Source organism: Parasteatoda tepidariorum, chromosome 6 (genome assembly GCF_982258835.1).
Source record: "Parasteatoda tepidariorum strain Cologne lab strain chromosome 6, Ptep-v5.0, whole genome shotgun sequence".
Classification (NCBI taxonomy): domain Eukaryota; kingdom Metazoa; phylum Arthropoda; class Arachnida; order Araneae; family Theridiidae; genus Parasteatoda; species Parasteatoda tepidariorum.
Window position 1 is genome coordinate 34,118,200 of NC_141760.1, and position 144,179 is coordinate 34,262,378.

The 144,179-nt window shown below is 30.2% G+C and overlaps 2 protein-coding genes across 2 annotated transcripts; one reads left to right on the top strand and one right to left on the bottom strand.

Annotated features, from left to right (window-relative positions):
• Positions 1–1,165: 1,165 nt before the first annotated feature.
• On the bottom strand, positions 1,166–44,827 carry GEFmeso (Guanine nucleotide exchange factor in mesoderm). The gene is made up of 16 exons (XM_087166805.1): positions 44,572–44,827; positions 21,900–22,138; positions 21,180–21,530; positions 14,608–14,708; positions 14,308–14,424; positions 13,839–13,896; positions 13,250–13,342; positions 12,502–12,663; positions 12,208–12,363; positions 11,147–11,242; positions 10,357–10,486; positions 8,220–8,339; positions 7,514–7,524; positions 5,619–5,642; positions 5,436–5,519; positions 1,166–5,301 (listed from the first exon to the last, which is right to left on the bottom strand). Exons 1-16 carry the CDS (start codon positions 44,810–44,812, stop codon positions 3,013–3,015), a joined length of 4,272 nt encoding a protein of 1,423 aa, XP_087022931.1. The 5' UTR covers positions 44,813–44,827; the 3' UTR covers positions 1,166–3,012.
• A 33,098-nt stretch (positions 44,828–77,925) lies between these two features.
• LOC147807767 (33 kDa inner dynein arm light chain, axonemal-like) lies at positions 77,926–78,639 on the top strand. The gene has a single exon (XM_087166806.1). It carries the CDS (start codon positions 77,926–77,928, stop codon positions 78,637–78,639), a length of 714 nt encoding a protein of 237 aa, XP_087022932.1.
• Positions 78,640–144,179: the final 65,540 nt, after the last annotated feature.

Below are 144,179 nucleotides of genomic sequence, written 5' to 3' on the forward strand. Positions count from 1 at the left end.
TAAAGAATATTCTATTCATTAAGGAACCCTTGCATAATAACAATTCCTGGAGGGAAAAAATCTTAGTTAAATTTATATTTTCATAAATACAAAGCAATGAATTAATTCATTTAACAAATATTTGTTTACATAATGGGATGTATACATGTTGATATGCATTTTTAATATATATATGTCCATATGTCTGCCAATTAATATAATTAAAAAGGAAGTTTCTCTCAAACACTGTTAAGGCATGCAAAGAATAGCAAGTATTTCATATACAACAGGTAAATAAATTCCTTTATATCAAAAAGTGCTTTTTATGTACACACATTAATAATTTGCTGAGAGAAGTGATACATTTAAGAAAAATGAGAAAGTATCTATAATAAAGTATTATACAATACAAGGTGTTGGTTACCAAAATCTTTAGAATTTATATTTTGAAGCAAATTTGAACTATATAGACTACAAGAGAAAAAAAAAAACATTGTTTCAAAGACATGTTTTTTTTAAAAATATATATACTATATGGATGTCATTTTAATGCACTCTATTTTGGGTTTTGTATATAGTAAAATGTAGAAGCATGGTGAGAACTGTTTAATTGGGAGTATGATAGCTATACAAATAAAGAATATATATTTAAAAATATCATGGGAAGTTTCGAGCTAACAGCATTTTACTAACACAAGTATTATGTTTACAAACAAAACTGCTTTATGTTAGTTCACCTCATACTTAAAATATAGTAGTAGTTACGAAAACCCACTTTCCTATATCTTATTTTTAATATGAGTCTGATTAACCATTTAGAAAAACTGCTAACTGTCACTTATGGATGCAGACATGTAACTAATTTATTTTCATGTGCCAACAATTTTTGGTGAAAATGTTTCGTCACTTCTGATATGGAATTTTTAATTGTACAGGAATCTAGGATTTTCAAGTTTTTCCCTCGTCTACACCCCTTCTAGATTGGGAAGAAATGTTTATCAATTGCTCTACACTTGATGGTGAAAGGATAATTACATAATTTAAGCAATTTTTTTTTCTGTAACTATTAATGTGAGTCCTTAGTACAAGTTTTGATACTCAGCACCTATTAATTACTATTATATATTTTACCTTATTACAATTGAGTAAAAGTTAAGTTTAAAATAACTGAAACTATTTAGCCTGGTTGTTGCAATAATTTTAAAAATTTTAATGAATTCAAGAAAACTAGTATGACTTAAGCATCAAGGCAGTTGAAAGCTGCAAAATCAAATTTTGCTTCAAGATTACAAAATAATGATGTGTGTACAAATATATTATAGATAAATAATATACAAAAGCTATGACTAGAGAAAAAACAATAAAATTATGTCACTAAATCAAGAGCTGCAACATACATCACATTTGTAGACAATAAATACAAAAACAAATATGATCTATAGCTGTGAACTACTGTAGAAAATGCAAAATTTACAATAAATTATAGAAAAACATCATTTCTTTATACAAAGTAATCATATGTACATTTAAGTTAAAATTTTTACAAGAAAATAAATTTAATTTTAAAATAACTGCCAAAAACTATAAGGCTTTCAATAAGTATAAAAAAAATGCACTTCAGGTGGAAAAAGTACCTGAAATTTGATACAAAAAATAATTTTAATATCAATTATTACTAATAATCATGGATAATTTTACAATAATTTTTTTTAAAAATAAAGGATAACTCACGCCTAAAGCTGCATTAAGTAATTGCACATTTTCACAAAACATTTTGTTTGCATTCCAGTTCCACAAATTTAGAAAATTCTTGGTTTAAAAATATACATATTTCATAAATTATAACTAAGCACAATTTAAAAATAAAAGGTTTAAATTATGTAAATTTTTTTATTGAATAATTCATTCAAAATTGAAGAAAGTAACACATAATTTAATAACCAGATTAAGAGAAGCTTTATATAGATTTTGCATAACTATTATGTTATTACTGACTAGTAGTTGCAATGACGTCTCAGAAACATTTACCTGAACATAAAACAGCCTCACTACCACAAAAATGATTATTCAATATGAATATTTCCATTGCTTAACACCCAACTTTCAATTGTTTTTGGGAAGAAAAAAAAACAATAAAAATAGTTCAGATGTTAAATTAAACAAGGAAAATTATTATGAAATTTATTGTTTGATACATATTTCTTTCTTAGAAACAACAATAGCTTAGATGCTTGTTTTATGATAGAATGTAAATATATTATAATTGTATATTAATAAAAATTCTAAGCAAATTTGTTTTAAATTTACTAAAAATATAAAAGAAATTAAAAAATATTATGTTTTAAACATTAAAAATGGTCAAAAATTGTAACATTTTATCAAATTTGAAATAAGAAATGATTTAATTAGTGAAAAAATGCACATACAACTGTTCTAATCTGAATTCAAATTCTATTTGAATGGGGAATCTGGAGAAAATGGAGAAACATAAGAAAAGGGTCAATATTTTGTTATAAAACGTTCAAAATATAATTCTTAAAGTAGCAATAACTTTTAAAATATGTAAATACAAAATAAATTTTTACAAAATTATGATTAAAAAAAATTCAAACATAGCAAAACGATATTACATTTTAATAAATTAGTATAAATTCAGTTTTAAATTTAATAACATTTTAAAGAATAGAAGCTACAGAATGTTTTTCTGTTTTACATAAAAAGTTTTTTTTTAAAAAAAGGAGAAGAAAGAAAAAAAAGAGATCAATATTTTTTTCTCCTTTTTCTGATTGATTGATCTTAACTTAGAATTCCATCAATTAATATCATAATTTCTTTTGAAGAGGAAAAAAAAAAAAACTACTAGCTGCACTTCAGACAACAGATTATGAACAATGAGCTGTTTAGGAAGATATGGAAGTTTAAAGAAATATCACATCACATTAAAGCACATTTTTAAAACTTTCAGTTTCTAAGAAGCACAAGTTTTGCATTTCAATGGAGTTTGCAAAGGCACAGATTTATTGGCAAATTTGTTTAAGCTTGTCCCTCACCTTGAAGTTTTTCAACAACATGTTTCACCCATCCTTTAACACGTGGAGGACTTTTAGAGTTCTGCATTCCATTTGGTTTTGAAACTTTATGTATAGTCTCCATCACTGTGTTTACTGTAGATGCAGAATGCTCAGAGCTGGTTTCACTTTCTTCGAAGTCTTTACTTAATACTAGTGTTCCCCACCTATCCCCATCTAGTTTTTTATGGGCTGTGCCCTTCAGATTGTTGATGACAGCAGCATTTTCCTCATTTTGGAGCTTAACTTTGTCTTCCAGAAAGCGCAACCTGTCCAATATTGCTTGGTTGACTCGACGCGCACACATAACTTTAGGGGAAGAAGGAGAAAGCGCACCAGAATCACCATTGTGATACCCATTAAGTTCAACATTTTGCTTTTCAACCGATATTTCAGAAGTAAAACATGCCATTAACTTTGGATGCTCAATGGCACTGAAATCCGCATCTTCGGGGTCACTGTAAATAGCCGAATCGCGAAACAAGTCGTGCGCGAGAGCGTTTTCGATAGCATCGAATGTCCTTTCGTAATAGCTATCTGCAGACGTATCACTAGCTTCTGATACAGTGTCTTCTCCGTCCAATTTAGGAAATTCAGAATCAATCTCCGCCACACCATTTCTGTCACAGTCACTGGAAGACATTATTGTGGAAGACTCTGAGAAAAGGCTGTCAGGTCTAAGGTCTTTAAACATTTTTGGTGGTAAGATATACTTTGGCACGCTGTATTCGGATTCTAGAGGCTGAGCCATTCGAGCTCCAATTAAAGAACTCTCAGATTTATAACTAGCCATTGACACCTTTTCTTTTTTGAAGCCAGGCTTCCTCTCTAATTTTAAATCGTGCTTCTTTTTGTGCTTCATCATAGATGAATAGGCTTTTGCCACAGAATGAGCTAATTTGGCAGTAAAAAGTCTAGGGCTAAGTTCATTTTCAGTTTTTATACTTGAATGACTACTGGATCTTTTAAAGCTACTGAGTTCAATTTTAGCACGTTCTGGACTTGCATGCTGTGAGGAAGGGCTCAAACTTGCTTTCAAGCCAGCAATCTTGGAGCCCATGTTTGTGAACAAGTGCTTCAAAGTAGCGTATTTGGAGGCAGCCTGGTGATATATTTTAAGTTCTGGGTGAATACTATGAACATTTTCCAAACTTATAGCGGGAGTGTTTGTGCAACCAGTTGTAGTGTCAGGCTCATATGAATCTTTCTGGGATAAAAAATATTCAGAACCAGCACAGTGAGAGTAGTCTAAAACAACATAGTCTAAATCATCCCCAAAATCAGCTTGGGATGGTTTGTCGGAAGCAATAGTAAAAGGCCTTTGCTCGCTATGCAAAGCTCTAGGACCATCTAAACGTATCCTAAGTCGAGACACACTTGCTTCAGTGGAATTTTTATTTTCATTGGTGCTTTCAATGTTTTCAGATACAAGTTGGAAGCTCCGCGGTAGAGACCCACTTTTCTTACCACCATCTGCCATGTGTTCTTGCTGTTGCTTCAACCAGGCAGCAGGAGTTGTGGGACTCTCGTCCTTCAGTTCAGATGGAAAAACACTTAAACCATTAGGCGGTAAACAAGATCGTTTAGATTTTGATTTTGGCTCACTGTTGGATGAGGAATGATATTTAAATGAAATGTTGTGATGCAATGATGCAACTCTAGCCTTTGCCATGCCAGTGAAGGACTGGACACGGCGAATGGCTGAATTTTGCTTCCAGGAACTAATTGAACTACTACTTTCAGAATCGGGATCCTTCGTTTGATCACATTTAGAGTCTCCATTTATTTCAACACAAGTTTTATCACTTTTCTCTTCGATGTCCGATTGACCAGCATTGTTATTTCTGGTCAGTATGTTTCCATTTTGCATGTCTCTGGTGGCGTAAGAGTGAGCATAAAAAAAAGTTACATATTCACCACTGTTATCAAACATTTCGTCCGACACCTCCGAATATGTTCTATCACGATATGAAAGAGAAGGGGGGTAATATTCTGAACGTTTCTTCAAATCCAGATCCTCATTTTCCGTATCAGTCGTTTCCTCAGGAACACTGTTCCAGGTCCTCCATGATGGTCTAAACCTCCTTTCTTTGTTAGCCGATCTTTGGGACAGAGAAGGTTCCGGAAGACTGTGTCTTGCTCTGGAGCTTCTGTTGAAAGGAACATTAGACTCTGCAGTTGAAGAACAATCGGAAAGATGATCTCTGTGGATCAGATGCCCTATAAACCATCTTTTCTTATGACGTACATCTTCCTGTAAAATTAAAGTAAGCAAATTAAATACTTGATAACTCTTTTAAATTATACATGAACTATTTTCACAAAACAGAAATTTGTATGAGTGCTTTGTAAAATTTTTTATGAGCACAATTAAGAGAACTTCATTACCTGACTTTTTGTCCACGAAGATTTGTCGTTCAAACTTTCATGACTATCAGTATGCTCTTTTTTGTGCCTTCCATTCGACATATTCTACAAAAAAAAAAAATAATAATTATTTAATTAATCTTATAATGAAAGTCATAAAATATATAGACAATAATGGAAAATAAAAATAAAACCACAACTTACATTTTTATTCACAGTACTATCACTCTAAAGGAGGAAGGAAAAAAATAAAATAAATTACTGTAAATAAATTTATCAATAAAATTCATTATTTATAAAACATAATTATTCATGAACACTTGCTTCAGTACACAAATCACTATTTAATTAGAATTTTATTTAAAAAGGTTGCTAACTAAAATGAGTTATGCATTGAAACAATTGAATGCAATTATTGGGAAATGAAGCCTGGGTTATAATACCATGAGTAGGACTGGGCAATGTTAAGATTTTGGTACTGCTGTGCATCAATATCACGATACATCGTGATGTTTCATCAAATTAATGTTTCACACTTGATATTGCACAATTTCTAATTCTTGCTTTTTTGATTCATTGACTAAGGCAATTGTATTCTAGTAATAAACTAAACCATCAGCAACTTTACCAAAAATACTATGAATTTGTCGAGTTATAAACAATTAATTAGGTTTTTAAAAAATAAAAAATGGATTGAGAACCAGACAAAACTGCTGACACCAAAAGGTACATACTTTCCGGGCCCCCACCCTCTTAAATTTCATTCATTGTTATCAATTTCTATTAAGAAAAAAAAAAGAAATGCATAAAAAAGTAAAACAAATAATTTCATAAAAATAAAATATTAAAAATTTATAATCAGTAAATTGCATTTTTTAAAACAAACATTGCATTCCTTATATTTTCTAACAAAAATTATTTTTTCTCCATAATTAAAGACGATGTTTCTACAAAATCGCGGTTTAAAAACTATAAACCGCTAGATTGATTGTAAAAAAAATCAACATCAGAGAAATTTAACAAGTAAAAGAAAGCACGCTTCCTTAACTAAAAATTCAACAATTCAATTCTCGATTACACCGGGACTCATCATGTCAACAAAAAGATGAGTCATGATGAAAGAAACTTGGGGCAAAGATAATGATCATTGCCACAGTTATTACTATTCAATTACGATCCGAAAGACGAAAATGCTTTTTGTGTGAGCTCCCGGTGAACGATATCATGGTTGAGAGAAGTGCTCTTCACACGCACTTGAAACTATCGGGGACAATCGAAGTGGACTATCAGGAACAATGCTCATCCTCATGTATGTAAACATCGATGTCAAGAATATATAAGGAAACACGCATTGTGGTAAATGGTAATCTCCTATGATTGAAAAATTGTCAATATAAACATTCAGATCAGCGATGATTGCATAATATCGATATTTTCCACTGCATGAATGTATCACCCAGTCCTAACCATTGGCAAATTATTATTTTTAAACAAATAAGGTAATAAAGAAAGCAATTTATTTACTCCAAAAGGATAATGACAAAAAAATTTTATGAAATTATTGAAATGCATAAAAATATTTAGAGAATAACACTATAAAGTAAACAAATAAGGAAAGAATTCAAAAGCAAATTTTCACAATAATTCTCAAACTCAATTTTAAGAGCAATGTGCAAACACTGATATATTAACAAAATTCAAATGAAACTATCCTTTATGCATCATTAAAAATTGCAAAACTAAATTTTCTCCCCAGTTCATATATATAAAAAAAGCTAAACCTTATATTTAAAAAATATGCTCAAATGTAAAATATCAATAAAAATGCTGAAGTTTCTTCATTTTTTAATAACTTGAAATGAATATTGCTGTTGAGACATATCAATTACTTTTAAGCTTAAGTAAACTTATCCTTTCGAAGCAATTAATATGCATAAATCTATTTATTATCTTAAATTTATTTTATTAATACTTTTAAGGAAAAGTAAAATAATTTTTGTTAAAATTCCATACAGACTCTATACTCTTAGTAAAAATAAACAACTTTCTAAATTAAACAAAATAAAAAATACAATACCAAAACAGCACTATTAGCATACCTTTTTGACACCTGCATAAAAAGAAGCAAAAATTAGAACAAAAATTAAAACTATCCAATTTATTAACAAAATATCCATAATTAAAAGTATCATTAGAGTAATTAAAAAATAAACAATAGTCAAGAAAAATTATATAGATAAAATTCATACATCTTTAGAACTATTAGACATAATTTTTAAGTATGTTTTAATATTATACAGTACAGAACCCGTTATACGAAAATCAGAAAACCAAAAAACCGGAACAAAATTCGATTAGTTTTCCCGCCATTCAAAAAAAAATAATTTTTTTTTTTCCTCATTAGATTTTATGAATTTTTTGTTCTTTTTTTGAAAGATGTTTACCTTACCATCATTTTGGAAATAATCATTAGTGTACTACTTCATCGTTTTTTCTTCTTTTTAAGATTATTTTTAAAAAATGTTTTTTTTTTTAGTTGGGTTTAACTATAAAAAAACGGCTTTTTGTAGAGATTGAGAAAACAGGAAAAATCAGTTATCCGGAATATCGATGGTCCCAATCGTTCCAGATAATCGGTTCCCTACTGTACTTAATTTATACAAAAACGCTCAGTAGTTTTAGAGACTTTTTTTTTTAAAAATAAAAAGGGAGTAAAAATTAAACCATTTATGATATTGTCAAAAAGCAATTTTAGAAAGATTTTAAAAAATTATTTTTGTAACTATATTTATTGTTATAATTTACCTTTTTTCAGTTTCAGGTTGCGATTGATGTTTAATTCAGACTTCCTTCTCTCTTGCTTTCGTTTCTCTAGATATTCAGGAGCTGACAGCAGTCGCTTGGTGGTGCTTTTTTCAGCAGAGTCTATAATAGATGGAAATTTCTAAGATTAAATATATATGATAAATTATTTGTACAGAAATAAACTATTTGTATTATAATAAAACACAAATTAAAATAAAACACACCAAAGAAAATAAGCTATTTAAGTACCATATATTGCGGTGTATAAATAGCCCTCCTATTCTGCTATAGCAAATTTTTGGTATGTTGGGTGTATAAGTAACTGAAAAATCCAAATATGAAAATTTTTAAAATTAAAAAACATTTAAAAAAATTGAGTTATAATCAAAATGATTATTAAGTAGAATCCATTGCAGAGAGGGATTTGAAATACAACACAGATGATGTTCTGGAATCTTTAAATTTGTAGCTTTATGGTACGTTTTAAAAGTTTCCATTTGTGTTATGTTTCTTGAAATGTTCTTTAATAAATTATCTTAAATTTCCTTAATTTTTTATTATGTAATTTAAAATATTCTATAATATATAAAATATTCTATAATATCTATAATATTATAAAATATTTTTTATGTTTTTAAAATAAAATCTATATATGTAAAGAAAATACATATAAAGAAAAAAAAGTACAATTAATTGTATATAACATAAATATAGTTTTTGAAAGTGTTAAAATGTTGCAGTACTATTTATGTCTATTTTATTGTTTATAATGCATTGATATTTCCCGATCATCAAATGTCGGTCTTTATTGTTAGTGTATAAGTAGATTCCCTGATTTTCTTACTATTTGGGGTTTTAAAAAGTTGCCTAATACACCAGGATATACGATAAGTGTGAAACTTCTCTTAGAGCAATAGACAGGCATATTAGCAGATGCTGCAATATTAAATTATTAACTACCAGTTTAATTTAAAGTTAATGGTTTATTTTGTTATAAAAAACTAAGTTAAGGAGCTGTCTATAAATCTAAGAAGGAGGAGGTTCTTTAAATTGAGACAGTTGGTGACAAAGAAGGAGAGGCATGACATGTGGTTAAGTGTAACCTCACACATTTCAGTTAAAATTAAAACAATTGAAAACAGTACAATAAATATATATTTTTTCCTTCAAATTTAACATTTTAAAAAAAGCACATATCTAACTATTATTGTTATGCTATCATTGTTATTATAACAGATTGCGTAAGTTCAAAAATAAAATTTGAAGTATGACCTATAACTAGTTTTGATCTCCTAGTATACATTTATGTAAAGTAGCATAACATGTGACAAGGGAGGTAAGAGGGTAAGGTAAGTGCGGCATTTTATGACAAAGGGAAAAAAGGGGTGAAAAGTATTAAGAAAAGGGAATTTATAGATGACCCCTTTGTAACATCCATTTCTAATTCTTTCAATCTTCTGTGTTCAGTTAAAAAATTAAATGCTTTAAAAAAATTAAAAAAAAAAAAAAAAAAACATTAGGAGATACATATTGACTAAATAGATAAGTTATTTATCCCTGGTGATAATAAGATAAAGCTAGTGAGTAAAAAAATTATCATGTTTTAGAAATGGACAAAAAGTAGGTTGGTATCCCTGCAACCATTCAGATAATAAAAAATAACAACATGAATGAATAACAGGAGCAATGCCTTTAGACTTTGTTGAATTAAGGAATCTCAAAAGAAGGAATTTCAAAAAAAAAAAAAAAAAAAAGAGAGCAAAATTAAATAATTATAATTAATTTAGGGTATATTAGAAATGTTTTCATTAGAAGTTTTTTATAACTCCTTTACACATAACAAAAAAAATCTTATTAAATAGATCAATTAAAATTAAACTTAGAAATAAAGTTACAATACAAAAATCTTACAGTTCAAAAAATAGACTTTCTGTTAATTTTAAATTGCCTGGTAAAATTTTGCAGTTTCCTGAAATTTAAAATATGCTGCTTTGCTTTTTAAGTATGTTAAATGGTTTTTTAACTAAACATATTTGAAAATACAAGTTATTAAGCATGACTTTATAAAAATCTTAATTTTCGATGAAATATAGAAACATGAAAATGAACACGCTTAAGATGCAAAAAAAAAACATACCATCTTGCTTACTCTGACCCAATTCCATCACCAGTTGACGTGCATGAGATGGTATAACAGCATTGTAATTCTCCAGAATAACTCTTTTCAGTTGGAGACACCACTCTCGTTTTTGTTCTAAATTACGTGCCTGTTCAAAGTTCAAATCAAATATTAATAATATATTATATGGGTTTATTACATGAAGAATGTTATTAAAATTAAAAATTACAATAATTATTGCATCAATATCTCTATGCATATTTAAATATCTGTTCCATGACAGGCACATTGCATTTCTTATTAATTACCTAAAGACAATAAATTATTTTCATGCAGAGTTCATTAAAATTTTGAAAATGTAGAAACACTAATATAAATTCAATTAGTTGTTAACTTTTAAATCTGGCAATTATGAATAAAATAATCATTATAATACAGATTAAAAAATGTTTCAATACAGGTGAGCTAAAGTTGTTTTTATTATAATTAATTTGATGGTTTTAATCAACATTTTAAGACTAATAAAAGTTTCGTTAACCAAGTTTGTAAGAAAGAGTAGGTAAGCAACCAAAATAAGAAGGTAGAGTCGACAAATTTAATACATTGAAAACTATAAATATTGAACAATTTTCAAGTAATGTGAATGTTTACACAAATATAAATATAATAGGATCTCATAAAATCATTAAGTTGTAGTTTTGCAGACAATAATTTGATATGAAAATAGCAATTCCAAGCAACATTAAATTAAATACATATTTTTTTTAACACTTGTTATATCCATAATATTTAAAATTGTTTTAGTTACCTGGAATGTATATTGATATCTTGGATTGTCGAATGGTATGACATGAAAGCACAGAGGTTCCCCTTGAATGCTTTCGATGAGCATCAAATTTGAACACTGAAATATATATAAAATAGCTTGAATAGAATTTCAAAATAAACAAAGAATATTTTTAAAAATTTTGTTATCCAATATATAACAATGTAGAACTAATATAAAAACAACTGTAAAGGAAAAAAACTATTATGATTTTTTTAAAGGTTATTCTAGATACTTATAAGATTTTCTATATATTATCTTTTACATTATCTTACTCTCAGGAATTTTTCATAGTTTAACTAGTAAATAAGTCAAAATGAAAACAAATGCCACAAGCATGAAAGCTTTAAGGCATTACTCTCAAAAGAAATACTCTTTTAAATCACATATGAACAAAAGGAAAATTAAATATGGAAATTAAATATTAAGGAAATTTTTTAACTATTTAAGTTTTATTTGAAAATTTTAATCTAGAAATTATACTATTTTCAATTTTTGAAAAGTCTCTTTAAAAAACCTTGCACAAAATGGAGACATTTTTTTACCTTAAATACTATAAAGTTGAGGAATACACTGACATTATCATCCTTGCCTTGTAATAGCAAATCATGGATTTGAAATAGCAAATAAAAATATGACAATCAAAATGTAAACTAAAATAAATCTATGACAAAAAGATTTACTTAACAAATATTTATGATTTTGATTGAAAATCAAAATACATGAATGGCTGAACTACTTCACTAATGACATACTAACAGAATATTAAGATGTTAATGAGAAAAAACTATCTAAACATCATAAACGTAATACAAATTAATTGATTCTCCAGAAAAGTGAACAGAATGAAAAAGAGTAAAAAATATCTGAGGAAAGAAAAAAAATATAAAAATAAATAAAAACTAAAAGAATATTCAATAACAGTATCATGCATTACAATTACTTTAATATAAAATTACAACTTTAATGCTCCCAAACATAAATGACATGTCTTTAAAAACATATAACATGCGTTTAAAAATTTAGATTAATCTAAGCATTACCATAATATGAGTCTTGTAACTCAATATTCCTTCTTCTTTCTTCTTTGCAATCAATAACATTTTATCAAAGAGGAAGAGATGTCTTAATGCCTTTGCTCTATACATGCGAAAAGCTCCTTCAGCTACTAACTCACCATAGGTTGTTAAATCTTGCCCCTACAAAAAATATGTTCCCATTTTAAGAATAAAATTTGCGATGATAAAAATCAAAATATTATCCTATTTACATTTGATAACCAAAATAGAATGTATCATCCAGATATATATTTCTAAAACCAAAAGAGCTATCCTTACCTCCCATCCATAAAGCAAACTTTGAATCTCTTGAACTCTTACAGCGTGTTCATGCTTACGCTTCATATCGTTGATATGGTAGGCAATTCCAGTCATAACAGATAATGCGTTTTTAACATCACAGTAGCCATCACATTCTTTATTAGCATGTTTAACCATATTCTAAACAATAAAAGAAACATATTCATATTAAAAATATGAAAGCTTTTAATATGTGTTAAATTTTAAAAGTAATTAAATCATATTGAAAACTTAAAAAAAAAAAAAAAAAAAAAATTTAATAGGATCATATTTTTCACAATTAAACATTGAACTTTTATAAAGGATCAAATTTTTAATAACTATTAAGGAATATTGAAAGTTTGACACATATAAAGTAATCAACTAAAACCAGACACTTAAATCAAATTTGTAATAACAGAATAAAGTTTACATGAATTAATTTAATGAATTTAAGTCTTCAAATAAAGTTATTTTTATGATTGAAAATATATAGTTTTAGCCCAAGCAAAAGTAGCCACTCTTGTTTTTACTAATGATTGTAACATATTTTTTCTAATATCAACAGGAAAATCACTCATAGGATTTTAATTAATGATTAATGCATAATATTTCCAGTGATATTATATTTCTAAATTATATATTTCCAGTAAACTATATTTTTAACTTCTTTAATGCACCTTGTTAAACAAAATTGAATCTATGATTATTTTTTTCGTAAATATAAGTAAAATAAAACAAAATTCACCTGCAATAATAAATGATACTTAAGAATCCTTTGAACAGGCTTTAGTAGAAATGAACCTAGAGGAAGACTATGTTGAAGGGCCATTTGACGTTCCTGCAAATAATAAATACATGAAATTAACAAATCAAGAATATTAAGTAAACCAAAATAGATATTTCAATTAACAAAACGGTGACACTGTTTTAATAATATAGTGATAAATGTTTACAACAGTTTCAATTTAGAAAGGAATTAAATTTAAGAAGAAGCATTATAGAACTGTACATAAATTCATATAACATCTTTCTTACAAAATTTAGAGTCCTATTAAAGAAATTCATATGAATTTCCCATTTAAGCTCATAAAAAAAAAACACTACTCCTTTTTGCAAGTTTTCAATTAAGAATTTATAATAAGAAAAATTTTATTGTCTTAAAACATTTTTTTTAACAAGTCTGAAACAGATTCTTAAAATACTAAACCAGACTTTTTTAGAAACTTAAATAAACTGTCAGTTGCTGAGAGAAAAATTTTATTAAACAATTTTTTTCAGCTTTTAACATTACTTTTTTCCACAACATTCAGAGTAACAACCAAATAAAAACTCACTTTAAATATTTCAGCAGTTTCACAATTTCCCATGAGTTCAGTCAAAATAGAAACAGTCCTGAAATTATAGTTTACATTTAAATTTATGCCATTAATACAAAATAATAAAGCATTAAAAGGCTAAAAATTTTTGAGAAAAAATTATTAAATTATTATTTAAGAAATTGTATGTAAACAGTTTAGCTATTAAGCCGATGAAAATCTAAATTCTGTATACACCCACATTAGACAAAATGGAAAAAACCAAATTGCCTTGCAGCAAAGAATGCAAGTTTTCCACTGAATGAAGTTTTTAAGTTCAATTAAATGGTTAAAAACTTTGTATTCAATTAAGTGGCTAAAAACTTTGTATTCAATTAAGTGGTTAAAAACTTGGTATAGGTAAACAATTTCAAAGTAAAAGTACACTTAAGACACAAAACATTAACTATAATTTAATAAAGTTAAGAAAAAATAATTATTATCTTACCTAGGATAATTTGTACAATATTGGGTATAAACTTCAAAACCAGTGCTGTTTTTTACAAAACACCTAGCAACAGCTACGGGATCCAGCCCACAAGATTCCAATTCAGTTAAAAACAAGCTGAAAAAATTTAATATAAACTAAGAGCTAAGAAATATATAAGTATACATTTATATAAATGTCAATGATTATTTAGTTTAAGAGATATTAAAACAATAAGTAAGTAGAAAATAATCAGAATAAAAAAAATATTAAAATTAAGTCAATCCTGAAAATAATGAAATATTGGGAAATAAACATTACCTATTAAATCTATAAATATCTTCAATATTACTAAATAGTTCTTCTAAATATTGTTGACTAATTTTAGCTTCTTCTGCATTTCCAATATGCTTAAGATAACCCTATAAAGGAAAAAAAGATCTCAGTTGGGATTGAATTTAAGAAAAATTGAAGACAAAATAAAACACACAAAATATTTACATTAATTTATTTTTGTAATTTTAATATATACATGATTAAATGTTAAATGTCTTAGGAAATCGAATTTAACTTTTGGCATCTAGTTTAAAGATTTCAAACACACTCCCTACAAAATATTTAAACAAAAACCTATTATAACAGTTTGTTTGGTAAACATTAAAAAAGAAGCTAAAACACAACTACGGCATTGACCTCAGTGTAAGAACACCCTTTCCAGAAGAAGAAATTAAGAGAGAGAGAAAAAAATTATCTATTTGGCACCAGTCCATGTTTTGAGGAAGCTTTGGTACCAAAAGGCACTTAGTCGGTAAAAAACACTCACATTTTCGAAAGAGTAAGAATATAATAATTTGAACAAGGGCACATTTAAACTTAAATGATTTAACGCAAATGTATGTATGCCAATAAAGTTTTCGACTCATGAATTCATTTTAGTTTGTAATATGGTTGATGAAGCACAACAAATACACAGCCCCAAGGCAAAATGTAGATGGAGAAAAAAAGTAGAACCTGGATAAGAAGAAATTTCGTTTCATCTCTTCGTTTTTAATAAAACTAACGAAATTTGATATTAATTAAATTTTTAAATTTATATATATTCTTGATAAAAAAAAAAACTAAACATAGTATTACTCATAATTAACAAAACTATCTATATAGAAAGTTTAGAGCACAGTTTATGAAACAGAATTTTCCAAACAAGGAAATTAATTTCAGATAAACCAGTTTTAGAAATAAAAAGTCTCCAAAATTAAATAAATAGATTTATTTGCTTGTCTTTAAACACTAAAAGGTATTTAAATATTATGCTCTTAGTAATGGAGTTTTTAGCATGTAGCTTAAGCATTAAAATTGCTTACTGCTGAAAATGTCATATTTTGAAATATTTAATTAAAAAACAACAGTTGTTTGTCATTAGATAATTTTACAAAAGCAAAGATCTGTTATTCTTCTTTCCATTTCGTAACATGTTGGCTTCTGACAAATTTGCAATCTTGTGATAATTCTGAATGATTAAAAAAATAACAAAGTTAAAAAAAAATTTAAATTAATAAAAACGGAAGACGAATGTGTGTGTGCTTTTTTAAAATTAAATTAAGGCGAAATATTGGGATAATAGGACCTTGAATGGATATGGAAAATAATAGCTCGGATAGACATGCCCATAACATTTTCCTTCAAAATGAATGTTAAGGTTATTCAGGCAATAAACGAGAAAGAAAAATGCGTGACCATTTGTACTTTGCCGACTGCAAAACGATGGAGGGGAGTTGTTGAGATGATGGAAGCACGCAAAGGGAAAGGTTTGTTATTTTGCACCTGCAGATAAACACGAGGGGAGGAATAAAACATTGTGTGCGCTTGATAAACAGCTGGAAAGATCAAAGATGCGCTGCTAAGATCACACTTACGTCATGTTCTGATATAAGATTCTACGCCGATTGCATAAGAAAACAGAACCTGTCAAGAGAGCTACAACAGAAGAATTTGAACGCCTTATATGTGAATGAAATGCTATGAATGTTAACGAAATGAAATCCAATTAGATGCGGTGGAATTGAACGGTATATAAATTTAGAAGAGAGAAAAATACTTTTAACTTGGGTGGTGGCAAACCTGTCAATGTCCAAAAATGGGACGTTCAAAGCTGCCAAACAGGAAGTTCAACCTTTCAACAATATTTATAGTGGTAATAAAATTTTGTAAGTAAATATTGCAAGCCAGGATTTAAAAAGATTAGAATTGCCAATCAGCTTTTAATACGTACACATCTTTGAATTACTTAAATGTCGTGGAAGGCATCTTTTGGGGTAAGATGATAAGAAATTATTAATCGATCAAATATAAATAGACCCCATTTCACAGAAACGTTAAATTTTTTAGTTAAATGTTAGACGAAACAAGTTTTTTTTTTGTCTTTAATTTACTTCTATATTTTTTTTTTCACGACAGAAAATCTTAAATAAGAAAAGTATAGTTATATTTAGTTTACAGAAAACTGAGTGAGAAAATGGAAGATGAATTGTCAAGATATAAAATCCACCATTCTGCGTCAAACGTAAATAATACCAAATCTAGGTAAGCAGAGCGAAACGGTGTTACAAACTAAATCTGACGGGAGTTGACGAAAATATGAGGAAAGATAACGAGGGGTATTTTAAGTTCCTGGGCTTGTATTTAAAATGAATAGGGCGAATTCTTTGAAAGAAATAGAGGAATAAAAAATAAATTAATAAATATTATTAACAGAAAAATAGGAATAATAATCGTATGAAATTTCGTGAAGAAAAGTTAATTCGATGAATAACATCAAAGAATATCATAATTTTCGGATTATCATCACAAGATCACCCGCTGTATATCTTAGCTTCTAAATGAATCCAATTTCAAACTAGGTTATCATGAAATTATGTAAACTATAATATAGATATAACGTCGCCACTAATTACAGAGTCGATTAACTCTCTCGCCAAGGTATCTTAAAACTTTCAATTTCTCACGTATAAATGATAAATCACGTCGTTACTGGAGTAAAAAAACATGGTGCCTATCAATCTTCGCCGCCAAGTAGATAAATGCCACATTTTTTCCGTTCTTCGAAGCTTAATTAACCGCAGATGTTTTACGATCACGACAACATACCTGTGTGACGTCATGAGTATATTGGGGAACAAAAGAATCCGGCTGCCAAATAAAGTTCCGCCCATTATACTTGTTTGCACATTAGATTGGAATTGGTGATGATTGAAACATAAAATGATGTACCAATCAAAAGAGTTAAAAACAAACAAGATCGTAAAAAGTAATGGAAGGTTAGATCTGGCGTTATAAAACACCACTTGTAGCAGATTGAGAAATCATTAAAAGATAGCAATATCAACCTTAATTCGATTGATACCAGTGGAATTTCCAATAAAACCTATTACACTCCAGCATTTTACGGTGAAACGTGGAATATCACTGATAAGTTAAGAAATAATTCGAACCTTGGGGAGAAAATGCTACGTTAAAAATAGCCAATTTCGTTTTTTATTTTTTTCCCTTACCTCCCATAAAGAATTTACTTTTATTGAAACCTTTTAATCTTGTAAAATAATAAATTAACAAGTTAAGAAAATGTGAGTTTGTTTGGAAACTCAGTAAATTTAAAATTTAAGAATGTGATCGAAAAACGAGCTTAAAAAGTTAATAAAAAAATAAACGACTAGAATTTTTTTTCTTCTTTGATACTTTTCAGTTAGCAGGCGCAAGCGAAATGTAGACTTCCGCCGACTCTTATTTTATTTATGAAAATTATTATTTTTTTAATAAAATAAAAAAACTTTAAATTCAACATTAGAGAAACAATACAATAAAGCAAAAGAATTCGAAAATAGGCGTAGTAGATCAGATAGAATTTTTAAAAAGAAAAAATAAAAAAAACGCGTATTTAAAATTTTGCGCTATTTGACACACATAAATTATTGTAAAGACAACAAATCTGAATTAAATAAACTTGGGTCCTAAATTGATCGTTAATATACAATTTAAAAATAATTAATTGTAAATTCACATTTAAACAAACTTGACCTCCCTCAAAAGACAAGTTAAATTTTTATTTGCACTGAAGAGGATTTTTTTTTTTAAAAATTAAATGAAGTATCGAAATTTATAAATAACACTAATTGAAAATTAATATTTGCACAAAAAAATTTAATGCACCATTTGAAAAAATAATTATTACTCCTCTCAGATTTTGATGCACTTATAACACACGCCTGAATAAGTTTCAATTACATTTTCTAAACGTCATCGCATCGCTTCCTTGATTTAATTCCTATATACATTGCGCATTGGTTTCCTTAAGAACTCATTATCTTAATTCTAACGGAACAAATTTTTAAATTTTCCTAAGCCGCTGAAAGCAGAGTAAAAAATAAAGAATAAGACGTAGGAAAAAAGTGGCAATTGACATTCTTTTAAAATATATTACGCAAATCAAGCCAGAGAGTGAAAACGAAGTCAAGCACAGATGAATGCTAATGAAGAAGGGACACACGATCGACATATTAAAAACCTTAACCCAAATCTATTTCATCACAAGGCAAAAAAAAGTTGTTGTTTTTTATGAAGTTGATGTACGGCATGGCATCAAGTGAAAAGTTGGGAATCGGATCTTTTTTAACAACGGAAAACTGGTGGTTCTACTACCATAAAAAATTATTTTCCAAGGAATTTAAAATAATAAATTAAATTAAATCAGGTTAACACAACATTAAAAAGGTAACACAAATAGAAATGGATCAACAATTTTGACTTCATATTTTATGCAAAACGAAACAGTTTAAATAAGTTAGAAATTTTTAAGACAAACATTGTAAGTTCGCCACTTAATTATTATTATGTATTTATTGTTATTTCATTTTTTCGAGAATGAACACTGTTATAGACTTCAGCAAAACAATATAATTTCATTAAAGTTAAAAATAAAATAAATAAATAAAAATTAACATGCTTTGAACAACACAACACTCATTTTGAGTTCTTGTCTCGCAGACTTGAAACTTAAAATTCGATGAAATAAGTTCCAGGCAACAAAAGTTATTTTTAATAAAGTTTCCAAAGAGTCAGCATTAACTAAAATAAATCAATTAAATTATAAATGCGATGTAAATGTAAAGTATTGTTATAAAATTCATGAATTTACTATGAATACAAAAATTTTGTAGGTGGTCTAGTCCTAGTCCACTTATTGTAGTAGATGGTGTTTAGAAGTACTCAATGCATCCAGCTTGGAGTAGTTCAAGGTACAATTTTGTCACTAGATCAGTCAAGGTGCAAAAAATTGGTATTACAGAATAATGTTTCCAACCAAACTTAATGATGTTTTTAAATTTTAGTAAAGTGCCATAAAGTTTCCAAACATTGGGGGGGGGGGGGTAAAAAGTAGAAAATCAAACTAAATTTCCCTTATCAAAGGCATAAAAGATCTGAAATGACCTACAATTCAACAGATAGTAACTGTTCTTACAGGTAATAACTATACATACTGAATGCAGAGGTTCTCTTCTACTAGGTCACACTCTGTAGTCTGCACAGAGTCTCATTAAGAATCATCGATGCTTGAACGATATTATGATTTAATTGAACTAAAAACAGCGAAAGTTATTTCAGAATTGATGCTACGTTCAAATATATTTAATTTTTCAGAACATCGTAACAAAAGGTTATTGTTCTTCGTTTAATTTGAACCGAATTGTTTCGACGCGTTCCCTGAATTTGCTACATGTTTGCTTTAGGCATTAAATGGTAAATTTAATCGCATTAAACTGTGACTCTTGTCTTAGCATACTTTTAAAAAGATTAAATTTTGATATCGTATAAATCGCATTTAAAGATTAAATAATCGTATTTAAATATTAAATACGATTCTAAGTGACACGACTTCTCCAATTTTAGGAGGAGACTAACATTTCTAATGATTTAACTTGAAGTAAGCCAACGATTTTAGTTTAAGATTTTGCACCCTCACGTCGCATTCCGCATGCTCAGGTATGTTAAAGCTGTTTTTCGAAGCTCTGTCGCAAAGAGAAATAAAGCCATAGTTTAAGTGCCTTCCTTACACTTGAAGCACTGAGATGAATTTATACAACATATATAATCTTGCCATAAAGAATTATCTGGGCTACAACCAACACCTCCTAGAATAAGGAAGGCCTCAGCACGGATCAATTTAGTAGTCCGATGTGACGAAGTTAACTGCGCAGTTGATTAAAAATAAGAAAGATGTCATTACGTTCGGGGTACTAAGCTGCGCAGTGGTTAAAAATACGAAATATGTCATTACGTTTGGACTACTAAAGGATATTTATGGTAACCCGTGCAGAGGCCTACTCTTTTCTAGGAGGTGTTGCTACAACAGACAAATAACCTAAATATTTTAAAATTCATTAAACTGTTTTAAAAATCGCCAATTTGGCGACATTTTCCCACCTAAATGAAAATTATCAAAATTACTGCCGTATTCTCAGTTTTTGCAAATTTTTATGAGCCCAGGTAATGTAGCAAGGAAGTAAGTTTTTAAATAATAAAAAATTAGACTACTAACGCTTTTAATTTTCACATAACTGTGGCTTTTCTCCATACTGACGTTTCACGCCATTTTCAAACTAAGCGTAGACAGCGCTAGCTTTAGATAGGCTAAATTTTACCTAACAGTCACGAGTAACAGTTGCTAACTCACAGCAGTTATAAAAATAGCATATTATTCGTAAAAAAAGCATCAATTCATATTACGACAGAGCCTTCGAAAAACAGTCTTAAGATCTGCGCAGTACCTACGCTACGATATGCTACGTGAGCGTGGAAAATCTCTCTAATAAACCAATTACAGGTATTTAATATAAACATACCTCGATAATTTCGTTTAGGTCACGAACATAGGTTTTTTCAGTGTCCACAATCTCGAGGACCACTCTGTCTGTGTGACTAAGATTCGGGTCGACCCAACGAGGCCTGTTACTGACTGGTCCACCCGTGGTTGATGTTCCGGAGCCAACGCCGCTCGACCCATCACGGGGCGGCCCCACCCGACTGCTGGCATCTTCATTGTAGTGATTGTCATCGTCGTCATCATCATCGTCCAAAGATTCGATGCTGGCGAGATAGGATTTCTTCACATCCAGGCTGTTGCGAGGCAGTGAGGAGGATGAGGAACTTGATGAGGAAGAGACAGAACTGCTACTCAGGGGTCGTTTCTTTTCCTGCGAATAAAAATGCGCAAAACATGAAAAAAATAATAACAATATTTACAGTACAAAGTAATTGAGACAAAATGTAAAAATATTTATTTCCCTAAACCAGGGAAGGCCAAACTACGGCCTGCGGGCCAATTTTGGCCCGTCGGACGGTTTATCCGGCCCGCGAATATAATTTTAACTTGTTAATGATAACTAAATAGCCGAAATATAGTTACTTAATATTTTAATGATACCTATCGTTGTATAAAGTAAAAGAACACGTTTTGTAGAGAAGGACATTAAAAAATAAATAAATAAAAAAACAGGTGTAAGGATTCCCATAAACGAAAAAAGAAATAAATAAATTTGAATGTAGGTAAAAAAAGAAATTACCTGAAAAGCACTGTCGGAGTAGCTGCGTTTGCTGTATGCTCGAATGGGGCGGTGTCCTGTAAAGGGTGCCTTCTTCCCTCCTCCTGGATCACAAGGGGGAGGACCGGAAGCCGGATGTGAGGAAGGTGCAGAATGTTGTTCACTAGATGGAGCGCCGGAAGTGCCATTTTCAAGGGTGTTTTTCGCCACAATCGTGTCGAACATATCCAGTAGACTCGATGATAAGTCTACCGATGTACCTGCAAAAAGAAACCATATTTTGAATTCCCTGGTAGTCAGTCAAAAATTATTTTAATACAAAATTAAAAATATATTTTTAACATTTTCAAGAAGAAAAAAAATATATACGATTTGTGATAGTCTCCAATAAAAAAATAAATAAAAACATGTTTCAAGTTTTAAACAATGCTTTTTTTTTCTTACTTTTATTTAATGAAAATAGATTGATTTTTAATTAGTTTTAGCACAACTGCTTATTTTTCTCAAGTTCATATACTCTAGTTTTTAGGAGATTTAATACAAAATTATTGAGAAAAAAAAATCCCTCATTCCTTATTGGTGAACTATGAGGTTTTAAGAACATGTTGAAAAATTAGGAACAGGTCTAGATTTTAAATAACATCCGAGTAAACTTATATCCATATTTTTATTTTCGATCAATTCTAAAATAATTTTCCAGTTATTAAAAAAAAAATTATGACTTAAAATGCACTCAATATCCACTGGACATAAGAGTTCTATTTTGGATACTGACATTTTCAATTTTGTGTTTACAACTTTTTTTTTAATTAACACACATATGTTCAACACTTCCTTGCACACTTTTCAGACAAATACTTTATTTTTAATCAAATATCCTAAGATATCTTTAACATCTAAGGATTAAGATTTGATAAAAATGAATAAAAGAAACATTTTACTGAGCTCAAATTGAATAGCAAACCGCTATCAATTTAAAAGTAAATTCCTAGAGATCCTTTGCTAAAAAAAGTAACAAAATTATTTATAAACAACTATAGAATTTAAGGTTATACGATGAGCCTCTGCAAATGGTATCGAAAATATAGGAAGTGCAAGAGAAAGATATAAATATAGACAAACATCATACCCTCAAAAAAATGTACTGATAAAAACTGCCGAATCATCTTTTTTTCCCGATATACTATGCAAATCCCCTAGTAACAGCTCGAAATTCGCATTACAGTTCAAGCAACTCCCAGATATTTTTTCCCCTTTGTCAGCGGTAAGATTTTATTTATGCAACAGTACAAGATGAATATGTCACGAACACGGAAGTTATTTTTCAAGTCGTAAATATTGGCTTTTTCTTCGGCGTTCAACTTTTTTTTCCCTACAAAGTTAGCCGCATCAGCTAAAAAGAAATTTTTTTTTTTTTTTGGCTGGATACGGTGCGTAAAATAGCAGTTTCTAGTTTCTTTTAGAAACTGAAGTCGCATCTAACCACTGTTGTTTTCACTTCATAGTAAAAGAAACATTGACTTAAATAAGTTTTTAATTAATTAAGAACTTATATACATATTTGAGGAACACAATCCTTTCAAGAAGACAGCAGAAGAAAAAAATGATTTTCAGGGGTGGTAACGAATCTAGTGCTAAGGGGTCATTCACATATTAAGTAAGCGCCTAACGGGGAAGGAGGCTTGGGATTTGCAAATTTTTGTTGACAAAGAGAAGGGGAGTTTGAGGAATGCTTAATCAAGACATAAAAAAAACCCTTATTTTCAAGAAAAGCAACAACAACAAAAAATTTTTTAACGAAATATTACGCGTGGAAAAGTTTCAATTGTGGACTAAAAGTTGAATTCGGGAAGGAAAATAGTGGCGAAAATTTCTTCGAGAGTTTTAACAACAAAAGATTCATAAAGAATATTCAACTCAAATTTTTAGAAAATGAATTAAACCGCAAACTTTGTCTCATGCAATTTTATACCCCTCCCTCAATTAGCAGTTTTAGGTTAACTGCCCTCTCTCCTTAACTAGTTTACTACAGTGAAAGTTATAGCAAAAACTAAGGGGTGTTACAACTTCTCATGTAAGCATGGGATAAAGTTTGTTACGTGCTATCTTTTCCTGACAAAGGGGTAGGAGAGCAAATTGCAAAATATATTAATGTTTCATTTATATATTTAAACGGCCCCCTATATAAGTGGATTAAAACATTATTTAGTGTAGTAATAATGATAATTCGGTTAGAAACTGAAGGCAAAGAAAAAGTATCGAATTAAAAAAAAAAACAAGTTTTATCCACTTCGTTTTTTTTATGTATAAAATTAAATTATGGCTGGTTTTTAACGTTTTCGGTGCAACTTTATATATTTTTACTTTATTTATTTTTTATTATATGTACATTTTCCACGTTTACATAATTTTTTAACCTTAGTAATATTTGAACTTTAGTAGTTTTGAACACGTTTTGGTGGGAAAAAATTTCTTCCAACAAAATTTCGAAAAATTTAAATCTCTCCAAGCAATAGTAGTTCCCCTACACTTCCGGATTATAAAGTTATAATTCCGATGTTTTCTTAAAGTTCATTGAAATTAGTTTTAGAGTTTTATCTTATACTAATTCTGTAGCCTTTAGCAGCACAGAGACCATTCGTAAGTCTTGCATCCTAACTAGTGTAATCATTAACTAGGTTTCCCAGTTAATGATTACACTAGTTTTAATTACAAAACTAGAAATAAACATAACAACGACACAATCTAAAGTGACATATTCTCCTCCAATCATTCCAGTGCACTACGAAATAAAAAGAAAAACGATACATTTTAAGCAACTGATACAACAAAGATGTTTTTAGAATTCTTCAAAAGATAATACAATTTATCAATAGTACTGTTATCGAAAAGAGGACACTTGATGTAAAGTAAAGAAAGGGAGAAAAAATTCCATAAAGCACATTCTCAAACTAGGTGTGCTCAAAAATCTATCTACACAGAATGACTTATCGAGTTACAAAAATTCAATAATAATTAAATAAATATGGAGAAAATACAGTAAGATTCGGTGAGTTGCGAGGTGGTTAGGTCCGCTGCATACCTAATTTCCAGTTTTTCAATCCATTAAAATGAACTAGATAACACAGACGCAATTAATCTCGGGGGTAACGAATAAGAAAGTCACTGGAGCAAAACACACCGACAACCATAAGATTTAAGTAACTATCATTATTAATGTATAGTTTTACTACACTATTTTACAAATAATTAAATTTTTAAAAAAAGGGGTAATGAATGAAAAAAGTGTGAATGAAAATGAAATGAGTGAAAATTCATTTTAAGTTTTAACAAATTGAGCATGGATGTCAACTGCCTTATTCAGACTAACACCCGACAATCGTAAAAAGAAATCTCAATTACAATAAATCACGTAACTTTTAATACGAAGCGCTTCGAATGTAATTTCGGGATTTTTCAATTTTCTTTTAAGAGCACACACTTTCAATTTCAGAAGGCCAAAGTTATAAAAGAGAGATAACTAACCTTGGCAAAGTTGTGGTAATATAACCATGCATGCAGCTTATTAACTACGCCAATTCTTCGAATGGATTTAAAAGAATCGTCTTTTTCCTAGCAGCTGGTATTAACACTGTTTGAACAAATACGGCTGAGTTAATAAATCCACGACTCCAAATAGTCTAAGATAAAACGGTTATCTAAAATGTACCGTTAAACAGGCAGGGACATCATTTTCATAGTAGGAAATGATCTTGAAATGGTTATTTTTACGAAAACATTTTAATTGCCGGATGAAACACCGAGAAACAATGCATAATAATTTTAACATTAAATACCTAAATATCAACACCAGAGATAAAGGGGGGGGGAAACTCAAGTTATTAACGTTCGAAAATGAATGAAAATAGTTTAAAAAGTTTTCGACCAAAAATAAATCACACAAAAAGAAAAAATCAACAGAAAAATTATATATTTATGTAAAGAATGATCGAAATTGACAAAATTATTCAAAAATCAACAGTGACACATTTGATAGTAAATTAACAATTTTGAAAATAAATGAATACAATTAGAAAAAGATTTAAATCATAATTTAAGCCCAGGAATGATAAAGTTATCATAAACATGGGAGATGGCCAAGGAATATGGACAAATACTTCCCCAGATCTGTGTTCAACTAAAATAGAACAATGACTAACTCAAATTCAACTATAATTGGAAGAAAAAATCATAATACAGTTTCTTAAAACATTTAAGGCAAAAATGAAAATTAAATCAATCAGTTAGAAATTTCTCGCAAACTTACTATCAATTACCACACTTATTGTTTTCATTTAACTACGCCATGAGCACGAAGGATTCATGACAAAATAATTAACCATAACAGAATATTCGAAGAATAACGCAACAAGCCACGTAATCGACAAAACTTATTTTTTCACGCAAGGTCAACATCGTGACAGAATGATGGAGTAGTTATAAGTTATAAGCAAAGGGTGGAACCAAACCGATATGAGAGAACAAATAAAGGATATGTAGTTAAAATATTAAGAACTTTCTTTTCTTATAAATCGAGATGAACAGAGTTTGCTTCCGAGTTCAAAACAAAGCATAAAATATGGATTTCGGTCAAGTTCAAGAGATGTTATTAACGTTTGAGTAAGAAAATCCAGGAAAAACAAATGATCTTTCGGGTGAAACTTTTAACGATATTAGCCAAGTTGTTGTTTTTTTTTTTTTTTTTTTTTTTTTTTTTTTTTTTTTTTTTTTTTTAACACCACCAATAGATAGGTTTTCAATTAGGGTTGAAAAAGGAAATCAACTAAAAAGCCAACAACTAGCCGATTAGAAACATTCTTGAACTTTGCATATTTATTACTGCTAGCATCAAGTTTTTGCTTTTTAAGCATTCAACTAATGTTAAATAGTGTATTCATAAGAATAATTATCATACTAAGATGAACTGGGTGATGATCTATTCCCATGCATTTCCATATTATTTTCAACGTATTCTCTAAAATTACTGCCAGATTTTTTTTTATTCTTGTCATGATGATAATTTTAACGAATCCCAAATACGAGTTCCCCTTTAAAGCAAATTTTTAAAAAAAATTTACTGAAATTTAAAAACGTCCAAAAGAGCATCGTAACAAGAACAAATAAATAAAAAAGTTTTCGTCAATTCGTTTATTATGTTCTGAGAAAAGATAACTTGAAAAGTATATTATTGGTAGGTGGGCTGTGCAAAGCGGTTGAACCGACAATAACATAACATTTAAATTATAAACATAAACATTTAAAAAAAATCGATAAAAATAAAAATAAATAATACAGAAAGAAAAAAAAAAGAAAAGAAAAAATTTAAAATATTACAGCACATACATTTACGACAATACGGCAATGCTGCCTACCATTTACCATAAATATATATATATATATATATTTTTTATAAAAATAGGCTCATTTATACGCAAATAGAAAAATAAATAAAAGAAAAATTATTTCTGAAAAGACCACGCGTCTTACAAATTGATTTCAGCCACGCGCCCATCTGTCAAGTAAAAATATTATAGTTTTAAAAGGAATTTGCCCATATATTAAGCTTTCTTCTACGGAATTTTTTTACATAAGAAGGCTATTCCTGAGTATTAGGACACGCCCTACTTGGCCCAAACTTATTCTTTCTGCATAAGCAAGCATGACTACCGATTCTTTCGACAAACAGAATTTAGTTCCGTACACTTTAGCCATTCACGTTTTTGTTTAGATTATATATAAACAGAAGAATGTGTATGCGTTATTATGAAAAAATCTAAACCTAAACATAAAACGCACGACAAGAAGTTTTAAACGACGTTATAAACTGTCCAATGAAAACGGAAACGGTATCATGATTCATCGGCGTTTTTTGGTCAAAGATATTTAAGAATCATATGACTGTCAATTCATATTAGCTAGATTGAAGATATTGGGTTGCACACTCGTAATGCAATCGTAATCCGTGCAACGGATTCAACAGTAGTCCAAATTAGGATTGGAATTTTTACATTTGGCAAACGATCAATAATTCTATGACAGACACTGTCAGACATAATAATAATTGAAAAATCTGGTATATTTATCATATTTAAAATATTCGTACCGATCGAAATAATCGAATTATATAATTTATTTATGAGCTTTTTTATTTCTTTCGATTAATTTGAAAAGATATAAAAAAAAGCTTCTTAGCATTCAAGCTTCACACTAAAAGTTTCGGTTAATTTTATAATTAAGAATAGCATTTAAAGAAAAAATAGGAAAATAGTCGTAACTTTTTAGTAAATATGTTTCTTAAAGGTGAGTTTTAGAAATCTTTTTCTTACTAATAATCTAATGATCAAATACTAATACTAATAATACTAATAATCAAAATAAATACTAATAATCAAAATTTCATTTGAAAGATAAATGTGTCTAACATAATATCTTCATCCTAGAGAAAATGTCAAAATGAATGTATGTATAGAAGGCAAGTTTTAGATATTTAACAAGATTTAAAAATATCGAATTTACAATAAATTCATTTATACATTTATCCAACTTGTTTTTAATTAGAATATTTCAAATAGTAAAAAGAAATTGTTCAGAAACTAGTAGAGACATTAATTTGCTGTCGATCTCGCTTTATTTATTTATAAATACAACACATACAGTATTCTTGATAGTTTCTGTTACAACAAAGAATCTTGTAAGTTTTTTTTTTTTTTTTTTTTGAACTGGTGGTGTATTGAACGAAAAATATCATAAGTCATGATTAATAATTTATTATGACAAAAACTAGGAATGCAATTGAAAAAACTCTTAAATAAAGAATCTTTAAACTCATAAAAATAAAATTTTCACTGTATTGTCAATTTTTAGTTCAATTGCATGAACAAAATAAAAACAATCTTTTTTACAAGAGAAAAAAATAAATAAATAAAAGTTGTAGGAATGACTTTGTTCAGTTCATTTAATTGTGGCATTCAATGCATTTAAAAAAATATATTTAATGCCTTATTCATAACAAACCAGAATAAGAATGTTTTTCAAATTTATGTGGAGCGTTTTAACTTTGAATGACTGACTTTAAATTAAATTAGTCACACATAAGAACAACCATAATCATTATTCATAAGTCAAGCAAAAAAGCTTAAATTCCATTATCCACACAAATATAATTAATTCCTCTTAGTGCAGTTCCAAATTTGTTCAGCTCAGTGACACTGACCTCGACATATTTTTCGGCGACAGTGTGTTAAATAGCTGAAGAATTAAACCGAATAATAGCATTTTAAACAATTTTTAGCACACGCAGCTAGAAGGTTAGCAAATAAAAACTAATCAATTGTTCGACACGGGTTAATAATCGAAAGGAAACAATGGGTATTGTTAGGCAAAAATAACTGTCAATTAAAATACTCATGACTAAGTGAGAAAATGTTCCAACCGCAATTTCGACCAACTTGCTAGCTTTATATAAAGTTTTTAAGATTTCTGCGAACACAAAAGATTGTTGTACTCATACAAATAGTTTATTTAAAATATAAAGCGATAATTTTTGAATAATATGTTAGAAATAAAATATTCTTTAATAAATTTAAATAATCTATTTTCTAATACATTTTCCTTATTTATTTAAAATACTTTGTTTTAGTCAACGTGACAGTGAAAAAATTATGTCTTTTAAAATTTGTTTACAATTAGTTTTTATAATTCCTTGATGTGAAGCGAGCATATCGAGTTTTCATAGTAATTGGAAAATAGTCAAAAACAATTTCTGAAGTATACGATAACATTCAGTTCAATTTTAAATTACTAAGCTCTTATAAAAAAAATCGTCCGGGTAACGGTTATTTTCAAATTACGGAGCTATGCACGAGCTAGCATCATAATAAAGTTAAAAACGAAAAAAAAAGTTGGAAGAAACATACTAAACATGAAATATAACGCCAAATGATTATATTATTAATAGAATAATGCCAATATTATCCAAATTATTATTTTTTTTTAATTCTTCATGTTATAAAACAACTTTCAAAACTTATTATAATATTTAGTTAAAAATATGAAGCTTTAAACTTACGAATTCAAATAACTGATATTTTTAACGAATCGTCCCGATAACGCTTAAGTTTTAAATTATTAGAAAATAAATAAAAGTTAATAAGCACCAAACATAATAAATGCATAAACTAATAAATAAAATGATTAGATATTAAAAGAATAATACCAGCATTCTATTAGTTATTATCACTCCTTACACGATTTTCAATTATTTATATATTATAGCTATCGCAAAATAAAAAGATATAATGAGGTTAATCAATGTTTAAACAAAGGTTAATTAATATTTTTTCCTCATCTCTTTCTGCTGCCTCTTAAACGATAAAAAAACAATTTGAAGTTGCACTGTTTTCTCATTAGTAGTGACCGTCTGACCGTATAAGTTTAATTTTGCTCAGTTTCAATTTATAAAGCTAGAAATAGTGTATGAAAAATAAAAGAAACATATTATTCATGAAATGTAAAGTCAAACGATTAGATTACTAATAGAATGCCAATTTTTCTTAAGCGATGAATCCGTTACATGATTTCCAATTACTCAAAATTATTACTGCTGTCAAATAAAAAGTATCAATCATACATTTTAATGCAATTCTTACACAACAGGTGAAAAATGATTGATTAATTGATAAATCTACAAACACACTGCATTCTAAAATTCAAACAGGTGTCCTTGAGAAAGATGAAGGCAAATCTAAAAACCAGTTATTTTCATTCTTAAGTTAAAAGAGTAGAAATAAATTAAATTTTGACTTTTATTTTTCTTTATCAATTTATAATCTAAAACCTGTAACGTTTATTATACAGGAAATTATTTGATTAAAAATCTCAATACAAATTTATTTACTTAACATTCAGATTTGAATATAAACGCTTATATAGTTCAGATAACATAATATTAGATTCAGATTATGATGTAATACGAAATCAAAAAATAATATTAAACAAATAAATTAAAATATACCTTCTCGAAATCAACAAAACAAATAGCTACATATGGTTATACACATTTTTCAGCTATTTTCTAAAATCTGAGAGTTTCATTCTTATATGTTTTGATCAACTTTGTTAAAAAATTAATAAAACAATTTTGCAATTTACGTAAGTAAATAGATCTTATAGTGACGGTATTGAGATTGGTGTTCTAACTGAAAAATACGATTTTATAATCTATTACTTTTTTAAAGTTACTATAGGCATTTGTTTGTAATAATAACCCGTGTTAATTAGCCATGCCAAGCCTAAAAAGATTAATATTTGAAAAGTAACATCACTAACGATGCTATGCTTAAGAAAAAATAAAAAAAATCTTGCACTGTGTTTAATTTAGAAGCAAAGTTTGCATTAATAACTCGAAAATAAAATTTTGCATTGTACATCAAAAATCAAAATATGTACCGTTCCAACATAAAATTAACCTGCCAAGATCATTGAAAGAGCCAAAGAATAGTTGTTCTACGAAATGTAGCAGAACAATCAGAATTAAAATAATGAGGTAAGTTATTAAATGCAGTTATGCTTTGCTATTAAGTAACACAGCAACTGAATCAAGTTCTTAAAAATTAACTTCTCTATAAAAAATTTAAATTTGTAGAATACCCAAAAATCAAATTATGAAGCTTTCAAATAATTACCTTCCTTTTTCTATATCAGTGAACGACCCAAATAAGGGTTATCTACGAAAGAAAATCGATAATAAGTATTAAATGCTAAGTTAAGTGATTAAGAACAGTTACTTGTTACTGCTATAATTTAGTAGAATAGAACAGATTCATAAAAATAACTTTTTCTATAATTAATTTAAACTTGAGCCTCAAATGAAAAAATTTCCAAGCTTTCCTTTAAAAACTTATTTATTCGAGCGCTTATTTCTTAAAATAAAACATCAAAAACACAATTTGACATAAATTACCCAAATAAAACATACATACAATAAAACATATCTCATTCTTAAACTAATTAACGACGCACTCGTCAAGACTAAAAGAATATTTTATAATTAAAAAAGAATTTATGTGCGTAATTTTTCCGCAGAATCATACACCATTTGTAACTTCAATTGCTAAGAGAAGTCCCAAGGAATGGAAAGAATAGGGGAATGGAGTGAGTTTTCCGCAATTTTCTGAATGAGAAGCGGAAATAGCATGAGGGTGGTGGAGATGTTACTAATTTTGGAATCCACTAAAGACAGACACGTGAGTAGCACGTGTCACGTTTATCTTTTTTTTCCTTTATAAAGCCTCCGTGAAAACTAAAACTGTAGCTTCCTTTAGGGACCCTATCTTCTGGAGGAAAGTTTTAGTCTAATTGCAAAGTATGAATTCTCTCTTTCTCGTAATAATTTTAATGTTTTTAAAGCTACTAAAATATAAAAACATCATATATATATATATTATATATGAGTGCTCCTCACACTACTGTATTGATATTGGAGGGCATTAGACAACGCCTCTTACAACTGAAAGCCTCAACACGGTTTTTATAGGTAGTCCGATCAGACCACTATAATGGTAAACCAGTTTACGAAAGAGCCCTTTTATAGAAAATCTAGTAAAAATAAAAAATTGGTAGCAAATATACGTCTAAAAATTTGTTTAATTTATGAATATGGTTGGTTTGTCTTATTTACTTGTCTACCACTACAGATGCAATTCTCAAATATACATGATAAATTTTTCTCAGACACTTTTAAACTACAATTTGGGTTCAAGCGCACAACCGGTTCACTTTTTAAGCAGTCTGCGCAGACTACTTATAAGAAACCGTGTGGAGGCTTTCTAATGTAGGAGGTGTTGCATTGGTGGGTTTATAAAATTTAATAAAAATATTCAACTTAGATTTAAAAAAAAAATCAGACTGAAATGAAGATAAATCATTTAATGGAAATTTTGAATTAAAAATACTGGCTCATAATATTGCTTAGCTATACAAGAACAATTAAAAAAAAAAAAGAAGAAGTAGAAGAGGCTAAGAGCGAGATTATCTTAATATAAATCATTAAGAGAAAGGTTTTGAAATAAGCATTGAAGTCTCTTGTTAAAGCCGATTTTTGACACCAAGTACGATACATCAACGAGTTTATTTTCTTCAGTTTAAAGGGAAGAAGAAAGAAAAAAAACGTGTTCAAGACATTTGGCTAAGTTAAAAGATAAGAATGCACACATCAGCCTATAAAAACACTTTAAAAAATGAAGGGAGGAAACACACTTAAACTCGAGACCCGACAACTTAAAAACAATACGCACACCAAATGAAACAAATAAAAATAAAAAAAAGAAGCAACCAATGTCAGACATATCACTGAAAACTCACCTGAGGAAGCAGAACTTCCCCGCAGCTGACAAGACGCAGCCGACACCCACGTACAGGGTGACACATGGCGCCGAACCGACTCCCTCGGAAGCTCCGAAATCAGAAACTTATCCAATCTACAGATTCAACAACGTCTTGGGAATAAATGAAAAAAAGATTCTAAAACTGAGTTGAGGGTAAAATGAGGATGGAAACGAAGTGGAAGAGCCCAGCCGGACTGTAAACATAACCCCCAGAATCAAGATCAAAGATATCCGATGCATCATGGAGGCCTTCCAAGGTTCAGGCGTGGTTTTTGTTACATGTTTCCTTCTTTTTTTATTGTCTCTCGATCTGTAGAATTATGATAGTGGGAGAATGAATTACTAAGATTATATGAACCGCCCCACATCATCATGTAAAAGGATGAGCTTTCGAAAAAGAAATTAATATATTTAGCTGGCCTCTTTTTTTTTTTAAAAAAAAAAAAGATTGTAAGGGATTATAAAAATGAAATTATATTCTTTTATACTGTCACTGCAAATTGATTTTGATATGGCCTCTGCTAGGTGGAGTTTTTTACACACTGACTGGTTTGAAAAAAATATATCGATATCAATTACTCGAATTTAGCTATCTTAAAGGTGTTTCAAATTGTTCTAAGAAACTTTATTGCCAAGGAAGGGTGGAAGGAAGGCAATTTTGAGTATCCTAAAAGCGAAGCAAATTTTTAGAAACTAAATACAAGTTCCACAGCCTCTTTCCTTCATACTAAAAAGAGTGTAACTGTTAGTTGCGCAATTATCTATTCGAAGAAGCTCTCGAAAAATCAATTTTTCTAAACATATTTAAATTTTCTTTTGCGGGAAATTGTGGTCCTCTGCTATCGTCAAAGATACTGGAAAATATCTGTGAAATATTAGCAATTCAATTGGAGTAAACGCTTTATGGTAAGAAATTTTTTTAAAAAAACTTGAAACGGTTATTGTTAAAATCAATTTTTTGAAAATTTATAATAATTCAATTTGAGATTAATCATATCTTTTATGATGGATTAAAGTTGCAAGTTCTGTAAATAAAATAAAAATAAAACGAATGTTATAAGAAGACTAGTGTTGAATTAAATGATTTGACCAATTAATGAAAATTAGCAATTTATTCATATTTTTATAGGCCAAAACAGTGCAGCATTGGAGTAACTTTTAATACATTGAAAAATTGAAAATGCTTTTTTAATTTGTTAATAATTAATGTTCTCCTTACATTCACTATTTGAGCTGTTTTAAATTTCAGCATGATGTGCTAGCTAGAGACGAAGTAAATTTGATCTAACAGTGATCAATAACTAATACGGCACAACAATTAAGAAAATAACATATTTACTAAAAAAAACTTTAGGATGAAAAATTTAGTATAAGTTATGGAATAACATTTGCTGCCGTACGCTAAAGTTATGGTTCAACTTCAAATAGCAATTCACAAGCATCAATGGGGTAAAATAAGTTCATTGCCTTTGAAAATTTCTTGTTAAGTCAAAAACAACGGTGAACTTTCATCGTTTTCAGAAATCGTACCATTTAACTTATTTCTTTTTCTGAATAAGCAGTTAGAACAAGTTCTTAAAAATATATGTCTAGCGATGAAAGAGTAAGTAAAGGCTCAATAAAATGACATTAAAATTTATAACTTTGGTTAAAGTAATTCAATTTTGAAAACAAAGCTTTTATGTTGCTATAATTTCCAGCCTTCCAAAATTTAATTCTAACAGAAATGGCCCAAAGCACTTGGAAAATAATGGTTCTAATTTAAAAAGATTTCTTAATCAAAAAGAGTTCAATAACATACTGATGAAAGGTTAAACCACTCGAAATCAGAGGGAATAAAAGTATACACAACTGAAAAGTTATTAGTGTGTTTTATTTTGAACTATAAAAAGAGGAGATTAAGTTAAATGGTTTAGAATTTGTTTGAAACCAAAAGTAAAACATTTTATCATGTCAAAGGACTAAGAATTTTTTTTATTTTTTTTTAATTCTGGAAAAATAACATTGCAGAGATAGAGATAGCTGTTTTCATTTGTAAAACGAGAAGCCTTTAACAAAGCAAAGGAAAAGAAACCACAGGAAATCTAACCGCAGGTGGTATTTTTATTCTGACAATTGGTGATATATCTGAAGAAAGGATTTATGGCAATTTAACAGAGTATCTTCAACACAATCAAATTCGAAAGACAATGTGATTCAAAAAAATAAAATAAAAAAATTGACTTTACAATAGAGAAGCTAGAAAAAAAAATGGTAGAAAATGAAATCTGAAACGAATCACCAAAAAGTTGATAAACTTGTCAAATAACCTTGACAAAAGTTCTCACGTCAACTTTCACTTTTTTCTGCACGTGATAGAGCGTGTATTTGATTATAATTAAAGTTATCAAACAAAACGTTTTGATTTTTATCAACAAAAAAAAAAACTTTTTAATTTATAAAAATTATATTAAGTAAGAGAAAAAATATTAATTGGGTAGAACTAAAAATTGTACATTGAGAAGAATAAAATTAAAATTCCAAACAAACATTGTAAATAAAAGTTGCAAGATACATAAATATTTCTCAAGCATATTTGCTTGCATCTTTAGAATACTTCATAATTTAATTTTTGTTTAAAAAAATTATGTATTCAATATTTCAATATATGCGAAAGAAATTTTAATATACATTTACAGATTGATAAGATTAATTAATATTTTAATGTTTGAATATCTTAGGTAGTAAAAATTTAAAAGATATTTTATTCCTGTATTAGTATTTTACACGTTCTTCACTAAACTGTTCGTTACGGTACTTAATTATTTTTGATTATTGTGATTTTTTTCTTCTTTTTTTTTTGCTGATATGAGGCAGGAGTAACAATAGTGATTGCTGTGAGACATCAAAATACTGCCACAAAATCTTATTTGGGGTACAAGACTAACTAATAAAATATAATTGCGTTGTTAAAGATATTAAGCAATAGATGTCGCTGTTGGAGAGGACAAATGTACTTTTTCCTCAGTTCGTTTTAAAATGTTGTTCTAAAAGATAGTGTGGTTGTAGCGTTTGTATTTCGTGTATGTTTGTATTTTATGTTCGTTATTAAAATGCGTTGTGCGTAATTCTGGATTGTTATTATCGGTTGTTTAGTATCCATGCCTAGTATTTAAATGGCCTCTTAATAATTAACAACAAATTTGTGACATTATAAACCGAAATATCTAAATAATCCTCAAGAAAAAATTATGAAATTGAATATTCAAAAGTAAAACACACAGCATAAGAGAAATAAAAATAAATTGTAAAAAAATATTGACACTTAACTATAGAATTACAGCATACGAAAAATCAGGTAAAATATACCATTTTTAATAATCGTTAAAAAAACATAGTTTAACCGGATAATTGAGTCTACCATACTAGTGCTGATTACCGTTCGTGCTTATGATGAACAATTAAAAGATAATAGCTCTTACGAACCATAAAATAAATGGCATTGTCTTTTATTTTCACTAAGTGCATGAAAGCGTGATTTTCGCAACAATGGCCGCGTTCATTTTTCACGAAAAGAAAAAAAAAGAAAGATATTTTCATCAGGCAGAATTTAATAACAGCGAAAGAGAAGGAAGTTATTCCATAATTGGTTGTGGGCGACGATTTTTAATTGACTGCGATTGAATTAGTTCCTCCGGCTTCAAGTCGAAATGCCCTCGTGAACCGACCACACAGATAAACAGAGCAGGTCAAGATACGCCTAAAAAATCCCGTTGCCACCGTTTTTACATTAATTCTTTAATTACAAAATATTCTGTACCTTGTTACCCTCTTCGAAAATATTTACCGTTGATTTGTGAGCAGCATTTTACACAATCTTACTCATAATGTGTTTTAAATCTATCGTAAAAATTTTTAAACGTATTTCAGCATTGTATCGGTTTTATATTACATTTTGTAGAATAAATGCCTGCAAAAAGGTCCTTTCCTTTAATCAAATACGTTCTTAAACAATAATTCTGACAAGTCTTCATTATACTAAGAAAGAAAAACAAACAAAGTAAAATCAAAAATGAATTTGAAGAAATTATCTTTAAAATTGATAAAAATATAAGAATATTAAAATAAAAGAAATATAAGATTTTGTCTCGCCTTTAATCTAAGCCAAATGATCTATGAAACTTCTTCTCAAAAACATTCAAAGTTTGTTGCTAGACTTCTTTAGGTAAATGAAACTAAAATAAGATCTTCAAACTTGAAATTAGTTTTTTTATAAATATAAATTTAGAACCTTTATTCACTTAACTCTTCGATTATACTATTAACAAAGCTCTCATAACATAAAATATCATCAATATTAAATGAATAAGGAAATAAAAACAAGTGAAAGAAAATTTAGCTTAAAAATGGAAGGGAAAGAACGTATTATTTCTCGTATTAATTCACCGATTAACCAATCAGTTGGAATCGACTAAATGAAAAAACTTTGTAATAGCATCACATTCACAAAATAAGTTTTTGCTTAGAATACGTTAAGATAAATTACGTGACTCATTTTAAATCACCTGATTATCTTTCTTACATGACACAAATTTAAAAATTGTTATTCCTTAATACGTCATGATGAATTACGTCATAGTCCACCTCTCCTGCCTTCAATCGAATGAAAGCTTTTACATCCCATTGACGTATGAGGAGGTTCTTCTTAATTTATCCAACAATAGATACAGAAAAGCAATATGATAACATAAAAATGACTAGTTTCTTTTTCTAATCGGTATTCAATGTTTTACTTTTGTGGCTATTTAATAAATATTTAGTATTTTAATAAGTATCTTCGCTTGAGTCTTTCATTGACTGCAACTCATAAAAAAATAGAGGACAGTTTTAACGGATGAAAAGAAAAGTACCTAAAATTATTTTTATAACTTTAGGTTCAAGTATGTTTAGTATTTAGCAATTGCTATTTTTAATGTTTGAAATATATGTTTGTGTATGTGGCACGCGCAAAGGAGATAGTTAGTGATTTTGAATAATCCCTTTAAGATACTTTCTATTCAACATAATTTTTTTTTGAAATTATTTATTTTGATTTAATGAATAATGATTATCCATTTGAAATAAAATATTATTAACCAATACCTTATATAAATTTTAAAAAAAAAATACAAATTTCAATTAAAAATAAATAAAACCTCCCAATAAGATGACAGTACTCTTTGATTCATTAACTAAATAATATTATAAGCACCATCATACCGCAATAATTAATTACAATACCACTTAAAAAATGAATATTAAATAATAAATAGTACTAGACAATGGGAATTAGTGTTCATGTGTTTGTGGATAAAAGCATTACTGGCTCAATAGTGGTATCAGCTTTAGTAAGAACACAAGTAAGAATATACGAGCAACAATATAGACGCAATAGAAATACACTTCAAAAAACAATTTAGTGACGTCGTAAATGTGTATCTTAACAGATATCTAGAGAAAAATCACAAATATTAACTATTAACAAAATAAGGTTTCAAGTTTCCTTGTACTCGTAAATTTACGAGACGTTGCAACAAAAACTTTTTAGTTCTATCTCACTTAAAAAGAAGGGAAAAAATAGGGCGAAAAAACAACCTTAATAAATTGCTTTTTGACAACAAATAACATGTAACGTTTAAAAATATACCCCCTCCCCTTCTGGCCCATTGAAACATTAATCGAATAATACCGCACTTTCACAACTAGAAAAACTTTTAAAAAGAAATGAATGAACTGAGTGACGTTGGGAAAGAAGATTTTTAAATCCCACTGGGCAAAATGAACGAAATGCGTTCGTAAAAATAAAGACATATCTGACAAATAATAAGCAACGCATTCAAGAAATGAGGATAAACAGAGAAAGAGAGAGGAACCTCCTTTTTTTACCTGTACTCCCCGATGGGACACAATAACCTCAGGTAGGTAATGTGTGACTCAACGGTATGGAATGTCGACTTCCAGCTGGCTTGGGATGATCTACTCAAACCAGATTCTATTCGAATCTTTTTAAAAACGGTTATGTCATAAACAGGGATTTACTGTCCTTTTGCTGTAGGAAAACATAATATCGGATGACTTAAAAACAATATAAGCCCACTTATAATTCAATTGAAGATATTCAAAGAACGTGAATGTTGCTTCGGTTATTAAACACAGTGGAGAAAGCTTCTTAAATCCCCCAGGGTGTTTTTTTTTTTTAAATCATTCGTTAAATATTTTCTGTATTTGACTTAATATTTGGTAATTGCGAATTTATATTTAATACTCCAATATAATGTTTGTTTTTTGTAATTCTTAGAAAAAATTTAGATACGGAAATGTTTGTGGAAGTAGATTTAAAGATCTACCCGTACCCGTTATCTGCCATATCATAAAATAAACTTTCTTTAATAACTTGGTTTAAAAAAAAAAAAATTAATAGAGTATAAGATGAACTAGATTTTTCAATTTCTACAACATAGTGATTACGGACATTATTATTAGTTTTTTTTTTTTTTTTTTTTTTTTTAAGATATCCAGCAGAGCGACACAAAATACACATCATTATGCTGTAGTATTTTAACGCAGGAGCAATAATTGTATTTTGTTTCCTTAATACTAATATTAAAAATAAAAATAAAAATCATTTACCAGTTTAAGATAATATTCATAAAAAAGCTTAAAATAAATAGACGTAAATATAAATTGTGAGATGAGCGTTTCTAATAACACAATTATTGCAAGGAAACTTCCTAGATTCATTTCCATTGTTATCTAATCAATGATTCAATAAACGGGTAGGGATCTAGAGTAAACAACATTATAGTCATATTACGATGAGTCAGAGCACAGGGACTGTCAATGCATATGGTCACTGCTTATTTTGGACCCCTTGTCTACCCATCAATCTACCTCTAAAAAAATACCATTATCAATGACCAATAAATCCCATTTACTTTATCTACATCCTTTACTTTTTCTCTTGACAATAAATATGCATATGGACGTCTGTATTAAGTTTGCAATAAATTTTTTTAGTTGTGAATATGAAACCTTAAGTTCTATAAATTTTAATAGCGTTAACTGAAATACAATCATAGAATAAAACTAAAATCGATATAAAAACCATCGATTGTTTCATTTTTTTCGTTGCAGTATTCGCGCATGTTAAAAACATAAAATGCAATAATCTCATTGCTACAAAAATAAATATATCAATCGTTTTACAAGACAAGACTAATTAGTTACAAATATTCTGCGGGTATTTTTTAAAATAAACAACTCTCACTGTTAAATAACCAGAATAATTTCATTTTGTAAACAAAAATTTCAAAAATAGGTAACATAACAAGTTAATTTGAGCACTTTATTCTTTAAGGTTACCTAATAATCACAATTTTCGACCTACTAATAAATTTTCAAAACTAAATAAATTTTCGTTTGTTGACCGATGAAAATGAACACATTTTTAAAATTATCCAACTTTTAAAAACATTTAAAAATCTACTTCAACCTATAATAAAGGATTCAAAGTATCATCATCCTCCTTGTTTCTGAAACCATACCTATATCAGACACCGGAATGCCGGCCAATATAAATGATCCCACTGGTACCAATTAACCAATCTGGAGGCAACAATGACAGGCCATCAGCATAAAACGGACAAATGAGAATGACTTCTTAACTTCTTAACAGTGGCATTGAAACATTCGATGCCGTTATCAGCAGGAACAAATACACCACGGCATATCTTCCAACAGGAAAAGGTAAAAAAAAGAAATTACAGGTTAACTTATGGCACAAGGAAGTGAAGGAAGACTGCATATCAAAAACTTGACTTGGCGAAGGTCAATTCATTAGACTTTATCAGCAGAACGATGACAATATCTATTTCAGGAAGCTTCGAGGCGATTCATCTTAGAAAATATTTGGGACTGTGAGATTTGAACAATGCGCAGATTTCTGGGGGTCCCCTAAATATATGATTTCACTATTTTCTCGTGGTAATTAATTCTGTAAAAATTCGTAACAATATTAAAATCTAAAAAATATCATTTAACAGTAAAAGGACTGCAATTAATCGTATAAAAACTAATAATTAAATGTATATAAGTTACGAAATGATAGCTTCGATTTACATAAATAAATTTGTCCACTGGAGAAATAATAACGTTTTTTCTCCAAACTATAAACAAGTTATTAAAAAATTAAGTTGTTAGCAGATTGAAAAAAAAAATCAAAATGAAAGGAGCCATTAAAGAAATCACAAAACTGAGCTTACTGCATTTTTTAGAGAATAACTAAATTAGTTCAACATGAACATAAATTTTGTCAAGAAATAAAATATATGGCGAATACAATCAATATTCATCCTTAGCATACAAATGATTAAAATTTGTGATGATATTTTCTGGTGAAAAGCATCATTTCGGGAATAAGCTGTTCGAGTTTCAGAAAACTGTAAGGAACCCGTTCGGAAACAATATAAAAGGAAGAGCGTGGCTTATCACAGTGTTGCCACATGCCTTTCTATTATAAGGAATGATTATAAAATATATGTATTTTATTTCGATATTCATGAATGTAAAATTAATGTAATTTAAAGTCCATCAAAAAATAAATAATAAAAAACCATTATATCTCCATCCTTTTGTCCATTAAAATTTTTCCCTCCCCCTTTCATTAAGTAAAAACACAGAATACATTAAGAATAAAAAGACTTATTAAGATCGCTGACATAAAATAGTGGGGGTGGAAACTTAATTGAAGAATGAAAGGGGGGAAGATAATGGAATGGACGCACTTCATGGTTTGTAATAAGTAATCAGTGCTCTATCCTTCCATCTTCCGGTTCATAATGATGCTGCGAAAGACAATTAAGGAGACAAGTGATGAGTTAACGTTCGTGAAGTACCGTACTGCTTAATAATAAATCAATGAAATCTATTAGACTTTTTGCAGGAAATGATGGAAATCAACTTGTGGGGTTTGGTGGTTGTATTATTAGTGCGTTTCCTAACGCCGTAAATATTCCAAATACAGTTATGGTAAAAAAATAAATAAACGTTGTAAATTTCATTTAAAAAAAAATCTAGCAAAAAAAGTAAAAGTGTAACAATAAAAAATAACAAGTAAGTAACAAATTATAAGAGTTCGAGAAGTGAAATCAAGATCAGACTGAGATAAACACAAATTAATAATAAATAAACATGGATTGTGATCAAAGCAAAACATTAATAATCCAAAAGAAATGTAAAATTGTAAAATGTTCCTGTATGAACTTAGAAATTTAAATATTACGATTTTATAAAACCGCGGATAGCTTATCACTTTCTCTCCTGTTGAGTTTTTTTCCCCCCTCTACTTTGTGGAATAATTTGGTCCATACTATACAATAAGTATAAAAATGTGACTTTTATATGAAACTCAATTAAACTTAATAAAATAATATTTAAAAAAAAATGGGATAGGGAGGCTGAACGGAATTGTTTCTAAACAAAGACATCAAAGCACTAAGATAATCAAAATTAAAATAGGTTAATGAATTAAATATAAAATTTACCGAGCTTTTGGGAGCGATTCTGCAACAAATAGCCAGAAAAGTTAGTAAACGAAAACATAAGACAATTTTAAAAGTAATATAATTATCTTATCTATTGAAATAAATAGTTTATTTATTGAAAAAAAATTAGTCGTTAATGTAAGAAATAATAAATGAATAATAAAAATAACTACTCCAAAAAAAAAAAAAAAAAAAAAAGAGAGAGGGAGAATACGCACATAATTCGTCCGAAAATCACTTAAGAAAGGTGCAGAGAATCAGATAACTGCATAAACAATTTACAGATAATGGGAAAACAATTTAGTTGAAAGTGTCTACTTTACTTTATTTTCAATCGAAAGAATAAGTCCTTATTGTGGGCTGATAGATATTTATATGAACTGGAAAAAAAGTGCGCGAATTTAATTTACCATTTTGAAGTTTTACTATGCATAACTAATTATGCTGATAGGTTTCCTTTCTTTCTTACGATAAGTGATTAAGTTACTGAATACATTCTATGAGATCCGAACGTATATAGGGCAATTAAATAAAGCAAGACACATAAAAATCCCTATAATAAGACAAAGTGGTCACTGAATTTTGTGCAAATAAGTAAAATAAATTTTTCCCATTTATGACATTACTTTTTTATTAAAATATATAAAACAAGTTGCAGAAACTGGATTAGGGGATAGGGAAGAAATTTTTTTAAATTTATCAAAATAACGTAAGAAAATAAATGCTATAAGCACAGAAAGGCTGATTTAAATATTAGATTAAAAGCAATATTTGCACACTTGAAAGATTTATATATAATATAGCTTATAAATTAAAGTTTATTTAGTACGAAATAATCGTTACTTATCATGTAATTGAAATAGTAACGAAATTAACAACCTTGATATATAAGCATTGAAAAAATAATTAAGATTAATTCATTTGTGAAATTCCTAGATAATCTGAAACTTTCAATATCTCGAAGTAAATTCAAATTGTATCACATTTAGACACGCCTTTCACTGTAGAAGTAAATAGATTCCAATAACTGCATTTTAGCCGCATAGATAACATTAATAGAATACTTTTATTTGTTTTTCTGAAGATAAATTTAAAATAAAGCCAGTTATTTCAAAATTCTTTTACAGGGAGAAAGGTGCTACTTTTACAATATACGACCTAATTATCATAGAAGATAACAAAAAAAAAGAAGAAAATCAATATACCTGGAACACACCGTACGCTACTCCGTAGAGACAGTACAACCATAGAAAAATCCGTGAAATATCTTGAACATCAAATAGAAAGTAAATCACACAGAATCAGCGCACTTTTCTACTACGCCACAAGTGCTTTTACTAGAGTAGCAGGTTGATATTGATTGAGGATATTGCGAAAACTACGAAGAGCATCAACAACCAGCGGCGAAGGGTTCCGAGAAGCTAATGCACAAAGAACAGAGAGAACACAAAAAACCGGCTTGTCTTTTGAAAAGCGTGGGTCATCAGCGAACTCACGTGACCGGACCGGTGGACCAGGTGCTTTCTTCTGTGAGATGGGCTAATCGAACGTCTGGAAGGTATAAAAAATAAAAAAGAACGGTCCGCCAGGTGGGACGCGTGCCCGTCTTAAGAAACTGAAAAGCTTTCTTGAACAAGAAGCAAGATTTACGAAAATGAGTCGGTGCATTAAAAAATGAAATAAATAAAATGAGGAAGGAAGGGGCATCACCTGCTCTTGTGCCAGATGATGTCTGGCGCGTGCCCCAGGAACAGATGTTTCGAAATCCAGAGCAAGACAAACACTTGAAGCGTGCTCCCTGACAAGATTTTGAAGGGGGGTCTTCAAGATGTTGCCAAAAATAAACTTTCATTATGTACTGAACCGAAGGTCCGGTCCGGTCATTGTTGAGAAGTGAAATGAGCACAAACGTCTTCACTTTTCCAAATATGCACAGATAACATAAACACATGATTTACACATTCATCATACGGAAATTGTGCAGATTACTAAAATGAAAGTCAAGTATTTTTCCCATATTAATAAAATGAAGCGTTTTTTCTTTCTATTTTAAAATAAATAAATAAAAATATTTTACTAAGAAAAGAGAAATCAGGACGAAAAAAAAAAAAAAAAAAACTTGCGAGTAACTTAATAAAACAAAAGCCATTCCAGAAAAAATAAACATTTACAAATTTGGGAGTTAGTTAGCTTTAACAAATCGAAATTTTTTTTTTTTTTTAATATTTCTAATAAAACCAATTTTTTATGCATCTTTCGCTTAATAAGGGAAAATAATTTGTAAAGACGGGTTATTTTGATACTAGATAAGATGAGAAAATTAACTTCAATATATTTTGTCATTAACTACAAAAGAATAATTACATATTTCTTTTTTAATGAAAACAAACATTATACGATAACGTAGATCGTTTAACATGGGGAAACAAAACATAAAGAAGCTTAGTTTGATAATATATAAGATTAAAGCAATTAGCAGCAATATATTTTGTTATAAAAAACAAGTAACTAACTGCTTACGCAAAAAAAAACGTGAAAAGAGAGCAGAAATGACTTTTTGAAAAGTGTGAAGAAACTATTTTTTACCGAGTATCAATTTTAAATGTTCATCTAATAACTTAAAAATATATTACATATACACCATTATTAGTGAGGTAGAGTAAAGATCTCCAGCACACTTCGGTCGTACACCTCTTGTGTCCAGCAGAAAAAGTTCTAAAAAAATTCGGCAGTGATAAACAAAGTTAGTGGGGAAAAAAAGTAGGGGATGTAAACAAAATCTTTGCTTTGCCAATTGCTATAAATTCCTTAAATAAACTAAACCAAACTTTGAGAATTAATCATATATTACTTTTTTTAAAAAAATGACCCAACTTAGTCACAAACTAATTGTCAACAACAAAAATCAATACCCATTTACAATCAATTGAATAACTATCAGACCATAACCCCCATTTCATGTAATTCTGCACTACACTCTGTACTCTCTGACTGCGCTGAACCGTAACGTGCATGAATTGACTATTAAACAAGAAAACCAACTTCGTGGTCGAAGTAAAAAAATAAAAATAAAAATGCACCATCTGTCGAGTAAAAATCGTGCGACCCTGTCTATCGTGCTCAACTATTTTTTGATGGAGTAATAATAAAATAGGGCAAAGGGTAACAGGTGACAAGCAGACGATATCTGATGAGGGGTGTGATCATCCATCCAATAAATTCTTGATTGAAAGTAGCCAAAAGGTGAAATTTGGCGTGTGAGGCGACTATTAATGATTTGTCATTAAAAAGAGAAGGCGGACACTTATCTCTCTTAGAAGTTTACTTTTTATAGTTGATGACGTGAGTTGAATGTAGACGTATCTGGAAAGGACAGAGCTGCGCAATTCGTCCTCTACTTTGTAGTGCGCAATTTTGCATGAATTCTTAAGATAATTTTGGAATTTCAAACGTATGTATGTTATTTTGGCAGAGCTGTTATCAATAAAAAGCGGATCATTACATCTACACCTCATATCTACTGAGAACTGGAAAAATATGCATATATATTTCATTCATCGTAAGCGTAACTTAGAAGTTTAAATGCTTTTTTTTTTTACCATCTAATATTTGTTCGAAAATGCTGATATCAAAAATATGCTCTAACAACATTTAAAACAAATTCCCAAAAGTTTTTTTTATTTTTTTTCTATCTTGTTATACACAAATATATACTACACGAAAAATGCATTTAACAAAGTAGTTTTATAAACGCTGCCGCAGTAATTTCGTTTATAGCACACAAGTCAGGTAACAATTTTGCTGAGCAGAATCAATGCAGCATTAATTTTTATCATGCACTTTCTATGTTAAAAACCGTACTCAGAATAATAAACAGTTATTAATCAGTATTCCGATCCAATTACTTAATAAAAGTGAGTGTAATTCGCTGTATCAACACTAATCTAATAGAATGAAAAGTGCAAATGGTTTTGTTGGGAAGTACGGCTAATTCAAAACAATAATCAAATCAAATTTTCATATTATTAATAATATTGTGGTAGGCAGAGCTATCTTGTTTCTGAAAAATAAATCCTAATAATGCAACACTTGTTCTACCAAATTTTTCTTTTTTGTGAAACTGGAATCTTCCTTTAAAAAGAACGCAAATGAATCGACACTCCACGCGCAATTTCTTTCCCCAAAATTTCAAAGTAAATTCTTTGTTTAAAATCAGAATTGTATAAAAAGTTGGAATTATTACAGAACATCTAAATTAATTAGCGAAAATACCAATCTGCAATACAAACAGTTTTAATTTATAATTCGACAACAAATTTAGGACAGAGAGATGTTCAACACGAGATTTTAACTTTTAAAAATAGTAAGTACAATTCAAAAAACCATAAACAAACTGTTTTAGATCCTTGTCTACACGCTTTAGTTAGTTAACAGATTACAGACGGCAGCTATGCAAACATAGAAAAAGAAATGCGGTAGAGGAGAGTGTATATATAAAATAAACATGCAAAAAAAGATGGGAGACTGCTAGAGCACCAGATGGCTGTTGTGGTAGACGTAATGTCCCTAAAGGGATATTGAATTTTGAAAATCGGATTGAGACAATTTTCAGTTTCATCAAAAACCCACAAAGGAGTACTACAATTGAAAAACCCATTTTAATGTAGGTGGGGAAACGTCCCACTTAATATTGCGACGCCCAATTTCTAGTTTTCTCCCCTTTATTCACAAAAATAGAGATTTTAATCAAGCACAAATATGACAGCTGTACTTTCCCCGAAGTTGTTTGTTCCCATATCCCGACAACGGTTTGGGATTTACCGACAAAGGATTGCTTTTTTGAATTTTCAAGTTTAGGGAAGCTTTTTTTTTTTTTTACAGCATATTTATTTCAAAGGGAAGAAGAAAAAATGAACTATGGATATTAATGTGTAAGGCAAAAGATTACACAAAATTGTTCTCTATAAATATTATACCAAACCAATTTCCCGTTTTTTCTTTCTTCTTAATTTGAAATATCGGGCATAATATATAATTTTAAAAGTAAAACAATAAGTAAGCAAGACATTTTTTTTATCCCAATGGCAATGCATGATTAAATAAATAATCCCAAGAAATTGAAGCAGTAAGATATTACTTGATAAAAAAAAAAACTTCATTAGCTTCAAAAACATGCAAATGGAAATAATGCCATAGATCTCTCAAGCGCTCAAAAATAGGCACCTATTCTCAAGACTCTCTTCATGGAAGAGACGAAGATGATTATAAACATAAAACGTTAAAGTTGTCAACGAAAAATAGAAAATAAGGGAGAGACATACACCGCGGAGCCGATAGGGGCAAATCAAGGTAAAAAGCATTTCCATGCGATATGAACAGGTGATAAAGAACTAATGCCGCTAACAAGAGAGTCAGCATTCATGTGAATGAAGCAAGATTCCAGGGCATCAAGATGAGCTGATGTGACTAGAGTGGAAATAATTTTAGCATTGTCGAAGAATCCAACATTGCGCAGTTATTGATGATTTATCTTTAAAGTTTAAACTTAAGGAGCACGATAGTTATGTCCATTATCAAGAATACCGATCGGATTTTGAATTTTCCGTACTACGAAGAAGTTAGAAAACTACGGCATTGTTACAAATTTATTCATCGTAAAATGACCAGGTTTAGTTGATTTTTCTTTCATTCGAAATAAAAAGCTAATCTTAAGGAGTAATTAAGGAACTTATAATCCAATTAATGAACTGCTAAATTTTAAAATAAATTTTAGAAGCGGCAAGTTCTGTAACAAACTATTATAGTAGCAAAAAAAGCAAAGGATTTGAGAAAATCTAAATATAAAATTCTCACGTACGTGTGAAAAAAAACAAAACCAAACGGGGAAATAAAAAATGGTGTCCTGTTTTTATTGCGTTTCCTCAACCTTATAAAAACATAGTGAAAAGAATAAAACTGTTCTCGAACAATAACAGCACACAACAAACGTATTAAAAAGTTACCACAAGCTGCGCCAATCAGGAAATTAAAAGCAGTGAGAGTGAGGACACAGCAAGGGTTGAGTTCAAATTTAATTTCAGAAAAATCAGTAAAAGCTTAATTGTTTCTTTTTTTTTTTTAACCTTTTCCCATTGAATCGACAATATAAAAAAATTATGCTTTTGATGCTCTATAAATCGTGTGCGCCTAATCTAAGAGCCATAAATGGCACAAATGAATTGTTACTAATTAATTGTAAAATAACAACTGTAGGCTAAAATAAAGTGGGTTAAGAATCTTACATTTTCCTCATCAACCTTTTTTTAAAAGATATATTTGCAATATTACACTGATCATTAATATATGTTGGAAGGGAGGGAAGCATTTTACATCAATTCGCAAGAACAAGCTTATTCTTTCCGTAAAGAAATATAATTAAGGATTTTTTTAATACAGCATCAATTAAAAATATTTGTAATCAAATTAGCATAACCACAACCAATCATTATCGAGACAAAACATATAAAAAGATAGATTGTTCGCATAATTAAGCAGTTAATAATACAGCTGTAGATTTCTTTCCCAAGAGTGTTCAATGAAACTTTGCTATGTCAAGAGTTTCGCCAACTTATTCTTCAGTTTTACGAGGTAGTTTCAGAATTAGCATAAGCCAACGGATCTCAAATAGTGATTCGCGGAATCCCAGGATTCCATTGAAGGGTCACAGAGGTTCCAAGAATTAAGACATTTTTTAACCAGTTACGATTTTTGAAAACTGTATTTAAATTTATATGGCATTAATAACCCATCATTTATTTAATATTTCCGCTACTTTTCTGAAATTATTTCATTGAAATTATACTTAACGGAAAATTAATTTTTATATCAATAGAAACCATATTTCAGCTCAAAAGTAAAAATTAATTTTTACAAATAAATAGAATGGAATCCTTATTCGTAAAGTAAATATCAAAAGATATGATTTTGCGTTTCCAATCCCATGAATCAGATACAATAACACAAACAAATTTTGTTTTATAACTAAATTAGAGTAAAAATTAACATTTGCACATTATTTCCTAGTTTTTGTGCCCCGCTATCCGAACATGATTGTGCATCCCTACTCTTATAATATAACAAGTAGCGATCTCAGAGGAAAGGAAGAAAAAAGATAATTACAATACCGTTATTAGCAATGAGAATAATCCTTAATGTCGAACAGTGGCAATAATAATTCCAAAGACAAAGACAAGATGCTATAATAAATCTTATAACTTTCACATAGCAACTGCAGAATAAGAAAGAGCTCTTGAACGGTAGCGACCACGCTCAATTTCTGCCTACTTTATTAAGCCATTGCGTCACATACACACACACACACTTCTCTCCGTCTTATCAAATGTAACTATCAGAACAACAGGGACTAGACTCATCATTCGCGGCTCGATGTCAGAGGTTAGACAGGATGTTTTTTTTTTATTTTCTTACTGACCATTCAAATATTTCGTGAGGGTGGAGTTTTTATCGATCTATCATCAAAAGGAATTTCTGAGAAGCTTTAGGATTCTGATAAAATTTTATGCAATTCATGTAAGTAAATGTTATATATAAGGAATAATTTGTTGTAGGAAAAAAAATATAGTAAGGTCATAGTAGACTATAATAAAGCTAGAAAAAAAAATCAGAAATTGGAGAGGGAAAATAAAATAATTTATTAATACGAAATGCTACTGAATATTGTACTGATATAAGATTATTAGAAGAATATTTGGAATGAAGATATGTTTCTTATGTTCAAAGAAAAATCAGGGTTCTACTCCAATTTATTTAAAATAAATAAAATAAATTCAAATAAATTCAATTAATGATTTTCAAAGAATTTCTCAGTATTACACAGTTAATATGCTTAAATACATGTCAGCCAGATTTTATAATTGTGTTGAAGCAGAAATTAAACATTTCAAAAGCACAATGATTAGTTGACAAGAAAAAACTGCTGCATAAATTAAATCTATCTAATTTACAGATAAATAAATGAATAATAAAAATAAAAAATAAATAATAAAAATAAAAGATAATAATAAAAATAAATAATAGGTTTGAAATAACTCAATTTCAAATTATATGATTGACCTAATAATATTAATTCTAGTGAATTTGTAGATTAGAAATAGTAATATGAAACCACGCAATTTTTCTGTATATTCAAAAAATAATTTCACTCAATAAGGAAAAAATACTATTATATACTATTAGTATTCAGAGAAAGTGGAGCGAACAAGAGCGCCGGCCATAAATGATGTCATTATTATTATTCCTAATATTTTTGACTCCATTCACCTCTTTGTCACTAAGAATCACAGTTTACCTTATCCCCTCTCACCTGACATGACACGCTACATTACATGAACACATATAACACTAGATCATTTATCAAATTTTATTTTTACGCTTTAACTATGTGTAGTAATACATTGATGAAAATATAATGGTTTGGTGTGCACAGACTGATTCTAATGAAAAATAAATAAAAAAAAAGTATAAAAATATTTATCCTGCTGATTTTATGTGTTTTAATTTTAATCAGAATGTGTGATGTCACATTTTTAAGAACTCCCCCCGCTCCCATCCAAGCAACTACATCGTTTATGGACAGCATCTGTCGAAAATATGCAAAGTAGGAGAAAATATAGAAATGGAAATGAGATAACATGATCCTATTAGATATGGATGTGAAGTTATCATAAACGGGATTAATCTTTTGTAACGTGAAAAAAGTACTCAGAACTGTTTAGGAATTAAATTGAATGTACGGTTTAGTGGCACAAGGTCCAAATGAGAACATGCTGCGCCACAGAACAGTTTAGGATAAGAATGCACAACCTGTGGACTTAGCAATACTCGGTCCCTACTTTTCAACCAAAAATTAATTGAAAACATATCACTATAGCATAGGAAATTTAATTCCAAACTAATTTTAATAAATTTTAAAAATTGTAACCATAAATTTCTTAATATTCAGATAAGATTGTGAGGAATCAAAAGAAGAAATCTTTTTCAATGTTTCAATTTAAATAAAAAAATAATTAAACAAGATTAAAAAAAATGCAATTCAAAGATTTATTTCAAAATTAAAAATTCAAGTAATTTATACATTTAAGTAAAAAATAATATTTTTTTCCAAAGACAGTTGAAAACCATTTAATTTTAATAAAGAACAAATTCACCAGTCACAAATGAGATAGTATTGTAGAATTTATAAGTTCTAGTAATTTTTGTTAAAATAACTCTTCCTGGCATAGAATATAATTTTTATTAAAAATAATTAAAACTCGGTGGATACAAAAGTAATAAATTGGGTTACATCTGCTGTACCCAGTTTTTAGTTTTAAGCTTATGGAAAGTTAATAATTTTTTTTAAAACAAAACTTATTAAAATTGCTTGATTTCTTCAACTGAGTTATTTGCTTTCAAATTTTTTAAACATATTCGTTAACAGTGGAATCGCAAACCAAATTAATTCAAAAATAATATACATCTAATTCATATTTTTAAAGTTAGGTTAAGTTGGATTTTTTTAAAGTATTTATTTTGTTCTTATTGCATTTAATTATTATTCATTGATGTAAAATCTGCATTCAATTGCGGTTCTCGAAAGACATTTGTGCGCATGCCCAGTTTAGAGGAAAAATTATACGAAACAAAGGAATTCCAATGATCTATATCATAACTTCAGCAAATTTCTTTTTTTCTTCTTGCAAAAAGACAAATATTCTTAGCTTTTAAATTTTTTTCAAATTAATAATTAATAATAAATTAATAAGCATTTAAAAGAAGCTAACGAAAATTTACTTTAAAAATTTTTTTTTTTAACTATTGCCAAAAGAGACACATTTAAACACGAATCTTAATAAGTGAGTAAAATTTCACAAGAAAAACATCATGACACTTAGGTTATTTGTTCCCTTATAAATGAAAGCGTTGTTTACTTCGTATGGATTTCAATAAACTCAGAAAAAGTGAAATTAATTCGAACAGTACCAGGAGAAGGGTGAGGCGATTCTCCACCTACGCATTCTGCATGAATACGTAAGAGAGGCCAAGAATAAATCACTTAACATTCTTATTTCTTTTTACTTTTTTGGTATCATATTTTTAAGAGGTTCAAGAACAATCTTTCGAGCAGTTTTCTGTTTATTTTTACGAGCTTGTAAACAGAGTAATGTACACGTAGAAAGTATTTTTTTTTTTTTTAAGAAGCTAAATAAAGACATTTTTCTAATGGGCGTATTTAAATAAGTGTAAGATATGACTGGCCCAGAGGCAGCGTCACGGAAGAGTTATACTTCTTAATATATTGTACATAATTCTGTAAGCTAAATCTTCCGGTCTGATCGTCAAGCCTTGAAGATTAAATAGCCAAAGCTTTACAATGATTTGCATGGGTCTGTCCAGGCATTTTGTGAAAGGTCCAGTTTTTGTGAAATTGTGAAAAAATTACTCACATTCTTTCAACCAGGGTCCTGCTTTTATGAATTTGTGCAAATAGGGTCCGTTATTGCAAAAAAACTTTTTCAAGGGGTTTTTAAATTGTAAAGACATACAAGATTATGGTCAACACTGTAATAGTAAAATAAATAAAAAAAATAAATTTTCCAAAATAAACAGTAATTGCTGCTTCTAAATTAGCGATGCAACATACAAATATTTGGTACTTAGCCTATACTGAACGCAGAATATTCATTTCGGACGAATAATGGAAGAATCGTCTGCCGAAGACAAAACTTAATTCGTTTACACCCATCTTTCTTGTTTTCTGCCCTGGGAAGGGTTTATTCTATTAACAAAACATTAATGAAGATAAAAAAAATTTCGAAGGGTCCGATTAAATGAAAAATCATTTTGTGAAGTTAATTTTTGAAGTTAAAATATTTTGTGAAGGGTCCGTTTTTATGAAAAGATATTTTGTGAAGGGTTCGTAAACGGACCCAAATTTCTTCTGAACAGACCCCTGATTTGGCAAATTATAAGAAATTACATATATAATAATTTTTATAAAACGCGTTGCAAACCCTTAAACAAAGTGATTTTGAACAAAATTAGAAAAATTTTGACCATTTTAATATGTTGTAGATTCAGGTTGCTCCATCATGCTCATTTTATAAATTTATACCACATTATTTTATTAACTTATACCAAAAGTGGCAAACATTTTTTGCTAATTAATCATAATTAGCTCCTTACAATTTATTTTAAAACAATTTAAAAACTTTGGGCCACCGAAGCATCACGGGAGGGGTAGCACAAAAGTTTCTTAAGGCTACAATTATTTGTAATTGTGATAGAACAAAATTTGAACAGCATGCAAACATAAGATGAATAAGCATCATCGAAATCGAGGATTTTACTTTGCACAAAGGGAAAAAAATGAAAACATGATTTCACTCTACATCAAAACATGAACAAAAATGCATGAAAAATTAAAATATAGATTCCTGCAATTACAGAATGCATTATCAAGATTAATCACAGCGAAGCTTGAATTAAAATGATCAAAACTAGCTTATTCGTTGGATGAAATTAATGTCTGTGTCTTTAATATCACCTCTACTGTGCTGATCTCAATAATGATGTAAATTGTAATAAAATAATTTGTTTTTCTTATTTAAATAATAATGTGTGACCTTAAAAACATGGTTTCATTTCTAACGAAGATCTAAAAAAGATAGAATAAGTGTGGTCATTATATAGTGGAGAAAACTAAATGTCTGGAACAATCGCATCAGGTTTTGATTATTTTTCAAAGCTGGATAAAATTGTAACAGTTTTAGGCATAAAATTATAAGAACATCGAAATTAACATCAATGGAAAAATTTGAAATCCAAATTCTGTATAAAACTTACAGTTAAAAAAAAAAAATTAATTAAAAAAAAAAAGTTTGATAGATATAGAAATACGAGAATATACGAGTGATATAGAAATACGAGAATAAGTCAATAATTTTTATAAATTTAATTAGTCTTATTTATAAGCATAGTTTCCTTTTCAAAAGAAAATAATATTTAATTACAGCTGGGAATAAATGCAATAAAAATTTATTATTTATGTTAAAAAAATTGTAATAAATCGTGATGAAAGTGCTAAAAATAAAGTGAAATTTGAAACAATGTTATAAATACCCCATTTGAACCCATGGATAGTATTACTTCGCATAAGAATACTATATTGTATAATTATGTAAATAAAATGGTCAACTTTCTAAAAAGAAATAAAAGTTTAAATGAGTGTTTTTAATAAAGCAACACTCGGGAATCTAGAGATAAAGCCTCAACTCTTTACAGTAGTCTGGCGACCAGGAAATAAAACAAGAAGGGCTTTGTTTTAGCAAGGCGCCAAACTTTCGCGTGCCACAAAACTTGCACATTAACGATCCTTCTCTGATTAAACAGAAGTAATCGCATGTTGGTGAATATGATAAAAAAAAATACTAAATAATAATTGTATAAACAAATAAAATCGATGGCTGAAAGATAGATGCCAATATGTGGGAAACTATGTCATTTGGGTCAGTTTCTCGGAAAGAAGAAGGAACCGAAATTTGACCGACTAGTAATTTGCTGCGGTAACTGGAATGAAAAAATATTAGCACAAGATTTAATTCCCTCCAGAACAAACAGAGGAACTGTAAATTAGATTAAATATTCTTCGCTGAATTCAAAATTGTTGTTATTATTCATTTTCTTTCTTTTCTGGTTCGAAGGAGAACATGGTTAAGAGCTATTTTCGAATGTTAACTTATTTACTGCATTAGAAAGAACAATAACAAAAAGAATCTATTCATTTTCATAGCTGAAAAAAAATTGCTAGAAATTAATTTTAAGGTTGCATTTAAGCTTTCGCGGAAAAGAAAATAAATAGGCTAGTTTAAACATCTTCAACCTAACACAAAGCTTTAATTTGACCCTGTATATACATTATTTTTCAAGCTCAGAAGAAGTGACTCATCTTTAAAAAAAGTCAAGTATTTTAAATTTTTTTAAAAAAATTATGAAACTATCAAAATATCGCTGACTAGGCGAAATTTTTCTACCAAGATAGAAATTATTTAAACTAAGTGATATGGAGCTCAGGGTCGAAACAAAAACTGAATAAAAAATAATAACATATTTAAAATTCATCATTATTGTATTAAAGGTTTGTTTAAAATTATTTATAATATTATCGATAAGAAGTAAACGCCAATATTTTAAATATACAAAAACAAGAAGTTTGTATGATAAGTAGTTAACACAAAATTGTGTTTGTTTAAAATTCAACCATTAAAAAGTGCTATAGAAATCATTAACCAATTCATTCATATTCCCCGATAAAAAAAATTATAATAATAATACTTTTTCTAGTATGTTTACACACCACATTTTACTGACGCACTTGAGACAAATTTAATTGTAAATATCACACAATATTTATCAGTGTCTTCATTTATGATTCATCAAAATTTAAACGAAAGTTTCCAAACAATAACTGATAAAAATGAAAATGAATCACCCATTACATATAAAACTCAGATATTAAGCTCAACAATGAAAACGTATGATGCTTCATCTTATAATAAATAAACAAAAAGAAAAAATAAATAAAGTACAAATTTTAAAAACTACGTATATCAATGGACTGAACAGGAGAAAATAATTCTGCTTTTATCAAAATAAAAACGCAAAACAAAAAGCCGCACAACTTAAGAAAAACGAGCATTAAGAATGAACCAGTGAATGAATGAAAAATGAGCAAGTATTTATGGGGGGGGGGGGTATGTTTATTAATCAAGTAAAGCGCCCCTTTGTTTTTAACGTATAAATCGTTTAATAGAAAAATTTAAAAGATATTATTCAGCCATTACTGATAAATAAATGGAAATAATAAGAATTTTTAGTGACATCAGAGCCTCAGTGTATTATTTATATTTTGCAACTCCGAATAGGATTCTATGCATAAAAAATTATATAAAATTAGCGGAATGACTTCTATTTAAGAAAAAGTTTTGTTGAGAAATTTATATCTTCCAGGAAAATAGACTTATTCAGTAATATTGCAGATTCATAAAAAATGTAAACGAGATTTAACAAAATAAACTAAGCAGTTAGTATACAAGTAGCAAAGTAACTTAACGTGGAGCGCTTGAGTTACTAGTCACCGCATTAAGTAAGGCAAAGTTATCGCATTGGTCAAAAGTTTGGGAAACACTCCTTTAAATCGATTACAAACCGTTTGAAGCTATGACTGGATAATAAACAATTTTAGACAAAGGAAACATTTAATTCATTTTTGAGACGTGTTATTCCTCTTTTTACTTACTTAAACATTTAATATTTAATTAACTATTTTATTTTATAATAATGTTATTAAGTTGAAATTATTTAATTTAAAAAAAAGATTGTTACGCAAAGTACAATTCCTTTAAAGCTTTACTGAAGAAAGGGAATTTTTTCATTTATTCACATTTTATTCATATAGGTTACACGAATGCCTGATTCAAATGCCCGTAAAAACCCAATTGGAATCGATCACTAATACGTTAAGCTGAAATTTAGATGTTATACTTTTCGACATCCCGAAACAGTTCTGGAACAGAGTATCAAAATTCATATCGTTTTTTGATATTTCATACAAATAGACTTTTTTTTGAAGATTTTTATACTCAATGAAGAAAACAATAAAAACTACCGAATCCCTGGAAAATTTTATTGATTGTACAGTAAAATTTGGCGACCAAAGGTATCTAAAAGTCTTTATTTTGATTTTTTTCCTTCTGAAATTTAAGAATGTTGTTGTTGTTAATTTATTCCGCACTAGAGCTGCACAATGGGCTATTGGCGACGGTCTGGGAAACATCCCTGAGGATGATCCGAAGACATGCCATCACAATTTTGATCCTCTGCAGAGGGGATGGCACCCCTGCTTCGGTAGCCCGACGACCTGCACGCGAAGTCGAGCACTTTACGGTAGAACAGTTTAACGAAGACCAATACCGCACACCCTCGGTCCCTACGCAGACTGATCCAAGTGGTCACCCGCCCGCACACTGACCGTAGCCAGTGATGCTTGACTTCGGTGATCTGCTGGGAACCGTGTCTTAGCGATCAGTCCACGGCGGGACCTTAAATTTAAGAAAGTAAAAATAAAAATTACAGCGCAAAATTTAGCGGGATTTATTTCACGATAAACAAGTATATTTTTGAAAATGTTAAAATTTAAGAACTAAATCACTTATTTGATTAAGACTTTTATTTAGACTATAAAGAAAACGTAATTGTCGACATGTAATGGGAAATATCCAGCAAATTTTACGGTCAATAAAAATTCCATACTAACTTACAGAACAATAAATTATAATATTCTTCACATTAGAATTTTAGTAACTTCAATAGAGGAAAAAAAAAAATGACATTACAGTAGAAATTACATATTTAAAGACTACAAATATTTTGAATTTAGTGATAGACGAATTGGACAAAATTAAATCTTTTTATTACACAAGATTTTAGATAATTATTAAAACTGGCACTTTATTTTATTTATGTAATCTTTTTATTTTCTCCCTTGCATAATTAGCATTAGATAATAGCTTTTAGCATTAGATTTCTGAATTTTTATACCTTTCTCTTTTATATATTTCTGTTCCGAAAATTTACCAAGGTTTCCCTGAAATAAAATTCTGCACAAAAGTGAAATACGTCGTACCTTAACAGTTAATTCAGCCTGACGTAACATCCTCAGAGGTAGACGGATCATGGGTTCACTTCAAACTCCCTTGCCGTCAGGCTAATCGTGGGAGGTTTTCGCGGTTTTCCTCTCCATGTAATGCAAACGCGGGTTAGTTTCATCAAAAAGTCATCCACGAAGGCAATTTTCTCCCAATACTAGATCCAGGAGTAACCTTGTCTTCTGAATTGGGTTAAAAATTACAAGGCAATAAGATAAAATTATTTCAGCTTGATTAAAAAAAAAAAAGTAACGAAATACTTAAATTTCTAAAACTATACACATAAATAATTTTAAGGTTATTATAATTCTAATTAAGTTAGTTTCACACATGAATGAGAGTTACCCGGCATTAGATAACCGTGAAAAAAGAACAGGTATCCAGTAACCGTTTTTGGGGTGAAAAACCAGGTCAGGGTATCCGGTACCGATTACTAAATTGTTTCACAGAGTCCGAGGAATAACCGGGTAAGGAAAATATGACCTGTACCGGGTACATCTTAATTACTTAGCAGTACTATTAAATATTTAAATTCTCCAGCAAGTAAAAATCTAAATTATTTTGATTGAGGTTTCTTCGCTAGCTTAGACTTAAAGGAATATTTGCAAAGTATGCAAAAAACCAGCAAAAATTGTCAAAATCAAATAGTTTATTGAAAAATCTAGTAGCTATGTAGATAAATAACTCATACATTTTTCGTACATTCACATCAAATAACCTGTATATTTATAAGCAGGAAAGATAATAATGCTTATTATGCAATAAGATATTTCGAGACATAAGAATGCATTGTATGTAAAAGTCAAATGCAAGGGAAACAAAACTTACTTGAGTAGTAATGAATATCAGTGATTACGATCACTACAATAAAAGATCAAAGACTATTTATTTAAATATTATTCACAAACAGAGAAGAAGAAAAAACGAAACAAGACATTTGTATGGATATTCTGTGAAGACACCAGAATGAAGAAGATTTTCGCATGTTTTTTTCAAGGCATAGCTTGCAAGACTATTAGTTTCTAACAGATGGTGCTGAAACTTTAACCGTCTCCACAATGACTGATTTACATATGCAGAGAAAGGAGATTGAAAAGTGAAGCCCAATGTCACGGCACACGTGCAATGAAGAAATTGTTAAAGGTCATTTAAAATGCAACACTGTTACCATGAAGTTGACAGAAAAAGTAATTTTATTTGCTAAACATTAACATAGTTTTCACCTCGTTTGTCCATTTTTTTGAATACAATAACAAACATATAAAATAAACAACAATTAAAAGCTATTTTATGACAGAATACAGCCTCTATATTGCAAATTATCATCCAGCATTGCTAGACATACAAATAAAATTGAAATGGGCCTTAAAAAATCTTTTCCCTCTTTCCTTTTTTTGTAATAAATAAAATTTTAAAAACAAACTCAAAATGGATCTAGCTGGTACTACGATGAATGTATCGAATTCATGGGAGCATCATTACCTTTTTCAATAATGTGTTTTTGGGAAAATTACTTTAACACTTTAGATATTAACTCCTATAATTTGAATTAAAAAAATTGCTAACACATTATACTAAATCATTTTTTTAAATTATTTTTTATCAGAAAGGGTGCACATAAAAGAAATTACATTATAAATAAAATAAAATTATTAATTTCTTGAAAAAAAAAATTTTTTTGCATTTCTACATTCTGCAAAATAACAAAACGTTGAGTGTTGCATTAAAGTTTTTAGTTCAATGTGACTATTTTCATACCGAGGGAATCACGATATAGACACATACGAAAAAGTGATGATTCCGAAATATTTCTATCACCTACTTCTCTATACCTACATAGACATGAAACTATGTTAACCTAAAAATAAATAGACCAGTACGTTACTATTGCGACCACCACCAGCAAGTTAAGTGTCGGGTTGCTCCTCTTGTGATTGCCAAACAATACCTTGCTCTTGTATCTGCACCGAGTTCTATGCTCAATTACTATGTAGAAAGGCAGAATCTTAAATATCAAAACCAGTTTGATTACCTGATAATGCTTAAATCGCTTTCCTTATTATAGCCTTTCTTAAGGTCTTAAACAAGTTTTAAATTTTTTGTGAGCTCTAATGTTTTTCCGATTTTGAAAGCTTTCCCTAACTATCAATATGTATATTTTTTAAAACTTTATTTTTGGTAAAATATTTCAAGATTTTATAGTAAAGGCGGTGAATACGGAACACTGTACATTCAATGCGTTAGAAAAAGAGATCTCTATATAGATTGATAAGTTGATTGAAAAATTAAGTCTTTTCCCTTTTTTATATGTTGCTGACATCCGATGACTTCTTGATGTACTATGGATAGTTCGCAAGAACCAACAACATAAACCATATCGGGGTCCACCCTTGCAGTATGGATGCTGCGGTATGTTTTCTTCTCTAGTAACGCAAGTTAGTTTTACTTAATAATGTTAGCCCATATTTAACTTAGATCTATTGTCTTCTGAGTTGAATTTAAAAATATAAAAATAATGAAATAAAATGAAACGCAATAACAAATCCATTACTTGAATAGGAATGTTCTTCTATGGTATACATAAAAAAATAAAACTAATAAATAAATTAATTATAATAATTATTTTTTCACTCATAACTTAGTTTAAAAAATGTATAATAATTTTTAAAAAAATCACCGACACCCACGCGACTGATCTGATAAATCTGTCCCCACGTCTTTCCCAAACATTTGAAAGATACAATGCATGTAGAGTAATCGGGTCAACTGTAGGTTAAAGATTAGACGTAATATGTTTTAAATGTGTCAATCTTTTTTCTATTTATCCATATTGGAGATAGTCGCCTTTAATTAAGGGCAGTTTGTCTGCTCTTTTTTTTTTTCTTCTCTCCCTTTCCATAAGCTTTGAATGGATTCATTCATACGTAATAGGCCCGTTTGCAAAAAGGCTCGAATCACATTGACCTTGGATTCTAGAAAGTCATAATTATAGGGCTTGGACCATCGTAAAAATGAGAAATATTCTAAATAGATGTTGTCGGACATTTTGAGAATAATAAGTCTGGAATCTGTAATAGCAGAGTTATAATTCTACAATTACTTATATCTATACAATTTACAGAAATGTAATTTAAAAAAGTTATCTTTAAAGCTTCACTGTTACGTAATTATTATTTTTTTTTGGGAGGGGGAGGAGGGATTGGTGAAGAACAGAGGGAGAGTTAAATATTTTTTTTCAAACCAATTGAAAGCCTTAGTATATATATAAAAAAGAGAAAACTACAAAATATAAAAAACTAAAAAAAATAAATTAATATATTTAATAAGGAATTGTTAAGAATATCAAAAATGCGCTTTGTCATTGATTTACAATAACGTTTTCAGCCAAAAATCTTTATGCGTATGATTAAAAACATCAGACTTTTAAATACTGAATATGGTGCCAATCTATCACATATGTACCAAAATTTTAAAAGCCTTATAAACCACATTAATTTGTATAGACATATGCATGTAGTCACTTATGAATTCAAACGAAGGCCATTTTATTTCATAATTTCGTAAAAATTTCAGTGTTCAACTTCATCATCTTCAGACTAACTTAAAAAACTTATGCGCTTCAGACTAACTTATGCGCGCCGAAGTCAGTAGATGTAATGAATTATTATAATAATGAATAAAAATAAATACATGAAAGACAGTGTTTTGAGAACACCCTACTGTTGTACTGACGCGTACATAACAAAATTACAACAAGAATTAAATAGTATTTCAACAATGATTGATGTATAGATGCAGTAGAATTATATTATATAGAATTATATTACACAGAAATAAAAGGCAAATAAATAATAACGACAAATAAAAGCATGCATTAACAAAAGGCATTAACGCTCACCAGAATTTATTACAATGGACAAAAAAAAAAAAAATCAACACTCCTCCAACAAGAGTCGGAACTGACAAAACCTCTGAGTTCATTAAACAGTTTCTCTAATGTTAACGATTTAGCATTTATTTAAAAAAAATAATAATAAGAGCCGTATCTCCTTAAAATTTCAAATAAATAAATAAAACAGAGCATAGCGGATGTATAAAATTTGCACACTTGAGCACGTTTCAGAGGACTTATCGCAGATACGATCCCCCACAACACAACTCGGGGTTGATGAACGGTCTTTTTTTTCTGAAGTACCACGATGGAAAAGTCACTTTTATAAATGATATTAAGGTAAGACGATAGCGGCCATCATGATTTTTTCCTAAAGAAAGAAAAGGTATTGGTTTCAGGCGTGGTATGTTGTACTCATCTTTCATAAGATATGTTCCTAAGATAGAATCTATGTCAATGGACACGTCCTTCTTCCCGGTCATATCTTAATTCAATTTGAAATGAGAGAATGGTGGAAGCCAAAGCACAACTCTTCAAAGAAATATTCTTTTTTTTTTTTAATTTCATAATTCTTCTACTTGAATATAAAAACAAATTTCTTATGACTTAATCATGTTAATGATGATATAAATCAGTTCTAAGTGCTAACAAGAAAAACATTTATTATTAAATGAAAACGTTTTTCTACGTGTATGTGTCTCGTAGGCTAATTGAATTTGGTAACGTCACCGGCATTTTGTAATGAGCAAGGCTAAGCAGTTAATTCGTTGGTATTTTAGGTTTATTATAGCATACCTATATGCTTTTTGAGTATTTTAGTACTATGACCAGGAAACGTAAGAATTATTCAATCTTAGTGAATTTACTAAGGCGTTTTTTTTTTGTTGCAATAAACGTTTAATAAGGCTATTTAAACGGTCATTTAAAGGCAGTATCTGGCCATTCTGTATAAAAAAAAAATTGAAGGGTCCGTTAATGGAGTAAAATATTTTTGAAATGTCCATTATAAACTTAAAAAGTTCTGCGGAGAGTCGTTAATGGACGCAGATTTCTTTTTAATAAACTGCAGATTAATCATTTGAGTGTTACTTAAATACACTTATCTCAAAGATGGGATCCCAAGTAAAATCAAAACAGTTGGTCAAAACAATAAACTGACAACTCATACACTGTTTCCAGTGTGCATGGACCCTCTGTGACAAAAAATAGTCTGAAGAATTCGATTAAAATTGCAGTAGCCGTGGGAGGTTTAGTAGATTTTCTTTCTGTACAAATGGGGATTGATGTTCAATTTTTAATACTACACGTTAAAGAAAACCACCGTTATTCGAGTCTAAAAGTAGCCGATAAGGTTAATGAAATTTAACACAAATTAGTTCGTGGAATTCGACACTAAAAAAAAAACAAATCAAACTTTATACTAAGTTTTTTGGAGTCTAGTTTGAGAGCCGAATTCCAGATGTGCAGCCAAATACTTAATATAGAAGCAATACTGATTAACGAAGGAAAAAAAAAAAAGAAAGATGAGAAATAAATCACGTAAAACATGACTCCATTTCTTCTTAAAAATTTCAAAACCTTAAGTGTTGAAATGTCATTAACCAACAAGTCCCTAAATGTGCAAAATTAGATATATTACTTATAATCATATAAAAAGCTTTTGTGGTAGCAACCATAACCTTTTGAAGCAGAATTTTCATTAAACTTATTTTTAACAATTTCTTTCGTTATTTTTTTTAGGTCAGAATAAGTGAAAAATGTTATATTTCGCATTTTAATAATTTATGAAATATAGCATCCAAACAATAGTTTTTCGAATTTGCACTTATTTAAATCTAAGAGATACAGCAATTCAACTTTGAAATTTCTTTAATTTGCAAAATCATTTACTTATAAATTTTTAAACAAATTTAGTTTGAAAAAAAAATTTTTTTTTCAAACTACTTTTTTTTAGATTTTAGTACAAATATAATCCCGATAATTTAATAGATTTTTTTAGTAACTACAGACAGTTTTTCATAATTAAAAAATACCAAAATATATTTTTGCTTGTAATTAAAGCGCCAGAAAGAAAATTTAAAAAAGGGACGCCGGTGTCACATCTTCGTCAAAGGGATAAACCATTACTTATACGAAATTATCTCCGAATACGTAAATAAATCTTCCTCAAAGGAAACAAGTATGTAATTTTATGTTAATGCAGCATCATAAGTAAATCCTTAGTCTGTCTACACTTTTCAACAACTATTTATTTGAATTAATGCTTAAATGGAAGTGTTTTCAAGATGGCCGTAATCAATTCAAAAGTCGAACATTAAACATTCTGTGGGGATGGTTCTCATCACCAAATGCAAATATACTAGCTAACTAAACACATTTTTAATCCATTCAGCAGAAAGACTGTTTACTTGATGCCTTGAACCCGCATCCGTTCAAAGGCCTGAAGATTCTTCAACTCCAGATACCTTAAGCAAGCACTAGAAATAGAGGTCGGGATATTGATGCCAGAAAGGTTAGGCATGAGCGAGACCAGCATAATTTAAACCCTTTTTTAACAAAATAAAAAATACCTATATCATAAATTATATCTCTTTTTTAACATAAATTATGTCTAAGTTGTAAGATTGTTTTTACAAGGTTTGGATTTCAAATATTCGTGGAAATGTTATAGATAGGCCTATGCAAATTCACTAGATAAGCACGTGTAAGTATGGTAAAATTATTTGAGGTTTATTTTCTTTAAAATAAATTAAGCAAAAGATTCATTTTGAATTGACAGCGAAACAAAATAGCAATTTTTCAATAAATTCTGATGACTAAATGAAACTATATTATCTATAACTTTAACTTAGTATTTCTAATTTTTTAAGGCTGCTAAATCTGTTATAAATATAATAAAATAAACACGGTATATTTCAATAAGATTAATGGAATTAAAAATCGGAATAGAAATGCAAAAGTCAATTAATAAACTTCTAATCCCTTCCGAACATAGTGTTACAAAATAATAATTCTATTGGTAAACGGATCACAGAAGATTTAATATATTTTTCGATTTTGTGTCATTCGAAAAGTCTACAAAGAAAGCAAGTTTGTCCTTGTCATCTGACTTAACAGAATGTAAAAAGTCAGGAAATTGAACACTAACATTTGTATAACTGCTTTGAGTTTAATCAGTCCATCAAGGAGCCTTCCAACGACTATCGATGTTCAACTCCGTAGCATTGTAATTTTGAACCTAACATAAACGACGAGAAAATTCTTGGATCAAGCATTGGAACAAACTAACCTCTGTTGAAGAATTCTTGAAGGAACTAATCCGCATGGAAAGGAAAACTACGAAAACTTTATACGGTTAGCCTGACGGCAAGGAAATTCTAACTCATGATCCGGCTGCAACTGAGAATATTTTACGTCAGCACTATGGTCGGTGGGAGCCCATTTCGTATCAATCAGTCACAGCTCGGTTTCGAACCTGGCACACCTCACCTCAATAGGACGCGAAAGCTCTATCTCCTAAGCCACCTCGGGTCTCAACATATAAATGTGTAAAATCATAGCCCTACAAACAGTACTTTTTTCCCTTCTAATTATACTCTGTTATTTTCTAAGCAAACTTACTTCCAAAGGCTGATCGTAATTTTGCTTCCGAACTCTTAACAAACATTTAAATAAACACATACAAACAACCTACGTCAAATGGAGCATCTCTTTGATACTTAAAAAAAAAAAAAAAAAAAAAAAAACGATAGAAAATTCTACGACATACATCACAACAAGCCTTGGGCGAAATTAAAATATCTTCTAGAAAAAGTTTAATATGTTTCTTCAGGATTGAAGATGTATTTTACTACCGAATTGATTTTGTTGCCAAGATGAGTTTTTCAAGGCAAATTTCGAGGAAAAGGTCTTATTAAAATAAATAGAGCTCAGAAAAAGTACGGTAAGCGACTATGAAAACTTTTTTTTTTCTCAATTTCTTAATTCAACAAACTAAACACGTCCAATCTTTCAACATAGTTGATAAAGAGGCGATTTTTGGATCAGCCACCGCCTAGTCGACGTCAAATTTTTATCCACTTAATGATAAGAAATGATACAAAAATAAAGAGGAGTCATCGTTTCATATTTCCAACGCAGGATTCTCGGCGGCACGTCTCCAATGATGCTGATAAAAAAATGGATAAAAAATGACAGACATCAAAAAAATGAAATTTAAAAAAAAATCCCTCTCAAATGACAACTACTTTAAGCTCTGAATAAATATCCGTATTTTGAATAAACAGGAAAAATAAATAAGCAATGAATAATAAGCAGCTCATGTATAACAGGAGTGGGAAGAGGGGAGAAAGCAAGTACCTTATGATCCTCTGCACTTAAAAGGGAATATCGCTCCAAAAGACTATCAATATTTTGAGGGAAATACAAAAAGGTAACAGCGTAACTGGTTGTAAACAAAACAGTTCGATAACACTGACACTTAAAAGTTAAGAAGTGACATAATTTACCATGATTTTTTCGAGTTTATAAAGGAATGATAATAATGTAAAAAGTGATTCATTTTATTATAAGATATACACATTTTTAACAAATTTTATAGTATTCCCTTGTTTTATAATTCTACCTTTTTCAAACAAATTTTCTTTTAAACAACTATTATATAAGAAAAAAAAATTTATTCACAGTATTGAAAAGAGCCCTTGGTATATTTAATTATCAACATTTTTTCAAAATGCGCATTTAGCTTTTTAAACACATTTCATTTCAAATTTAATTAAATGTGGGATTTAATACAATAAGGATAAAAAAAATATTAAAAAAATACGGCATACTACGCCAAACACTAAATATGAAGAAAAAAACTGAAAGAATTGTACTCCGAAATATTGTTTAAGTATAAGAAAGCACAGAAATTTTATTTGATGCTTTAAAAATTAGGAGATCGTAAAAGTATCATCCAAAACTGATACAGGCTGTTTTAATGCAGAGTTTAAAGACACAAGTGTCGGAAATAATCATACTGCGCCAAATACAAACATCATATCGTTTATTAGATTAAGCACTATTGCCTTTCAATTTTCTATTTTTTGTTTCCTGGACACGATTCTTCTCTTGGTTATGAATATATTTGCCATTTATGTACTTTGTTTTGCTTATTTATTAAATTATTTTACTTTTGTTAATTTATTAGTTGAATGGTGTTATGAACTAAAATAGATGTAAAAAATTAAGATAAATCAAACAAATTATAAGAAAGAAATATCATGAGAATGCAAAACTGCTAGGAAGCGTAATCAGTCTTCAATACCTTTTATACAGTAGCCAATAATCTCAAATAGGTAACTAAAGGTGACATGGATGATAAAATATCATCAGCTCATAACTAAAATCGTGCAAAAGGCGACAGTATGTTGTGTTTAACAGCATACTAACTTTCAGTCAGCACAGCACTAACAGGGGTTTGTCCAGACATTTTGTGAGCGGTCCTGTTTTTGTAAAATTGTGAAAAAACTATTCATAATTTGTGAATATAAAATAAGCGTTAAGTCACATTCTTTCAACCAGGGTCCTGCTTTTTTGAATTTGTGCAAATAAGGTCCTGTTAATGCAAAAATTGCTAAAAACCTTCTATAAAAAAGTTTTTAAATTGTAAATAGATACAAGATTCTGCTCAACAATTGCTGCTACAAATTAGAGATGCAACATACAAATATTTGGTATTTAGCCTATACTGCTCAACACAGAATATTAATTTTGGACGAATAATGGAAGCAAAATCACTCACATTTTTAATAATTTCAATTGACATATTTTAAATAACACAACTTAGTAATGTATCACTTTTAATGCGTTACGCATTAAGTAAACTTAGATCATTCTTGAATTTATAATATTTTATTTAAAAAATTGCCAGAAATTAATTTTATTTGCATAATATTCTATTAATTAATTTTATGAATAAATATAAATTGATCAATTATTTACTTAAAAAAAAATTATGATTTAATATTAATCAGAATGCGCACACGATGTTTGTAAAAGTAGAAATATTTTCTTAGAATACTACATTTGGAATTTAAACTTAGTTTGTCTCGAAACGTCTTTTATTTCCCGAAGGGTTTATTCAATTAACAAAACAATAATGAAGATAAACAAATTTGTGAAGGGTCCGATTAAAGGATAAATTATTTTGTGAAGGGTCCGTTAAGGGACCCAAATTTCTCCTAAACAGACCCCTGACTATCAATATTAACATTTTTCTACTTACTATTTTGAACATAGCTACCACAGGAAATCTGGTTAATTTATTTTGATTATATTGGCATATCAGATTTAATTTATTCCAAAATAAAAAAGGAAGAGGAGAGAGAGAATCCGATTGCATCCGGATGAGGAAAACGTATGAAAATCAGCTAAAGACAGAATTTATGATATGGCAGGTTTGTTTATCTAGTCAAACTTAATGGTGCAGCACCGTAAACAGCTGTTTCGATTGAATGAATAATGAGGACTTAAGTATGAGTAAATCAATCGGACAGAGTTAATTGCCTTTACAAGGGAATGGGAATTCTACAGCTGTTTGTTTTGTTTCCCCCTCGCTTCAGAAACAATAAAACAGGACGAGATTGCGCGTTTCAGATAAATTCATAAATCCATTTTCTTCGAAATTTTCGATTCCAAGGTCGAGTTGATGCAATTTTGGCGGCGTGGGCTCCCTGTTATTTATTTTGCTCAATGAGCTTTCAGTGTTTACTAATTGATACGCATGACTGTCTCATATTCAAACATATATGTATATCAATTGAAAATTAAACAGAAGCCAAGATAGTTTTAATAACACAAGCGATTTTCCTTTTCCTTTCAGTACGTTTTTGAAACTTTAAAAATACCTAATTAATCAGGGGTCTGTTTAAAAGAAATTTGGGTCCGTTAACGGACCCTTCACAAAATATCTTTTCATAAAAACGGACCCTTCACAAAATATTTTAACTTAAAAACGGACCCTTCACAAAATGATTTTTCTTTTAATCGGACCCTTCACAAATTTGTTTATCTTCATTATTATTTTGTTAATCGAATAAACCCTTTTCAGGGCAGAAAACAAGAAAGATGGATGTAAACGAATTAAGTTTTGTCTTCGGCAGACGATTCTTCCATTATTCGTCCGAAATGAATATTCTGCTTTCAGCAGTAAAGGCTAAATACCAAATATTTGTATGTTATATCTCTAATTTAGAAGAGCAATTGCTGTTTATTTTCAAAATTTTAATTTTTCTCATTATAATTTCACAGGCTGAGCATAATCTCGTATCTATTGACAATTTAAGAACTCCTTGAAAAAGTTTTTTTTTTTTGCAATAACGGACCCTATTTGCATAAATTCATAAAAGCGGACCCTGGTTGAAAGAATGTAATTTTTTCACAATTTCACGAAAAACGGACCTTTCACAAAATGTCTGGACAGACCCCTGTTAATAATTTAGAGTTCAATAATTATGCAATTTAATGAACTAAAAGTAATTCTAGCTTTACTTGGACCACTGGAGGAAAAAACACGATTTTTGTTTTTTAATATTATTATTTTTCTTTTCAATTCGGTTTTACACAGAATAATGCCAAATATGGAATAAATACGGAAATTTGATAGTTCAGTAATTGTAATAAAAAACGAATAACACACTTTCATGCAGATATTTTAAACTATCAGATATGGATTCAAAAATCTGCATATATTTGTAAATCTGGATTTATCTACACTTAAAATGAAAAACTTCTACATTTAATGGAACATCAATAAATTATTTTATTTTTTGCCACAGAAATATCATTTTAGAATCGTTCGTTATCTTTAAGTATCCTAACTACTCGGAATTTATATTATTTACATCAAACAATAAAAATTATTATTATTTACATTAAACAATAAAATTATTATTTAATAATATAAAAATTACAAATCAAGAATAGTAGAAAACTAAAAAAAATTTTAAAAAAAAAGAATATATTATAGAAAATTCGCTGCTCCAAATTTGAACTGATAATACAGATAGTGACGGAATTTTTCAGCGAACAAAAGAATTTATTTAAAAAGTAAAAATCATGAGAGTCAAAATAAAATGGGCAAGGGAATAAATAACGCGTAAAATAAAAACGCAGTTAATACATAGCCTCAATATATACTGTTACGCAAAATAATACCCAATGATAAAATAATTACAGCTTTCAACCTTACTTTAAAATAAACTTATTTGAAAGAAAATTATAGAAGTTATTTGCTGAGCAAACGATCACTATACTATAAAAGCACGTAACAGGATATTAACTTTAATAAGTATTTGAATAACAGTTATTTTGCTGCAATTTCTGAAGGTCACAGATTCCAAACAAAATTTCTTCACCAACACAAATACTATTTATAAATATTCTTTTTGAGTTTTTTGCTCAAAAAAACCAGTCGGGCCGTTGACCTCGGGGCCCAAGTCCGGCGACAGGTTGAGTGTCGCCCTAGATCCCGCCATAAAATTGACCGTAGGAGGCATAACCTGGCACTGCGAGGTGAGAAAATTAGAAAACGCGCGTAATAAATAAATAAATAAATGGGATGTGACACGGTAATGGACCATAGCCATGAGCTTTGTTCATTTGCTAAGAAGTAAAGAAAGCATCCAAGAAAGAAATCTAATCAATTTCAAGTAAAACCATTAATGAATAGCTTTATTTTATGTGAAACACAGAATGTAATCAAACTAAAACCTGAATGGAACAGGTACATTTAAAATTATAACTGAAGAACTTATTAGATGAAGATTCTGAAAAGTTAATAGTTAATAATTTAGGCTTTATAGTTGGGGCTCATAAAAATAAAAGAAAACCAAGAATTATTCCTTGATTTTAATAACTTTTATCAATAATTCTTATCAAGATAAAAAAAATTCGCCTGTTTTGCTCAGATAAATCTTTTCGTTAAATTAACAGATTGTTTTATATTAAGCTTTGAAAAGTTTTTGACAATTGACGGCTTTAACATGTTTTTATCCCTCATGCCAAAGAACCCTTTTATGGCATAGTTTTTGTCAAGAGTCAAAAACACGAAATTTCAGTATAAAGATAATTATTAGCCATTATAAATCATAAGTATTAAGAGATAAACATACATGTAAAATTATAGGTGATTAATCAATAATGTTCTTGAATTATTTTGATATTAAACTCTCTCTTTGAACAATAAATAAAATGTTTTGAAGCCTTTTGTACTCCCAAGTTCTTTGTTCAGATTTTTATGAATATGAATAAGATAGAAATCCGAAGCTATTCTTTCGATTGATGCTGAGTTGCATAGTTTAGAAAGTAGACGTACTAAAGCTATTTTAACATAATAACAAGTAACTAGGAAATTTATTCTAATAACAGTACGAAATATTAATGGTAATTAGATGAAATCCTTGAATTGAATGATTGAAAAAATTTATTAACTCATTTAATTAAACAAGCATTTATATTTTTATAAATAATTAGTTCACTAATCAACAATAATTAATTTTAGTTTACTAATATTGAAAATATGTCATATAAGCAGGAGTGCGGAACATTCTCAGAGCCTAATAATCCCTATGAACTAAGTTTCTTTTTTTTATCATAATTTCCTCAAAAACTTTAGCTTTTTTTTTATTTTTTAGAACACCAACTTTTTCAAAATAGTTTGAGAAATTAAAGTTTACATAAAAAAAAGAAAGAAAAAAATTTGATTTTGCACAATTCCTGAATAAACGAGCATTCGTGTTATAAAATAATATAAATCAAAATATATTGAAATGGCAATAATTTATTAAATTAAATTTAAGGTCTCACTTACTAACTTAAGGAATTCCAACTAATAAATGCACAGATTGACATACGTTTCTTTTAACAAATTTTTCAAAGCGACACATTTTTTAACAAAAATTTTTGTATGAATTTTTTTAGACCAAAGATTTTCCCATTGCTACCTGAATTTCCACCAAAGCCTTGTTCACGTGGTCAGACATATTTTCTCCCCTGCATATAATTAACATCAACAAATATTGAGAATCAATAACAAAAATTATATGTTGAAATCAGACAATAACTGGCGAACACTTTAATTTTACTTAATCTAAAAAATCTGCCTAAATTGTAACATAAAAGTATTAAAATCAATATTTAGATTGATAAAAGATTTACAACTCATAGTTATTACCTGTAATATAAACAGAATAGTTATAATTTGGCAACATTTTTTATATGTGATATATATTAAAAGATTATAGAAGTATGTAATGCAAGTATTGTGCATGATTTAGTATCCGATAAAATGTCTCCTATGTCAAAAAAGAAACCTGCCCTATGTTTTTGACGAATTTAGACAATTAATGTTTATCGTAGATACTTTTCGAGGTTTTTGACGTATTTGTCAAAACCCAGTTTTTGGCGTCAAATAACAAACCCTGTTTAAATTGCTTTACTTCGAGTTGAATGCACTCAAAACAATGACTTCTTAATTTTTCTAAGCTTTGAAAAACACCCTTCTTTTTAAATAGTTTCTAAAAGAATTATAACAGAGAATGAATTATAGTATACAAAAATATTTTTTTAATGTTTCCTAAGGCACTGGGCAAATTATCTTAGCATATTCAATCATTCAATATCAACAAATAAAACATTTAAAAATTCTAACCACGTAAACCTAAACTCCTGAATAGTTAATTAAAAAAAGATCATTTAAAAATTTCAGCAATGTTTTTATCGTTAAACATAACACAATTATTCTAATCATCTCACTTTTAGCCAAGCAAACAAAGTTTTGTGAAACATACGCTGACAGAGAACTATTAACACTTCTAAAATCGATATCGACAGTTTGGTATGTAAACACAGTGTATCAGTGATGAATGATTTTTAACCATTTATTAAAGAAAGAGTTTGTTTAGCTTAAACAAACAGTAAGTGCATTTTTTTCTTCCATTATTATTATTTTTTTAAACTGCAGTTTGCATTCAACTAAATATTTATTTCTTTAGCATGGTTTTTGTTACATCACTAGACCAAGCATCAATTTTTAGATTTTTGTACTATCTGTGGCAAATAAGAATAAACTTATGTGAAAAATGTTACTAACATTTTTTTGTTAAATTTTACTATCTTTTTTATTATCAAGAGCTATCTGTTTAGTTCAAACCTAACTTTAAACGACATTCCATTCTTTTATGTTAGTTCATCACTTTTATTGTATCGTAATATGTTAGAGAAAGTCATTTGATCCAGTTATGCTTAACACACAACACAGTACATAAATTTAAAGCCCCTCTCTTTTTTATGGTATCCAATATGACCAGTTGTTATCATTCAGTGTAGGAAATGGGTATTAAAAGAGCATCAAATTACATGTTTTGAGGAAATTGCAGAGATATTCTTTTAATAAGCTTTAGTATTGTGAAATACAATTTTAAGAGTTAATATAAACGGTAAAGCAACGCATTCCACAGTAAATATGATAGATAAATAATGTTATGAATAAGATATATATATAACTGATTTAATATATACATTTATAGTCGCCTGTGGCATCCATGTATAACGCTATGTTTTGAATAAAAAAAACATGACAAAAATATTTAAAAAAACATAACAATAAATTTGTAAAGACATAAGAATATTCATTTATAATTGTATTAATGTAACCTTTTTTTGTTTATTATAACTAATTTGTACAATTCTGGAACGATTATTTACGTTTTATTTCCAGATTTACTTTAGTTTTATTTATAAAATTTAAATGACCTTAATGTGGCATTTCTAAGCGCTCCGTCGACGCAATCGGTTATAGTTGCTCACACCGCAGGTTGGAGGTAGCGAGTTCGATCCTAACAGCCTAAAAAAAACTGGCGAATATAGGTAGCAAGATGCACATTAAATCTACCGTAACTGAAACTCCCCTAGCTGATCGTGGTGTGCATGTTTGGAGAGAGTGGTTCCAGCACAAGCGCCGTCTGATCAGGATCAAAATTAAGTGGCATTATCGTACCAGTTAAAAGATAGAGATCCAAAAATGGGGTAAGGTGCCGTGGTTGGGTGATGATGTGGCATTTCCATAATAATATTTAAGACTTCTATTAGAAGATTATACCCTAATATATAATATTTTTCCATTGAATGATCATTACTAATTTTGCAAGCAAATCATTAAAAAAAATTTAACTGTTTAACAAATTCATGACTCATAAAAATGCAATCTAACAACTAGTAAAATTTACAGTATTTCATAATCTTTAGATACTTATTCAAATTCATTTACAATCCGGATTCTTTGGCAAGATGAAAAGAGATACTCCGGATGGGAACGGAAATGTCATCGGATGCTTTTATTAATGCAATCGACGCATCTCCGATTAAATATCCAACTGGGTAATGCAAGCTATTTCCTGTAACCGGACATTCCATTTCATTAACTGGCGTTAGCAAAAACAATCAAGTAATGTCTGCCTAATTCAGAGGTGTCAAACGATTAGAGAAAAAATGATTATATAGCTCGTTATAAAAGTGAGGAAGAAAAAAAGTTAGGTAATATATTTAATAATTAGTAACGTAAAACACTGTCTTGATTGATTGTTATAATGAATGTTATTGTCAAATTAATTGAGATATTTATTGCATTATTATTGTACTACAGGCACTTACTTTTTTTTCAGAAAAAGATATTCAATATGGGTTCCATATCGATAGCACCCTCGTTATAGAGCGTAAGTCGATAAACAATAAAAAAAGAATGATACATCCAAATGAGAGATACAACAAAGGTCCTTATAAGGATACAAATTAGTAAGATTACAAACAAGTGTATCAGAACAACTTTGTCAATAAAAATATCTGTAAATAATTACACAAAATTTTAGTTCGTAAAGTTTTTTTCCTACGGACTCTAAAAAACAGGATATTCTCGAAATTCTTTTTTTTTTCCGTATTAGTGTTTTACACCCATAATATTGATTTTCAATTTTTTTCAGGAGCTTTCAAGAGGGGGGGGGGGCTTGGTAATGTAACACTCAATCAAAATCAGTCCCAGATATACCTTTTTTTTTTCGTATTAGTGTTTTACACCCATAATATTGATTTTCAATTTTTTTCAGGAACTTTCAAGAGGGGGGGGGCTTGGTAATGTAACCCTCAATTAAAATCAGGCCCTGGTCCGAGATTTCCTCATCGAACACATAGTAGCCATATATCTAATAATTTTTAGGATAGCCATTTGAATTTTTTTGAAACAAAATAAGCTTATTTTGTAAAGCTACCAAATAAGCTTATTTTGTAATAAGCTACCAAAGTAGTACAAATACATAACTATTAAATTTCAACCTTAATCCTTAGGATTTAAATATTTGATTTTGCGTGTACACATAATCATTAGAAATTCGTAAGAGTGTTATTTTTTATTATGTTCTTTAACACAGAGCAATCCTATTCCACCACAGGCTTGTCAGAACATATTAAGTATTCCATAACTTCTTTCAGGAATTAAGACATGTAAGATTACCGCCACGCATTCACAGAACATCCCCTTCCTCTCCTTTCACCCTTTCTCGCACATCCGAAGAAAGAAACCATTTTGGAATTGCTAACTCGGATATCAAATTGCTACAATTTTTTCATTTTTATTTTCGGATCGTCTCGACGGTCAATTAGAAATAATATGCCTTCTGAGAAAAATTATTAGTTCAAAACAGGTTCATGAATTGTGCCCACAGCAGCATGGAAATGATACTGAAAAGAAAATCTCCCGCATAAAAGCTGGTTCATCTAGTAGTCTATCCCATGCAAAAAAGCCATAATTATTAAGGTTATTGATACCAAAGTACTTTTTTTTCATTTATGTTAATAGAGAGACAAGCTATAAATTTAATGTTAACAAAAAGGCTAAATTACATGGTTTGGCGTGTTTCCGTTTTAAACACTGAAATTTTCATTGAAAAGAGTATTCAAATACATACATTAATACCAGTTTACAACTCAACTCGTCAATTTTAAGGCGTTCACTATTGGTAGCACCTATCGGAGTAATCGTTTTTTGAAATAACTCCGTTTGCTCTTTTCTTCTCTACCTTCATATAGTCTGAATAAATAAGGAATAAATAAAAGAAATATTCATAACTTTAAAAAATAAAAAAAAAATAAATATTCACAACTAAAAAAAAAATCTCTCTAAAAAATTAACTCCATAATGATTAGAAACTTTTTAATGACGATTTATTTTATGTATATGATATAAAAAAAATACGCACAGCCCAATTGCATTGAATTAAATTTACAAGCAATAGGAATAATGTTGTTGTCGTAGACCAGTGTTTCCCAAAGTGTGGTACGCGTACACCCAAGGGAACGGATTATTTTAGAGGGGATACGCGCTCTTATGCGAAATATCTTGCAACAAACAAAAATTTCAAAAATTTTTTATTTAAAAACAAAGCTAGCCATGAAAATTTACGATTACGTATTTTTCTATTGGCTATTTTTTGCAGAGTTAACAATTAATAATTAGTGGTGTCAACAGCTAGTTGTGTTTTCTTATTTTTGTGCAATTTTTGTATAGTAAAAAATACATTCATTTTTTTATTAGTGGTACCCAGCGTTAGGAAAAATTTAGAAAGGGTACACAAAAGTCACAAGTTTGGGAAACACTGTCATAGACCATTAAGGCAAGGGGTGCGATTGTTCTTATTTTCCAGTGGCGCCACCTACGGCCAAGAATTCGACTTCAGCCACACCCATACGTCACACCTGTTTATAGGGCGGACCTATTCATACATCCACAGATCGTAATTTTAACCTGAACTAGAGAACGAGCAATCTCCAATTCAGTACCCTCAGAGGTATAATTTGTTATGGAACATGGAGGACTTTGAGACTCCACAGATTTAACGTGCACCAGTCATACAGGAATAATTAATTACAACAATAAAATCTAGCTATCTGGTCCCCAGCTTAATCACTAAACTGCAATATTATTGCTTCTCTCTCTTAGACACTTTCAACTTGTTATACTTTTAATTTCGATGAAAAAGCATTTATTATCATAATTGGGTGTTCTTAAATATACACAATTTCAAGTTTTTACTTAAAACAGATAAAAAAAACGTCCCCATCCCTGAGAAATAATTTTTGTCGAGTTTTCACTATACGAGGTAATTATTATTATTATTATTTGCTTCTTAAAGAGTTCTAAGCGTAAATAAATTTGGGAACCAAAAATACCAGATTAGTATCAGCAAAATTAAGATATATTAGTGAAAAACCAGAGAAATGTGGAGTTATAAGTAAATAATATCGTTGCAACCGAACTCGCCGCCTTTACCTAACTCTCAATTTGCTGAATGCACAGCCGTTGGAGGAGAATTTTAGTAGATTTGTTTTCAACTAACTATGCCTTTTAATAACATATTTTTGAAATACGATGAAATAAGTAAACCAAAAAAGGACTCCAAACATACTCAGAAAAACGAAGAAGAAAATAAATACATAACTAGCATTTCACAGACATTAGAAAAATTTTATGAACCTATCGAAAAAAACGAAGACGGCCGTTTAGTTACGCTACAAGCTTCCACGGAGCAAGGTACAGACACTGACTTAATGAATTTAAAAGACTTACTTCATCGAGAATTGGAGGGCTTTAAATACAATGAGCCTGGGTTAGAATCGCGTATATGGGAGGTATATAGTGATTTGTTTGATGAGCTGATCCGCCAGGAAATAATATCCAGTCCGGAACGAGGGCTTCTTTGGTTAAAGATTAAAAACGAAATCCAAATCACTCTAAAATCAATCGATAAATGTAATAAAAGTTGCTTCGCCTATGGATTGAACAAACATCTCGGGTACAACAAAAGGATCAATTCTATAAAATCTGAAATACCAGAATTGGAAAAATTGGCGCGTCTAACTGAAGATAACGCCAACATTATGATGCAAGAATGGAAGAAGAGGAAAGAAGAGAGCGAAAACCAAGAACAAATAAAAAATATACAAAGAAATTTCTTCCAAGATCAGCTTACAAGAGCCAATGAAGAAATTAAACAGCAATTAGTACAGCGATATGACCCTGAACACATATGGCTAAAAGACATGGATTCTTAAGTCAGTGTATATAATCCCAGCTTAAAACATATAGTGTGCTATGAACATGTGTTACAAAAACTATTTTATAATTAACGATTTGCAATAATTTAAAGAAGGCTAAAATCGAGAATAAAAAGTAAACTTATTTAGCAATTGTAAGCAAGTAAGCAAACAGCAACAATCAACATATTAATATTAGTTGATCAACTTGATTTCGCAATGCTTGCTTAAAATCACTGTTTCTTACGTTTCTAAAATTTTCTAGTAAATTATAAAAAATACCTAAATTGGCTAAAAAAAACGTCTGATATAACTTCTAAAGTTATTTATACAAACATGATTGTTAAAAATTTACTTATCAATTTTTATTGCAAAATTTTTTTTTTGAAATAGTTATAGCACTACTATGGTCAGCAGAACTTAAAGTAGGTTTTTATTAAGTTTTAAATTAAATTATAATTTAAGAGAATGAGAATACAGAACTTTTACAGAAACTGTCATTAAAAACAAAATATTTTACAATATATGTATACCTATATTGAATTTTATGCTTTATTATTAGGATCTTTTTGTAATTACAAATGAGAATTGAGAGAATAAAAAAACATATATTATTTCATACATAAAATAAAGCTTTAATTCATAGACTTTTTTTACCCCTATTCAAAATATCGTACTCCTCAAAGTTATAAACAATTAAAAAAAAGGGCTAAATAATAATTTATTATTCAGCTTCATACCTAATAAAAATTGAACAATAGTAATAACTTAAATAAAACTTGAATCATACTATTTATTAATTTTTAGAAGCACATCAATTTTCTCACATCTTTCAAAATAATTAAAGGATTAACTATTTTATGTTTTGTATTAAATGTTTGGATTTAATATTCATTTTATCAACAACATCACTTGTTCAAGCAAATTAGTAAAAACTAAAAACATGAGTTTTTAGTTTTTTACTAATTTGCTTGAGCATTTTTTTTGTTTTTAGGTTAATAAAGAGGTTTCTTCAAATTCAAATATCTTTGAATTAAGATAGTCGTCACTTATTTTTTGCGAAATAATTTATTTTAATTATGAACCTCTTAGGAACTCTCTAGTAAATAGAGGACTTTCACTCTTTATAGAAAACTTAATAAGATTGTAAAAAAAACTTATTATTACAAATGTCATGCAAATGCAAGAATAAATTGAAGTTTATTTTTAGCCAATAACTATATGCAAACAATTTTTGAATTACATTGCATATTAAACATGGATTTTTCAGAGCTAGTAGATTAATTGCACTCTATGTAATCAATATCATTAAAATTTGATTGGCTTGCAAAGTGATCAGAATAAGAAATCTTCATATAAGCAATGAGCTTTCTCATGCTAAATACTTAATATCTATTAACATATTTTGAGGTTAATATACAACTGCATGATGAAAAATTATAAGTTCTGATGTTAATTAGCATGTGGTGTAAATACAAGTCTTAGTGATCTATGGCATGATTTCAGAAATTTGTTTTGCAAATTGAGAAATTGGATCATAAAAAAAAACAGATAAAAAATACAAAAAAAATATCACTAGCAATCAGACAATTTAAGCACTTTTTCTTAAGTTATTATATACTAATGCATATATAAAAAATATTATAGTATGGCAAAAGTGTTAAGATTACCAATGCAGAAACATGCTTTTAATATAATTTTTGGTACTAAAAACCTTATTAGAATAGAAATAAAGTTTATTAAAGAACTACAAAACTTTAAAAAACACAAGTTTTACCCTCCTTCTAGGTTCTTCTGTAGGAAGAAACACTTATTTAATATTATAAATAAAAAAAAAAACAGGTGCAAAGACTTAAAATGAAAAGTTTTAATTACTATTTATTGAAATGTTAGGATCTAAATAATATTGCTATGATTCTTTAAATAATTACATGTGTTTAAATGCAGATAAGGGGAGAAAAACTACAAACACAAAACAAATTAAAAAATACTAGGAGTTGTTTACATATTTTTTATTTTTATTTTCGTCCATATTTATAGAGATGTTTTAGTAATTTAACAATAGTTTTAAGTAATATTCAACTAGAATAATACGTACAAATATGTATGAATTAATACACATAAAGAAAAACAAATTACCAACAAAAACCAAACCAGAAATCTCAGGTTTCATATACTTTTTTTTTTCAGTTCACGCTTATGGGAATTAAGAATTTTTATCACATCATACTAACAAAAGTTTTAAATGAAGTATAATAAGAATAAAATTCAAGAAATGAAAAGTTCAAGTCTATTCGCTCTGAATGAAATTCACTATTCAATAATCTTACATTAATTAAACTATCATCAAAACTCAGACATAGCAACATTAAACAACTATAACTTTATATCTAAAATCTTACTAATTTTAAAAACTCAACTGTCAATTCGGAGTAGTTGAAATGAATTTAAAGACGAATCAATTTTTTAAAAAAATAATTTTTTGTATTTAGAAATTTATACAAAGAGTTAATAAAGTTGTGAAGAATTTAAGTTCAAAAATTTTATAAAGATCTTATTAACTCCTCATTATTAAAGTTAAAATGATCACACAATTTTGATTATAAATAAAATAAATATTTTAATTCTATAAGAAACGTACGTTACTATCAAAACAATGTACTTACCGAAAAATTCTTCCCATTTAAAATCATCGTCTGATTCAGGTTTAGTAACTGAATCGGACGATGTTTGGCACATTTCAACTTCTCTTGTTGACTTCTTTTCCATATAATTGAAAACCATCAATATATTCCATGTGTTTCCACTAGTTTCTAAATTGATACAAAACCTCTAATGCATCGTTCGTATATTAAAAGAACGAATTTTCAGTTAACCGCTGATTGTTCGATAGCAGTATTTCACCGGAAAGAACATGAGCGTAAGATTATCTTCACCGGAAATCGCAAAAACTGGATAAATATTAGGTGACACTGAGCTAATTTCGATCAAATATAGGACATATAACAAATTAATATCACTTAATAAGATCACATCACGATATGTTGTGCAATGAAAATTCTAGTCTCTTTGTTTACAAATTGTTTATAAAGTTACAGAACATTGTAAATTGAAATCGTGTTATAGTTGATAATTAATATTTTCTACATTTATATACAAATAATAATTAAAAAAAATGTTATCTGCAGAGTAAAATATCACAAAAATTATACGCACATTAACTCGTATTTTCCGATCGTCGGGCGTTGGAAATATTTGAAGATATATAATATAACATATCACAGAATGAACAAATTTTTTATACACTGTACGGTCTTACTAAATGTTTTGCATAATCCATATAATAGCTGAGTTGCAAACTCGAACAGAAAAAAAACACACAACTTTCTAAAACACACACCCCAACAACCGACATTTAAATCTCTTTAACGCTGTGTCTCATTCTAACGTCAAAAAACAGACGACTTTACAAACTGTGCGAAATCGGGGTTACACGAAACAAACAAAACGCTTCGCCAAATAAGTCGCCAATCCATTGACGACCTTGCATAAAAAAATCATAACTCAGTGAAAAAGTTTAATTTCGGTAAATTTAAACCATGAAAATAAAATGTTTAAATACAGGAGGTGTTTTATTTTCTTTGTGCCAATATTATGTAGCAAAATAATCTAAAGTTCTATACGTTAAAGTTTAAAAATTCCACTTTATGTTATTAAATGGAACTTATAGGTTGCCAATTGAGTGCTAACAGCTGAATTGTGGAATATTTCATAAAGTAAGCAAGTTTTATTGGGAATAGTCCAATGCTTGAATCATTCAAAGGGGAGGGAAGAGGGTAAAGATCGAGTTGTTTCTAAACAAAGCGAGGGCGGGTAAAATGACATGGGAAATTCAAGGTTGCCTCTTATAACCTAATACGTTATAAAAAAAATAATAATCTTATAATCAACTCATAATTACAGATCGTTTTAAAATAAGAGTGCAAAAATTTATTTGAATTATTTCTAATATTTTTTTCAGTTTTTATATTTTCAGTAAAAATTCTTATTTTATAATATTTATTGATATTTCTATTGTAAATTGCTTAATTTTTATAAATTAATTAATAAACGCTAATATCTAAAATTTTTAAAACTTAATTTGAAAAAAAAACAAGAATATAGTCAAAAAACTAAAATACTATAAAGTTGTAATTGTTGTTCCATAATAACTATGATATCAGAAAAATTCGGCTGGACACTAATAAAAAGATTATTGATCACGCCAATTAAAAATTTAACACTGGGTAAGAAAACTTATCCTTTTCCTGTAACAGAAAACGTTTTTTCGTGTGAACGGGTGAAATTATTCGTTATTTTAGGTACACTGTCATTTTATATTAATATTTCTTTTTGTTGTCCAGATGTTCTTTATATCTATTGTACTATCAAACATAAAAATAAAGTCTTCCGGCGAATAGTATTAAATCAAATTCCGATGGAGGTTATAAAAATAAATTTTTCAAAAAATCTCTGAACTGATAAACGTTTTCTTTATTTCCGATATCTTTATAAATGAATCGTAGACAGTTAAAAACATTTTCCAACACTATATCTTAGAAATGTTTATAACTGATAAACATTTTCTTTAAAACCTTTTAAATCTAATACACCAGCTGTGCTTGCAACTCGAGAAGAGTAGGGGAGAGTGGGGTCAATTGTAACATTTTTTACTTAACTATTTTTAACTAACAAAAAATCCCATATATTATTAGTATTAATTGACAGACGAGTCAAGTAGACTATCCTCTACTAGAAAAAAAAAATAAATACCTGATTTTAAATGTTATTATATTAGTTATTAAAAATTTTTGACAGTCGTGCACTTGTTACAATTGTCCCCACTTACGGGGTCAATTGTAACAGTTCATAAATTCAACTAAAACATAGTTAATTATACATATTATCATAGTTGTGATATATTTTTTTATTGATCAAAATAGTAGTGATATTTTAGGAGTAAAAATAATAATGAGCAGAGACCTAAAGGGTTAAACTTTTAACTTTAAGGGGTTAAAAATTTTAATTTATGCTGTGAAGGTGACAAATAAAATAATGCACATGCAACATAATATGAATGATATAGGAAACTATTGGTGGTTCTTAAAGAGTTAAGTAATGGTTTGTAAACATAAGATTATTTATTTTCAGCTGTTACATTCGTCCCTTTACTTATTGTTACAATTGTCCCCAAGACGCCATTTCAGCTTCATTTGTTAAAAACAATGCTAGTTAATTAGCAAAACTAATCTTTTTTTTTATTGAAATGTTAATTAAGGTGTCCACTTACATATTCGGTTACTAATTTTTATTTGTTTAAACAAAATTACTTTGTTACAATATAATATTTCTAATACCAAAAAAAGTACTTTCGGGGCGTGAAAATATCTTTTGTGATGTAACTCTTTCAAAAGTACATAAAAATGGTTGCCATCAGGGGTGTACATGTAGATTTATTAAATACACCTTGTGTGCCACCTAGGAACCAAATCTAGAACCCGATACTCGAAATTTTTGCTCTGTTACAATCGTACCCTGTTACAATTGACCCCACTCTCCCCTACCGATGAAATCACATGGTTTTACCCAATCACGTAGTTGTGCATGTCTTGTAAATGTTATTAGGCTTGGTTTATTATCACGCTTGATCAGTTTTCAACTCAGTTTCAATTGGATACCTGCTAGCGAAGTCTCGCGAGTATGTGTGTCGAACTTGCTTGGCCTCTGAATTGTGGGCTAAACAAATGCCGCGATTTACCCACGCGTGGTGTCGCTTGCAGGTAAACAAATAATCATTTTGTTTTAAATTTTTTAAAAAGTTAAAGATAGAAAATAAATAAAGCTAAATTAAAATTTTTAATAATATAATCAAAATATCATAATAGAGGAATTATTAAAATTAAAAAAATCACGAAATTTTTAATTACAGTATAAAACAAATTTTTTTTTGCATTTATACAAATACTTGATTTTGCCTAATTCGGGAGTGGGAATTTTAAATCGAAAATTAGTATTACTCCTAAAGCTATATATATAATATATATATAAATATATACAATATAAATCTATATATATATATATAAATATATATATATATAAATATATAAATATATATATATAAATATATGTATATAAACATATATATATAAATATATATTATATAAAACGCTCTTTTCTCGCGTTGGCAACAGTTTTCATTTTTAATTGATAGGATTCGGCGCGCAAGAGCACGTAGTGAGCATCATATGCCTAATCGGGTGAATTCTCACCGATTTATCAAAAAAATTCTCACAAAATTATCTTCATCGAAGCCGATGCTTTACATCCAGCGTTCAGTACTATTTCATATTGTTTTACAGCACATGGTTTTAGCCCTCTGGTGGGAAAGACTTTAAAACAAAACTTACAACAGTTACTTTTCTCAACAACTGAAATTTAGAATAGTGTGATTAAGAAAAATATGCGAACTGTTTTCAATTTTAAATTAATATTGAAATGCACAGGTTTAGAATTTTCTACAGTGAAAAGTTTTCGGAACTTCTGTGTTCAAAAAAGAATACAAAAGCTAGACGTTAAGAACGTATCGAATGAACGAGCAAAGCAATCCGAAGCAATCCGAAATGAACTGCGAAAGCAGTTTCGGGTTTGGCGAGCGCCAGCGAGCAGGGGGCGAAGCCTCCTAATATATATATATTTCTTAAATAGCCTTTTTAGATACCATATTTTGTCTAAATGTACATGTTTAAAAACATTATGTATAACACTGGGTTTGGGTAAATGTTGCGACTAACCACTAGGGCAGTTAACGCATATCATCAGGATTAAAATTGCATGGAAGCTCATGCCCGAAAATGTAGTCGAACGCGGTTAGGGTTGCTTCCCTATTACGACCTGTTCTGAAGTGCACAAAAAACAGTCATTAAAAATATATATATATATATATTAGTTTGAAGAGGGAAACCGAATTCAGAGTCACCGTCACGAAAGCAGCTAAGATATATATTAGAAAAAATCTCATACAATATTAAAAAAATTGTTCCCTTGAGTTATATTTATCTCAAAATTTATGAAGATTCATACCATTTGCTACAAACTATAACTTATTTTAATAACCAGAAAAAAATACAAGCTAAAACAAATCGCATATGCTTCATAGGGTTGTTTTATTTTTCAAAAACTACACCAGCTGAACTTATTAACATTGCTCTCATCTTTGTTGCTATTGCATTAATTGATTTTGCTTTTATGTCTATACATAGTATCATCTATAGATAGCATCAATTAGAAGTATAGCTCCAAAATCAATAGTATCAATCATTAATAACTACTCGATTAGAATACTAAAAATAAGACTACAATAACATAATCTCTGGATGGGAAAAATATTGAACTAAAAAAGTAAAACATAGGAATAACATATAATTCACAAAAATTTAAATTCATAATTTGAATTCATTATGTAAATGTATGTGGGAATTACTCTGTTGTAAAAATTCATTATTTCCTACAAAATTTTCCAAAAATGTCTTAAATGTATAAGAATATTTCAGTTTTATTAACGAAAAACTTCATTGTAAAATTTATTTGAAAATAAAATTTATTTCTGCAGAAAATATTTCAAATCAGCTAAGAATTTACTTTATACAAAGCTTTATTTCCTAATAAAGATATTACTTGTAATTTAGTAACAGATTTAAAATTTTTGTACATCGTCTCGTCGATTTGTGTCTATTAAATGCCCACTTTAACCCGGCCATTGACGCAGATGGCTCCGATGTTCCTTTTATATTTATATAGATATATATTTCCACTGAAACTCTAAAATTCTAATTACAAGCAAAAATATTTTTTGATATTACAAGAAGAAAAATAAACAGTCTAAAAGTTACTAAAAATATGTTAAATTACTGGAATTATCTTTCTGCTACTATATAAAATCCAAATAAAATTGTTTGAATTCTTTTTCCATTTATATTGTAAAATTTATCAAAAATTGGTTTTGTAAATTAATAAAATTTTACAGAATTTCTGTTTCTCTTAGATATAAATGATTGCGAATAAGTGCTAATTTGAAAATTGTCATGAGTCGTGTCAGGGAGATTTTACCTTCAACGCAGAAAAAGACACCAGCGTTTCATGCTGTTTTTCACATCCATAAATTATTAAGATGCTAAATATAATATTTCCCCCCTTATTTTGACCTAAATTAATATAAAATAATTCTCATGGATATAAATTCTCTTAGATATAAATGATTGCGAAATTCTCTTAGATATAAATGATTGCGAATAAGTGCTAATTTGAAAATTGTCATTTAGAAGTGAGCCATGTTAGAGAGATTTTACCTTCAACGCTGAAAAACACACCAGCGTTTCATGCTGTATTTCACATCCATAAATTATTAAGATGCTAAATATAATATTTCCCCCTTATTTTGACCTAAATTAATATAAAATAATTCTCATAGATATAAATTCTCTTAGATATAAATGATTGCGAAATTCTCTTAGATATAAATGATTGCGAATAAGTGCTAATTTGAAAATTGTCATTTAGAAGTGAGCCATGTTAGAGAGATTTTACCTTCAACGCTGAAAAACACACCAGCGTTTCATGCTGTATTTCACATCCATAAATTATTAAGATGCTAAATATAATATTTCCCCCTTATTTTGACCTAAATTAATATAAAATAATTCTCATAGATATAAATTCTCTTAGATATAAATGATTGCGAAATTCTCTTAGATATAAATGATTGCGAATAAGTGCTAATTTGAAAATTGTCATTTAGAATTGAGCCATGTTAGAGAGATTTTACCTTAAACGCTGAAAAACACACCAGCGTTTCATGCTGTATTTCATTTCCATAAATTATTAAGATGCTAAATATAATATTTTCCCCTTATTTTGACCTAAATTAATGCAAAATAATAAAAAAAAAGTATGAAAAATATATTTAATAAAAATTCTGCGCCAAGAGGGTTAATTAGCCGTAACTTTTGGCCTCTCTATGCAAGCAAGCCACTGCAATTGAAATTAAAATCAATGAATCTCAAAGATAATTAATTCCCAAAACTAAATACTTCGCCCTAAAAAATAAATAAAAACGAACAAAAAAAATTTTTAAGTGGTGTTTTAGGAAATAGACAACTATTGCCAAAACATAAGAGAGCATCAAACATGTTGAAAACAATCATATACCAATGTTGAAAGCTGACTAATGTTGACAGTTGAGTGACATGGTGGGATCTTTATCTAGTGTCACACTAGGCACACTTATTTAACCTTTGAAAAGACCATCTAAAAGACATCCCGGTGACACCCCTTGACCCACAACATCCACCCTCACTTGTAGGAGAGGGAGTTTTAAAATGGGCCTAATTTATGAACTCTGCTTCAGAATGCCTCATTTGAAGGGGTAGGGTTAATGTACCTTGAAAGCAAAGGATTTTAGAATCAGAACGAATTTCGTTAATAAATAATTGAAACAATACATTTACTTTAAAAATGCCCTTAAGCACTGCGTTTTAAGTTTTTTTTTCGACTTGTGTTCAACTTTAATTTAATACTGATTCGGAATTTCTTTTTGTAACAAACCTTTCTTATTCTTTGTTTTGAGAAAATACGAATACATATTAGTAATTACTATTATTATCGTTTTCATTCGTTAAGATATAGTCATTAAAATATTATTGCTTTAGGTTTTAAAACATTATCGCCATCAACAGAAATTAATTTTTTTTTTACTTTTTAAAATTTTATAATTCAATTATTTTTAATTTATTTATAAATCTTTTATACTTACATAAAATATAACACTCTGGTAAAATTCGAACGTTCTAACAATAAATATCTGATTTTACTTTTTCCTTCATTCGAAATTATAGGTAAAAATAGTTTATCTAAAGTTTATACTGAAAATTTTACAATTTGAGTAAGAAACGTGCACTTCTATTTCAGCGCAGTGGTATACCCAAACTTTAGTCTACACTTTTTTTTTTTTTTTTAGTATAATATTGTTTCTGTTTAAAGAATTGTGTGCTGCCATCTATATTTCATTTTAAAAAGTCACGTGATTAGTAAATGTTTTATGCAGTTTAGTTCGCTTTAAAATGTCGTACAATTAGGTATTGTGTTTGTCGTGTTACTATTTTGTGTATGTTTATATTTTATGTTCGTCATTAAATTATGTCAGTTCTAAGGGGTCGTTAGTTTCAATTATTTAGTAACCAAATATTGTAACTGCGTTTAAGATGTTATCTCCCCCAATACGTGTTTTTAAATGCTATTTCATAAAAAAGAAAAATTTCAAATAAAATAAATTTTCTAAAGAATTTTGATATAAAACTCGACATTAGTTGAGAAAACTTTCTAATCTTAACTTCCTAAAATAAGAATCAAATATACCTAAAAGAACTTGTACAGAAACATTGGCACCTCCTTGAAACTGATAGAAATATTTCAACTTTAAATCTAAATATTTATATTTTTATTGAATAATAGTAGTCAGAACTATTTTGTCTCCACAAAATAAATTCACTGATACCAACTCCGGACAGCGAATAACTATTTTCGGGAATTAATCCTTTAATCTATGATTCTTAGTTTAGAAAATTCGATTTCTAAGGTTTTTCCTCACAACTGCTTCTAAACAATTCGAAGATACATAAGTTACTTAGTTACAGTTAAGATGTGCCTAGCCTATCAAAATGTTGGCAAAATTAAACGAAATTTTGCAACTTTTACTCTGTATTTACTCTATAGTATTTTGAAATATTTTGTCGAATCCGGATCATTTGGCATCTCTGTAAATTCTAATGGTGAAACACTTGGGTTACAACTTCTTTCTTTTTTGTTATAAGAAGTTTTTCATTTTACACATTCGCATAGGGCAGTGTTTCCCAAAGTGTGGTACGCGTACCCCCAGGGGTACGGGAACAGTTCAGCTGGGGTACGCGTTCTTATGCGAAATATCTTGAAACAAACAAAAATTTCAAAAAATTTTATTTAAAAACAAATTTAGCCATGAAAATTTACGATTGCGTATTTTTCTATTGGCTATTTTTGGAAGAGTTAACAGTTAATAATTAGTGGTGTCAACAGCCAGTTGTGATTTTTAACTTTTGTGCAATTCCCCGATTTAAAATAAATATTGATTGGATAAGATATCCGTTTAATATTAATACAACATTCATGCTAGAAGGATTGTTTCATGCGGAAGAAGAACAATTATTGAAATCGGCTTCAGAGGAATTCTTGAAAAATAAACATGAGGAGTGTACTTAACGTCATTTTGTCAGCAAATGCAAAATATGTAAATCTTAATCTTAACAGAAAAAGTTGTGAAATATATTTTGCCTTTTCCAACTTCATATTTATGTGAAGTCGCTTTTTCAGCATTCCTGGACATTAAAGTTGAAGAAAAGAAATAGATAATTGGACGTGGAATCACATCTCAGATTAAAATTGACCACAAGAGAACCGTTATCACAGATGATGAACTGTTATCACAGCAAAAACGATATCATCCTTCTCACTGATGCAAATAAACTTATTAACAAAACATTGAACGAAAAAATAAAAAAAAATTGAAAAATACATTCATATTTTTACTAGTGGTACACAGCATTACGAAAAATTTAGAAAGGGTACTCAGAAGTCATAAGTTTGGGAAAAACTGGGCATAGGGGGAACAAAAATTCTAACTTTCCAGTGGAATAAAAAATATAAATATATTTTTATATTAGTAGAAAAAATTTTAAAATTCCCAAAACTAAATACTGTAGTATTAAAAGTATTTAATTTTCTATTAGTTTTTAAAAGAAGTAACGCCTTCGTTATTACCACTAATATAAATAGTTCAGAAGTACAGTAATTTGGTGAAAATTTTAAAATTGAAGTAGCTAACAGTCCTGAGTAAAGAATTAACGAATAGGCGTCAGTTTAAACAGTTTTAGATATTAGATGTTCCTGCAATGATTCTCTAGTCTTCTAGTCAAGACCTATAACTTCTTTGCCAAAATTAGACAACACATGGTATTCAGCAGAATTCAGAAAAAGAACACTTTTTTTTTTTTTCCTCGCAATTCGAAACTGTTTCTCGACACGCGTCGTGGAATACGTTTTTACGTAGCAGTTTCTTTCTTTCGAAGAACTAAATTATTGAACCATCCCAAAAACGGTGAGAGGGCAAAAACTTCGCGACATCTGGTGACAAAACCACCACAATGCATTGTCAGTAGCCCTTCGTAACACCCCTTTTGTCATTTCAAAAACGTCCCGTGTCCCATTATTTCCTGTTTTTATGGAAGAAAGGAATCTAAACGAGGGAGATTTTGCGATTCGAACGTTTGTATTGTTCGACTTAACATCAAATCACGTAGGATAAAATCATTTACTTAGTTTCTGAAGTTTCCGACCATTCGCAAATATTAACAAGCATAAATGTTGTATACACAGGCCTATTCTTTGACCAGACGATAAAAAATTTCATTTATAATTTGTGTTACATGATTTTAAATATAGAAATTTTTATGCAAGTTTCATAGTGTGATGTCATTTTCAAGAAGCTTATAACTTAATTTTTTTACACTTGATGAGTTTACATTTACAAAAGAGTCAAACTGTTTCAAAATTATTCTTTAATATTTAATTCTTGCTATAATAAACAACATGAAACATTTCCTTTAGGTGAAAATACATGAAACATTTCCTTTAGGTGAAAATACATGAAACATTTCCTTTAGGTTATCTGTATATTTTTTGACTGAAAATGATGATTTTTTACCGTCTCCAATTTGGCAATATTTTTGGCGACACAACTCTTATTTACCATATCGAAGTGTCGAGGTTCTAAATGTATAAGGAAATGATCCGAGAATTGGCTTGGAGGCTTTTCTCTAACAGAAACAGAAGTACTGTTTTGAGTTTTGATACAGGAATCAAGCAAGAACTTAATAAAGGTTCACCAATTGCCTTGGATTGACTCGATTACAAAACATTTCTGCACCATGAAAATCTTTATAGAATGGAAAGTTAATATTTTGTACAAATGCCGTCTCCTTATAAAATATTGTTAAAAATCTCTTGAATAAAATGTCTAAATAGTTGCCATCATTTTAAAAATATTGTTTGAAATCCCTTGAATAAAATGAGAAATGTTTCACATTTAAGATTATATAAATACGTTAGGTATTTAGATGAGTTTATATTTTTGAAAGGGGGCGGGGGAATTCTTAGTTTACCGAATCATATTCCAGTTTTACCGAATCAAAATCTTTATTTTTTCAACTATTTAGTTTTTTTTTTTTTTTTTTTTCAGTTTTAAATTTGCTGAAAGAATGTTCGGCTTTAACATCAGTGAAAGGAACAGTTTTTATGTAAAGCAATTGTAAAAGCTATACGTTATATTCTTTTTGCTTAAATTAGAAATAATTTTTAGCTTCATTTTCTGTGCACGTCTTGGTAAATTAGACAATTGTCTAAATGAGCTGAATATCAGAAATAAATTTACCATATTCCGAAATAATGAAAATTTGGGGGAATTTTTCAGCACCCCTAGCGTTATTTTCCAATTGGCCACCTCTGAAGACATTGTTCGTTGAATAAAATGTTTTTACAAATGCCGTTAAGTTGAATGGATGCTGAATATCAAGATGCTGTTCGTAATCTGTGGAATTAAAATTTTTTCCAATTGTCATAAAGGTAAAGTGCAACGGATAGTTAATTCCTAGCAACAGATGGCGTTACCTCTCTATCCGTAAAAACAATAATAATAGTCTTCGTTCTGACTTACCAAGTGAGATGCCGCAAGATGAGCTACCCGAACCTACCATGGTTCCTTTTTCCCCTATCAGTTTGGGTAAAACTTTAAATTACTTTCTATTAGTCAATGTTATGTTGTTACTCATTATTGTTAAATGGATGTGTGAATTCATAATTAAAATACTGAGCTCTTCGTGATGGTGTTTCCTTCCATCCTCTTGTGTCCTTACAGAAGGATATTATTTGAAATTTACAATCTACCATTTCGAATGATATTGTTGTAATCGATTGGATGTAAAACGCATAAATAATCTTTCAACTTCTAAAACCTGCTAAAGCAAGCTATTTGAAAAGAAGTAGTACTGCAAGAGCATTAATTTACTTGCTTCTAAATACATGGATATAAAACAAATAGCTTCGTTTAAATAAATTGCCTTAGGTAATACACCCACAGTTTACGAACGGCGGCGTCTTAACTCAAACTAACATTCTCGGGTGTGGCATCATATTAGAAGAAGTATGGAACATGTCTCTTACGTTAAACGATAATTCTTTTTGAGTACCAGGATATACGATGTGAAAAATTAAATATAGTAGTGATGCCCTCGCCCATACAATAAAAGCTTGAGTTGTCGTTCATTTTCTCCGATTAGCTTGATAGATTTGCAGATAAAAAACTAACGTTTTACCATGGAAAAAGGTCACTCCCCGTTAGCACCAAATAAATTATTCAACACCAACCGAAAACTTAGTTGGCGTAGGCGGTTGTCTATAAACTTTGTGTGTGTATGCCTTTGGCGACAAGATTACAAGTTAAGTGCTTACAAGGTCCTTGTTTTTTTTCAATACAAATAAAACAGCCTGAAGGCCAAGAATACAAATGCTTAGTTTTGTTTTTAGAATACATAAAGCTTGGCCAAGACGGAGAGTTGTCAAATGGGCAACAGCTAAGTCGCGTGTTGTTAGCAAGTTTATCTGGCACAAATCGCTTTTTCTCCCTGGTTCATCACTGTCTTCTTCTTCATTACGTATTCTGGGAAATTAATTTCTGAAATTGCGGAGGAGGACAGACCCAAAGAGATAAGGTTTCGCCTTTACGTAGGCTGGCTCGGATTTAGCAACACGGCCCGGCGATAGTTTTTACAGTATACAAATCACATCTTTAAGATTATTGACCCAACCCTTGTCGGGTTTTTTTTTTTTTTTTCATTTACCACTTTATTCCAAGTCGAGATGAGTCATTCTTTTTTCTGCAAGAGCAGATAATGATTCCCTACGATTATTTTTTTGTTTGAATCAAGGCGTACTACTATTTGAGAGTACATTTTGAGAGAACTACTCTTGATTAATGAGAGTGCTACAAGTGATGTATATACTCTCCAATAGATGTAGGCCTAGGTAATAATAATATTTGTTCTTTACTTGTAGTTGTAATGCTTTCTTTGTCACAGCAACTATTCATTGGTTACCCCCCCCCTCCAAAAAATAAATAAATAAATAAATTACATCCGATTCTCTGTTGCCGGCACACAAGAAAATGATCGCTTTCCATTTCAAGATGCAAATTATAGTCTTTTACGGTATTTGTAATTAAAAAAAAAACACAAAATATTTCACTTTTAGATTGAAACTATTACTTTTGCAGAATTTTTTATTTTATTTTGTATTTAGTTTATCGCATATAACTCATGCATCGAAAAATTACGCAATTATCTTCAAGGAATACAGTTTGTTATTCAGCGATCCTACACACCTGAAAAAAATTAATTACTGGTAGCAATTTGGTTACAAAGAATTTTAAAACTTATTAATATTAACTACCGCTATCAACTTAAAATTTCATTTCATTTGCAAAAAAAAAAATTTTTTTTAACAAAAATTTTTTTTTTTATCATTTTATGTAATAATGTTCGAAAATTTTTTGAATTGTAAGGTATATTGTAGTTTCTTGCATCATTTTAAAGAAAATAATTGTACTACATGAAAAAATACAAAATTTGAGCAAAATCGGTCGAATAATTCTGCAATATTTAATATAAATTACAATATTTAAAATAATATAAAAAATGGTTTACAATTCAAAAATCTTCCGACTGTTATTAAATAGAATAATAAAAAATATTTATTAAAAGTTATTTTTTGCATAAAATTATCTTCGGATAAACCAGTTTTATAATCGTGTGCAAAATATTTTTAATACGTTTAAAAAGTTCCCTATATTTTGAGGGTCAGAAATCCGAATCGGTCGAAAACAGGTATCTTTCCCCATGTTCTCCACAGAAAATACATTTTTGTGTCTGATTTCGTTACTTAAAATATCGTCTGCACTAATAATTTAGCATATTTGAGGTCACCCCCTCAAGCCAATAAGATTGAGTCCTAGAATCTGAAGATCTGATTGTTATCTCAAAAGTTATTTAGGATGGTCCGCTTTTTATTTTGCGCACTGCATACATCAGTATTGTGATTTTTTCCCCATGCCGTATTAACTATTTATTTTAACATAGCTAGAATGAAGTGAAACTGTAATTAAAACACGTAAGAAGGAAATAGATGTGTAAATGGGAAACGTATTAAAAGGTGATTCACTATGAAGTGTCTTGCAGGAAAAGCAACATTTTAAACAAAACAAAAATTGTGAGAGAAACTGATTCTAGAAATAGAACAACCGTTTTCTAATTTTCAATGTTATACCTCCACCTTGTATAAATAGGTTTTCAGTTTAATTTAATTTACAAAAAGAAAATAAAGAAAAGCTTTTGGATTATTCTATTTATTAAAACAATCTTTGAATGATAATGGTTAGATGCTGTCAAAAGAACTTCAGACTAACTGTCGTCAGAAATGAAATCAAACCTTACTTAAGCGGCGACAAAACACTTGAAAAAATTAGTAGGTCAATTGCGGTATTTGACTGGGAATTTGAGAGCTTGAAATACACGTTATTTGTTATAAATAAAGTTGAACAAGTTATTTACACTTATCGAAGTAAATTGTGAGCATATTTACGGAATTAAAATTTTATCAATATTAATCTCCAAAGCACAAACGTGCTTTTCTTTTTCCTTATTTATTTATAAATTTCTTTTGAATTCATTACTTGTGAAGATATATTAAAATTTTTCTTAAGTTTTAAAGAATTTCGAAAAAAACTTTTTCACTTAAAATGTTTCTTTACTTTTGATTGGGGATAAAAGGAAAATAGTTTTGAAACCAAAATCTCACCAGTTAAAATGTTGCGATGACAAAAAATGACGAAAGCAAAACTTGCAGCCAAATTCACACCTCAAACTCTTGACAATATTATATTGAATTTTTGCAATATTATATTGTATTGTATTTTATTTTATTTTTTTACCGTCGTTGAACAGCCGATCCAAATTTATAGGTTTACGACTACTAATGTTCAACACCGTAGCCTTGTAATTTTGAACCCAATCCAGGAGACAAGGGAACCCCTGGATCGAGTATTGGGAGAAATTTGGACTTTTTTGATGGAGCTAACCCGCATTTGCGTTACATGGAGAGGAAGACCACGAAAATCTCCCACGGTTAGCCTGACTGCAAGGGGACTCTAACCCATGATTCGTCTACCACTGAGGATATTTCACGTCAGCACTGTGGTCGATGCAAGCCGGATGCGGAATTCGTATCGACTGGGATTCGAACCCGGTTTGCTTCAATGGAAGGCGAAAGCTCTATCCCCTTAGCCATCGCGGCTCTATTGTATTGTACTGTAAGATATGGCATCGTATATAATATCTTGCGTACGTGATATCCTTTATCTTAACAGTGATTTAATAAATTATAGGACTACTACCGCGAATTTGTGAATAGGAGTTACATAGTAGAATTAAAGAATAGGAAGAATTTCTTATTTGTACTTAAAATTAATCGTGCCTTAATTTCCGTGTTAATTTCAAATTGCACACATAATTTATTCAAATATAACTAATTTCATAAAAATAAAATAAGATTTTAAATATATGACCATCTACAAATTTTACCGTGATATGCTACTTCAGAATTATGTGAAGGTGCTTGCATGGGTATTTTAAGTAAACATTACTTTAAAGCTGTAAATCAGCACTTGAGTATGGCCAGTCCGGCCAGCGCTTGGTTTGTGGACCACTACAGTTTATTATGATTATATTTTTAACTTTACTGTATGGCACACCGAATAAAAATAATAATATTTCAACACAATATTCTGAAAAAAACAATGACCATGAATGAGTCATTTAATAAAATAGAACGGTTTAATTGTTATTAATTATATGATATTCGTTTGTTCCTGTGCTAGTGTTAGCCTTGTACTAGTGATGAACTAGCGCAATATTCAGAGGTGATTGCGCTCCGGAAAAAATACGGATTTCCGGATTTTTCCCTAACTGCTCTCCGGAAGTTTCCGGAAATCTTAGGTCCAGAAGTTTTAAGAAATCATCGATCACATTTATGTATAAAAATTCTTGAATATTTTATTTAGAAATATTAGAACTAGGCCATGGCACAGAATAGATCAAGATGGCAAAAACTTATTGGGACGGTCTTGGCCTGTCATAGGTTGTAGTGCCCAAGAAGAAGAATTAGAATTTATACTTGACATCTTTCATTTGTAAATATTTTTTTCTGGTAGAATAATAAATGTGATGAGAGATAAAAATAAACTTATACATAATCATTCATTTAAATTATGCTGTATATAATTTATTTAGGATTCAATGTTTTGAAAATATCAATAATTTAAATTTATAAAGACATTATGCGTCTTTAATGATTTTACTCTAGAAATTTTTTCGGATTTTTGAGTTAGACTCACAATCACCCCTGAATATTGCGTCATTTCCAGAAGTGGGCAAGCAATTTTTAGTAATGATTACACAGAAATTAAATTATAGACATTTGTTTAACTTTCGTTGCCACTTTTTAAAATTTACAACTCTCGTGAAATTCCTGTTAAATTTTTACAAAAAGCGTAGAAAGTTGGCTACCCTGAATACGTATTGATGTATCATGGATCGTAGGGTCCTTTAAGTAAGAATTTAAAAAAAAAGGGTTGCAAATGTAAGAAATTAATATATATTTTAGTAAATTGGTATTCCCCATCCCGCTCACCAAAAGAAGAAGAAAGATTTTGATTCTATGTACTTAATAGATCCAATAGAAGACTATACGTATTATCCGCTTCTACACGGTAAAAAATGTTGGTGTTGAGATAAACTAGGTAATTCTTTAAGCACAGAATTATAGTTATCGTGCAAAAAATTTTCAAAATAACGATAGTTGGAAAGAATTATTGTGAATATTTTAATAAAAATGTACATGTTTTTCTAAACGTAATATTTTTTCAATGAGGCGATGAAATAATTCCAATACGCATGAAAACATGTGCTGTTATTATAAATGCGTTATTATGTGTTGTCATTTCAATTTTTCTTTATTTTTCTTGTCCCTCTCAAAATTCATGATGAAAATTACAACATGATGATTTATCAAATCAAGATGAAAGGGTAAAATGTTCCTTCGGGACCTAAAAGCCTTGACCAAGAACAGAAAGAGTTTAATTTACTCCTCACGAAACACTGCTATAAATGAAATGGTTTTACTACCACCTTATCCTCTTTTCTGTCTCACTTTCAACCCTGATACATACTTGCCAATTTCTCCCATTTTTGTATGAGAACTTTTCTGGAACATTTAAAGTGATAGTAAGTTTTATGCTTTATTCTTTTTATTTTTGATTTACTAAAACTGATTTGCATAAATTTAGATCACCACTATATCAAAGGAATTTAAAAAAATATATAGGATCAAGTAATCGTAAAAAGAAACGACAGCACTTTTCGCAGATGGCACTGGAATCGTAGTGAAGTCAAAAAAACCCAACATTGCCCTACAAAAACTGCAAGGAAAACTGAAGGAAATCGAAACATGGTGTCTAGACTGGAAATTCAAAGTAAACGGACAAAAATCAAAACTACTAATCATTCAGCATAAAAGAAAAACCATCCTCCCCAAAAATCAAGTTGTTCTCTTTAATGAAATTATTCCCATAGTCAAAAGCGCAAAATACCTTGGTCTGGTCATTAACAGTAAATTTAATTGGAAAGATCACATCAAAACAGTTATCAACAAAGCGCAAGCAGCCTGCCACAGATTACAAATCCTTCTTCAGAACCCCAAAATGGAACTTAGACTTAAAGTTATACTCTACATCTCAATGATCCGTCCCATCCTGACTTATGCATCTCCAGCTTGGTGCAACATCTTCACATCACTCCTTAAAAAACTCAAAACAAGCCAGAACAAAATCCTCAGGAAAATAACAAAAGCAAGATGGTTTATCAGAAATAAAAACATACATCGCGACCTCAACATAGATTCTTTAGATCATCACATTGCAAAGCTAAATTTCAGATTTTTTGAAAAAACCATAAATTGTGACACCGCAGGATTCAACGAAATTTTTACTTTTGAAAACTTAAGAGAAAACGTAAACCTCAGGCCGATGGCAGCTTACTTTTTCAGTGACGTAATTTTATCTAAAATTCGAAATATTTAAATTCCTTTTACTTCAATTGCATTCCAAGAACCAGAAAGAACCACCCTAAAGATCACAATTCAAGACGAATGGGAAAAAGGCCGCTAACGGCCCCAGGCGCCCAGATAAATATTGATGATGATGATGATGATGAAAAAGAAACTACGTACTGTTAAAATTTAAAAAATTAAGCCTAACCTTATTTCGTTAATGTCCGGTTTTGTTGGCGGCTAGGACTTCCAATTTGACAAAGTTGGCATGCATGGTTTACACCATAATTTCTGCCCCTGTTGATGTGAAGGTCACTGTTACAACTTAAAGAATTTGACTAAGTTAATAAATAAATAATACCATCTTCTAATAGAAGTATAATTCAATTTTTTTTTATTGATTTTAGATATGATTTACCGAATGGAACTTTCACTTTGGCTTATTTCTATTTATCTATGTAATGTGTTGCACCTTCACATAAACGATTCTCAAAATTGTTTTCAGTTGATTTTCTTAAGTTTTTATCTAAGAGATAAAATAAGAGAGATTTTTGTCTTTGAGTGTGCCTGTTCTAAATAAGAAAAATTGAGAGCGAGATAAAACTTACACACAATGCAGAAATTCTGATAAGATTCTAGGAAAAGATGGCCCCACGTGAAGTTGCTTTTTTCTCTTCTTTTTTTTGAGAAACAATACTCCTACTTCAGGTGAGGTCTTCAAAACATGTCCTTTTTAAGAAATGTCACTGAGTGAACTCTAATAAAAAGAAGACCAGCCAACTCCGCCAGTTCTTTAAGTAGTAGCCAAATAATTAACATGGATAAAGAATTTCTGTTTTAACATTTGATTTAAAAAAACTTTTGACCACCACAATATTTAAATAGTTAGAAGATACACATGAAATGTCAAAATAAGTAAGCAGTATTATAATAAACCAGGCTAGCTCTCTATGTTATTTTTATAACATTTTAATTAATATAAAAAATACAAACACAACACTAACAAATATCAAACAACATTTTCGTACTACATATACACATCTACTTGTAAACAAAACGTTCTACAGAAGAATCCGAGAGGATCATGGGTGAAGTTTTCCCTAGCTCCCTCTGTCGGGCAAACCAGGCATTACATCCTCCCCCTCTGTTTTAATTAGCGTCTCGCTTTTAAAACAGCATTTTTCTTCGGTCTTCCTCTTTTTCGCAGAGGAGCAATTGGAGTAGTCTCCATTTCAACGAACGATCTTAATGCCGAAACATGGTAAGTTCCTATAGGTGTGTTAGGACTGTCCAAACTGGCCACCTCGTATGAAACTGGTGATCTTTGAGTTAGGATCACATAAGGGCCGTCGCGTTTTGGCATAAATTTTGCTGTTTTTTTGTTGTGAGCTCTGCTAATTGGATGTAAAGCAACCCAAACCTTTTGGCCAGGAGTAAAATACAGTTTTTTACGGTTCCGGTCATAATACGTCTTTCTCTGGTCCTGTTTCATTTCAACGCGTTCCTTAACAGTCTTAGAGATTGAGGCCAATCTCTTCAAGTACGGCGTAATTTCCGGAACAAAGTTATCATTGTCAAGAACAGCTTTTAGATCGTAGGCTACATCATCAATTGTCCTCAATTCACGCCCAAACTGCAAATATGCAGCAGTATGTCCAGTTGTATCTGATTTAGAAGAATTAAGAGCGAAACGAATGCTTGGTAGTTTTTCAGACCAAGAATCATGTGAATCTCCCACAAGGATAGCAAGACGAGGTTTTAAGTCTCGATTTTTTCTTTCGACTGGATTTGCTTGTGGATGGTAAAGTGGAGTTAGGATTTGATCAATGTCCAGTGTACAACAAACCTGTTGCAGCACAGCACTAACAAATTGTGGGCCATTATCACTAATTAATTTCCTTGGGATTCCGTACCTCAGGAAAACTTCTTCAATAAGTTTAGTTGCACACTCATGTGCAGTGGCTGAGACAAGAGAAAACAGTTCCACCCATTTAGTTGCGCAATCTTCAATAATAAAGATCCACTTGTGGCCTTCTTTACTTTCTGGTAACGGTCCAAATAAATCTATACTCAAAGTCTCGAATCGTTGAGCGTACGCCGGAGTTCTTAAGAGTCCAGAAGGTTTTTGATTGGTTGCTTTGAAACGGCAGCATTCAGGACATTTCTTGACATAATTTTCAATATAAGATCTCATGCCGGTCCAATAGTATCTCTGAGAAATACGTTGGTAAGTTCCTTTCTCTCCAAAATGACCAGCAGTAGGAGAATCGTGATGCAATTTCATGATAGTTTCTCTTTCTTGGGAAGGTATTACAAGTTGAGCTTCTTCTGCATCGGAGTCTGGGGCATATCTATAGAGTATCCCTTGATTCATCAAATATCCTCTATCTGACCAGTGTACAAAATCTTCATCCTTCTTATTATTTTCAAAACATTCGATTATTTTCTTAATATTTTCATCCTTTAGTTGAGCATCACGAATGCTAGCAGGACTTCTTGATGGCATATCTACGCTCACAAAATTACAGATTTCTGTATTGTTTACTTCCGTATCACAGACAGGTCGAGACAACATATCAGCTACTACATTCGAATTTCCAGGAAAATATTCGATCTTTAGGTTATAAGATTGAATTTTCAAGGACCAGCGGGCTAATCTTCCAGACGGTGACTTTAAATTCATCAACCACTTTAATGGTTGATGGTCTGTCGCTACAGTGATTTCTTGGCCTTCTATATAACCGCGGAATTTATCAAGCGCCCACACGACAGCTAATGCTTCTCTTTCTGTGGTTGAGTAATTTCTTTCAGCTGCTGTGAGAAGTCGACTGGCATATTCTATAGGATGTTCATTTGTCTTATCCTCTCCTTGTAAAAGCACTGCTCCTAAGGCATAGTTACTAGCATCAGTTCTTAAGATGAATGGTTTCTTACAATCAGCTTGTTTCAATACTGGAGGAGTAACAAGACATTTTTTGAGAGTTTCAAAAGCTTGTTGTTCTGCTTTTCCCCAATTCCAACTGGTTCTCTTCTTTGTTAGATTACTGAGTGGCCGCGAAATATCAGCAAAGTTCGGGATAAAACGTCGATACCACGAGCAAGATTGTAAAAAGGATTGCACTTGCTTTACATTTTTCGGTTGGGGTATATTGTTTATAGCTTCCACTTTAGCAGGATCAAGTTCTAATCCATTAGGCGTTATCCAGTGTCCCAAGTACTTTACTTTTTCGCAAGCAAAGTGGCATTTCTCTCGTTTAGCATTCAGTTTAAATTCGATGAGCCTCTCAAACACTTCTTGAAGATCGGAGAGATGGTTCTCAAAAGTGTCTGACAAAACAAATATGTCATCAAGATAAGATAAAGCTAATATATCCTTCAAGCCTCTTCTGAAACGATCAATCAACCTTTGGAATGTGGCTGGAGCATTTCGTAGACCAAACGGCATCCTTAAGTACCGGAAAGTTCCATAGGGACAAACAAATGCTGTTTTATCCTGATCTGGTGGATAAACTGCAATTTGGTGATAACCAGATCTAAGGTCTAATGTTGACATATAAGGTGTATGCTTAGCCTCATGCAATAATTCATCCATTAATGGTAAAGGATATGTATCTGGTACAGTGAGGGAATTAAGTTTGCGGTAATCAATACATAACCTCATGCTACCATCCGGTTTAGGCACAAGAACCACAGGTGAAGCGTACGGTGACTCGCATTCTTCAATGACACCTTGAGCCAAGAGATTGTCTAGTTCTTTCCTGAGAATTTCTTTTTTAACAGGCGTCATTCTGTATGGTGGCGTTGCAACAGGAGGATTATTTCCCGTCTCAATACGATGTTCGGCGAATGGAGTAACTTCTCCCCCTAGTTGAAAGCATCTTTCATACCTTTTAAGAAGAGCATTAATTTGATTTCTTTGATCAGGCGTAAGACCTTTTCCTTCATCTTTACGCAAAGCAAATGGGTTAATTTCAACCTTCGCTACAGGAATGCGTTCAGTGGATTCGCAATCCTCAACTAGTGAATACCTTTTCTTAGAATTATCACCAAAATACCAAGACTTGGTTGATGCTGCTAATACTATATTAGCCTTCTTTAAAAAATTTATACCCATCAAGGTTCTGTTACCTTTAGCTTCAGGTAAAACTATAAATTCTGTTTCAATAATTCTACCTTCAATAGTTACTGGCAGTACAGCTGACAAAGTTTCTCTAGATTGGGTCACACCATCAGCTAATGTAACATTATGAGTGTGCTTTTTCAATGCTACTTGATTTTCCTTGAATAGTTCAAACATGCGTTCACCTGCAATACAACGGTTTGCTCCTGTGTCTGCACAGACATATACCTCCTTATTGCAGATCGTAATAGGTATATTCGGAGTTGACCCGGTCGAAGTATTACAACTATAGAGCATTACCTTCCTTGCTTCAACAGTTTCTTTCTGTTCTGCAACGGAACAATTAGGGCATTTCTTTCTTATAAACCCTGGTTTTCCACAACCATAACAAGATATCTTCGATTCTTTATTCGAGGAAAACTCGTTTCTTTTTACTGCATAATTAGGCTTATTTAATTTCGAGTAACTATCCTGAGATAAGATTTCTCTCTTACTTTTAACAGCCGTATCCTTCCTTACATAAGTGGATCTAAGGTTATCGTAGGCGTCAAGCTTATCAGCTAAAGTATCTGGCGAGTTTAATTGTTCCCACTCATCCAACAGATGTTCCTTGCAATCAGGAGGAACTCTTCTTTTTATTTGATCCGCAATGATCAGATTCTGAAGATCCTTAAAAGTGGTAACATTCAGCTCATTCAACCAATTCTCGAAATAAGCTCTCAGTTCAAAATAATGATCACGCCAGGTGCTTTCTTTTTGCTTGCGATGAGCAAAAAATAATTGCCTAAATTTCTCGGAACTCAATTTGAAACGCTTAAGAAGCAAATCTTTTACATAGTTAAAATTTGAAGCATTTTCTTCAGACTCACGGGCTATGAGGGTAGAAATCGAACTTGGTATCAGACTTAACAGGTGGGAAACCCAAAGTTGCTCAGGCACTTTTGCTAACTTTAGCTGCCTTTCCAGCAATATCAGAAATAGGGTAATATCATCAGTTTCGGCTTTAAATGGAGGCAGTAACTTTTGAATATCTACTCTGGTCTCAGAATAAGATGTCGGATGTACTACGCTTCCAGTCTCCGCACCTTTAGGTTCTGAAGCTTGCAGTTTGAGTTTTTCCAACTCAAAATTCATTTCCATCTTTTGTTTTTCTAACTCGAATTCTTGTTGTCTACGTTTCTCTTCCAATTCGGTGTCTGCCTTACGTTGTTCTTCCTCACGTAATTCAACTATATTTTTGACCAGTGAATTTACGAAGACCTCGTCTTTAAACAGAGGGGAGGATTTTATAAGCTCGCGCAATTTTGCAACTTTCATGGTTGGTAGAACGTCCAATTCCATCTCAAGTGCTACCTGATATAAAATATCCTTACGCGCTTTGTCAATTTCAGACATTTTGACAAAAAAAATTATTTTCCCTAAAAATCCTCTAATAACAACATGAGAAAAAGACTAAAAATTCGTTAAAACTTACCTTCACCCATGAGCTTTGTTAACTATTTCAATACATGATATAAAACATTCAGTGCCTAAAATAATATTTACTTTTCACTAATAAAAGGTGAAATTTATACCACTCATTAAGATATTTAACAAACTTAATTTCAAATTAACACCTTAATTAATATTCATTTAAATATTAATTACCATATAAAATATATAATTTTGTGCATTATATAACAGTTCACACTTTTATCATGAGATAATAAACTACTAAATCTTTATAGCAATAAAACAGTACTCATAATAAAATTAATTCTTAAACAAATTAAAATATCAATACCAATAATGAACAAATATAATACCAATAATATCAATACCAACACTATAAATACCAATCATCTACAAAATAATACCAATAATATCAATACCAACAATATAAATACCAATCATCTACAAAATAATACCAATAATAGCAATACCAACTATATAAATACCAATCATCTACAAAATAATACCAATAATATCAATACTAACAATATAAATACCAATCATCTACAAAATAATACCAATAATAGCAATACCAACAATATAAATAAAATCAATAGCAATAATCTACAAAATAAATTTCCTTTAAAAATTAGTGTTCTTTTAAATATTCAAAACAAAGTATCAAAAGCATTACGTCATCATTCAAAAGAACAAACCGCGAAATTTTTTTTAATAGATATTTCTTCTTTCTTTTCTCCTGAAAAAAAAGAACCTATCTTCCTTTTTATTTTTATTTTACTTTGCTTTGGTTTGGCCGGCCGGCCCAAAATTTAAATATTTAACATTACTAGCATATTTTAATAATTGTAGGTTTGATTCTGCATTAATTTCTGCAGGTTTGATTCTGCATCATTATTTTCGAAATCCCCGCTTCGGATTTCTAATTCGGAAATACCTAACTTATTGAACGTATTCACATTGTAGAACTTCATAAGAGCAACAGATTTAGGTATACGTTTACCTATCTTTGGTATTTCGACGAAAACTATTTTGAAAACGAATCATGACGAAAACGAAAGCGATGCAAATTTGCACTACATCACTATTTTCGGTTCTTGACCGAAGGCATAAAAATGACGACTTCGGGCCCCATAGGTGGGCCGCCACTATAATAAACCAGGCTAGCTCTCTATGTTATTTTTATAACATTTTAATTAATATAAAAAATACAAACACAACACTAACAAATATCAAACAACATTTTCGTACTACATATACACATCTACTTGTAAACAAAACGTTCTACAGAAGAATCCGAGAGGATCATGGGTGAAGTTTTCCCTAGCTCCCTCTGTCGGGCAAACCAGGCATTACAGTATTAATTTTTACTCCCCAAACTTTATTTTTGTCATGTATGCTTCTTAGTCTAATTTCAGGATGAATGGGAAAAGGGCCGTAAGGCCTCAAACGCCCAGTTCCATTACAACGAACGAACGAATAAGCAGTATTAATGGGATACCGAAAGTAATGTAGTGTGGGTATCTCGATCCTGATTGGTTGTTAAAAAGTGGCATTTATTTACATTAGCAAATGTTCTTTCCATTCTATTTCAAGTAATCCAAGTCCGAGTATCAATTTTTTAAGTGACACATTCTACACTCTTTCACAAAGATTTAAATTCTTTCACTATATATTTCTTGCTTCACACAAAGACAGGCACGAAGCCATGTAGAACATAAACAAACTATTTATGCATCAATGTTGCCAGGTACACATAATAAAAATATATCACGGTTACAATAAAATACATCAATATAAAAAACGATGCCAACCTTTATCTATCAAAAGCAACACTAAGCTTAAACCAAGTTAATACGTTTTATATACTAAGGAATTGGAATTGTATTATTGTAGTGGTAGTTACACTACATAAATATAAAAACAGTTGAATTTCCTTGTGCCCCGCTAACCAAAAAGTATTACTTTAAATTTGTCAGGAAAAGGGTAAAAAATTAAAGGGTAGGTTCCAATTAAATTGAAGCTTAAAATCATATATAATTCAAACTAAGCATTTAGTTGGAAAAAGCAATTTACATTCAATTTTTAAAGTAAAACCTTTAGAAGAGGGTACAAGATAGAGATAAGAAAGATGTGCACCACTTATATGGCATGCACTATTTCGATATCGCTACCAGTAATTCGTCTATGGATCATATCACATCCCAAAATAATATTTTAATTATCATTTTAAAGTATGAGATTAAAAATATTTTTTAATAAATTTCATAATTAATAGTTTTCTTAAAAATACACTTCAATTCTATCATACATATTTCTCTGCAAATTAAAACAACAGTTGCAAATCAGGTAAATATTACGGCTGTTTAGAATCAATGCTATTACAATTTTCCTATGTCAGGCAAATAGGGTTGATAGGAAATTTTTTTTTTTAATTATATATTTGAATATTGACTTATGCGAACCATAATAAGATAATTTCAATTTTAAAAGAAAAAAGCTTTGTTTGAGTTAGAACTTTTACCCACAGAAGTGCTTATGTAATTACCAAATCTGACACTTTTATTTACTTCTTTTTTGCAAATTCTGTTTTAATAAAAACCAAGCTGCACAGACATAAATTACTTCTACTTAACATAGTTTTAAAATGTAATTTAACCTTTTCGGGACGGGTGAGTCATAAATGTATTCGCACGGACTCAGAATCATGATGGTAAAAAATAAAAAGCGGTAGTTTAAGTTTGGGCTTAGCTAATTTGACAGACTTATTTTTGCTTTCACTTTAAATCTAACACATCCAATTCCTGTGTGTTAAACGTGTAACCATAAAATTTTTAATTCGAACTAAGTAGTGGTGAATTAAATAAATCATCATAGTTGGCCAGACAGCCCATTGTGAGCCAATGCCTTTCTCTGAAGATTTCTCCATGACGACTTCTGATTCACCTTTGATCTCCAATTCTTTTCATTAATTGCGAGAAAATCAGACTCCACTGAATCAGCCCATCTCAACCTCGGCCTTCCCCGCTTTCTTGTTCCAGTGGGTCTAAAAAGCAGGAATTAAATAAAGCAAACTATTATTACCCCGCTCACAAATAAACTGCTATAAAAATAGTTTAGGCCGGGATAGCCTGGTCGGTAGGGCGCTGGGCCCATATCCAAGAGGTCGTGGGTTCGATCCTCGCCGGCCGAAGACTCCCCGTGTAGTAAATGGTGACTGATGCACGTTAAATCTGTCGAGTCTCAAAGTCCTCCATGTTCCCACAACAAATCAATACCTCTGGGGGTACTGATCCAGGAGTTTCCTTGTCTTCTGGATTGGTTCAAAATTACAAGGCTACGGAGTTGAACGTAAGTAGTCGTAAACCCATGAAATTGGGTCGGTTGTTCAACGACGGTTATAAAATAAAATAAAATAAAATAAAATATAAAAATAGTTTGGCTATCAGTTTTATCTTTTTAAGCCTGATTATCGACACCCTGAAAATGTATACATGACTCGCCGGTCTCGAAGAGGTTAAATAAATTTTTGAAATAATTTCGAAATTTATTATCAAAAGCTATTCTGTATTGATGTTTTATGGCAAAAGAAGAGAAAAGTTGCTTGAAAAAAGACGCATGAACGAAAGATACAAATGAAAAGAGAAGAAATAAAATTCAAATTGAGAAAAAAAAAAAAAAAATAGCAGTCTGCGAAGTGATTTATTCACACAGAATTTTTTTTCTTACACACTGATATCCAACTTCAGTTTAAATAAATGAGTCAAATAATAAAAAGAAACATTAGAATGTAACTTTTCTGGTTTAAACTTAGTTAAAAATTTATTAACCGCCTTTGTTGAGTTGCTGGAAGAAAAAAAAAAACTCGGTAATTCACATTCATTACTCGTTAAGAAAATACCGTGACAAATTTCTGTGATCTATAACTGCAATGATAGGGACAGTTTATGGTTATAAATACCATTTTATATTGTAACGGGGTTCTTATCTAGCCATGGATAAACGAATAATGAATACCGATTATCTACGGCCAAGGTTAGAAGAGTTATATATCAAGCTTTTGTTACAAGCTACTAAGTAGTGAATTTATGATCAGTATTTTTTTGTCCCTAATTTATTTCTGTGTCACATAGAAATCTTTAAAATAAAGAGGAAAAAATTTGACTGTATATGAATGAATTATAGTTTATGAATGTAGCTAAAAATTGATAATTGTTAAATTAACTAGTTCGAGACAAGTCCTACCCACCAACTCTTCTTCGTTCAGAGCATGGTTTTTTTTCAAGTGGTAATCAAAAGATTATTGCATTACAATTGTAGGTACCAACATTTTTGTATTTTACTAGTTTCAAATATCACTAGCACTTTTCCACGTTTCAGCTGCGTGAACATCTTTGTGGGCGATTGTCTTGTCTCTGACAATCTTAAAATATGTTAAAATAAGAAGGAAGCATTTAAATTGTCTTTGACACACAATTTTAAAAAATGTTGAAATAAGTATGAAATTTAATGATTATTAAAATTATTAATTAACAAAAGAAAGCAAGCTAAATATTAACTTTCAAACGGAAATAAAAACTAATCATTAAAGTAAGCTATGCAATTAATAGTTCTAAAAACAAATTAACAGAGGATAACTAACAAAAAAATAAGCTAACAATTAATATTTAGTAATAAAACTAGTTAACAAGAAATCACAAAAAATAATAATTAATGTAAAAAAACTAGCAGTTAATAACTATAGAAACAAGCTAACAATTAATAAGTAGCAAAAAAAAAGTAACTGTTACCAACTAATAAAAAATTAGTCGAAAAAAATAATTAATCCCTTAATAAACGTGCTTCTGTAGTACATATTATTTTATTTCACATTCAAAATTATTATCATAAACTATTTAACAAAGTGTATTATATTTAAGTAAACAAATTTAAACTAATTTTTTCATTGCGTGCCGTCAAATTTCAAAATCGTTAAAAGTCTGCCGCCACAAAAAAAAAAAGGTTGAGAATCACTGATCTATGGTAACTGTGGGATTCGAATCGGCTACCTCCACGCTTTGCGCAGCGTTTGGCGGGCGATACCATTCGGCCGGGGTAGCCTCATGAAAAAATGTAAAGCAACATCCAAGAATCATTCATATTTTATATAGATTCATGATGGTAGTAACATGGCTTCATTGTTCCTATTTGTCTGACTAAGCAAATCAACTAGATATTTTCAACTAATCACATGATTGTGTCTGATCACGCTGCACGTTGGTATGTTAACGTTGCAGCTTCAAGGAAAGTAAAGCATTCCCGCTACAGCCCGTTGAGGGCCAGGGGGTCACGGAGGTTAAAGCTCATTACAAATGGCCTGATTGTGGTAAAGTGGCCAGCCCTGCTCATAGGCCGCATTTACTACCATGACAAACTAGTACCAGAAGCTGTGTAGGCTTCAGGCCGTCTCTAGGGTTCGACCCCAGTTCTTGACAATGACAGTTCAGTGCCTTAACCCTTAAGTCATCGCAACTTAAACCTTTAACCTCTTCTGGCCGAGCGATTCATTACAGCAGTCATACAAAATCAGGATAAAAAAAGATAAAAAGTGGTAGCTTAAATGTGGGCATGGCTAATCTGACCGAATTATATGATGCAACTATCTGATTTTTTTAAAATTAAGTAGTGGTGAATTAAATAAGTCACACTATTATAACCACGCCTATAAATAAACCGCTAAAGAATTAGTTTGGTTACCAGTTTTACCTTTTAACCCTGATTGACAACTTTTCCTACTGCCATGTATTTGTGACGGTCGGCTCGAAAAGGTTAAGGCGTAGGCTTAATATCATATTGAATCAATTTTCGGATCAGATTTAATTGGTTGCGTGCAAGTGATGTCACGCGCGTGAGTTGAACCTGATTGGCTGACCCATGCGTGATGCCGCTTAAGGGTATCCAATTGTATCCACGGTTTCTAAAAGGTAAACTCCTATGCAATAAAACTAATTTACGCAACAGCCATTTAATAGAAAATCTGGTCAAAACAAGAAATAAGTATTGGCAAATATATGTCTTATAATTTATGTTATTAATGATCATGATAGGTTTATCTTAATTCCTTGTTAAACACCATATTAATTCATTGAATATTAAATTTAGATAAATTTCTTTCAGGTATTTATAAAATAGAAATTCGGTTCATGAGCAAACCTTGTTCACTTTTTAAATAGTCCGCGCAGACTACTTATAAAAAATACCATGTGAAATATGGGAAGGAAGTTATACAAATGTTGTCTTTTTATATTCTAATACATAAAATTTTCATTCAGTTTAAATGTAAACTTATAACCACTTCTTAAGTGGGAGCATTTTTTTACCACTAAGGACTTCAAAATAAAAATATCTCGTCACCGTTACAGCTAACTTTTGCGCATATTTTAAGACGTTCCTTTAAGATATTGCCATAGCATTTTACAGAATAAAAATCCTAACAATAGTTCAAAAGTTTTAAGGTAGATATTTTTTTTTCTTTTCTCCAGACTGCTATAAAAAAAAGTTGTTCTCTTGAATGATGTCAAATGAAATAATGTATTGTTTGTTTTTAAAATAACTATTTTTTTTTTATTTTCTGTTAGTCTGTTGCAAAAAATAAATAAATAAATAAAAATCAGTTTTATAGCAAATTTTTATAAGCTTGAGTCGGTTCACACGGCTGAATGCTTGACAATAGATCTTAAAGCTCATTTTTTTAATAAAAAAATATTATAAAATATCGAACTAATATTAAAATGTAAGAAACGCTTCTTCCTTGAGAAAATGTTTGATTGTTTTGGTTCATCAAACATTTCTGAAGTCAACCCATGTGACCTGTGAGACCAATATCTTAAAATTCTCTCATTTTCTCATGGAATAAGATATTTTATAGTTAAACGTTGTTTAACAGAGCATTAAATATAGTTTAGGTATATATTTTTATTTTGTTTTAAAAAAGCAATCAATAAGAGCGTTTATATTTTCCCTCTGTTTAATATTATTTTATAAGATTATCTATAAATTTTAACAACAAAAAAATGAAAAGATCTTGAAAATGAATAATAAAACACAAAATTCTTTTGAAATCTCATTCGAATCACCCATTATTTGAAATTTGTTTCATTTAACTATAATTATTTTTGAAAACATTGCGAAATGAAGTCGAAGATTTCATTCTACAAATTCACGCCTTTAGTATAGCAAATCAACCGTGACGAAAGGCTGCAGTTTTCTACAACTTTTATTTATCTCAATTTAGTTTTCTTTACTTTTTACATTACTCTATTATATCATTCAAGAATATTAAATCCAATTTTCGATGAAAACAAACGAATAACATAAAAAAAACATGAGGGCATTAAATTGTTTCCCATTGTTGACGGTAACATTGGCTAGAAAATTATAGGATATGATCCAGTTTTCTCACACGAAAAACCGAATTTCTTTAGATATCAATAGCAAAGAATTAATTAAAGTTATAAAGGTACTGTTTACCTGTGAAATATTTTTAATATCTCTTATTTAATGATATTTATCTGTAATATTTATTTACTATTCTTTATAAACATTAAAGAACCAAAAATTAAAGAAAGAAATTTGAAAATGAATTTGCAGTAGTAATCGAGCAAAATGATTAGGTTTACATTTTATCTCAATCGAATCAGGAATGATAAATCTGAGAAATTTAAAATTGTGTTAAGCCTAACAAAGAAATAAAATGTTTATTTGGTTGTTTAGAGGTTGGCAGATGTAAAAAAAAAGACAACCTGAGGTAGAAAAGGAGGTTACGTTTTGCACCAAAATAACCTAAATTATAAACCTCAATTTCAACCACATTAACAACTCATAAAATCAACCTTATTTAACTATATTTATCTGTAATATTTATTTACTATTCTTTATGAACATTAAAGAACCAAAAATTAAATACAAATTTAAAGAAAGAAATTTGAAAATGAATTTGCAGTAGTAATCGAGCAAAATGATTAGGTTTACATTTTATCTCAATCGAATCAGGAATGATAAATCTGAGAAATTTGAAACTGTTAAGCCTAACAAAGAAAAAAAATGCCTATGTGGTTGTTCAGAGGTTGACGGATGTAAAAAAAACAACAACCTGAGGTAGAAAAGGAGGTTACGTTTTGCACCAAAATAACCTCATTAATAAACCTCAATTTCAACCTCATTAACATCTCATAAAATCATCCTTATATAAGCTCAGGGTTACTTTCAGTTGAGATCGAGTAAAATTATTCACACCTCAAATATACTTATTTGCTTTAAGTGTAGAAAACTATCTCTCTAAGCTGGTTGCTCTAAAGTAGATTTCCATCAACTTCAAATATGAACAAAACAACTTCATATACCTTGATAATACCCCTTGGTTGATTTTGTAAGGTTGTTTTTGAAGTCAACTTCAAATAAACCTCAACTGAATGAATGCAGTAGTAATCAGACAATAAATGAATTTGCAGTAGTAATCGGGCAAAATGATTAGGTTTACATTTTATCTCAATTGAATCAGGAATGATAAATCTGAGAAATTTGAAACTGTGTTAAGCCTAACAAAGAAAAAAATGCCTATGTAGTTGTTCAGAGGTTGACGGATGTAAAAAAACAACAACCTGAGGTAGAAAAGGAGGTTACGTTTTGCACCAAAATAACCCCATTAATAAACCTCAATTTCAACCTCATTAACATCTCATAAAATCAACCTTATATAAGCTCAATGTTACTTTCAGTTCAGATTGCGTGAAATTATTCACACCTCAAATATACTTATTTGCTTTAAGTGCAGAAAATAACGTGCACACCTAAAAAACTATCTTTCAAAGCTGGTTGCTCTAAAGTAGATTTCCATCAAACTCAAATATGAACAAAACAACCTTTTTAATACACCTTGGAGGTTGATTTTGTAAGGTTGTTTTTGAAATCAACTTCAAATAAACCTCAAACCAACCTTAACACCTCAAATTTTTGCAAGGGAATGCAATAAAAAATCAGACCGGGAATCTTTCAATCGAATGTTTCGTAACTTAATTTAGATATCTGTTTATCATCAAAAAACAAAGAATAGTAGCTATTGTAGGAGTTGGTGAGCGTAACTAGCTGGGAGCACTGCCCCTACTTCGAAATGAAAAGCTGAAAGCTATAATTAATTATTGAGGATTCGAGGTCATCATAAAAAACATCTTGGTTGAAGGAAAATTAATAAAAAAAACTTAATTTATTTTAGTCTTTTGGTTGCTCCCTCTTTAAAGTTACACAAATATGTTATTATTCGCAAAAAAGTTATGCAGAGCATAACAATTTACAACATTACATTTCTATGCAAATAGTAGCTACATGGACACAGAAAGAAATATAAAGTAAAAGCTATGAGAGTTAACTCACAATCCAACAAAATAATTTAAAAAAAAAAAAAATTAAAATTTTTTTTACTAAACTAATCATTAATGATGATGACTACATTTGATTTTGTGCATTTTTATCATTGTTTTGCTGTTATGCTTTATTTTTAAACAACAGTTGTAGTAAAACCAAGGAAGCTTTTTCGAGCAATATTTGTCTTTACGAGGTAGGAGAGGTTATGCTTATGGGTAGAAACGATAGTCATTATTATTAGGAAACTTTAGCTTTTCTTTATCGAAAACGATGCATAATATTGGCACAAAGTAAGCCACAAAACTGTAGAGCGTCATCGATTTTGCACGAATACCTTGGGGACATTTATGCGAAGAAAACAGAGCATGAAAAGCACATTTGTTTGTTCATTATTTCCTAAACTGTGACTTGGCAAAACAATTTTACATAGTAAATAAAATAGTAATCACAAGAATCTTTTAAGAATGTTCTCAGAGTCACGGTGGCTCCGGGAATAGAGCGTTCACATCCCAATGAAGCGACCCAGGTTAAAATCCTAGTGGTGGCTGGTAGAGACGAATTCTGCTCCCGCTTCGCACCGATCACAGTGCTGACGTAAAATATCCTCAGTGGTCGATGGATTATGTGCTAGAATCCCCTTGATGGTTTTCGTAGTTTTCCTCACCATGTAACGCAAATGCGGGTTAATTATATTAAAAAGTCCTTCTCGAAGGCTAATCTGTCCCAATGCTTGATCCAGGAGTTCCCTTATGTTTTGGATTGGGTTCTAAATTATAAGACCACGCAGTGGAACATTGATAGTCGTAAACTCAGAATTGGGTCAGCAGTTCAACACCGGTTTTAAAATATAAAATAAAATATAAATTAAGAATAGTTTCAATAATAATAATTAACAATAATAAAATATTTAGAAACGTAATATAATTAGGTAAATAATTTTATTAAAATGATAACCGATGTAATTGCTTAGTTATATCACCTGAATACATTTTCAACCCTTCAAGATTATTAATTCGTTTTTAGACGATGCTTTGTGAGTATCCGTATTTATATATATACCACTGCTATAGAAAAGCTTATAAAACATGCATTTGTGATTTTTAAAACCAAAAAATTCCTCTTAAAGTAGTATTTTACTGCTTAAAAAAAAATATCTACCATAAATTTTGAGTTCTGATCTGGAGCAAAACTTTCTCAGTAAATAGAAATAAACTATACGTGCATCCATCTGCTCATCAAACAGAAACGCCTGAGTTATTTAAGAAGCTTGGGATGAAGTAAAAAAAGAATTTAATGGCAGTATCGTGACGTATATAAAGTCTGCTTTAGGGTAACTAGCTATGGGGTTTGTTTCAGATAAAGTAATATTGTATTTATCAGCTGTGTAAAGTTACACGGAGAAACGTGATTACTGGTTAAAAACAGCACGAATTCTCTTTAGACTTTGAAGAGAAAACTGCTTTTAGTGTTGAGTTCAATGCTATTGCACAAATGCTGAATCTTCTGATTTGGTAGGGGGTTTGATTTTTGAATGTACTATTAACATTTTAGTGCACACGTCGTTGTCCATTCATTTTCGCAGACATAGAGGGTAATTAAAAAAAAAAAGCAAAGAATGTTGTCATGTTTTTTTCAACGCCTGTCAATTTTGTTTCGTTATCTCAAAATCGAAACTGTGAAAAAAAATTATATGCATACCACCTATATACATGAATAACATTAATCACATAAATCCTAAACCATATTAAATCTGCGATTTGAGCAATTTAACACGTAGGAAACTAGAACTTGTTTCAGATCACGCCTGATTGTCTGGAGCTTATATCAGGTCATAAAGTAATCAGGCTGAATTAAAATGGCAATGTTTTGGTTAATCGCATTCTATACAAATCATTACTTTGTCACATGCCATCTTTGAATTCAAAGACAACCATGAATATGTATACAAATAAGTCTAAATTTCTTACGTAACAAATTAAATCTAAGACAATATCCTCGGTAGAACTGTAAAATAAAGCATGAATAATCTGTAATGCGAGAGGATTAAAATATTATCCCAACAGAAATAGCTGTTGCATGCAAATATTAAATGCTTCGCACCATTTTTTTAAAGAGAGTTCAAGACTTGAGATGGATTATAAGAGGTTTTTAAATTTTTAATCAATACACATGAAGGGCTTCGACAAAATAATGATGGGGCATTTTTTGCGAAGGTGTTATTTTTCTTTATCAAACTGTTCTTTAGTTTGATGCTTATCAGAACTTAAAATTAGGTTAACGAAAAAAAAGTCCAAGATTAGCTTCGAGAAGTCTTTTGATTATTTGAAATTACTATGTGATATCTCCAGTAATAAATTTATTGGTGTGTCATCGCCATTTATAATGAATAAGTTGAACATGATTTTAAGTGATTTTAAGAAGAAAACAAATGGCAGCATCTATAGGGGCTGGACAAAAAAGTAGAAATGCTAACTGTCTGTAAACAGGGTTGTAACGGATGATTGAAAAATAAAAAGTGATGACTCATAAAAATTCAAAATTTTATTAAAAGAGTTTAAAATTGGTAACTTTTTATAGCATGTTTTTTTTCAGTTTACTATTGAAAGTGAATGGAATTGGAACAGGGGTGAAAGCGAGACGGAAACGAGGAAAGGCTGGTAGTAAAACCTTTTCGGTTATAGCTAGTTTTTGGGAGGAGTTTACTTATTCTTTTTTAAAACTATTCAACAATATCTACTTTATTTCGGAAAAGAAGCAGTTTTATATATATGCTAAAATTATAAAAGAAATCTTGATAGTTACAGATATTTTATTTTTTTCGAAAAAAATGCTGGAATGAAATGTCTTACGTACCAGTTTTTTCTCTTTTCCGTCTTGCTATATAAGGGCTTTCAGCCATGAACTGGAACTACATAAATTTACGGGGCACTTGCAGAATTGTGCTTATCCCCGATAGAAAAATTTTGTGCTTTAAACATAAATAATTTGAAATGTAAGTCCGAATGGTAGTTACGATTGACTAATTAAAGAGATAATAAATAATTAAAAGTGAATCGAGTTTCTACCACTTTTTGCATTTTAGTCACCTGTGGCATCCCAGCATAAACAATCTTGTGCAGGATCCAAGCTAAAAGACCAAGCTTGGTCATTTAGCTTGGACCCTGCATTTGCTGCTGAAAGACCAAGTGGTCTTTTAGCAACAAATGTTTTGTAACGTTTTACATGGCATAACTGCTTGTGCAACTTGAAACATCAAACTTCAAACTTTTATAAATGATGCCATTTTTACCCACACAAAATTTGCTGTTGTTGCAGTTGTAGTTTATTTACTTCGCACTAGAGCTGCGCAGTGGGCTATCACAATTTTGATCCTCTACAGAGGGGATGGCACCCGCGCTTCAGTAACCCGACGACCTGAGCGCGAAGTCGAGCACTTTACAATATGACAGTTTAACGAGGACAAATGACGCACACCCTCTGTCCCTTTGTAGACTGATCCAAGTGGTCACCCACCCGCAGACTGACCGCAGCCAGTGATGCTTGACTTCGGTGTTCTACTGGGAGCCGTGTCTTAACCATCAGTCCATTCAACGAAAATGAACGCATGAAACTAAATACTTTTTTTCTACCACTATAATGAAAGAGGAACTTAATATAGATATTACGATACTAAAGACTGATTTGAAAATTGCTGATAAAGCAAAAAATTTCTCTTGTGACGCTGGTCACAAACTGAGTTTACGCTTTTTCAAAAATCCTAATCATGTAAGGTATACTTCATTCATAAATATGTAATACCTCTTTTTTAATGCTTCAGCGCGATTTGTATTCTAACAATTTACTGTCAACTGAAGTCACTTAGGTCATTCTCTATAAAAAGGTAAAGCAGCAAAAAACGGTTTCTCATTGGTGAAAGTGGAGTATCATTTAAGCCTTTGATTCATTTAGAAGTAGTACTGAGTATAACTCTAACAAAAGAATGCACTAAAACAATAATTAATTATACATTGAAAGACCAAGCGACTCGAAAATCAGAGATGCCAACTGCTCCGGACACACCAAAATAATTAAAAAAAAGGTAAATAACTACAAAGTAAATTTTGCAAATATTGGACTATTTTTGCTTGCTTTTTGAAAGGTATAGCATGACGTAAGTACTATAAAATGGTGAATTACAGAAGCCTACGAATTATTCAGAAATAGTGGTGGATAAAAATCTACTAAATTAAATTTGTTAAATCCAGAATCACAATTTATAAACTACTACTTTAAAATATATATTTGCCGTTCGGAGCAAGTTGACATCTCTGGTAAATATTTATCCGCTGTCTGGAGCAAGTTGATATCATCTTTAGTTATGCTAGTTGGACACCAGGGCCACAAGTGGCGTTTTATATAAGCCTTTGAATTATTTAAAAGTAGTGGTGGGTTAAAAATCCTTTAAATAGAATTTACTAAACCAAGAATCATGCACTCAAATAAAATTTCCTACCACTAGAAAGTATTTATCCGCAATCCAGAGCAAGTTGGCAGTTCTGGCATCAACTCCGATCCGTGAAGCATAACAATAACTGGTGAGTTATTCATATTATTGCTATTTGTAGTAAATATAAAAACCATGGGAGAGTAATGTTTTTTGAAATTTTAGATTTTTATTTTCTTGTAGTCTTACTCTTACGCGACGTTTCCCCACGAACCATGGGAAAATTGGGGTCACTTTGTTTATCTCTCACAAACTGTCACAGAGTGTCAAAGCGACGAGTATGCAATACAGACTCGAGCACTGACATTTCCGTTCATGCTATAAGAATTTCTGATGTAATAAGAGCGATGTAAATGTAACAAATTAATGTAACAAATTAACCATTTGCACTCGAAACCTCCTCTCTGGCACCGTAAATTAACTACCACACTGAATGTTTTATTTTATTTTATAACGGTCGTTGACTCAATTTTTGGGATCTTCATTTTGCTCCCCAAACTTTATATTTGTCAAGTATGTTTCTTAGTCTAATTTCAGGATGAATGGGAAAAGGGCCATAATGGCCTCAGACGCCCAGTTCCACTACAACAAACGAACTCAATTTTTGGGTTTACGACTACTAATGTTCAACCCCGTAGCCTTGTAATTTTGAACCCAATCCAAAAGACAAGGGAACTAACTCCTGAATCAAAAATTGGGAGAAATCTGCCTTCGTGGTGGATTGTTTGGTGGAAAAATGGTTAAAATTTTTACTCTTTAATGTTACAGTAACCACTTTATTTAATAGCTTCCAGGAGTAATCCAGGACTTCCAGGTATATATTTGCCCGGCATACCCTACACTGATGTTTTTTAAGGTCAAGTGCCAATGCCCGGTTTATACACGGAATTCTTTTCACGATCTCCCTCCCCCCTCCAACATGTACAGAATTGCTGGAACAGCGACCGATAATTGTCAACAGTACTGAGGTTACGCACCTCTCTGCATCAAAAACGTTCTTTGAAGATAAAAAAAAATCAAATCTAACTGTCTTCTCTTTAAAGCCTAATAATCAATTCTTTCTTTTTTGATGACCCTAATTAAGTTTTTTTTTTGTTTCAGAAAATCCCGCCAAAATTTGACTTCCAATGTTGGCGCTGAAATAAGACGATATTTTGCTAAGCTAAAGCTCTCACCAGCAACGTTTTCCCGATATCTAGCTCATTTTCCCTTTTCTAAATTTTCTAAGTCCGTTTGTATTATGGAATCGTCCTGTCCCTAGTCGCTTGTCTGCTGATCTCAAAGAAGCAAGCTATGCATAATGATTTTCTTAACAGATTTTATCCTTTACTATTTTGCTGTATAAAAACTTTTAGCCCTGATTTGTTACTTACGAATAGTATGTAACAGTGGTTCCCAAATGGTGCTCCGCCGAGCTCTGCGGTTCCGGGGGAGAGTTAAACGGGTTCCCAGAGTCAGTTATTTTTAAAATAGTTTTGAAACCTGTAATTATATTTAGATCCAATCAATACTCCACTATTTACTTAACATTTTGGTTGCCTTTGCGATATTATTTAATTTGAAATGCCAATAAAAAATAAATAGCACATTTGTTGGGGGAAACATATATATAATTTTTCGAAAAACAATGTAATGAATAAAATATTACATTAATACTTCACATCGCACTTTTGAAACCAAAATAAAATAACTAGATTGTTAATAAAGAAATATGTTTATCTACTTGCCATTTTTAATGCTTATAGCAGTTTTTAATTTTCATTTCAACGAAAGTCATAATTCGACTTATTTCATTCATTTTCTGCTTATGTTTATACAAAAAAAAAAATTCATAACAAGGCTAGATTCATCTCTAGGTCCATAAATTCAATTGTCGAATATAAGACCTAATTTAAGATTATTAACACATTGAATGCCATGGGGGTCACCGGTGAAGCCAAAATTATTAGAAACACATAATTCCAGTAAATTTTTAATATTTTTATATTATTATCGTTACTAAAATAGTTTGAAGAAATTAATGTAATATAGAACATACAAAAATAGTTTTATTTATATACAACTTGCAAGATGTCAACTTGCTCCGGACAGCGAATAAATATTTTCAAGTGGTAGTTTATTAATTGTGATTATTGGTTTAATAAATTCAATTTAGTAGATTTTTATTCACCACTAAACAATTCGTAGGCTTATATAATTCACCACTTTTTTCAGATATGTCATGCTAAACCTTTTAAGAAACTAGCAAAATCTGTCAAATTTGCAAATTTAGTTTGTAGTTATTTACCGTTTGGCCAGACGGGTAAGCCATGTAAAATTAGCATGGCATTCAACGTGTTAATGATAAAAAGATGAAAAAATGCCATTCTTAATATTAAATATTTTCAATTTAAAGCAGTTCTTCATAGATTAATACGTTTACAATTGTCTAATATACTTTAGTTAGTTTGTTTAGCCCAGTCCAAAGAACGTTGATTATTTAGGGTTTCATAATCGAAAAAACAATCACATTACCTGAAATTTAATACCCATTCAGGATTACTAATGCAAAAACGCATTTTGCAGAAAGTGGTAGGATATTTATGTGTATTCAAAGATAATATAATATCTTTTAGAGCTAACGACATCAGTTGTAAAATATCACAGTACAATTTCTGATTGCTTAATTTCAGATCAAATAATAGATATTTATGTTCTTAATATATTATGGTGGACACGGATGTCTGATTTTTTTAAAAATTAATTTCAAGAATGAAATAACTACCAGTCTTCATCTTTTTTTAAAGTAGTCACGCCAACGTTGGTCTCTAATAGGTTATAATAATACAAAAATCAATGTTTGCATTTGAATTCAAATCGTTTATATTTCTTTAAACGAAAATATAATTCTAACAGAAGAAAATACCCATTTAATTTAAATGAAGACGACATATATAAATATAGAACCATACTGTCTTATATCTCATCAGTCCTTTTTCACGATTTTTCAAGACTAGAGCATTGTACGGAACGGTCAGATGAGAGTTTACGGCTAGCCACAAACACAATCAATGGTTTTTTTCCCACTTTTTTTTAAAGGCAAAGTTGGTCACGATTTTTCGAACACTGAGGACCCTCCCCTTTTTCGTTACTCTCTAAAAACGAAACCAAGAGATAAAAAGAAAGGGTTAGCAGAGTGGAGTGTCCTTTTGATGGGTTGATTTCTTTTTCTAACATGACCTTGGCACTGCTTTGGAAAATTGTTTGGCTGTGATTGTACCGCAAACGTGCCAGTTTTTTTCTTCTCCCGAACATTTTCTTTTATTAACAAACACCGCCGAATGTAATAAGAGGCGTGAAGCAGGTGAAACATCCGTTGAAAAATATATTTTTTTTTTGCTTTTCTTCTCAACTTGGAGCCATTGAGGTGACTAATTCTTGAGTACACGTGGAAGATCTTCATCAGAAAAAATGGAGGTAAAAGCGCCATTTTGCAAACAACACGAGAAAAAAGAAACAACCATCAACCACCCATCGTCCTTTCACCTTGGGCAAGGCTGTGCTTGATTGCGATTCCAGAAATGAGATACGTGCAAAATACAAGATCATGGGCAGAGATAGGAAAAGTAAAAGAGTAAGACACCCTGTGGTTATTCATGATTCAGCTCTGTTCGATGTTGTTTCCTTGCCGCCCCTTGGCGTGATCAACAATTTAAAATAATCTTTGATGTCTGTAAGCACTAATTGCAGAAGATATCTTAACTGCAAACTCTTCATTTACAGAATCAATTTCAGTGTAGTGGTGTGAGACATCATTTTAGTTGAAGCGAATTTACTTTTTAACTAAAATAGCTTTTTCTAAGCATTTTATCTCATTCATATTAAGTTATATTTTCTTTTGATATTCATATTCTGTACTTATGTAAAAATAATAATTTACTACTACCTAATAATTCAGACACTAACATCAGAAGGGGGGCCCCAAATAGAATAGAAAGTTTATTTTACGTTTAATGAACTTTTTTTAAAACAAAATATTAGTGCAGTGTAAAATTCGTTTTATGATAGCTTCTTCATTAATCTATCGTATGCACACAAAATAATCTATATTTCCATGGCCTTCTAAGGCGGAATATAGTTAAATTTTCACAATTACGATGGACAAATATGGCCAAACAAAAGCTTGTATTTTTACATATTGCAAAATGCAATATGTTTACAAAAGTACGGGCTTCTGTTCGGCTTAATTGAGCCACCGTAATTACGAAAAGTTAGCTGAATTCTGCCCTAATGTCAGCAAGGATATGAAATCTTCATAGCTAGCATCAATTATCCCATTCTTGACTGTTTTGTACATACTTCTTCAATCCAGTTAATTCAAAGAAAATAATAAATTTTGGCTCTTCAGATGTGCTATATCCTCTTAACGATGGACATAGAATTGTGAGAAAACCAATAAAATGAACAGAACGATATTTCATCTGACCATTGATTTGGGGGGAGGGGGACTTTATAGCTATTTTAGGTTCTAGTCAATTTTCTTATTATGTATCTATAATGAGGTGAAAAATTTAAATACCTCCATGAAGTTCGGTTCCTCATTACTGAAATAGTGAAGCAGAGGGGGCCCCCAAAGAAGTTAGGCCCTGACTACTACAGGTGAGTCTTGATTCATTTAGATGAATGTTAATAAAGAAAACTTTTGACCACTAGGTTTCATGTTAATTGCGGTTTTTTTTAAAGAAACGTCGGTAAACTACTCGATAAATCAGAAGCCCTCTTTGCAACAAGCACATAACTGCCAACAACTACAGATTCTCTGTAGAAATTCATTTCTAGATTTAAAGTAATCAGGAATCTTATAAATTAGTGTTTAATTCTGGGATTTACAAATTTAAATTACTATGTTTTTAATTGCCTCTAAATGCAATTAAATCAGCTATATATAAGAGCAAGTTATAAAAATGAAAATGAATGCAAGCCATATTAATTGTGAATAGTTTACTTTGTCCGCAATTGCATTTCAATTAATCTTTTATTTTAGGGAAATACTTCTTCGGAGAGAGTAAATGTTGGCAGGACCACGGCTTAAAGTAGGACGGAAAGGAAGTAAAACTGGTAGTAAATCCTATTCTTTTTATAATTGGCTTTCTTGAGGATTAAAATAAGTTCATACTAATACTAATTCAAAACTATTCACAACTATCTATTTTTTTTCTCGCTTAAAAAAAAGCAGTCCAACGTATATATTATTATTCTCAAAAAAAAATAAATAATAATAATTGTTTTAATTTACCCGAAAATAGGCAATAATGAAATCATTTTTTCCCCAGTTTGGCTTTTTTCTGTCTCCACCGTGCTATTGATCTAATGATCGGCTTTTCACGTTCTAGAACTCAACCTTAATGGCTCGAGGGGGTGAGCACAAATATGCTAATTAATTTTTGACCCCCAAAATATAGGGGGTAGCCGCTATCTGGGAATTATGGTCCCAATAGTTTAGTCAGAAGGGCACTCCAAAGTTTGGACCCCTTAATGTTAATTTTACTTTTTCCATATTTTGCTATATGTCGAGAACTTTTGAAGCAAATTGAAAAAATTTTACACATAATTATAAAATTCATTTATCCTAAGAAAAGACCATGCAAAAAATAAATTTAAGTTAATATTTAGTATTATTTTATTTAAAAATGGTCAAAAAAAATTTAAATTGCAAGGTACACTATTTTTCACCTCGGTTTAAAGAACGTGAATATCCGATCATTAGATCAAAAGTTATTCGGGGTGGTCCGTTTTTTCTTTTCTTCGGCGCACCGCACATCGCGAGATGAAAGATGCATCAACAAATTTAAATGTGCGCATAATAAGTCTGAGTGGTACTTAAGTAATTTAACGCATCAATTGAAATAATTGATAATGTCTTAGAGTGATGGTAAATTATCACTACACGTGAGATTGTCATATATTATTCAAGTTGTAACAAACATGAATATAAAAAATTATTTTGTCTCATTATTTTAATGCTCCTTTTGTTCAACCTTGTTTTATTTTTCAAATTAATCATTTACCTTAGAGAATCTTGAAAACAAACTAATCGCTCTACTTTCTATGTGAGATTGAAATCTAATGCGTGCTTTATTCATGCGGTGAATGACTTTACTTTCCTCTTCTCTTTAGAGTACAGCGTTTATGTTTAAAATTTTGATTAATTTTAGCGAAGGCTAATTTCGCTACCATGCCTACTTTGATCTAAAAAAAGCTAATAATTTGAACTGATTGATTACATTGATATTCTAAATTGTTTTACCGCATCTATTATAAATATTGACTAATATTATTCAACGCTCGTATATTAATATTAATGAATGCATTACTCAGGGTTGAACTCACTGTCTGAACATTTTTTAAAGTGGTAGCAAAAGTGAGATATATCTAGATGTTTTAAGCTGTTAATCAATATTTCATTTAAAGAAAATATATATGGGTGCAAAATATAAGTAGGGAATAATTTCGTAATCCACAAATGAAAGATAAATTTAAGTATTTTTTGGTTGACTCGAAAAATCTTAACTATCACTCATTTATTGTTTCCAAGTCGTGGGAACCCAGTTACTTGTGCTTCTCTGAAGATAAAATATTTAACCTACTATTTACTTGAAGTACAGCCGGGTTAGTAATATTACCACACCTGTATATTACACGTAGTTCTACCACTAATTGCAAATAAAACAATCTTCAATACAAGAGCCAGTTATAAGGCAATTTTTAAACTGCAACAAAAAATTTTTGAAATTGTAAGCTGGTATCTCGGCTAGAAAATAAAAATTAAGGCCCAAAAATGCAATATGGTCATCATATGGGAAAATAGGAAAAAGTTAATCTTCAACCCTCTTCAATGTCCAAATTCCGATAGTACCAATAGCGACTTAACTTGGTCTGGTACTAAATTCAAATTTCACTTGGAATGACCATATAAAGAAGATGAAAGACAAATCAACAGTTGCAACTTCAAGCTTTCATCACCTCCAAATCAAAATTAGATATCCAACGAAAACGACTCATTTATGTTTCAATTGTAAGACCAGTACTCACATATATATATCACCAGCATAGCGCACAAGGGCGCCGGCAGCGGGGTGCACTTGCAACGATGCGATATCTTCTCTTCTCCATTATGAAACTTTTTCATTTTGTAATTTATCTCATCGGTAAAAATATACTTGAGGATCCCCCTTGGCAAAATTAGCGACTTATGTTTGGCGCCATTTCTGTTTGCATGGAACACCGTGGTAACAGGACTGGCGGCCAAAACATAATGATATTTCACTAAAACATTGGAAAATTTTATCAAAACTTCAGCCAAAACTGTATAAAACTGCAATGAACCAAACATAGGCAAAATTAATGAACCGGAAAAAATGCATTTTGAATCGGAACAAAAATTAATAGAGTAAGCACAGGAAAGGAAAAAAAACAAAACAATTCACTTGAATATCCTCAGATTTAGGTACACAGAATTCTCTAATAGCAGTTAGATACTGTCTAAATTTATCATGAATAGAATCTGCGTACCTCCATCGCCACATAAATTCGGCGAAATACGAATCGAAAATGGCGTCTGTGGTACCGGACTGGCGGCGACATTTTTTTAAAAGTCCCTTTTTATGACTGCCCACATACCTTGTATCTTATTGACCAGAAGTAAAAGTAACCTTACCTGCCGGTATCCAACGTAGAACTAACAGACCTCTGAAATTATATATACCGTTGAACATTTAAAAATAAAGCTACAATCTAATCTAATCAGAATCACGATTGGGTTTCAACATCGCCCAGCTTGGCGATCAACCGCGATCACAACTTAGCGAGAATCAAGGGGCACCCTCAAATATAGTCTACCTCACTGACTGTTATGGATCCGATGAATGAGCTAGAGGGCCATGTTTGGCTCAGGTGCCCTGATCCATTTGTTAAGTGAGGTGAATAATTATTAATGTATTCCTGTGGTCATGGGTTACCTTTTTTTTCTTAGATTAATGCTCAATAGCGTTTAGGTTTCCAGCTTTTTTCTTACACGAAAGATTACTTTAAAATTACATTCAGTTTTAAAGTGCTGGGTGTTGCATGCACATTGCCAGTTGTTTCAAAAACAGGCATGACAATTGCTCCACTTTTACGCGAAAGATCTTATAAATTTTCAGAAAATTTAAATCTAAAATTAGCATGAATTTGTTAAAACTTGGTAAAGTTATAAAAAGTCTCAGCACGAGATTAACTGTAACAAAATGACGTTTTATATGTGTGTTTGAGTAATTTTTAGGTCATGGTTCATAAATTCAAATTGAATTAAACTTAGTGAAAACTTATCATACAGTAAAACAACAATTTTTCTATTATCGTAAAAAATAATTCGGCCAAAGGGAATAATGTTGGCATTGCTGAAAAAAAAAAAAAAAAAAAAAAAAAAACATTTGTCAGTCTTAAATTAGAATATTGTTTTTTAAAATATAGTGGAACATAATCTTTTACATTATAAATCTATTCTTTGCTAATGCAGATCCGCATATTTGAGTTTCATAGGTAGTCAAAATATCTCAGAAAATTATGATTGATGACCGATGATAAACACAATTCTCATTATATATTTTATTTTTAATAGGAGGCTGTAGTACTGTTTATTATGGTGGCCCGAATCATTAAAATAAATTCAGTTATTGAGATGTTTTACAGAATCTGTATCGCCAAATCACACTTGAATCTGAAAATTCCTTAACAAGCGACTTACTTATTTTGCTTGTTTATGCCTGATGATATTATAAATGGAAAGTTGATGATCAAATCTCGGCATATTGGCACGATAAGCCATTGACCGATCCATTAATTTTTTGATATAGCATTCATTGGCACAATTATAATTGAAATGGAAATTTTTTTTTTTTATTAAATGAAAAATGGTGCCACGTTTTTTTCTCTCTTTAGTATTTACTTGGTAGAATAGGAGATTGCATATCTGCCAATTTTCAGTCTTTCCGAGGATAATTCTTTCCCCAGTGGTAGTGGATGCGAAAAAGTTGGCAGCTATAAAATAGTTCAGCCAACCAAAACATTAGACTGGTATTAAAAATAATTAGATTCAATATTTTTATTAATAAAAATATTAATATTTGGATCTAAAGTCAGAAATAAATACCATTAAACAAAAAGTTGAAATGGAAAAATAGAGGGAGTTTTCTAAAAAGTTAAAGCATTTTCGAATTACCACTTTTTGCGTAAATACACTATTTACATTATTGCAATCTTCGTAGTATAGGATTAATAAGTTCATTAATTAAAACTAGCGAAAAAAGTTTTTTTTTCATCACGAATTAATTAAATTTACAAAGATACACTAAATTTATCTAATGGTTTCTTATAACTTATATTAAATACATTAGATTGCCATTAAAAAAAGAAAAAGTGTTATTTAAAACACTTTGAGGTAACTGCGCTATAAACAAAAAATTATTGGAATCGTGGAAATTAAAAAATCTGAAAACTGTCTCAACACTACTCTAAACTTATGCATCCTGTAAAATTTTTAGGTCGTATGAATTGCCTAAATACTCATTTACGGGTAAACTATTTACTTCATACATATACATAGCTTTAACAATAAAACAATAGCAATATGTTTTGAAATTGGGATGGATACCAATTGAGGACAATGTAAGAGCTGTTCTCTACAGTCAAGAGGCGCCGAAGCTGGCGGCCGCAATAGTTCAGACATTTGATGTTATCTGAAGATCCATGGACACGAAAACAACAACAAACAATAACATTAAAAGAAATATACGCAAAATATTATTTAATTTTATAGTAAGCATATATTATAATATATTCTTGTGTTATGCCACTTGTCAATACTAACAAGTCTATTTTAACGCAGAAGTGTGCGGTTCTTCTTTTTTCCAGTGGCGCCATCTATGGCCGATAAATTTGACTTCTGACATGCACATACGTCGCAGCCCGTTTTACAGGGAGGACTCGGTCACATACCATGCATCCATCCGCAGATCGAAATTTTGACTTCAACCAGAGCACACTCAATCTCCGATCCAATTCCCCCCTGAGGTATTGATTTGTTATAGGGACTTGGAGGACTTTGTGACCCCGACAGATATAGCTTGCAGTCTTCAGCCGGCGGGGATCGAACACACGACCTCTTGGACATGGGCCCAACGCCCTGCCAACCAGACTATCCCGCCTGCATTATAATATACCATAAATATATTTCGACTAAAGAAACTAAAAAGTGTTATATCTGTCTCAAGTTTTGCTTTCATTCAGTTTTCTCTTTAAAAGAGATTATCAAGAACGAAAAACTTATCTTCCGGTTTATGTATGGGCCATTATAGCATAATGCAAAATCTATACTAATAAACATATTTCTTGTTTTTAAAAATAGATCATTAAATTTTATTGGTCACCACAAAGATTTGAAAACTTACAACATACATATAAGTTTGATACGAGCAAGATGAATCCACTGCTTAATCATTGTTCTATTCAACACGTATACGCTTGCGTAAGCTCTCTAACCCCTTTCCTCCCTTATTCTACATTCAATCTTAGATGAAGGTATAGATAGCCCTATCGGAAAAATATATATTTTATTGAATATATATTTTAAATTGATTTTTTTTAAAAAAAATCATTGTTTTTCTTAATTTTTTAAAATTATTTTCAAAAAATCCATTTTAAGGGGGCCCCTAATCATTGGAGGCCCCAGGCCATGGCCTAGTCTGGCCTAATGGGTAATCCGGCACTGTTTGAATTATTTAGTTCTCGTGGTAGGTAAAATAGTATAATATTTCATTTTTAAAATTAACATTTTTACGCTAAAAAATAAATATCACTGCCACTAATGAAAAAAAAAACTCTCAATGGTCGTACATGTAGGCACCTAGAATCATGAAAATGAAAAGAGTAATTGTGAATACACCTCATTTTTAAATTTTTATAGAAAATGTTTCGAAATGTTCTCGAGATCTTATGAACATGTTGTTTTCTGTCCTTTCATACATTGATTTAACACGTTCACGCCTTGGTGACCCACCGGTGGGACACGCTAGATTGTCTCATCGGGCGGCGCACCGGAGTAAAAACTGGTAACAAATAAATTTCCTTTTTTAGTTTTTTTCCGGGAATAATAAAAATCCATAACTACCAATTGTTTTTAACGGATGCAATTTTTATATTGAATTGCTTCTTCGCCGTAATAAATTTTCCTTACAGTAAATTGTTATTGTTGAGAATAGATTAACTCCTCCCAAATATTATCTTATATTGAAATAGTTCTACCAGTATTTTCTCTTTTCCGTCCCGCTTTCAGGCGCATCACCCAGCGTGAACGTGTTAAATTATGTATTTTTGTAATATATGACAAAGTTCTTCCAACTCTATCTGTTGAAGTATAAATACATCATCTTTGCTACCACTAGAGATTATATATTTTCACAAACTACGAAAATTACGTAGTGCTTAGTTCGAAGGTACGCATTAAAGTCAGCCGAATCGAAAAGGGGTATTTAATTGCGTATTCTAAAACAAACCATGGTTGGCTCCTGTTACAGTGCATCCATCAGAGCGCTTTCGTCGAAATCAATAATTGGTAACCTGAGTCACAAGTGATGGCGGAATGTGTCACAACAACCTCATCCATCACATGTAAACAAACAATTCTTCATGGGTGGTGACAACATGATTTTCTGTCATAAACAATTAATGCGTAGCTTGTCTTTTGTGTCATTTTAACAGACAGTTAATTATTTGTAGATCAGAAACTATCAGGCATATTGCACTTGAGGGGTCACTTTTAATGGATATTGTTTCCCTTTTTTGCGATGAAAATAAGGATCGTTCAATTAAAAATCAAAATCGTTCCCCGACATTGAGAAAAAAAAAGAAAGATTATATCCATATTTTATTCCTTATCTATACCTCCTATTTGATTAAGATTTTTTTAATTCTCCCTTGTTGGGGGCTTTTCAATTTTTTATATCATACGCGAATTACACCAGAAAGCATTTTTTTTTTTAAATATATAAGTTTCAAAACTTTATATTTTCCAGGGGGTCATATAAATGTGGTGAAAAACTTCAAGGAGAGTTAAGGCACATCGTCGGGATTAAAATTACATAGGAACCCATACCCGGAAATGTCGTCAAACGCCTCTAGGAGCGGTTCCCCATTATGATCTGTTTCTTTGTGTGGTTCTAAAGAGATAGTAATAGGGAAGCACCTCAAGCCGCGTACGGTGACAATTCCGGGCATGAGTTTTTTATGCAACTTCATTCCTGATGGCGTGCTCTAACTCCCCTAAAAGTATGTCGCAATATTTAAGCGGCCTTCTTTTATATAAAATGTTTTTAAACTTGTACATTTCGACAAAAACAGACTTAAACTGTCAGTTAACCCTTTTTAGGGCCGTGGTAAGTATATTTACCACAACTTTTTTACCACTTTTGATTTAGGTTTCCATTTGTTAATAACTTCAGCATTCTTGAAGTGCGTTTGAATAAAATTGGTAAAAAATTTTTAGTTTTAAAAAACGTAGAAAAAGTTAAAAAAATACATAATTCCTTTTGAAGTTTGTAGCATTCATAAAATTTATTTTATAAATAACGAAAAATAAAAGACAACGAGTTCCTAATAGGTCGTGTTAATATACTTACCACCAAAAAGAAAAATGGCATTAAAATTTAGACTAATTTTTAATTAGCTAAATGAGTTTTTTTTTCTTATATCAATTACTATTCTTCTATCAATTTCAAATCCAAAAATACTTTAGTTTGCCTTTTCTAGAAATAAATGGTCCATTTAAGGGTTAAAAAAGAAAAACTCTAGCATGCAGAAAAATTAATTTCATATTTGAAACCCTCACACCTGAATTAGGCAAGATCAAGTATTTGCATAAATGCAACGAAAAGTTTGTTCATCAGAGTTATCAGTAAGTAACTCGAATTAGTTTTATGACCTATCTTTATGTCACGGGATTAGAATGGACAAAATGAACAATTTTTTTAATGGTTCTTAAAAAAGTATACTTTCAAATTACCTTATGTATCGTCAAAATGAAGATAAAAGTTCAAATTTTAATTATTAAAAACAGTGCTAGATAAGTTTAAAATAATAAAAAATATCTAAAAAATACTTTTTGACAAATTTATAAAAATTGCCATATTATATTGGTTTATTAAAACTTTATGTCAATGTCGTGCTTAATAACATAAACTTATATATATTTTAAAGATACATGCCTAAGTGAAGAAACTCCTGATTTTGCTAACAGATTTTCTTTTTATATTTAAAGTGGTAACAAAATATATACATACCTTCATATTTTTACCTTGGTTTGATAAAGTTAATTTATAATGATTTTTTTTCCACCGCTACATAAAAACGATCGAAACAAATTACCAAAATTCTCAACAATACTCTTTAAAACTAGTAATTATTTAAACTTTAATGTTCCATATTTAGAACAAAATTTTTTTCAAAAATTATTAAAAAAAGAAAAACAGACTGGTAATTTAATTGTTTTAATTTAACTTACTTGTGTATCTCGCAACATATTTTAATAAATACTGTTTAGAAATATGCAAAGATGCTGAAATCATGCCTGTTATATTTTTTTAATCAAATTGGTTGTTAAATTAATAAAATGTAAACAGTTAAGTGTGTGTGTAGTTAAAATAAATTCTGCTTATTGCTAAATCATTCGTTATATTGCTACCATTACAAAGAATCTTAACCAGAAATGCATAACGACGACACTGATTCTGCAGTTTAGAAAGAAAAAGTGGTAACTGTATAGTGAAAGTTTTAGCATTTGAAGGGAAACATTTTAATTGTCACATTCACTTTTCGCATTCCCTTCCAGCCATCTGAGACAAAACTAAAATTGTAGGATGTTTCAAAATAAAATAATAAATAAATACTTCAGAAGTAAATGAACTAAGAATAACGAAATTTTTACGATCTCATACAATCATAAAACATTCCAGAAGATGAATGCGTCTTCAAGCAGACGACATTTTCACGAACGAGGAAAGAAAAAGAAATTTACAAATACAGTAACCCCTTTCATGCCTATTTCTGTCCCAAACTCATTCATGAGTTCGCTTATTTTCATCTACACGTTCAACAGCGGAAATCTGGAGTCCACTGCTGTCATCGCCAGCCGAACCTCGTACTTGAAGAAAACTAGAAGAGGGGAAAAATCATGAATAGTGTAAACTTGAACATCTAAATCTGGCAATAGTGATGAAAATAGGAAGGAACTGACCGGATATTCTGATGGGAATAAACTCTATACATTGTGTTTGTTTTAACTTCAAGAAAAACTCACCAAGATGTATATTTATAAACCAGAATGGGTCCTCATATGAACTGAAAAGTAGGTCGCAAATTGTGGGTCTGCTTTGTGTATATCTTGAGCTTGTATTAACCCTTTGAGAACCATAAAGGTTAGATACCTATTGAAATATTGCCTGTTTGAAGTGATGAAGCATCATACGCATACAGATGGCGAATTCCTGAATTAATGTTTCACAGACCAGCAGTTTGAAAACAAACTTTTTAAAAAGATACATTTGTTTAACGTGTTTTGTTTATCCAGATTCTTCGGCAATATTTACAAAATTTGCTTTAGTCTATTAAAGTATAGGCTAACCCGGCAATAATAAATACAAATGCTTTAAAATTATTTCTCAACATTTACACAATTTCAGTTTTTTTATTTTCTTTCAGTGTCCCCACCCTGTTTAAAGGAGCGTCCGTACATACAAAATTAACAACGATTCTCTATTTAACATAATACTATCTACTACTATGTGACTGTACTATGTGATTGAAATCACATGATTGGGACTAATCACGTGGTTGTGCTTTGTTTTATATGTTTATTTTGTAACCGCCGTTGAACAGCAGACCCAATGTTTTGGGTTAACGACTACTAATGTTAAGTATGTAGCCTTGAAATTTTGAACCCAATCCTGAACACAAGGGAACTCCTGGATCAAGTATTGGGAGAAATTTGCCATTGTGGAGGACTTTTTGATGGAACTAATCCGTATTTGCGATGCATGGAGAGGAAGACCACGAGAACTTCCTACGGTTAGCCTGACGGCAAGGGGACTTTCACCTATCATTCATGTACCACTGAGGATATTTCAGGCCAGCACTGTGGTCGGTGCAAGCCGGATGCAGCAATCCTATCGACAAGTCATCCCAGGGATTCGAACCCGGTTCACCTCATTGGAAGGAGAACGTTTTATCACCTGAGCCATCGTGGCTCGTTGCGCTAGGTTTAACGTTACAGGAATTAAACTTGTTTTATTATCATACTGAATAAATTTTTCGATTAGATTTATTTATGTACCTCAGCGTCAAGCGATGTCACGCGTGTGTGTCCAACCGGGTTGGCTTCTGAATCGTGGCATCAAACGAATGTCACAATTTATTTACAATGCCGTCGCTTACAGGAACCCAATTTTCCAGCCGAATCAGGTACCTACATAAGACGAAAGGATAACTGCTATTCATGATAATGATGTTCTGCAGTGGCTGGCTAATCAAGAAGCGTTTTGATGCTAACAGCAGCTATGAGTTGAAATTTAAGTTAGTCGTGGCGCGAAAATGTTTTAGACTGGCGGCATGTGTAATAACTAGTACTAGAAATACATAATTCGAGTAAATTTTTAATTTTTTTTATATTATTATAGTTACTAAAATTGTTTGAAGAAATGGATGCAATATAGAACACACAAAAATAGTTTTATTTATATACGCAGAGATGCCAACTTGCTCCGGACAGCGAATAAATATTTTGAAGTGGTAGTTTATTAATTATGATTCTTGGTTTATAATAAATTCATCTTAGTAGATTTTTATCCACCACTATTTCTAAACAATTCGTAGGCTTATATAATTCACCACTTTCTTTCCAGATATGTCGTGCTAAACCTTTTAAACTACTGGCAAAATCTGTTAAATATTTGCAAATGTAGGTGTAGTCGTATACCGTGTGGCCAGACGGGCATGTAATTTAAAATTAGCGTGGCATTCAACGTGTTATAAACATGCTACTTAACTCTGAATTCAAATATCGTGTTTAGATAGTTATTTGGAAATATAATAATCAAATTTATTTTTCTTTTGTACATTTATGTTCAATAATATCAAACTGAGACATTTCTTCTATGTGTATCAAAGTTTTGGAATGACACCAAATTAAAATTTAAAAAAAAAAAAAATATGATTTTATGCGAAGATAATTACATACATTTACAATAATTTGCTAATATTTTTTTTTCCAATTGAGCGCAGTGTAAGGAACACTCAACTTCATTCTTAATAATCTGGGACTTCCTAGACATTATACGTATGAAGACCAAACGATTAGTTGAGGATTATTTTCTCTTGGCCGTAGGCAACGCTTCTTCACTACTTATCACAGTTCTTTTTTTTTTTTTAAATGACACATTGACAAATGAACTTTTTACCTGCCACCACTTCCCGGTTGGTAATAATATGCATTTAAAAGTTCGTATTATTTTCTTCTTATTTAATTTTTTTTCTCCCTCTTATGATTGGTTACAGTTACGTTTTACTCTACGGGAAAGAATGCTCGAAACTCAAAACGATTTTTGTTTATTAAATAAAAAGAAGCTATCATTATGCAACAATAGAATATTCATTATCGTATAAATTAAGGAAGGGAAAAATCGCTAGTTGAAAAGTTAAAAACCGTTTAAAAAGTAAAACCTGCTTACGTGGGTAAATACGTCGTGCCGTTCCTGTCTAATTTTCCAATTTTTTTACTGGTTATTCTACTGAAATATTTAAAGTGGTAGCAAAATTCGTATTTTACGTTAGATTTAAAATGATTTTGAGCTTCGCGGTATTTAAATAATTCCGAATTATAAATAATATATAAAAAGTAAATTATTCGCACAACAGCCTATTGTTGGTCAGCACGTTAAGCAAGGTGGAGTGATACGAATTTCGAATTGGCAGTTTTATTATACCATAGCTGCCAGCCAACGCTATTTATTCTTTTTTTTTCCAACTGTGGCCAAATTCATTTAATTATCAATATACCCCATAGACACCAAGCCATAAATCTTAACTTACTAACATATTTAAATTGGTTGTGAAGTAATAATTAAAGTAGGTAAGTTTAAGTGGCATAGGTGCCAACTTGTTCCGTAAACTTTAAAAAAAAAAAAAAAAATTCTAGTAGTAGCGAAATTTCAGGTACTTTTAGTTTAATATATTTGATTTTAAACCATTTTTTCACCATTGCATGACAAAAATTCCAAGTTTCTCATGAACTTTATGGCATTTATCTCGTGGTGACTGTTTTAAAAAGTAGGCTTAATTATATTTATTCCACAAGTTTTACTATTTCATTCGCTGCCAATTTTTTAAAATTTTTGCAGAAAGCGGAGCAGTTGGCATCTCTAGAATTTAGCTAGAAATCTTCCTCCCAATTCTATGTAATGGTAGAAAATGTTAAAAAAAACAAGAAAAAAAAAAACATGCTTGTTCCCACTTAAATCAGTGCAACCTCACACTGCTTGTTCGAACTGACTTGTTCGTTCACGTTTCATCAAAAATAAGCTAAAAATATAAATTTTCCATGACACTATTTTAATATATAGAGCTCTGCGACCAATGCCTTAACGGTTCTTAATATAACTGTTATTTATCTATAGTAATTTTGACCATCACTACCTATAAATAATTTAAATAAGTATATAAATATCTACAAAATATTTTTAAAACAAGTAAGGTGTTATAGACTAATGCCTTAACGGTTAGCTGCAGAAGTTCTTAATTTTCTTCAGAGATTTTCCTTTTATTTTTAAAATGACTAATAAAATTTATACCTCAATCTTTATGTTTAACAAAGTTGCATTATAGTGATTTTGGCCATCACTTCCTATAAATAATTTAAATAACTATATAAATATCTAAAAAAATATTAAAAATAAATAAATAAGGTGTCTGCATAGCTAAAATAATTCCTTTTAACAATTATAAAATCAATACATTATATCGCTACCACTACAAAAAAATTTTAACCAGGAAATGTAACAAACTGAAGTTATATGGTTAAATAAGTGAAGAGAAAGCACTTCTTGCACGCACTGACGCGTTTACTTAATCCATAAAATTTGTGTTCGTAAATGTACGTTGTTTTCTTATGAACTTTTTTTTTTGCACTGAGTATGAAGACTTCTAGAAATTACTAAAAATGACGCACAAACAATATTCAAGGTGTACTAGTTGTTAGCTTAAGGTGGTTTTAATGATGATTTAACGGGATATCCGGTAAAATGCGTGACTCTTCCGCAGTTTTTCTGCTCCGCCAAGACAAACCCATGAATTTAAGCAACCAAAAATCATGTTCCATAATCGTCTATGACGAAATATGATTAAGTTTAAATACTTGCATACCTTCTTTTGCAATCGAAGACTAATGTTTTAAAGCTCGTCTTTCACATTTTGCTACTCATAATCTATTGATCACCAAAACTGTGCATTCTGTTAGGTAATTGTTTTTCAAAAAGATTAAAACCAATAATATATATTTAATTTTTTGATTTTTTTTTTTTTAGTGAAGCAAATTTCTGTTCTCGCCAAAACATATAAATAAATATAACTAGTAATATTTTGATCTGAAACTATGCATTTGTAATATTTTCAGTACTAAAGTGGTTATACATATCATATTGGAAATTCATTTCTTGGATTAAGGAACTTGAGTCACAATGTTATTAGTTACCACCGTACATGAATAATTCAATCATATGTGAAAAAGAGATGATCAAGCCAAGAGCAATCGCACCCCTTTGCCTTAATGACCTACAGCAACAACGACAACAACATGATTAAGCATAGAGAATATGAATCGGGAATTGCCTAAAAAATCTAACTAAAGGTAAACAAAAAATATATTGCTTGTTTTAATCGTTATTTCATTACCACTTTAAAAATTCGGATAAATGTTCGTGGAAAGTAAGGACATTGGTAAATTCGCAAATAAATTCAAGATAATTCCAGGACCTGCCAGACACGAAGAGTCAAAGTAGCTTTTTTTGTTTTTATCCTTTTCTGTACAGTACTGTACGCGTTTTTTATTATTTTCTGGGCAGCCTAGCAACACAATTTCAATAATTTTTACAAACCACTAGAAATTTTTGTAAAATTGAATTGCAATCATTTGCAAAAATATATTTTTTAGTTAGCTTTATGATACTTTTATATATAAGTTTAATTTAAATACATGCAGTGATGGTCAAAATCATGTTAAAAATTAAACTTACAAACCCAAAAAATAAGTAGAAACCCTAAAGTACAAAATACTACAACTATAAGTACAAAAATGAAATTTTATGCAGAATGTGTAAAACTAGGCAGCTACCAAGTTATAAGTGCCATTCTTGAAAAAAATAATTAGATTTATCAGGATAAGTTCCGGCCGTCGAGCCATGACGGCACAGTGGATAAGACACTGAGCTGTTATTGTGTTGAACTGGGGTTCTGTTCCCAGCATCTGATTAACGAATACTAGCTTGTCTTGTCTGGGAAATCTGTACAATGTAATTGGCATAGATTCGACCGTGCCGTTTGTATTAAAATTTTAAAACATTTAACTTTATGGCTCCCTTTAGCCTACAAAAGTTAGCTGTTGCAGAAATACATTTCTTTTTTTTTCTTCTTTTTTTTTTAACTTTCGAAGTAAATTTTTTAAACAAAAACGTTTTGAATTCTCAATCAAAACATAATCTAGTTTTTTTTTTAAAGGTGTTAAGTGAGCACTATAAACAAGTTACAAAAAAAAAAAAAAAAAAAAAAAACTTTTTTATGATTCGCCCATTAGCATTTTTTTGAGTATAGGTACATCAAAGTCGGCTTTTTAACAAATTATTAGGATAAAACATACAGTTCTTTTTAAGGAACACTGAATTCCTAAATAACTAATGATTACTTTCATTTTGTTTTTATTTATTTTTATAGAAAACAAAAGTCGTCGTAAATCTAAAAAAGAAAAAAATAGATAAAACGATCTCCGAGCCCCTAAAGTCAACATCTGTTCGGAGAATTAATTTCAAGTTCATCCCCTTACTGACTGTCTATCACATATTCTTTCTATCTGTTTCATTTAAAAAAAATCAAAATCAAAAGAATCTTACCAAAACGCGTCTGATCAGAGTGTAGGTCAGCATTTGACGTGTTTAGAAGGTTAGATTGACAGATTGCGCGAATCTTCAGGGTGGGCAACACCATACCACTGAAGGTACCGACTTTTTTATTCCCATTTCTTCACTTTTTCTTTTGATTTAGCCATTTTTTCCCCCCTCTTCTAAGCCTCCAGGCCACCGACGAAGACATGGAGAAAGAAAGAAGATTCCATTCTATGGACACATGTTGGAACTGCTAATTTTTTTTTCTTTGTTATTTTCTTCTCTTTGTGGATTTCAGTTGTTTATTTTGCACTACCAAAAAATCGTTTGGATGGCAACAATAAATGCACCGACAGCGAAAACCGAAAAATAAAATAAAATGATAGAACTGAAGTGAAAAAAAAGGAACGCTTTCTTCCCTCTTCCATCAGAAAGAAGAATATCAACTTGGGTGGGGATATGAATTACGAATAAAAGAGTTTATTTTGAATTGGACTTCGGAGGGTAAGTTTCTCATAGACATCTTAGTTTGCTGATAATTTAATAGAACTATCAAAAGGAATCATATTTCTTGACAAAAAATTAATACACTACACTGGACGTATATTTCTATTCTATTAACCGGTTTATTCCAAGTGAGTAAAATTAATAAAACTTCGGCGAAATATAAAAATATGTTTGTGTATGACTGATTTTGTGGTTTAAAATTTTGCAACTACTTTGTAAAATCCTTTTTGGAAATAGCAAAAATTTTCTTGTTTGTTTATTGTTCTTGTTCTTTTGCAGTGCAATGAACTGTTATAACTATAGATTAATTTTCAAATAAAGCCATACGTATCGCAAAAGTTTGCATGTGTGATAGATATTTTTGCTCAATTTAAATATCTGGAGATTATAATCCTTCTAAATCATATTTATAAACAAGCAATAAAAAAATATTTGTACTTTAGGTACACATTTCTTTCTTTCCTTTTTTTTTTTTTTTTTGTTTGTAAAAAGGGCTGTTGGCAGCTACATATTTATAAGAACTTACAGCTTTGTTGACATTTATACAACCTTTTCAATATTTTATTAGAATTTAATTCGAAACACTAAAAAATCGTTTATTACAAATCAACGAGAATTTTAAGACAAAAAAACAACTGCTCCACTCTAATTTGAAGCAGTAACACTACTCTGGTAAACAATTTTTTTTTTTAAAGAATCTATAATTTGAATTAGCAAAAAAGACTGATTGAATAAATAATTTAAAACAAAATCTCTTTATCCAAAGAAGAAATATCATGGGCCGGGGTAGACCAGTGGTCAGAGCATCGGACTTAGGTCCGGAGGAGCCGGGATTCAGTATTCAGAGCCACTGAGATCATCATGTGATATATGTGCTTTTCAAATCTATAGAATTGAAAGTCCCGTAGTTAGCCGTTGAGCAGTACCATGGGTACAAGAATCTGAAGAAAATTCCCTTACCATCAGATCTAAGTCTAAATTGTGGAACTGGCTTCTCGAATGGGTAGTGCTAATATCTATCCCGGGGGTTCTTAGCTAAGTTGCATTTTCACCCTAGCGGTGCTCTCTTGTTAAACGAAAGGTGCTCCTTTCTGACTTAATTTGCCAGGGCAATGGTCGTTAACCTGGGATGTTGTCATTAGAAATAGAAATATGAAAGAAAATATACATAACTGTCAACCAGTTTTTATTTTTAAAAATTCTCTAAAACAAAGGCGTTTCTTGCGTTTACCAGCATATGATTAAAATGAATTAACTCTTTTATTCTCTACTTGGAATCACATCTCTAAAAACATCTTTGGGCTATCTCGAAAGACGTAGCACTGCAATTCGGCAATATAGTCCCAAAAAATAGCACCATAGCATGCAATTATTAATTTTTAAAATTATTTTTTAAGCTCTTTTTTATATTAATCAAATGATATTAAAAATTAGATTTAGGCTAAAAAAAAGTTTAGGAAGTGATAAAAATTCAGGAACTCAATTTTCTCAATCACGTTTCAAGTTTCAAAGGTTTTCCGGTTGTGGCACCTTTATTTTAAGACTCGGGAAATTTTATGACTCGAATTTTAGCATTGTGCTTCTAATAAATCGACCCGATTTATCAAAGCTATAAAAATATCTTGAAATTCTAAAATAAATAACTGCGTTCTATCAAAACAACCATTTTATTATAAAACTTTAAAACAACTACATACCTGCCAACTTTTAATCTCTTCCAATATGATTTTTCCCAGTGGTAGTAAAACGGAATTAAAATTTCTATTTTAGGCAAAGAAATACGTTGTATTTGAAAAAGCTTAACTTCACAACCATGATAGTACACATATAATTATATATGCTTAATTTTTTGAAGAATAGTGGTGATCAAAATCATTTAAAAATTAATTTTATAAAAGAAAAAGTAGTGTATATTTACTACCACTTTAAATATAAAAATAAAATTTTACGCCAAATGCGTAAAAGTTGGCAGGTATGCAACTATCTTTTTACGTTGCCACTCGTAATTATTAATTAAACACTGGATAATATTACGTTAATGACACTTTTAAGTAATGACGTCATAAATAATCGTTTGCATAAAGTTTAGTTCATAATAATCATATATAATCGTTTGCTCTTTTTATAGCTTGATATAGCATGGACAAAGTAAAGAAATATCTTTTTTTATTTTTTATGTTGTTCTAACTAACTAACTAATCAACTTTTTTCAGAGTACCTATCCATGTATGGATATCTGCTCTTTCATCTAAATTGGATAATATGTGGTGGAAGGGAGGTGTTGCGTTAACATTAAGTTAAATCTCAGAATGAACAATAATTGATAAAATCAAGTCTGTGTCATACATAAAATTAGTCGCAAGTTGATACATAATAAAGGGAACAAGTTGAAGATAAAGAAAGAATATTTACACTATTTACAAATTTACAAAAGGGGGAAGACTCCCTGTGCACTCTCTCGCCTCCCACCGGTAGAACCGGGCTTCATTGGTGCAGAGAACACAGTTTGTCTAGGGCAGTGGGGATAGTCATGATTATCCGAAATGCTTAGAGAGAACACAGTCGCTTAAGAAAAAAGCGGTTATCGGGCTGAAATTTTTATTGTCATCTATGAAATCAATGTCTAATAACTTATTGAATTTACATGTTGAACAATTTTTGGCACCTTTAAAAAAGGATGCATTGAGTTTAAAAAGGTACTCGTCTATTTTGTCGATTTTGAGGTCATTATAGAGGGTGTTATTTCTGACAAACCAGGGAGCCCCAGTGATTCGTCTTAGGGTTTTGTGTTCGAAGACTCTGAGTCTCTTTCTTTGTGTATTTGTAAGCGTCCCCCATGCCGGGGATGCATAGCTGAGGATTGGTCTTATGCACATTAGATAAATGTGCCTTTTCGTGTTTAAAGCCATTTTGCTATTGCTATTTAATATGGGTTTCAAAGCTTGATAAGCAGCTTCAGCTTTTTTAAGTATATTAGAGACGTGATATTTCCAATTTAGGGTGCAGTTTATAGTGATACCCAAATAGTTTGCTTTAGAGACTTTGGGAACTTCTTCGTTGAATAATAAGATTTTTTCGTAGTTTATAATTTTCTTTTTATATGTTTTGCGAATAATGAGAAGGTTTGATTTGGAGCTATTGATTTTAACCTTCCACCTGCTGTTTATGTTGTTCAAAGAAGAGTGGTTGCTAAAAAGGATAAAACGTTTAGAAGTAACTGTAGTTTAAAATTTCTATAATTTTGTATTATTTTGGAACTAAGTAGTCCCAGGCGAGACACACCGACGGAAAAGATTAAAACCAATATATTATATTTCGTTTCAATTTCTTATATTTAATAATACAATAAAAAAGATATACTTTTTTTGCAAATTTTTCAACAATAACTTGTTAAATGGGGAGACTTGTTAAATTTCGTTCATTCTTTTTCTCAATCTTTTCTGAAAAAAAAGAAGAAAAAAAAACTTTAACCGGTACTTAAGAACGCAGTGAGGAAGTAAAAACTGCATTTGATGAGTCGTTCATAATATATTTCCACCAAAAAACTATTATTTTTTTCCAGCTAAAAATTTTTTTTTAATTTAAAAAAAAGAAGTTGCCCATCCCAATTATTTTATCTAAGCTTTTCGCCAATCTTTGTGGAAAGCCATACTTCAACTCTTCAGACAGTAAGGAAAGTATTTTTTAAGAAAAAATATCTGAGAAGTTATAGAATCAAGTAGCAGGTCCCTTTTTTTACCCCTTGGCTTTTCAACACAAAGAGCCGCTAAAGCGTCAAGTTTCTGGAAGACTCCATTAGATCCAAACCACCTACTTTTTGCCGTAAGATAAGCCAGAATAGGTGAAAAAGAATCTTTTTAAGTGCGAAACAGAATTCTAACACTCTGGACGATATATTCTTTATTAGATAATGGAATTTGGCAGAGAGAAAAAAATAGGGGAAAAAAAGGTTTCTTATTTTTCGTGTCAAATTCGCCAAAGGGTTTCGAATTTTTCAGAGAACTGATACAAAGCTACAGTTTGGGTTTTTCATGAATCGCCGATTTCAAAGATCATATAAATAATTTTTCTTTCGATTTTTATTTCTCCTTTGTAATATCGGATTCCAGAGTCTGAAAAATGTTCTTTATCAAACTAAACTTTTAAACTGCTCTTGGCATCTGTATGGAGATTTTGGCGACACAAACAAAAAGAATGGATTTCAATGATATATTATTTTTATTGTCAAAATATTTTCGATTGATAAAAAAAAAGTCAGATTCTTTTAAAGAACGAAAGTATGAATAAAAAAAGAGAAGGGAAGAAAAACAAATTCTTTAAATACCTTTTATTGTTGTCTCTTGGTACATTTTTATCGAATACAGAGGCACAATTAAATGGCGCTTACATATAGTGTTAAAAGCAGTTAGAATTGGGTATACTATAGCCTACGTCACAGGTTGTGTTATTCCTACTAAATTTAACCCATGAACGGCATTTCCTGCGAGCCTAACTTCAAGCCACAAATAAACAAACGAAGTGTTTGATCGTTTAAATAGCTGCTCGCCAGATTTTATTGCATTATAAAGAAAAGTAATTGATATTCGATTTTTGATTAATAATTGATTTATGTGGATAGTGGCATTTATGTGGATAGTGGCATAGAATTTAGCATTGCGTCATGGTAAATGTTGTTCCTACTAAGTGGAAGTAGTTGTGTTTTTTTTATATTATACCCAATTAATTTTAAAATGATTATTCCCCTAAAATTTTTACGTGAACTAGATAAATATGGTGAAACACTTTTTGGCGAGGATCGGTTGCGTGTATTACATATATTCTGCATTTTTAGTTAAGTCAGCCGCCAAAGACAAAAAAAAAAGGGGGGGGGGGGGATGCGAAATTTAAACATAGCTTTAATAAAATTTAAACAACTAAAATAAAAACATCCAAGATTAATCGAACACGTTAAAGCTAAAGAATAGATGTAATGCAAATCACAAAAATAGAAAAATAACAAATTTTTACGATGGTATATCACATTTCATTTCTTGAAATTCATTTAGATTAC

Excerpts from the sequence above, each read along its gene's own strand:
- LOC147807767 (XM_087166806.1), top strand. The coding sequence starts at position 77,926 with ATGCCTTTTAATAACATATTTTTGAAATACGATGAAATAAGTAAACCA.
- GEFmeso (XM_087166805.1), bottom strand. The coding sequence starts at position 44,812 with ATGTGTTTATGTTATCTGTGCATATTTGGAAAAGTGAAGACGTTTGTG. Across the intron at positions 14,709-21,179 it reads ACCTAAACGAAATTATCGAG|GGTTATCTTAAGCATATTGG; the intron begins GTATGTTTATAT and ends TTTCCTTTATAG. Across the intron at positions 13,343-13,838 it reads AAACTGCTGAAATATTTAAA|GAACGTCAAATGGCCCTTCA; the intron begins GTGAGTTTTTAT and ends TATTATTTGCAG.